Source organism: Schistocerca americana, chromosome 5, assembly GCF_021461395.2.
Source record: "Schistocerca americana isolate TAMUIC-IGC-003095 chromosome 5, iqSchAmer2.1, whole genome shotgun sequence".
NCBI classification, from domain to species: Eukaryota; Metazoa; Arthropoda; class Insecta; order Orthoptera; family Acrididae; genus Schistocerca; species Schistocerca americana.
The window spans coordinates 76,236,411-76,380,589 of record NC_060123.1 but is presented as its reverse complement, the minus strand read 5'-3'; the positions used below and the strand labels follow the sequence as shown (position 1 = coordinate 76,380,589).

At 43.1% G+C, this 144,179-nt stretch overlaps 1 protein-coding gene across 1 annotated transcript; it reads right to left on the bottom strand.

Moving 5' to 3' along the window:
- Window positions 1–93,894: 93,894 nt before the first annotated feature.
- On the bottom strand, window positions 93,895–139,192 carry LOC124616213. Its single transcript, XM_047144517.1, has 2 exons — window positions 138,731–139,192; window positions 93,895–94,044 (listed from the first exon to the last, which is right to left on the bottom strand). The coding sequence occupies exons 1-2, from the start codon at window positions 139,190–139,192 to the stop codon at window positions 93,895–93,897; spliced, it is 612 nt and encodes a 203-aa protein (XP_047000473.1).
- Between the last annotated feature and the right edge of the window lie 4,987 nt (window positions 139,193–144,179).

Here is a 144,179-nt window from a genome sequence, read left to right as displayed (position 1 = left end):
AGGGTGTAACTAGATGGCGCTATGGTTGGCCCGCTAGATAGCGCTGCCATAGGTCAAACGGATATCAACTACGTTTATTTACATGGGAACCCCCATTTTTTATTGCATATTCGTGTAGTACGGAAAGAATTATGAATGATTTAGTTGGGACACTTTTTTCGCTTTTTGATAGATGGCACTGTAATAGTCACAAACATATGGCTCACAATATTAGACGAACAGTTGGCAATAGGTAGGTTTGTTAAATTAAAATACAGAACGTAGTTACGTTTGAACATTTTATTCGGGTTGTTCCAATGTGATACACGTACCTTTCTGAACTTATCATTTCTGGGAACGCATGGTGTTACAGCGTGATTACCTGTAAATACCACATGAATGCGATAAATGCTCAAAATGATGTCCCTCAACGTCACTGCATTTGGCAATACGTGTAACGACATTCCTCTCAATAGTGAGTAGTTCGCCTTCCGTAATGTTCGCACATGCATTGACAATGCGCTGATGCTTGTTGTCAGGTGTTGCCGGTGGATCACGATAGCAAATATCCTTCAACTTTCCCCATAGAATAAAATCCGGAGACGTCAGATCCGGTGAAGGTGCCGGCCATGGTATGGTGCTTCGACGACCAATCCAACTGTCATGAAATATGCTATTCAATAGCGCTTAAACCGCACGCGAGCTATGTGCCAGACATCCATCATGTTGGAAGTACATCGCCATTCCGCCATGCAGTGAAACATCTTGTAGTAACATCGGTAGAACATTACGTAGGAAATCAGCATACATTGCAACATTTAGATTGCCATCGATAAAATGGGGGCTAATTATCCTTCGTCCCATAATTTCGCACCATACATTAACCCGCCAAGAATAGAACGCTTGCAAAACATCTGTCATCGTCCCGTAATTTATCTTGTGTCCAGTGGCAGAACTGTACACGACGTTCGAAGTCGTCGCCATGCAATTCCTGGTGCATAGAAATATGGAACGGGTGCGATCGATATTGATGTAGCATTCTCAACAGCGACATTTTTGTGGTTCCCGATTCTCGCGCAATTTGTCTGCTACTGACGTGGGGATTAGCCGCGACAGCAGCTGAAACACCTACTTGGGCATCATCATTTCTTGCAGGTCGTGGTTGACGCTTCACATGTGGCTGAACACATCCTGTTTCCTTAAATAACGTAACTATGCGCTGAACGGTCCGGACACTTGGATGATGTTGTCCAGGATACCGAGCAGCATACATAGCACACGCCAGTTGGGGATTTAGATCACAATAGCCATACATCAACACGATATCGACCTTTTCCGCAAATGGTAAACGGTCCATTTTAACACGCGTAATGCATCGCGAAGCAAATTACGTCGGCACTGGCGGAATGTTAAATGATACCACGTACTTATACGTTTGTGACTATTACAGCGCCATCTATCACAAAGAGAAAAAAGTGGTCCAACAAAAAAATTCGTATTTATTTACGTATTACACGAATATGTAATAAAAAATGGGGGTTCCTATTTAAAAGAAAGCAGTTGATATCCGTTTGACCTATGGCAGCTCCATCTAGCGGGCCAACCATAACTCAATAACTCAGTCATGATAAGCAGGTAAGCATGGTTCTGTTTATATTGTATATCTGAAACTTACAGATAGCAGAAGGCAATTTGCAATTGGTGTAAAACAGTAAAATAGCTAAACTTCTTCCTTGCTGTATCTAAAATAGCATGGAAGTGATACAGGTATGCAAGCTGTATTGAATATGCACTGATTACACCATTTTGGCACTTTCGAAGACTAGCGATTTGGTATGTTGATTCTTTGAAGTTTATTGGATAAAAAAAGCACTAAACTGAAATTATAACACATCAAGATTGTTCACGTAGCGCACAAATCACACTGGGTCGGAAAAGCACAAAGTAGGAAGAACTTTGGCCACAAAGTAGGATGTAGTTTGGCATAGCTTCAGCCGCAGGCAGTCAGGTTCTTACGCCGTACAAAATACCACAGAGCGACCGTAACATTGTGTGGTAAGCTGGCCTGGCAAGGTATGGGAATAGCTGACACAGCAGTACCTAGTGGAAAAGGGCAGAACCTTCCCAAACCAGCAGCCACCTAAATGTTAAGTGTGATGGCCAAATGCCATAACAAAACCCAAGCAAGCGCAGTTAGGAACCATATAAATACATAGACATTTAGCATTAAGCTTACTTCCGTTAGTAAAGCTAGTTAAGCTGCCCTATCACCACAGGGATGTAACACCCTAGCGCCATCAGGAATGTTGGTCGTGAACGACAGGTCAACTGTGTGCTAGGGCAGTCTGCTCTGAAGCCATGTGACCTGGAGATGCCACAACATGCGACCAGCACCCACCTGGGGAAGTAGATAGCCGACCGTCGGTGCAGGGCTGTGGACCACTGCCTTTACGTCACCGAAATGTCACCTGCCGGACGATGCAAGGTGCGTGAACAGTGCCACAAAGCGCACGGCCGCCACTAGGCTAGACGAACCACTCGCAGACTTGCCACTGACAGAAGCGGACGCACTGTCAGAGATTGACGAGCAAGACAGGCCATGGTGCCTGTGCCACAGTACATGATACTGCATGTCATGCGAATGGCAGCACCTGCCTCCGCCGGAGAGTGAGAATTCAGACGTTTTTAACACTGCTTAACTACGTGTTTATGTTGTGGTTGGCAGGAGAGCCAACACCGTGTTACTAGAGGAGGCCGAAATGCACGCGTTTTAGCTCACGCAGGCTGGCGTGAGGTCTGGAACAGGACAAGGAAATTAGAATTTAGAAAAACGGACGTAGCTGGTGGAATACATAACTTTAATCCATTAAAGATGAACGTCGGTCTTGACGGTACATGATTCACAATATCAATAGTAACAATGGCGCCTTGCTAGGTCGTAGCAAATGACGTAGCTGAAGGCTATGCTAAACTATCGTCTCGGCAAATGAGAATGTAAGTAGGCAGTGAAACATCGCTAGCAAAGTCGGCTGTACAACTGGGGCGAGTGCTAGGAAGTCGCTCTAGACCTGCCGTGTGGCGGCGCTCGGTCTGCAATCACTGATAGTGGCGACCGCGGCCGATTTAAAGGTTAGCCCCTAGCAAGTGTGGTGTCTGGCGGTGACACCACAGTTTAAATGCATGCAGGCTCTCCATACCACACGATAAAGTTAAAACCTTTACTCGGAACCTTTTCTTTGACATATTGCTTTGCTGTAGACCCTGCACGCAGCCGAGTGTTGTCGAAACATGGCGGTGAATGCGACAAGCATGCGTCAAAAGTTCATTGCAGGACCCATTTTCCTCAGGGGCTCATCACTGCTCCACTCCGTCACCACTGCGGTGTGAAAAAGTGCAGGAGACAGCTGGAGCCTCGACCTCGCAGCCGCATCCTCTATTCAGCAATGGCGGGGAGCCATAATAAAGCAGCCTCGAATTCCAGGCTGTTTCACTGGCGTCGCTGGTGTTCATCTGCACCCAAACTCCTCACTAGTTATTGCATTAACGTCAGTTTAAAGGAAGTTTCTTATGTATCTTACAAACTATAAGACGCACTTTTTTCTTAGAGAAATAGCCTCTAAAATACAGGTGCGGCTTATACTCGAAATTAATAAACAAACATCCAAAAAAGTTTTGCATCACCCCGGTTCCCAGAACTCCTGAAGACAGGCGTTGACTGTGTATATTTTACCACAGACACAGTCTCTTTGACTGTTCAGAGATGTCACTAAACCCGACCATAGATGTAAACAACCACGCATGAACAGCGTCTATTAGACGGACGGGTTAAGACAGCCAGTCAGTTCCAGTAATTCCACACGGCTCGTGTTGTCCATAGTTCTACCATGCCTAGACCGTGAGTACCGCTGTTCGATCGCGTCCGCATTCTTGCTTTGTGCCAGGCAGGGCTCTCAACAAGGGAAGCGCCCAAGCGTCTCGGAGTGAACCAAAGCGATCTTGTTCGGATATGGAGGAGATACAGAGAGACAGGAACTGTCAATGACATACGTCGCTCAGGCTGCCCAAGGGCTAATACTGAAGTGGATGACCGCTACCAACGGATTATGTCTCGGAGGAACCCTGACAGCAACGCCACCATGTTGAATAATGTTTTTCGTGCAGACACAGGATGTCGTGTTACGACTCAAACTGTGCGCAATAGGCTGCATGATGCGCTACTTCATTTCCGACATCCATGGCAAGGTCCATCTTTGCAGTCACGACACCATGCAGCGCGGTTCAGGTGGGCCCAACAACACGTCGAATGGACCGCTCTGGATTGGCATCGCGTTCTCTTCACCGATGAGTGTCGCATACGACTTCAACCAGACAGTGGTCGAAAACGTGTTTCGAGGCAACCCGATCAGGCTGATCGCCTTAGACACAGTGTGTAACTAGTGTAGGAAGGTGGAGGTTCCCTGCTGTTTTGGGGTGTCATTATGTGGGGCCGACGTACGCCGCTGGTGTCATGGAAGGCGCCGTAACGGCTTTAAGATACGTGAATGCCATCCTCCGGCCGATAGTGCAACCATATCGGCAGCGTATTGGCGTGGCATTCGTCTTCATGGACGACAATTCGTGCCCCCATCGTGCCCATTTGTGAATGACATCCTTAAGGATAACGACATCGTTCGATTAGAGTGGGCAGCATGTTCTCCAGACATGAACCCTATCAAACATGCCTGGGACAGATTGAAAGGGGCTGTTTATGGACGACATGACTCTAAGGGATCTACGCCGAATGGCCGTTGAGGAGTGGGACATAGAGGTACCGGTGTGTACAGCAATCTGGACCACCACCTCTGGAGGTCTCGCTGTATTGTGGTACAACACGCAGTATGTGGTTTTCATGAGCAATAAAAATGGAAGGAGATGATGTTTACTTTGATCTCTATTCCAATTTTCTGTACAGGTTCCGGAACTCTCTGGACCGAAGTGATGCTAAACTTTTTTGATGTGTGTAAAAAGTCCAGGTTTGATTTAAAATTGTCCCCAGTGTTAAAAGTGGCCAGATATAGAATTCCGCAGGAAATCTATCTCTATCTGGCGGCATTAGATTCAACAGACAGTAGCAGTGCACTGATGCGGCGAACGTGAGTTACACTTCTCTCTCCTTTGCTGGCATCACAAACCCAGAACACTGTCTAGCATATAATGCGTCATTGCAGTCTATGGTGCCAGTAAACTGGAATTAAAAATTGTTTGTGCTATCGATAACAGTACAATATTTTGTTAGTATCTTGCTTTGTAATGAAAAAAATGAAAGGTATTCTTATGATGCTAGCTACAAACTGAAAGTAATAACATACGCAGGAAATGAGGAAACAGAACAGCAGAGCGGCATTTCTGCCCTTCACCGACAGAAAAAGCCATTCGCAAATGGCCAGCTAGCAAGGAAGAACTGAAAAAATGAGGAAGACTAAATATGCAAGTAGAGGACTAAAAGCAAAATGGTCAAAACTAGAAGACCACGTATTGAAATGGATTCAAGGACACCGTCAAAATGGCACTCGAATCAATACAAAAATGATTCAAATACACGACTGCAAGCTCTCGTCACGTTGGCACTTAACCGGCTATAAGGATGGAGTTGGTTGGTGCTACAGATTTATAAAGAGTGATGGACTTGGCATACGAACCAAGACAAAAATACCTCAGAAAATGCCACTAGAGTATGAAGAGTAAATATTATCTTTCCATCAAATAGTTCAAATGGCTCTGAGCACTATGGGACTTATCTTCTGAGGTCATCAGTCCCCTAGAACTTAGAACTACTTAAACCTAACTAACCTAAGGACATCACACACATCCATGCCCGAGGCAGGATTCGAACCTGCGACCGTAGCGGTCGCGCGGTTCCAGACTGTAGCACCTAGAACCGCTCGGCCACTCCGGCCGGCATCTTTCCATCACTTTATTACTGAACATCTGATGCAAATCAGGGTGGACCTAATAGCGAATATGGACGTGACTTCTCTGACATTCGATGTGCCGAGTACCAGAACTGCTACCATGAAAGGAGCTAAAACTGTAACTATAAAAACAAGTGGATATGAAAAAGATGCGCTTGACCGTTGTCCTTCAATGTTGTGCTGACGGTACTAAACTTCATCCAATAATCATTTTCAAGTGCCAAACAATTACAGAACCTTCTGAGATACCTCCAGATGTTGTTCACGTACATACGAGGGTTGGATGGACCAGCTGGAAGGAAATTATCGATTACCAAAGTGGAGAGAGAAGGAAAAGTGCTTTATTGAATAATTCTTGCCCTAGATCAGTTGAGCAGTCATTTGAAAAATTCTGTGGAAGAGAAATAGAGATAGAAAAATAAAGAGCTTGCTGTTATTGCAGCCTCTTGATGTCTCGATAAATAAACCATTTCAAATGTATACGAGAGAGGAATGGAACAAATGGATGATGGATGCAGCCCAGCATGAAACTATCTATAATCAGACGAGTGTGTTAGTGGATAAAACAGTCGTGGTTTACAGTGAAAGAAGACATTATTGTTGAATCTATCAAGCAGTAAGTCATATGTAATAACGCTCTTGGTGGCAGTGAATACCATCTTGTATATGAAGAGAACAACGATAGCGACGAAGAAGCGGAAGATGAAGAAGAAGAAGGAGGAGGAGGAAGTTCAAATGATGATTTTCTGAGATTTTAAAGATCAGGACGGTTTTATAGAATTTCTTTTTGTTCTAGCTTTGTAATCTAATAGTAAAAATGCTAAAAATGTTATTTTTAAAAAATACTTAAAAATTAAGGTGCGTCTTATAGGTCGTAACGTCTTGTAGTCCGTAAAACACGACAATGTTTCTTTGAACACAGTAGTGAAATATACCACTTAATTTTCCACAGCTACAGTTCTACATTCACAATATCTCCTGTGCTACTAAGATCTTCCACAGCGAAAAGACTCACCATACTTAGCTCTGCATTCACTCTGCGTTTCTTTGGTTCACTCAAACACTTTCGAATACCTTTTTTATTTCCGTTTTTTTTATTTATTACCCTCTACACAAGGAGACGTTGCGATTAACGTAACAGAAAAATATTCATCCCAGTGACGCTCGTAGAAACATGTGAACAGTCAAGAAATACTGTTGTTTTGCTACATTGATAAAATGCAGCTTGACAGTGTATCTGTAGATTAGGATTTTATACCACTAATCTCAAAAACATACAAACTTAAGCAATGATAAATTTTTTTCAAGCTCCACTCACAACTGTCGAGGTTGTTTTTTACATTTCTGCTTAACAGTTAATGTTTCATGGTATTTTTCCTATTAACATCACTTGCTGATTTATGGTTCCAAGTAACAGCTGAAGTACAGTTTCTATCTATGGTAGGCATAACTGTAATTGTAACAATAACTCTGTGATCACCATCCAGTAAGTATAAGTCTTTAATAACAAAATGATGGCATGCTCTAGAGCACGTGTTTTACCATTGTTTTGGTGACTAATCAGTCAGCAACAATATACAGGATGAGTGTTTTAGGTTTATTTCTCTAAGTTGAGTCGAGTCGTGTTTCGTATGTTACAAACCAAAGCTACAAAAACATTTTAAATATCATTCACAGCAACATAAGTTAGAGGGTAAAAGTGACTGTGACAAGTAGGAGCAAATGTGTTGGGCTGTTTGTTTATGTCATAAAGATGTGCCCCTCAAAGTCATTATCATTTTCATCATGTTAGTGGTCATCATCATGACATTATTATTGTTATCATCACTATTACTTCCAATGGGAACTAATTGAACAACGTGATAAAGTAATAATATTATTTGTACATACATATAACTCTCACTCATCCCTCCTTTCCTTTATCTAATCACAGCCTGTATTGAACGATATACGAGTGTGCAGGATAGCCTGCAACAAACGGCACAGACATTGTCATACTAAAGAGTTAAGCTGTCAGCTGCATGAAACCACACAAGTTAGAAGAGGAGGGAACGAGTACAAACGGATTACAAGTTACCACACCGCGTACAGCTTCTTCAGCGCTTTTGCCGACCACAGCAGCTTCGCCCGGGGATTACAGCAGCTGATGCGGAAACCTGGGAGTGTTTCTGGCCGGGCGATGGGTGAGGAGCACATCGCCAGCAGGGAGGGAGTACTTTATTTCAAATTAGCTGTCTTTCCGCGGTTATCTCGGCCATAACTCGCGGGGCCGCGGCGCTGCCCCCGCGTTATCCCGGCCGTTTCTGCAGCGGCCACCACGTGTTGTTAACACGGCCGTTACTCTTCTGAATCACTCCCCGTGCTTCGTAACGCTAACTTAACCGTCAGAGTCGGAGAATACTACCCTCTGCTCGCGACAGGAGAAGTGTGCTGCAGTCTTCTTATCCTAGTCAACATCTGTAATTTAGTTAAAATTATATATCAGTCAGAAACATTTTTAATGTAAAATTTAATATCGTTATTCCTCAAGTTAGTGTCTTAGCACCAAGTCAGAGAGTTCAGTTACATTTCGCTTAACTGCAAAGATATTGGTGACAGCAAATAGTAGTCATTGACAAGAAATCAAGACACCGCAAAGGAACGCAAATGAGATCATGAAGCATGTTTTCAATCGGTCTTTGTGCAATAGACTATAACTGAACAATAATTTTAAAAATGTGGTACTAAGAATAAGTGATAATTCAATAGAATTTTTAATAAGCAGACAAAATATGTTATGTTTGAGTACGAATTGTAGTTTGAAGTGAAAATAAAGAGAACTGATTTTAGTTTAAAATGAACGTAATGACAGAGACAAAAGCAAATTGAATCTCACCAGGACGTTATGTGAAAGAACCATCTTTATATACGTACGTGCTACACCCATGTAGAGACGGTACATGAATCTCAATTGATTTTCTTGGGTTCTTAGATAAGAAACACATACACAATTATCACGTAAATATTGAGCAATCAAAAACTAATATACTGAAACAGGTATCTAAGTTCTGTCTCATATACTGTGAACTGAAGTGATATTAATGAGTGTACCTATCGTTTCACATCTGAGAAAAATATTCAACTGGTACACTAATAGCTCTATCCATTGCAGTGGAACAAAGCGAAAGGTGAAGTGTTTGGCTTATTAAGAAGCAAAAAACCGACAACTGAGGAAACAGTATTTCGTATACAGCAATTTTTAATAATAACGGGACATGGATAAACTGAAAACCTTCCTCTCTGGAGAGAAGTAGGAACTTCATAAAGTGGTAATGTATATGGTGAAGAAGTGGGAGGGGGATGGGTGAGGATAGTGTTAAATGGACGTAGAAGACGATGCTGAGCACTTAATCGTCAAGGATTTGTAGCGACTGGTAAAACGTAGAAAGGGTGATATCCTCAAATCATTTGCATAACTGAAAATTGGACTTACCTCGTATAAGGGTCTTGTAGATATGTACGATACTCGACGGGTTTAGTTCACAGTTTCAGCTAGTTATTAGCATTAGTACATTTCGACCTTTGTTTTGAATGGCTACTAGGTGGGTGTTTCGGGTTTTCTTTTGGTAGTGTATTTGTCCAAGGTATTTTAATGTTTTATCTCTTTATATTGAACGCTTGTGGACTTTGAAGTAAAGATTTCATGGGCGGAAAGCACCTAACGTTTTTAGCATAATTATAACACTACGAGGTCAAATTATTGAGGTGGATTTGGAGGGATCGTTCAGACAAATGAAGTGCGGAATGGATGGTTGGGAAAACGCTGTCGTGGCTATACTGTAGCTGCTAGATGGAAGGGTATGTTGTTTTCGGAAGGTCGTATGAGTACGAATAAAGGACTCTGATAACCTCGCCATCGAGCGCCCGTACATTCGTCGCCTCCCTAGCAGTCCCTCCCTCTCTCGCCATCGAGGAATAAAGGAGCGGTGACGAGAAAGATCCTAGCACCAAACCTGCAGTTTGGGAGAAATATTACGTAAATCACTGTTGTTAATTCGTACATAGGGCAACTGGTTAGTTTAAAAGAAGCCTTTAGCCGGAAGTAATTGATTGGAAACGCATACTAGTACAGTATGATGAAGAACGAAGAAAATCATATACAGTATAAGCCCTTTCCTGCTACTGTTCGATATGATGCGGAAGGGGCGACTTTTGTTGTGTTATTGCTGCAGGAGGCCTTCTGGTGATGATGATGATGATGATGATGTTTGGTTTGTGGGGCACTCAACTGCGCGGTTATCAGCGCCCGTACAAATTCCCAACTTTTGCTCAGTCCAAACTCCCCACTTTCATGAATGATGATGAAATTATGAGGACAACACAAACACCCAGTCATCTCGAGGCAGGTGAAAATTCTTGACCCCTCCAGGAATCGAACCCGGGACGCCGGGGCAGGTCTTCCGGGTTCCGTGTTCACCATACGCGAAGAAGTTCAGACAGAAACATATTACGTAGTAGGAAAGTGAAGGTCTTAATTTACTATTTCCGTTTTTGGTATAACTAAAGCGCAGGTTGATATTACTATGCTGTGTGGGGTGCAACAACAATGAAAATGACATCAGATGGGCTGCTACGTTGGTTCACAGGAGTCGTGTCGGATAATGTTGTGGAACCTGCAGAGTATTTAAACGTGACAGCTGCTTGTCATCTTCAGGTGCTGACTGATGTGTTGCTGCAGTGGCTCGCCCACATGTACATACGCTGGCTCGCTAGCAAAGTGCAGGCGCCAATGGATAACATGAGTAACTTAGAAGAAGATATCCTCAGCGTTGTGAAGCAGCTTAAATCATTTAGTAAAAGCAAGTCTTCTGGTCCTGACCGTATACCAGTTACGTTCCTTGCTAGCAAACTGATGCAATAGCTCCGCACTTAACAATTATACACAAACGCTCCCTCGACGAAAGATCCGTACCCAAAGTTGCGCCAGTCATAACAATGTTCAAAAAACTTAGTAGAAATAATCCACTAAATTACAGGCCCATATCATTAACGTCAATATGCAGCAGTATTCTCTAGCATATATTGTGCTCGATCGTTATGAATTACCTCGAAGAGAACGGTCTGTTGACTCACAGTGAACACGGATCTAGAAAACATCGTTCTTGTGAAACGCTACAAGCTGTTTACACACACGAAGTGTTGAGTGCTATTGACAAGGGATTTCAAATTGATTCCGTATTTCTCGAATTCCAGAAGACTTTTGACACTGTACGACAAAAGCGGCTTGTAGTCAAATTGTATGCTTATGGAATATCATCTCAGTTATGACTCCTGACCGAGAAGTCACAGTGCGTAGTAACTAACAGAAGGTTATCGAGTACGACAGAAGTGACTTATGGTGTTCCCTAAGGTACTTTCAGAGGCACTCGGAGGTTCCTTTTCTACACTCCTGGAAATTGAAATAAGAACACCGTGAATTCATTGTCCCAGGAAGGGGAAACTTTATTGACACATTCCTGGGGTCAGATACATCACATGATCACACTGACAGAACCACAGGCACATAGACACAGGCAACAGAGCATGCACAATGTCGGCACTACTACAGTGTACATCCACCTTTCGCAGCAATGCAGGCTGCTATTCTCCCATGGAGACGATCGTAGAGATGCTGGATGTAGTCCTGTGGAACGGCTTGCCATGCCATTTCCACCTGGCGCCTCAGTTGGACCAGCGTTCGTGCTGGACGTGCAGACCGCGTGAGACGACGCTTCATCCAGTCCCAAACATGCTCAATGGGGGACAGATCCGGAGATCTTGCTGGCCAGGATAGTTGACTTACACCTTCTAGAGCACGTTGGGTGGCACGGGATACATGCGGACGTGCATTGTCCTGTTGGAACAGCAAGTTCCCTTGCCGGTCTGGGAATGGTAGAACGATGGGTTCGATGACGGTTTGGATGTACCGTGCACTATTCAGTGTCCCCTCGACGATCACCAGTGGTGTACGGCCAGTGTAGGAGATCGCTCCCCACACCATGATGCCGGGTGTTGGCCCTGTGTGCCTCGGTCGTATGCAGTCCAGATTGTGGCGCTCACCTGCACGGCGCCAAACACGCATACGACCATCATTGGCACCAAGGCAGAAGCGACTCTCATCGCTGAAGACGACACGTCTCCATTCGTCCCTCCATTCACGCCTGTCGCGACACCACTGGAGGCGGGCTGCACGATGTTGGGGCGTGAGCGGAAGACGGCCTAACGGTGTACGGGACCGTAGCCCAGTTTCATGGAGACGGTTGCGAATGGTCCTCGCCGATACCCCAGGAGCAACAGTGTCCCTAATTTGCTGGGAAGTTGCGGTGCGGTCCCCTACGGAACTGCGTATGATCCTACGGTCTTGGCGTGCATCCGTGCGTCGCTGCGGTCCGGTCCCAGGTCGACGGGCACGTGCACCTTCCGCCGACCACTGTCGACAACATCGATGTACTGTGGAGACCTCACGCCCCACGTGTTGAGCAATTCGGCGGTACGTCCACCCGGCCTCCCGCATGCCCACTATACGCCCTCGCTCAAAGTCCGTCAACTGCACATGCGGTTCACGTCCACGCTGTCGCGGCATGCTACCAGTGTTAAAGACTGCGATGGAGCTCCGTATGCCACGGCAAACTGGCTGACACTGACGGCGGCGGAGCACAAATGCTGCGCAGCTAGCGCCATTCGACGGCCAACACCGCGGTTCCTGGTGTGTCCGCCGTGCCGTGCGTGTGATCATTGCTTGTACAGCCCTCTCACAGTGTCCAGAGCAAGTATGGTGGGTCTGACACACCGGTGTCAATGTGTTCTTTTTTCCATTTCCAGGAGTGTATATAAATGATTTAGGGGACTATCTGACTAGCCCTCGTAAGTTGTTAATTGACGATGCTGTCGTTTATCGTCTAGCAAAGTCACCACAAGATCAAAACAAATTGAAAAACGATTTAGAAAAGACATCTGTATGGTGCGAAAACTGGCAATTGACCTCAAACAATGAAAAGTGTGAGGTCATCTACATGAGTGCTAAAAGGAATTCGTTAAACGTCTGTTACACGATAAATCATTCAAATGTAAAGGCCGTAAGTTCAACTAAATACCAACGAACAACTTAAATTGGAAAGAACACACAGAAAATGTTGTGGGGAAGGCAAAGCAAATACTGCGTTTTATTGGCAGACCACTTACAAAAAACAACAGATCTACTAAAGCGACTGCCTACACTACGCTTTTCCGTCCTCGCCTGCGAGGTGTGGGATCCTTACCACATAGGATGAACGGAATACGCCGAGGAAGTTCAAAGAAGAGCAGCACGTTTTGTATTACAGCAAAGTATGGAAGAGAGCGTCAGTGACATGATGCAGCATTTGGCCTGGGCATCATTAAAACAAAGGCGTTTTCAGTGGCGGCGGAATATTCTCACTAAATTTTCATCATATAGTATCTCCTCCCGATAACTGGAATAGTAATCCCCATTTATAAAAAAAAAGGGACAGAAAAGCATGTGAAAAGTATACAGTTATAACACTCCTAAGCACAGCGTGTAAGATATTCACAAGTATTTTAAACGTAAGGATACGGAAGTGCACAGAAGACATACTAGGGAACATCAGAGCCGCGCGGAGTGGCCGAGGGGTTTGAGGCGCCATGTCACGGACTGCGCAGCCTCTCCCGCTGAAGGTTCGAGTCCTCCCTCGGGCATGCGCGCGCGTGTGTGTGTGTGTGTGTGTGTGTGTTTGTGTGTGTGTTTGTGTGTGTGTGTTGTTCTTATCATAAGTTAGTTTAAGTAGCGTGTAAATCTAGGGACCGACGACATTAGCAGTTTGGTCACTTTGGAATTCACACACATTTGAATATTTTGGGACTATCAGAGTGGCCTTAGACCAGACAGAGGATTCTGATAAGACAAATGACGAAAAGTTCTATGACTATGATATAGATCTGCAGTTCCTATTCATCGACTTCAAACAAGCTATAAAATCCCCCTTCCTAATCGGCCTACTGGACTGCGATATAACTGACAGTGGTCGTATATGTCTAATGAAATTATACGGTGAGTAAGGCTACCGTTACGGAAAGAAATTAACACCGGTTAGTTGGAGGAAGGTGTACAACAGACTCCTCTGTTGGAAGAATCTCTTCTAAATTTTTGTTAAATACCGATGATAATTCAGGAATGGGTAGGTTGCAGTGCAATCGCTCATGAACCGCACAGGGGGGCAAAAAGGGTACCACGTAATATTTATTACACAAATCGCTGATAACACAAAGAAAACACTGCTTAGCCAAAAAGATGGAATAATTAAATGGTCGCCAGCCAAGTGGGGACATGAATCTTCAGAATCTTGAGTAAAGGTAATGGCAAAGAAATTTAAGCAAATAATCACTGCCGTGGCAAAAGAATGTTGTTACACGTTACCACAGTACAACATTTCAAGAGAAAATGAATGAATGAGGAAGCACTGAGTTTGAAGTTACTTATTCTGAAATACTAAATTTTGAAACTAAAGTTAAATGAAATTACTGGTTAAATGAATGACTGGCTTAACTTAAATTTTGCTGTGTAAAATGGGTAACTCTCACTAGCCTCAGCGAAACGTAATGCAAAATTTAGAAAAAAGCAAGCGATTTAGTTTTGATTATTGAAAGACTGAATTTACTTTAGGCAAATGAGCAATTGGTTATAACTTTAAAATAACAACAATAAAAAACATACCAAGCCATCAGAAGTCACTCGCTAAGCTAAATACACAACTAATTAAATTGCGCTCTCTTAATTTGTGCTGTATCTTTATTTATTAGTTTTGCCAGTGAAACTTTGCTTTAAGTAGCCACTGTTATGCAATACAAGAATGAGCAGTTACTGTGTCAGAAAATTTAGACTGAAACTGGCTGTAAATATTTAATCAATTTTCATATTCTTACGACGCTCGGTGATTGCATGGGAAGGAAAAGGGATCCTGCTTGGAAACAAAAGTCTTAGGACAATGACAACACAGGTGCCCTACATATTGTAACTATTGCTACGTATTATTCAGGTTATTCAAACTTTGTGAAAGAAATCAACTGGGTAAGGCCTCTACATTACTATGTATGTCGGTTAGCAGTCTTACGATGTTGTAGCTGAGAGGATGACGAAGAATGTAGCCGATGACAATGCTGAGCTACCGTTGTTGCTGCTGCTGCTGTTCGATGAGAAGAGCCCCGAGGCGTCTCCAGAGCCACGGATAATTATGGGGCAGGCAACAGTTGCAATCGCAGCTTCCTCCGCCTGCCCACTCCTATCGTGCTCTCAATACTCACAGGTTAGTAAATCAGGCGCGTCTCCACTAGCATGAGCATAGGTACACATCGCGTCGGAGGGAGCGCCCAACAAACACTTCCGCCCTCTTTCATGGCTCAAGCTGCTCTGCTTCCTTTCTTCTCGCAACGCGACGCATACTCTCCAAACCCAAAGATAAACAACGCCACAGCTACTACTATTTCATAGTTGCTATCGATTTCAATGAAGTTCCATTGGCTATTACCCAGCAATTAACCTGTACAATATTTTCATTATAGCAGCAATCAATTATATACAGTCAAAAATAAATAAATTAGTACATCGATTACTTATTAAATATAGTTTCTGTAATACAGCTTCAGAATCAAAAATAATATCAATGGATATTAAACGGCGAATATTTTGGACGGTGCAAAAAGTATTTTATCCGCATCTTTGGTGTTACAAAGCATTTGACACCATAAATCACAAGAACTATACAGAGTACTGGAAGATAAGACTAATAAGGCTAATTATAATGACAATGTCAGAGACAAGAGCAAAAGTAAACGTCTTTAAAAGAACACGTGAAAACTTTGGCGTGAAGGAAGGTGATGGTCTCTCCACTGTGCTATTCAAAATATTCCTGCACTGTGGAGTAAATTAAATCAACAAAAGAGGCACCATATTTATAGAAATTAGCCAGATATCTGCATACGGTGATGAAAGAAATATCAATACACTCCAAGAAACATACCTGACAATGGAAATAGAATCCTTAAAAACTGGCCTCACAGTACGTGAGACCAAAACAAAATATGTGATAAAGTCACAATCTGAGGCCAGAAGAACCCCTAAAGACCTAACCATCAATGGGAAATGCTTCAAAGGAGTGTCCACTTTTTACTATTTGGAGCCCTAATGACAAATGACAACAGTAATGGAAAGGCTGTGAGGGAAAGAATGCTAGCAGGAAACAGAGCTTACTTCGCAACTATGCAACTTTTGAGAAATAGCCTTATTACAAGGAAAATATAACTGCTAATATATAACACCCCAGTCCGCCCAGTTATCACATACGGGTCAGAGGTGAGGACATTGACAGAGCGTGATAAAAATCCAACAAAAACCTCTGAGTGGAAAATATTACGCAAAATCTATGGTCCAATAAGAGAGGAAGAAGGCTGGAGAATACGCAACAATGCCGAATTGCAAGAGTTAATACAAAGTAGGGGAATAGCACAATTTTTGAAATCCCTGCGAATACGATAGTTGCGTCACATGGAGAGAATTGCGAAGGACAGAATTCCAAAGAAAATAATGAAAGATGTGATCCATTCAAGTAGGAGAAAGGGAGACATTGTAGAAGATGGATTCACGAGATAATAGTCGATCTCACGAGTGTGGAAGTCCGGAGATGTAAAAGTGCAACAAATAACCGAGAAGTGTGGAGGAAGATCGTCGAAGAAGCCAAGGCCCACAAGGGGTGTAGCGCTACTGATGAAGAAGAAGAAGAAGAACTTTCTCCTCCGAATGCGAAAATACACACATCAAAAAAAGTTTTGCATCAACCCGGTTCCGAGAACCTTGAAGATAGACGTTGACTGTGAATATTGTATCACAGACACAGTCCCCTTGACTGTTCACAGATGTCACTAAACCCGCCTAAAGATGTAAACAACGATGCATGAGTAGAGCCTATTAGACTGAGGGGTTTCGACAGCCGATCAGTTCCTGTCATTCCACCAATAAGTAGGTACACGGCTCGTGTTGTCTGTAGCTCAACCATTCCTAGACCGTCAATATCGCGGTTCGATCGCGTCCCCATTGATACTTCGTGCCAGGAAGGGCTTTCAACAAGGGAAGTGTCCAGTCGTCTCGGAGTGGACCCAAGCGATGTTGTTCAGACATGGAGAAGATACAGAGAGACAGGGACTATCGATGACATGCCTCGCTCAGGCCGCCCAAGAGCTACTACTGCAGTGGATGACCGCTACATACGGATAATGTCTCGGAGGAACCCTGACAGCAACGCCAACATGTTAAATAACGCTTTCGTGTAGTCACAGGACGTCGTGTTACGTGTGCTCAATAGGCTGCATGATGCGCAACTTCACTCTCGACTTCGGCGGCAGTGTCCATCTTTGTAACTACGACACCATGCAGCGCGGTACAGATGCGGCCACCAACATGCCGAATGGACTGCTCAGGACTGACATCACGTTCTCTTCACCGATGAGTTTCGCATATGGCTTCAACCACAGAATAATCGGAGACATGTTTGGAGGCAACTCGGTCAGGTTGAACGCCTTAGGCACGCTGTCCAGCGAGGACAGCAAGAGGAGGCTCCCTGCTGTTTTGGGGTGGCATTATGTAGGACCGACGTGCGTCGCTGGTGGTCATGGAAGGCGCCGTAACGGCTGTACGATTCACATTGTAACCATATCCGCAGCGTATTGTCGAGGCATTCGTCTTCACGGACGACAACTCCCTCCCCCATCATGCACATCTTATGAATCAATTTTTTCATGGTAACGACATAGCTCGATTAGAGTGGCCAGCATGTTCTCCATACATGAACCATATCGAACATGCCTGGAATCGATTGAAAAGGACTGTTTATGGACGACGTGACGCACTAACCGCCCTGACAGATCTACGCCGAATTGCCGTGGAGGAGTGGGACAATCTGGACCAACAGTGCCTTGATGAACTTGTGGATAGTAAGTCACGACGAATACAGGCATGCATCAATGCAAGAGGACGTGCGACTGGGTATTAGAGGTACCGGTGTGTACAGCCATCTGGACCACCACCTCTGAAGGTCTCGCTGTCTGATGATTCAACATGCAATGTGTAGTTTTCATGAGCAATAAAAAGGGCAGAAATGATGTTTATGTTGATCTCTAATTCAATTTTCTGTACAGTTTCCGGACTCTCGGAACCGAGTTGATGGAAAACTTTTTTTGATGTGTGTCTTTGGTGACGACGACCTACATGAGAAGAAACTATCATCACAATAAAATAAGGGAAATCAGAGCTCGCACGGGAAGACATAGGTGTCAGTTTTTTCCGCGCGCTTTTGCGACTGAAATAATAAAGAATTATTGTGAAGATGGTTCGATGAACCCTTTGCCAGGCACTTAGGTGTGATTTGGGTATTATCTATGTACATCACTTTTCTGACTGCTCATGGGCCCTACCCGACATATCTATGTCGGTTCGGGAAGAGGGCTACGCCCGCGTGTGAATGTGGCGCATCAGAGGGTACTCCCGACCATGTGGTTTACGAGTGCCACCTTTTCAATGATGTAGCATCTACATTACGAGATCAACTACCCGACTATGACACCTACCACTTACTTAGACGAGAAGACACTTTTCAAACTCTGAATAACTTGGCTAACGAGGTATCACGAAAAGTGTTGATAGAATACCTGTGACATATCTAATACCAACTGAATCCAGTGCCCTATTTCCATACCGCCTGTGTGTGGACAGGTCGACTTCCTTCACAGTCTAGAAGCCGTCACGTACAGGTTTAGGGGGAGTGGGGTACAGCTCCACCGATATAGGACAAACACCGGATATGACATAAAACAGAATTAGTTAGTACGACTTAGAATTAGGAAATTTAGTTACGAACCTGCACCGATTAATATCCTTGGTCTGCCCAGTGTCAGGGGCACGCTCATCAGGATTAGCTCGATTAGCAAGGGTCCATAAGTAGGTTTGTATACTGCTGACACACTTGTGACGTTGCAGGCAGTAGAGACTAGTTATAGGTAGGCTTTCTAAAGAGAATATTAAAATTAAATAAGCTGCCCATTGTTAATTCAGTTCTGGCTGTAGCGCACATAATAAAATTGTAAGTAGCTGCAATCAATGTTTTGTATAAAGTTTTAGGACCCACTAATCACGTAAGGAAGTGGGTTAAGAATGTATACTTGTAAAGGTTTTGTGAGTATCCATGTACATGTAGATGTAGATGTGGGGCTATGGCCTCATCGAAGGCGAATCATAGAGCACGGCGACATCCAGTGCTCCTGCCAGAGAAACGGGCGACCGTCTCTTCACACGTGACGTTGGCAAAAGCGCAGCTGCAAATCGTGACCCAGCGTTCACGCGGGCAGTGTGTTGGCGCTTGTAAAGACGTTGCTTTCCCTGAAAGTCGATAATATTTTTTTTTCTTTTGGCATTACCTTGTCATAGTACGTGTGTATCATTTATTTCAAGTATTCTTTATATGTTAATACGTCACATTGTTTCTTCTTTCATTTTGCTACTGTTTATTTTATTTTATATTGTGCGAATATGCTTGTTCTGGTTTTATATGCTTTGTAAATCTTTGGTTAGGCTAGGAAAAGTACTGTGTCAGAGAGGGAGCGAACGATTATCGATAGAGAGCGTGCGAGTTGTTGTGGTATCGTGGCCGGTTCGCGGGTGGTGAAACGTTGCAACGTTCGGCGTGGAAGACGGTGATACGTGGAAGAACAATTAATCACAGTGCGTCCGCTGTGTTAATAGGAGAGGGTGCATTATTAAGTGAACAGTAAAACCTGAAAAGTATATCGAGTGTTTGCGGTGATGATTTTACATACTTATTATAACAATGTCTGACGAGGGCCTCCCGTCGGGTAGACCGCTCGCCTGGTGCAAGTCTTTCGATCTGACACCACTTCGGCGACTTGCGCGTCGATGGGGATGAAATGATGATGATGATTAGGACAACACAACACCCAGTCCCTGAGCGAAGAAAATCTCCGACCCAGTCGGGAATCGAACCTGGGCCGTTAGGACTGACAGTCTGTCGCGCTGACCACTCAGCCACCGGGGGCGGAGTACATAGTGAATGAACTTGTGACAATTAGCCGTGAACTAGACACCATTGTCGTGTGGAGACACTAACTGTTAGAATTGCGTGAAAGTGGAACAAAGCAAAATGTTAAGTAAAAGAACAGTGCAGTGATTTGATCAAGAAACATTTGTTATATCATCAAAACTGTCTTAAAGACGGCGACGTATATTGAACTGATGTTTAATGGACTGTTATAGTGATAAACACATATGACTGTTTTCCTGTGGCAGCACGGTGAAAGAACTGTGTGAAGTATTGGCATTAACCGGCTAGATATATCGTAAATATTGAAGACATTGCATAATTCCGACCTACCCGTACCGCGTGATTAATAAACTTTAACAATAAAACGTCGCGCGCGTAACGACAACTCACACACTGGGACTATTATTATCGCGCCAGTGCTGTCAGCTGATTCGACTACAATGGAAGCGTGGTCCACCGCTGCAACTGGGATATTAATGAAACAGGAGGATCCATCATCATCTTCACGCCACGAACCAGGATTCACTTCACACATCGTCCGCGCGGACCACCGCTGACGTCATCGCACTGCCTGCAGCAACAGCTAAGACATTAAAAGAAAATTATTACGCTCTCCCTCATTTCAAAATTAAAGACAATTGCAGTTAAACTATCTATTTTAAAATACTGTCACAATATCAAGGTTCAACTGTTTTTTTTTAGTTCCAAAAATATATTAATTCCATTATTTCGTCTTGTTGACAGTGTTGAAAACCTGCCAAATTAAAGTTCAATTAATAATTTTCTTTCAGAATTCTTCCCAGACATTTTGCTGTTCATCATAACTTTATTTTAATGTATGTGTGTAACTTATTTTTGAGGCAGTACATACTTTATTTTTTATGCAGTAAAATTAGCTACCATAAAATTACGTATATTACCAGCTGATGCTGTCAGCCATTACTGCTTGAAAACTGACCAATAGTATTTTGCACCTATATTCTCATTGGCTGTCAGCTTAAAAACATATAGCAGATGCGCGATGTCTATGTAGGCCCCTACAATAATTTTTTTTTATACTTTTGCAGGTTCACTGGAATTATATTGACTTTAATTGTTCATTGGTCCCCCGTTAAAGTGATTTATCGTATCTATATAATAATTGTACTGAATTACCTAATTTACTTTTTTATTACGTAAACGTTGGCATACCATATTTAGATTAAAATTGACGTCTTATTGGCCCCACATAAGATTCTGCACGTTCTGACAAAGACTGTGTCAAATTTTTTTTCGTCCATGGCTAACAGGGGCAGTCAGATTACTTGTATAGGTCGTTTTATTATTTGAAAGGGGCTTTTTTTACAAGTAGAGAACCAGTTTCTTTACACGCTCAGTTTAAGTGTGCGCACTCCGATTGTCCGCCTGCGTTGACTCGGATTCGCCTGCGGACAACGATGCCTTTGTTACGCCAATTCTCGTTCCCAAGCCTTGAAGAGCTGAAATCCCGTTATAAGCTCCCGTCTCCTTGGAGATTATATGGGTTAATTAGTGATTATTATGTTACATTCCTCTTGATTTAGTTGACCGTGTATATCAAGACTTCGTAAATTGTTAAATGCAATGGTGTGGTACTAACTGATGGAGACGCATTAAGAACTGGTAAAATTTAATTTATTTCCTTTATCACCCTACACAAACATAAACACACTATTATTCAAACTGTGTGCCACTACTATTAAACAGAGAGATAAATTCTTCGCTACGCAACCGCCTTTGGCTCACCCAGCCTACACCTTCCTCAGCCTCTCAACAACTGCCTCTACTTGCGACTCTGTGCGCGACTGGGCATTGTCGCCCTCCAAAGAACAACCACTTACAGATACTACACACCAGTACCCTCACCCTATTAGTCAGGTGGGTACTCATAAGAATTTCGACTGCTTCGTTAATGATGGAGTCCCAGTACGTAGAGGCAGGCGAAAGGATCGCCGTTTATGTTATGTCCCGCGTCGAGACAGTGTTCAGCATCAGCAGACTTTTCTGGCTGACCCAATCTGATGTGACCTGTATGTTCAGCGCAGCCATCCTTAACAGTGCAACGCGTTTGGCCAATGTATGATTTCTCACACTGGCAATGGATTTTACATGTCCCTGATCTCCTTAGACCTAGGTTGTCTCAACAGAACCCAACATTTTTTGAACTCGCGCTGAAGGACAGAAGACACTTTTACTAAATGTTTCTTCAACAGCCAGCCAATCTCAAAGGGTTCGCCACTAACATATGGCAGAAAAACCATCCTCGTGGAGTTCTCTGTTTTATCTGGCTGTTCTTGAGCTTTAGTGTGTGCAGGTCGAAATGTGTTACGAATTTGCTTGTCAAAGTATCCGTGCTCATTGAGACATTTCCCAGGTAATAACTGCTTCATTGGTTCGTGGGTGTCGCATCGGATAATGTGAAAGTTGCAAAATATTTGAACGATGCAACTGCTCGTCATCTTCAGGTGCTTAGTGACGTGTTGCTGCAGTGGCTCGCAAAAATATACTCTTGCTCGCTAGAAAAGCGCAGGCCCCAAGGAATAGGGCTACAACGACATAAGAATTCGAGCATTTGCTTCACGATGAAAGTGATAAAAATTGGAGACTTCACGTTCTTAGGTATCTCGGTTCGCAGAAAGAAGACGGGTTCTTGGGTCACGTGTGTTTCGTAAATCAGCTCACAGTGACCTATATCTAAGAGCTACCATGACCCATCTCAGCGCAGTGGCGTATTAATGACTGCCGTTCATAGGGCTAGAGTTATCTCAGATGCAGGGAGCTTATCAGCAGAGCTTAGCCATCTTCGCTCTGTACAAAACGGGTAATCTGATAACCAGATTCGTAAAGCATTTCGACCTGCACCCAGTAAAGCTCAACAACAGCCAGAAGAAACGGGGGACTCCACGAGGATGATTTTTGTACCATAATGTGGTGACGTGTCCTTTAAGACTGACAGGTTGTTCAAAAAACATCAAATCTCCTGTCCACCAGCGCGAGTGCAAGCGATGCTGGATTTCGTTAAAGACAACGTAGATCTAAGGAGGCCAGGGAAATACACAGTGCCACGCCAGTGTGGGAAATCATATATTGGCCAGACGTGATGCACTAAGGATAGATGCGCTGAACATAGACGTCACACCAGACTGGTTCGGCCAGAAAAATCTGCTCTTGCTGAACAGTATCTTGACACGGGACATAACATGAACTACGGAGAGACAAAGATCCTTTCGTCCACTTCCACACAAAGTCAATACATCATAACAGGAGCAGTCAAAATTCCTGTAAGTAACGACCTGATTAATAGGGGCTCGGGATTTTGGTTCATCAAGACATGGGAACCAGCATTGGTGTTACTAGGGCATCGTCTGCCGCAGATGAACGAATCTGAGTCGACACAGACAGGTAATCGGAGTCTTGACACTTACATTGGGCGCCCAACACTGGGCCCACTCGCGCGTGCTGGGCCGCGATTTGCGGCGGCGCTTTTCGTGCGTCGCGCTTGGGAAGACCGTGGTCCGTTTATCCGGCAGAGGGCATTGGATTTCACCCTGCTGTATGATTCCTCTTCTATGACGTAACAGGCCCACCCCTTGGCGCCTGCGCTTGTCTAGCGTCCCAGCAACACGTCAGTAAGCACCTGAAGATGACGGGCAGCTGTCCCTTTGATACATTGTGTTGCTTCTGAGCGGCTCCCGTAAACCAGTGAAGCAGTTATTAGGCCGGAAAAGTATCAAACAGCACTTCAGATGTAGCTGGAAGCTTGAGGAAGAAGCGCGTGTCTTAATTTTCTGGATTTGTACTCTAATTTAAAATTGGCGATAGGTAGAAATGGACCGTGCAGGTGTCTCTCATACTTTGACCGTTGAAGGCCAGAGGGCGAATGTCAGGATCGAACCTTCACAGGGCAAGGGTTGACAAAAATCCACAGTGCGTTAGGTGAAGATTGTGGTTGATCGTAGGACAACTTCACGTTGGGTTAATCGCTTTCGGGGTGCTCGTATGAGCACAGACAATAATCCAAGACCCGGAAGGCCGAAAACGTCAACAGATGAATGAAACATGAAACTTGTGGCAGATGCTTTTGAGGAAGCTCGACCTGTGAATAACCCTCTGGAGGCACGGCAATTTCCCAACATCAGTATTTAGTATCTTGACAAATTATTTGAAGAACAGAAAGATTTGTCCTAGATAAGTCGCACACTGTTTAACTGCTGAAGAGAAGGAGTAACGTCTGTACATTTGCAACCTTGCTCAAATAACGCTACAGCTGTGGAGGTCAAGGGTTCTTGTGTCGAATTGTCACTATTGATGAAACATTGACTTGAGACTTTGAACTGGGGTTGAAATACAGTGAAACGTCCCCTTAGAAAAATTATACATGACTGTGCTTAAACTGACACACAATATTTTTTAGCGCAACGCAATCTGACTTTCAATAATCCCTACAAGAGAATGGCCCTGGCTGAATTAACCTATACGTTTCACAAATCACTTACCTGACAAAAATCTTCGTTACTCAAACTACTGCAATACAGCGAGCACCAATACTGCTAGCTAAATAAAAGATTCAAACTACTGAAGGCACTACCTACTGATAGTCATAGTTACCAAATGAAAGATTTTGATAGAGAACAAACATTGTATTTACCTTACTAGTGTTCTACAGACATAATATATATAGCAGTTCATGACATCCATTCTTACAAATGTACTGTTTCTGATGAACACGCGTCCAGATCATCCGCTCTCAAAAATCCGCCATCTCACTTCCCCACATCCACCTCTGCTGGCGGCTCACCTCCAACTGCGCAACGCTACGCGCTGGTAACAGCCAACTGTCCAACACTACAATAGCCAACAACAATGCAAACAAGCCACAGACTGCACGCAGCACAGCCAGTGATTTTCGTACAGAGCGCTACGTGGCGTTACCAATGTAAAAACCTAAACAGCCTACTTACAACAGTTAAATGAGTACAGAACTTCTCTACATGGAAAAAATTTCGACGCGCTCAATAAAATGATGAATTTCCTTGTGATCGCCAAGGAATCATAATGACAAATGGAGTTCCACTTGGGAAAGGGTCACAGCAGTATATAATCGTAACTTCATGCAAAACCTGCGCAGAGAAATGCACAAAACCCCACCTTAATTGCTCGACGCAGGGACACCCATTCTCTACGACAATGCCTGTCAGATATCGGCGATGTAGTAGCCCAAAACCCGCCCGAACACGGATGGGAAGTGGTGCTGTCTCCTCCCTACGACCCGGACGTGAGTGGATCATAGTTTGACTTGTTCTCAAAGTTGATGAAAAAAACGTGGGCGTGGGCGTCGTTATCTTTATCTCGAAAATTTTTCTACCCCTGTTACTGGAGCCAATCGATAGATGAACAGAACTGGTGCCCTAGATGAAATAATAGGGCTTCCCAAACGTTCTGATTGTCACAGAGAAGCACAGAGATTATACTGACAGACAATAATGAAATGTTGTGGCAAAATAATTTGAGTAAATTCGCGTGCATTATATATGTAACGTACATCGGTACATATATTTAAGTGACACTAAAAACGTTTTGAGTGCGAGAAGTATTACAGTCGCATATGGTCCGAGAATGACGAATACACGCACACAAAGCATTATAGAACATGCGCACACACTAAAATTATGCATTACACAGAAGCGCCTATAGTATTACACACGTACGCTAAAATGAATAAAGTAGCTCAACAAGATTTACACTCCCCCAGCAGATCATTTAATATAATTCGAGATTGCGCAATAGACGTCTCTGGCATAGGATGTCGTATTGACTTAAACAGAACAAAGTGAGGCCCATTTATTACGTTCATTCTTTACAATAACACGTTTAACAGGTAATCATATTTAATGCTATGGACGTAACAAGATACATATTCTGACTGTTACTTACTGGATGCACATTGTGGAGAGGTAGTCATTCATAACTGTAGTTAGGCAGATATGAATCACAGATCGTCTGCCATTTCAACCGTTTCATTATTAACACTAACGTACCTGGAACTAACCATTGACGGCAAACTAACTTGGGTACCTATGTTACTTACAACTCAACAGAAAGTCTCTTGACAAGGTACGTAGAATTTACGATAGCCCCAGATTTTATCAGTCCCAATTCGTCTTTGAAACTCCTATTTACCTCCTAGCATTCCGCAACCACATCTTCAGCCTACAAGTATCATTTACCAGATAATAAAATTCTTATTACTCTTCAAATGTATGATGAAATAAAAAATATTATTCAGATAGTGAAGGGAGACGAATATTTAATAGTCATGGGTGACTGGAATTCGGCAGTATGAAAATGGGAGAGAAGGTAACGTTGTAGGTGAATATGGATTGGGAATAAGAAATGAAAGAGGAAGCCGCCTGGTAGAATTTTGCACAGAGTACAACTTAATCATAGCTAACACTTGGTTTAAGAATCATGAAAGAAGGTTGTATACATGGAAGAAGCCTGGATATACTGACAGGTTTCAGATAGATTATACAATGGTAAGACAGAGATTTAGGAACCATGTTTTAAATTGTAAGACATTTCCAGGGGCAGATGTGGACTCTGACCACAATCCATTGGATATGAACTGTAGATTAAAACTGAAGAAACTACAAAAAGGTAAGAATTTAAGGAGATAGGACCTGGATAAACTGACTAAACCAAAGGTTGTACAGAGTTTCAGGGAGAGCATAAGGGAACTATTGAAAGGAATGGGAAACAGAAATATAGTAGATGAAGAATGGGTAGCTCTGAGGGATGAAGTAGTGAAGGTAGCAGAGGATCAAGTAAGTAAACAGACGAGGGCTAGTAGAAATCCTTTGGTAACAGAAGAAATATTGAATTTAACTAATGAAAGGAGAACATATAAAAATGCGGTAAATGAAGCAGACAAAAAGGAATACAAACGTCTCAAAAATGAGATCGACAGGAAGTGCAAAATGGCTAAGCAGGGATGGCTAGAGAACAAATGTAAGGCTGTAGAGGCTTATCTCACTAGGGGTAAGATACATACTGCCTACAGGAAAATTAAAGAGACCTTTGGAGAAAAGAGAACCACTTGTATGTATATTAAGAGCTCAGATGGAAACCCAGTTCTAAGCAATTAAGGGAAAGCAGAAAGGTGGAAGGAGTATATAGAGGGTATATACAAGGGCGATGTACTTGAGGACAATATTATGGAAATGGAAGCAGATGTAGATGAAGATGAAAAGGGAGGTATGATACTGCGTGAAGAGTTTGACAGAGCACTGAAAGACCTGAGTCGAAACAAGGCCCCCGGAGTAGACAGCATTCCATTTGAACTACTGACAGCCTTGGAAGAGTCAGTCCTGACAAAACTCTACCGTCTGGTGAGCAAGATGTAAGAGACAGGCGAAATACCCTCAGACTTCAAGAACAATATAATAATTCCAATACCAGAGAAAGTAGGTGTTGACAGATGTGAAAATCACCGAACTATCGGTTTAATAAGTCACAGCTGCAAAACACTAATGCAAATTCTTTACAGACGACCTCGGGGAAGATCAGTTTGGATTCCGTAGAAATGTCGGGACACGTGAGGCAATACTGACCCTACTACTTACCTTAGAAAATAGATTAAGGAAAGGCAAACCTACGTTTCTAGCATTTGTAGACTTAGACAAAGCTTTTGACAATGTTGACTGGAATACTGTCTTTCAAATTCTGAAGGTGGCAGGGGTAAAATACAGGGAGCGAAAGGTTATTCACAATTTGTACAGAAACCAGATGGCAGTTATAAGGGTCGAGGGACATGAAAGGGAAGCAGTGGTTGGGAAGGGAGTGAGACAGGGTTGTGGCCTCTCCCCAATGTTATTCAATCTGTATACTGAGCAAGCAGTGAAGGAAACAAAAGAAAAATTCGGAGTAGGTATTAAAATCCATGGAGAAGAAATAAAAACTCTGAGGTTCGCCGATGATATTGTAATTCTGTCAGAGACAGCAAAGGACTTCAAAGAGCAGTTGAACGGAATGGACAGTGTCTTCAAAGGTGGACATAAGATGAACATCAACAAAAGCAAAACGAGGATAATGGAATGTAGTCGAATGAAGTCGGGTGATGCTGAGGGAATTAGATTAGGAAATGAGACACTTAAAGTAGTATAGGAGTTTTGCTGTTTGGGTAGGAAAATAACTGACGATGGTCGAAGTAGAGAGGATATGAAATGTAGACTAGCAATGGCAAGGAAATCGTTTCCGAAAAAGAGAAATTTGTTAACATCGAGTATAGATTTAAGGGTCAGGAAGTTGTTTTTGAAAGTACTTGTATGGAGTGTAGCCATGTTTCAAAGTGAAACATGGACGATAAATAGTTTGGACAAGAAGAAAATAGAAGCTTTCCAAATGTGGCGCTACTGGAGAATGCTGAGGATTAGATGGGTAGATAACATAACTAACGAGGAGGTATTGAATAGGATTGGAGAGGAGAAAAGTTTGTGGTACAACTTGACTAGAAGAAGGGATCGGTTAGTAGGACATGTTCTGAGGCATCAAGGCATCACCAATTTAGTATTGGAGGGCAGCGTGGAGGGTAAAAATCGTAGAGGGAGACCAAGAGATGAATACACTAAGCAGATTCAGAAGGATGTAGGTTGCAGTAGGTACTGGGAGATGAAGAAGCTTGCACAGGATAGAGTAGCATGGAGAGCTGTATCAAAGCAGTCTCACGACTGAAGGCAACAACAACAACAATCTTCAAATTCCGAAAACACCTCCTAATATGCAATGACGTCAAATAATTATCAGCACTGTCGTACGCCCCAGCCAACCTGAACTGCTGCCGCAACTTTGTTAGTTACCAACTCGTACGTCCTGTACTCTTTCATTCTCGACGTCCTGTTCCAGAGGACCTTACATCTCCATCTTCATGGAAAATCTACAAATCACACTTAAGTTCCTATTATTCCAATCTTGAACAGCGCGCGGTAAAAACGAACACCTACATCTTTCCACGAGGGCTTGGACTTCCCTCATTTGATTATGACGATTGTTTCTCCGTCCGAATCCCGGCGTCAACAAAATAACTTTACAAACGGAAGAGAAAGCTCGTGACTGAAATTTCATGACAAGGTTTCGTCGCAACGAAAAGCGCCTTTGTTTTAATTATGTCCATCCGAAATCCTGTATCATGTCCTTGACACAGTCTCCCCTATTTCGGGATAACACAAAACGTGTTTCCCTTCTTTGAACTTACTCGATGTACTCCGTTAATCCTGTCTGGTAAGGATCCCAGACCGCCAACAGTACTCCAAAAGAGGACGGACCAGCTTAATGTAAGATCCTCTTCAGTAGATCTGCTGCGTCTTCCAAGTGCATTTTCTGTGTTCTTTCCAATTTCAGTTGTTTGTAAAAGTAATTCCTAGGTATTTAGTTGAATTTACGACCTAAGGATTTCACTGATTTATCGTGTAAACGACGTTTAACGGATTCCTTTCAGCACTCATGTGGATGACCTCACACTTTCATTATTTAGGGTCAATTGCCAACTTCCGCACTATGCACATATCTTTTCGAGATTTTTTTTTTGCATTCTCTTTTGATTTTCCTATACCAGACGATAATCGGCAGCATAGTCTGCAAAACAACCTAAGACGGCTGCTCAGATTGTCTCCCAAATTGTTTACCTAGATACGGAACAGCGGAAGGCATGTAAATCTACCTCGGGGAACGCCAGAAATCACTTCTGTTTTACTCGATGACTTTTCGTTTGTTTCTAAGAACTGTGACAGCTCTGACAGGAAATACCGAATCCTGTCACATAACTGACATAATATTCCACAAGCACGCAATTTCACTACAAGCCGCTTGTGTGGTACAGTGTCAAAAGCGTCCTGGAAATCTGGAAATACGGAATCAACTTGAAATCCCAAGTGAATAGTACTCAACACTTCGTGTGAGTAAAGAGCTACTTGTGTTTCACAAGAACGCTGTTTTCTAAATCCGTGTTGAGTGTGTGTCAATAGACGGTTCTCCTCGAGTTAATTCATAATATTCGAACAATATATGTTCCGAAATCCTGTTGTATATTTGCGTTAATTATATAGCTCTGTAATTTAACGGGTTACTCCTTTTTGAATATTGGTGTACCTGTACAGCTTATAGTGTTCGACAATGGTCATCTAGCCAATGGTTGTATGCGATTGTTAAGTTTGGAGCTATTGTATCAGCATACTCTGAAAGGAACCTAAATGGTATACAATCTGGACCAGAATATTTGCTTTCGTTAAGTAATTTAAGTTGCTTGACTACTTCGAGGATATCTGTTTCTAAGTTACTCATGGTGGAAGCTGTTCTTGATTCGAATTATAGATATTTACTTCGTCTTCTTTGATGAAGGAATTTCGGAAAGCTGTGTTTAGTAAATCTGCTTTAGCAGCGCTGTGGTCGTAGTATTTCCATTGCTATAGCGCAGAGAAGGCATCAGTTGTGTCTTGCCACTAGCATACTTTACATACGATCAGAAACTCTTTGGATTTTCTACCAGGTTTCGAGACTTAAGTTTCGTCATCCAACATATTATAAGCATCTCGCTTTGAAGTCCGCTCTAAATTTCAAGCGTCGGTAAGAAATCGCCAATCTTGGAGATTTTACATTGTTTAAATTTGGTATGCTTCTTTCGTTGTTCCTGCAACAGTGTTCTGCCACTTTTGTGTACCAACGGGGACCAGCTCCGTCGTTTGTTGATTTGTTTGGTGTAAGTCAGCTGCTGTCCATACTATTTCACCGAATTCAGGCAACATCTGTTCTACACTTATATTGTTAATTTGGAAGGAGTGGAGATCGTCTCTCAGGAAGGTTTCAAGTGATTTTTATCTGCTTTTTTGAATATGTATATTTTTAGTTAATTTTTGAAGGATTTTGGGGTTACTGCATTCAATATCGCTACAACAACCATGTGTTCACTAATCTCTGTATCTGTTTTGATGCTCGCTATTAGCTCACGACTATTTATTGACCAGAGGTCAAGTGTGTTTTCATAACCGTTTGCTATTCGCTTGGTCTCATGAACTAACTGCTCGAAATAATTTTCAGACAATGGGTTTAGCACAATTTCGGATCGTGTTTTATGTGTATCTCCGGATTTAAAAATGTATCTTAGCCAACATACAGAGGGTAAAGTAAAGACACCACCATCTGTAATTGTATGAGTCGGAAACGTGTTCGAAATTAAACACAAGTTTTCTTTGAACCTTCCAGCAATTGTATAATCTGTTGGGACGTCGGGGAAAGGATCCAACTATTAGTTTATTCCAGTTGCCAAGAATGACCCTTGCCCACACTAACTAACAGGAACTATCTGCTTCAATTTTGATACAAGATAAACTGCATCTAACAGCAACACACTCACGCCACCGCCAAATGTGTTTAACCTACCCTCTCTGAACACCGGCAGGTAATTCGCAAATATTTCGGCTGAACGTATCTCCAGTTTTAGCCAGTTTTCAGTGGATATAACGTTTTGAGCATCGGTGCTTTCTATCAGCGGGCCAGCGTTCTTGTAGCAGTGGTAACACCGGTTCCCGTCAGATCACCGAAATTAAGCGCTGTCGGGCTGGGCTAGCACTTGGATGGGTGACAATCCGGTCTGCCGAGCGCTGTTGGCAAGCGGGGTGCAGCCATTGTGAGGCAAACAGAGGTGCTACTTGATTGAGAAGTTGCGGCTCCGGTCTCGGAAATTGACAAACGGCTGGGAGAGCGGTGAGCTGACCACATACTCCTCCATATCCGCATCCACTGACGCCTGTGGGTTGTGGATGACACGACGCCCGGTCGGTACCGCTGGGTCCTCCAGGGCCTGTGGACGGAGTTTATGTGTACGTTTTACGCTTTCTGTTAGCGCTATGAGCTCTGGTACCTTACCAAAACAGCTACGACAATTTAAAACTGTTACATAGGTGGTTCCTGTACCTACTTTCCTCCTGTGTGCGACCAGCACCCTTTGAGACTGAAGCCCTTTTTGTATAGTGCCGAGACTCTCTAATCTTAAAAAGAAAACCCAGTCCACGCCACACAGCTCCTGCTACCCGTGTAGCCACCTCCTGCGCGTAATAGACTCCTTACCTATTCAGCGGGACTCGAAACCCAACCACCATGTGGCGCAAGTCGAGGAACCTGTAGCCTACACGGTCACAGAATCGTCTGAGCCTCTGATTCAGACCCTCCACTCGGCTCTGTACCACAGGTCTGCAGTCGGTCCTTCCGGCTATGCTGCCAATGGAGACCTCTGCTTTCACCTCACAAGCGTGACTGGAAGCCTTTACCACTTCTGGTAGCCGCTTAGAACCAGACAGACTCTCTTCAGATCCAAAGCGACACACGTCGTTGGTACCGACGTGAGCCACCACCAGCTGCTGTCTGCACCCTGTGCTGTTCATGGCATCCGGAAGGACCGGTTCCTCGTCTCGAATGACAGCATCCAGTATACACACAGAGTGCACACTGGCCTTCTTCCCCTCCTTGGCAGCCATGTCCCTGATGGGCCCCATAATGCCCCTAACATAGGAGCTCACAAATTACAAACTGCCCATTGGCTTCTGTCTCGGGTTCTTCGGCCGACGTTCATGTTTACTGGCGTTTCGCCAGCACGAGTGCCTGGCATTGTCAAAGCTTCACCCTCCGTTGCCGGTGGTGAACTATCAGTAATCCTTCCCTCTGTGATTGCCCGGATCTTGGAGACTGAGAGGCAATAAGCAAGCTGCTGCTTCCTGCTCCCAACCTCCTTACAGCAATCTAAACCTGCTACCAGCTATGATCCTACCATTGTTCCGTGCTTCAAAAAATGGTTCAAATGGCTCTGAGCACTATGGGACTCAACTGCTGTGGTCATAAGTCCCCTAGAACTTACAACTACTTAAACCTAACTAACCTAAGGACATCACACACATCCATGCCCGAGGCAGGATTTGAACCTGCGACCGTAGCGGTCATGCGGTTCCAGACTGTAGCGCCTTTAACCGCTCGACCACTTCGGCCGGCTGTTCCGTGCTTCACATATCACGGCAGTGTTACCTGCTATTTATTTCCTACCCCAAACATTACAAACCAAAAACAACCGCCTTACGAACGCTACTACTCCCCGTAATACACTGAGATGACAAAAGTCATGAGATGCACGTACACAGATGGTGGTCACATCACGTACACAAGGTGTAAAAGGGCAGTGCATTGGCGGAGCTATCATTTGCATTCTGATGATTCAAGTGAAATCGTTTCCGACGAGATGAAGGCTGCACGACGTGAACTAACAGACTGTGAATGCGGTGTAGTATTTGGAACTAGACGCAACGGACATTTCATTTCAACAATCTTTGAGGAATTCTTTATTCCAACAAACATTTTATCAGTCCGTGCACATAATACAGCACCGGTAACACTTTCGCAATTATGGATGGCTATAGAGGCATCATGGCTCAATATTTCGGCAGCGAACTTCCAACTACATGTTGAGTCCATGCCACATCAAGTTGCTGCTCTACGCCGGGTAAAAGAAGGTTCATGACTTGTCACTTCAATGTAGTACAGTTTTTACATTTCATTCATTCATAAATCACCTATAGAGTACAGTCATATAACCGTGAACATTACCGAATGTAAATACATTTTTCTTATTCGTTAATCCTGAAATTTGACCTCCGTTTAATATTCCAAATATTACTCTGAGTTTCTGTAATAATGGAGGGTGAACCGCGCCATAGTGACTACTGACAGCTAGCCCTCATAATTGGCGAATAAAAAGGTCTGCACTGCACACTTCAGGAAGGGCTTCTATGATTTCTGTGTTACTCACTAACTGAAACGGAGACGAAATATTGAACCGAGTGAGTCACCTTTAGGGGCGACCGTTTTATCATTTTCTATTCGAAAGCAAGGTCTGAAACTCGTCGCAGTGAATTACCCGAAGCAGTGCGTCGGTGCATTGAGCTGCAGCTCTTGCTGCAGTAACACAGACACATTATTCTGACCGATCGACAACAGGGAATTGGGAGTTCTGACCCGCGCGGCTGTACGGTCAAAGTGACAGGGTGGCTGGGTGCTGTGGAGGCTCGTTGTTAAGTGCTGCAGTTAACGGTGCGCGTACATCGTGTCCTTGCCCGTGTCGCGGGCGGCTTTGGCTCTCTCCCTGTGAACAGCCGTGCATTACGTTTGCGCGTAGCGCTAGGGTAACACGTGTTAACGGTGTCAGCGCCACCCGTGAGGTCGGACCGCCGCTGAACCTGAAGTCTTCTGTGGGCTGTTTGACGCCGTCCAATACATGTGTGATACATAACGTCCGAAATCCGCTCGGGTACACATTTATGAGTCTTACGCTAGTTCCAACGGGGAGCTTAGGAGATGAAATGTGGCCATGTTATCGACCAAAGCCCTCCCGTGCCCAGTACGGGACAGATCAGCACCACGTGTCCTGGCACATCATTGCAAGTTTGTGTGAAGTGTCACATGCTGCGTTGCTTAGTCTGGAGCGCTCCGACTTACAAGGGGAGGTCGCCAATTGTGAAATTCAGATTCGATTCATACTGTGCATAATAAAAGCTCATGGCCAGAGGTGTAATGTGGCAAAGCACCAAGATGCACTTCTCAGCCGTTGTCGAGAAAATCGACAGTTAAAAGAAACCGTTGCGGTGAAATACTCTCTACGATTAATAGTTTTCGACAGTGTCGTCACGCAGCGGTAAGCACTCGGGTTCGTAATCCGAAGGTCGCCGGATCGAATCTCGCGTCATGCAACATTCTTTTATTATTAGTTTTTTGTAATTCAAATATATATATATATATATATATATATATATATATATATATATATATATATATATATAACTATTAATGAATTGCTTATACATGTTGGTGAAGGAGGATCGCTCTCCAATTGCACCGCCTCCATTTTTGCGTTTGTTTAGCAGGGTGTACCAAAACTCTCACGTCCGCACTGATTTTCGACGATGTTATAACTTGCGCTAGGGACCGCATCTACCTTCTTTCAAAGTTAGCAGGCAACTACGCTGTTATGCGGCGGCTCGTTTCGGCCCATTAAACATCTGTCCTTCAAGTGTAACGAGCGAGTAACGGAGTTTATATTTCATACCTGCCACAGCAAATTTGTGTTCGTGGGGTTTCTATTCTAATTCGAACGTTTGACTTACGCTACACGTATTCGTTTCGGAATATCGTTTCTACGTCTGCCGTTAACTATACGTGGTTAACATTATGAAGACAATTAATAACATTTGTGAAATACAACTTTGCGGAGAACATAATGATGTTCGAAGTCGCCAGTTTTTCCACGACAAACGACTTTCAACAACTTATTATATGCATAATTGTTGCAACCGATTACCGGGGATTTTATATATATATATATATATATATATATATATATATATATATATATATATACGTTTGTGTGTGTGTATATATATATACACACATTTGAATTACAAAAACAAATACAAAAAAAAAGTTGCATGGCGCGAGATTCGATCCGGCGACCTTCGGATTACGAACCCGAGCGCTTACCGCTGCGCAACGACGCTGTAGAAACTTATTAGTCGTAGAGAGTATTTCACCGTAACGGTTTCTTTTAACTGTCGATTTTCTCGACAACGACTGAGAAATGCATCTTGGGGCTTTGCTATATTACACCTCTGGCCATGAGCTCTTATTATGGGCAGTATGAATTGAATCTGAATTTCACTATTGGCGGCCTCCCCTTGTTAGTGAGACAAATCACATAACGGCCTAATACCAGCAGCGAGTGAGTAGGTAGGTCTGTGGCAAGTGGCAAGTTGGTACGCTGCGGCGAGGGACTGAACGCAACTCTAATGAGGACGACCGAAATTTATGAGTGAGATTTCTATGTAAGCAATTATAGCTGTGCTGGATACAAAGTCAGCGAGTTTCAATGGCGGAAGGGAGTGCCTCTACCTTGCGTCTTGTCTTTGAGAAATTAATTAAGATTTCAGGTCTCAGTCTTCACCACGTAAGGATATCGAAATCGTCTCAGCTTCCCTGAGGTTGAATAATGACTAGGAAACCAAGGAAGTGGACTGTGGCTACAACAAACAATGAAAAAGGTTACCATCAAAATAGTCCACACTTAAATAAATTCCATGTTTCCGACAGCCGCCTTCACAGAAGTATAGTAGCAGCCAACAATTCACTGATGGCAACCATAAGAAAGCACTACCACTTAAAACGAAATAGTAATTTAAATTCTACACTGCACATAGTGTGGGGAGAAAGGTTTAGATATACACTGTAAGACAAACCTAAGACAAAAAAAAATGTACAGACAACAAAGGATTACAATATCAGACAAATTGGATGATTTATTCAAGAGAGGTCGGCCATTGTGGTCGAGCAGTTCTAGGCTCTTCAGTCCGGAACTACGCGGCTGCTACGGTCGCTGGTTCGAATCCTGCCTCGGGCATGGATGTGTGTGACATCCTAAGGTTAGTTACGTTTAAGTAGTTCGAGGGGACTGATGACCTCAGATGTTAAGTGCCATAGTGCTTAGAGCCATTTAAACCATTTTTTATTCAAGAGAAAGAGATTCACGAACTGAGGATGTCAATAACGCATCTGTCCAATTCTGGTCCTTATGCACGGAGTTATTGGGATTGGCACTGATTCACAGAGTTGATGAAAGTCCTCCGCAGGGTTATGGTGCCAAATTTGTCTACCTGGTGCGTTAGATAGTCAAAATTCCGAGATGGTTCGAGGGCCCTACCCTTAATGCTCCAAACGTTTTCAATCGAGGAGATATCCAGCGACGTTGCTGGTCGAGGTAGCGTTTGCAGGCACTAAGAGAGGTAGCAGAAACTCTTCAGGTGTGCAGGAGGAGATTATTTTTCTGAAAAGTAAGCCCAGGACGGCTCACCATGAAGGGCGACAAAATGGGGCGTAGAATATAGACGACGCACCGCTGCGCTGTAAGTGTTCCACAGCTGCCAACCATCAGTCCAGCTTTTCTGTCCGTGTGGCGTGTGACAGTAAGGTTGGTATCCAGCCGCTGTACGGAGCGTCTCCAGACACTTCTTTGTCCTGGAATCTCATTCACTGTAATAGAATTGTCTTAAGTGATGATCTTTGCCGGGATGCAACATGGCTGAAAATGTAGCTAGCACTCGTACTTCAAACATCACAGGCTTCTTTCACTTCCACACATCAGGTTCAGAGAGAGCAATGGTTTATGCAGATGGCAGAAACCGAAACGATCAAAAGCACCAAGGAGGCCTGGATGCTGTTAAAATGCCTGAATAGTTAACCGTATCAAGCAGGTACCTACTCCTATGTTAGATCAGGTCAAACTGCGTATTAACTTCTAAACGACAAATTAGTCTATTCCATCAAAGCCGGCAAGACAAAGCACAAACAAAACATAGTCAAGAAGACCTCATCCTTGCTAAACTTTCACTCTGGGGAAATGTAAGATAAGTGAGATACTTGGTCTGAATGATTTGAACAAATGAAATATTTTACTCCCATCACTAAACAGTGGCTACCACGACCGCTGAACAACTACCACAGATCTTATGTTACGAGATATAGACATAGGTTTACCTTATATCGTGATTCTAAAATACTGTATAATATGCTAACACACAAGGATGTAGCCATAATTTACCAACACATTAACTTAACATAATACCTTGTTGGACAGAAATAATCAATTCAAAATGTCATAATAGAAGAAGAGCGTTCTGTCTGTGGTATCTACGCAGCAGTCCGAAAATTAATGGCAATAAACAAACAGAAATACATAAAATAAACAAAGAAGTACATAAAAGGCAAATATATTTGTATTTACATGTATCTTAATAAATTCCTGCAGTTATTTAAATACCGATATACTGATTAGAAGCAAAGAATCTGATACTTCCAAGACGATTCACATTTGACAGGAAATAAGTTACTCAGATATGAACTCTGTGAAATAGGTTTACTAAATGTAAGGTGAAGATATGATAATGAAAACGGTCATTGTACCGCCTTTGAAGGGTCTCATGTTTATTTATCATCAGCATCATTAGTGGGTTAACTCACAGCAATGTTGTGACATCCTTTCTTCCTTCATTTCTGAAGTAAAAATATTCGTCGAGACGTCTCGATCAAGCGAAGTAGATCATTGGCCTACCTCTTCACATTATATTAAGAAGAATATGTTTATATGATGACAGAGGCAACCATCATGTTTCTATGAAAACTTTTCAGTTTCTTCTGGCTGCTTGTTTATTCATTTGTTGCTATTTACATTTGATCTACTGGTTATGCACTGTACTAGGTCGTTTGACAGCAGCAATTACATAGTAATTTTATACCGATAGTACGGACAACTAGAACAACTGAAGAATAAGTTGCCAGCCATTACACTTAACCTGTTAGCTAGGAAAACAAAGAGATACACTAAATGTTCGAGAGAAACGGAAAATTAAACGGGTCACAATGGAAACTCAGTCTAACATGGAAAATGGTAGATATATAAGCCTAATTCAAAATAACTGCGAGAATATTGAACATACAGGTGTTAAGGATCTTTTAGTAGGGGATTTAATCCTTGAGAAAAAGCACCCATTGCGGGAGGGTGGGCGGAAGGGGGGGTGGGGGGGGGTAGGGAAGGGCGTAGCATCAAAGCTGTACCGAAAAAATTCGTTACTGGGTGAGGACGATTATACAAGGAACAATCAAGATTTTAATTTTTCCTCCATACCCCTACACCAATGGTGCATTTAGAGATATTCAGATTTATAGGAAGGAGTAGTTACAGCCAGTCTCCTTCAACACCAGACGTGAATCAATAAAGAACGCTGTTAAATGGTTCCGATTCAGCAGTCTTCCGCAAAATTTATGGCCATTTCATGATTACAGCCTGTTGATATTACAATGGCCCTTCAGTATCTCGTAAAGTTAAAAATAGCACTTGACCCTTTGCGTACCATCTCCTGCTGAAAATCTATTGTCTGTTAGCAAGGACCTTGTATCTTATATCATGGGCGACCACATTCTGTCAGCACCTTACAATAAGCTTATTCTGCTGTTTTGCCATAGTGAAATTAGGGTATGTAGCAGCAATGAAAGATTGTGAACTACATAATTAGGTGATGCACGATCTTGGAGCAGGTTATAAATGTGGTTCCTTGTACTTCAGAACAGCAATGGGATGATATCTTAACTTCGAACGAAGACATCAGACAGACGCCATCAAACTGCGGGGAGAAGCCATATAATGATACACAAATAATAATGGTTCGACATAATACAAGAAGTAGGTGAAGTCATTCTGAAGAGATCTCATTAAGCGTCTCTCTGATCAGTGTAACTATTTCTGTCAGGGGTATTCCCTGGTATCAGCATAAGTAGCCAGACGTTCTGATGAAACTTTCGTCTTCGTGCGTTGTGTGTGTATGTGTTTTGTAGTGTCACCTCTCATTCAATCATGGAGATGATATACGATCATATGTTGCAGGAAATAAAATTCTCGCAGATATATGACAGCGCGCATAATGCTGATTTCAGTTACTAGCAGAGTAGTCCATTCGTCATGGAGCAATGATCAAATTCTCGACAGCGTTGATTGGTTACATGTTGGCCATTTATTACCCTGGTGATTAATGCACTCTGAAACAATCTGCGACATAGCTGCTGTTCGGTTTGCTGTCAGTAAACACAGCTGCGAGGACACAGCCCCAATACTCTAAATAATTAATTTTAACGATGCACACACGTCTGCTCTTGTACAGGCAGTAGGTCGAAAGATACCACTACTTTCATAATCGTCAATCGACGTGGAGAACTCTGGGACTGTTTGCATTCATCTTACAGGGGAAGTTAATTTCTGTTGTCTAGAATTTCCATGTGTCCGGCTTACGATTAAATACTCTCTGACAACGTCTCGATTCTGTCTCCAACGTTATGACCAACGATCTACTTCGTAATACCAGAACCGTTTCTTCATACGGTACTCATTCTCGCTGTTAGATTCACTTCTGTTGCTACATAACTAAGGGTTTCTTGGAAATACAAGTATTCTGAAGTTTGTGTTAGCCACCGTATACAGGGTACTGCGTATTAATTTTAGCTTCAGATGAAGACAAATCCATCTGAAAGTTTTCAATCTGATTGTCTTTCACATAAAAGTTATTCTGTGAGGTTATTTGATAGTTATATATCAATGGGCACGTCTGTTGTGCATAGTAAAAGTGGTGGTCATGTAAATAAACAGAGTTAGCAGCCCAGTCTATCGAGCTGATACTTTTACGAAGAGATTAATAATCATTATAAGATATTCTGTCACAAAGTTTTTTAAGAATAATTTTTATCATACGATGATTCACTCCCCATAGACAAATCTTATCACCTGTTTTAGTCTAATTTAAGAAGAGCTGAAAGCTGTGTGTGTGTGTGTGTTTGTGTGTGTGTGTGTGTGTGTGTGTGTGTACAGCTTCAAGCGCTCCCACGGGTAGTGAGCACCAAGATCTAATATTCTAGTGATATGCAAAATGATACTAGTAATGGACACTGGACGTTTGTACTGCTACCTGAGCCTGATAAAGATTTCTAAAAGATTTAATATAAGAACACATTGTACACTGTACGCTGTGTTATGTTTCATTAAAATCGTGTTGTTATCTAATTTCGCACATGAGTCATTATCAAGCACCTGAAATAAATTAACATCCAACAGCATCATATGTCTGCATCGATCGTGGCGTATACCTGACAATCTATACAGACATGTGACGCTCTACCCCAACGGTTTATTTCGTGTGCTTAATAATGGTTCACGGCCGAACTTAGCTAATAGCACGCCTATAATAAAGCACAATACAGCCTACAAAGATCAATGTCTTCTTTTGTTGAACACTTAGAGGCTGTGGGTTCCCACGGAAGCAAAATCTCCTATAGGAGCCGCAAGGTGCACAGTTTCATGTAAATTAGCACAACAGGATGAAGAGGACCTGCATATCTCAAAACAAAATGGAGTGTGTAAGTAAAAAGCTCCACGGAAGCAAGAACTTGTACCAACATGTGTTGACTTCTTGCTTATTGTGTGATCTTCTGTGGAATGAGTTAGCTTCCCCAGTCGTGTACTCATCAATTCAGAATAAATGCAATAGTTCACTATCTGAAAAACCATTTAATACTGCTCCTATACCGCTCATATGTGAAATTAAAATAATTCAGAGTCTATGTGTTACCACATGTAACATGCAAGCGAGCAGCGATACAGTAGCAACATCTAATTCATTTCCTGAAAATATAGATTGTACTTAATATTAGAGTTAACCTTGAGCTATAGTCCATTGTGTGCAAACTCAATCATCACAATTAGTTTCACCTCGGCCAGCAGTTTACCTAAGACCACGACAACAAGACGGTGGCAATCCAGTTGAAGAGCATTTGAGTAAAACATGAATAAAAGGAATTATTTCCTTTTTTGGTAAGTCACTATGCAGCGCTTGTTGTTGATCATAAACCCGTTATTTCTTAACAGCATGGACACAAATTACAATCACGTGATTAGAATCCTGCTCACATTACCGATTACAAAATATAGTTTCTGTCTTAGCAAAGGTAATGCAGTGTCATCCACACAATGCGTACCTTGCACTTTTTGTTTCTTTAACATGGAAGAATTAAAAATACGATAGGCAGAAATGAAGTTAAAATGGTGCTCTATCCAGCCTCCAGGTACTTAATAACTCGTAAAATCTTCGGGTTTACTCCACCGAGCCGGCCAGTGTGGCCAAGCGGTTCTAGGCGCTGCAGTCTGGAACCGCGTGACCGCTACGGTCGCAGGTTCGAATTCTGTCTCGGGAATGGATGTGTGTGATGTCCTTAGGTTTGTTAGGTTTAAGTAGTTCTAAGTGTATGGGACTGATGACCTCAGAAGTTAAGTCCCATAGTGCTCAGAGCCATTTGAACCATACTCCACCGAATGTGAATAGGCGGAAACTCAAACTGTAGAACATATTTCAGCCGTGAATGTAAGTAAGGTATGATCTTACCGAAAATTTTGCATATCTTGTTCAAGTACCGGTCGAAGTGGATACGGAAGGCAGATTGCGCTTTCAGTACACCACAGTCGCCAGCCGTTTGTTTACGCGCAACGAGAAAGTGCCGACACCTGTCGATGACGATGTCCTAACGGTAAGCATCAGCATGACCGCCGAGTCGGTTGCAGTGTGATGTGGCTCCGCATTCAGATGCCGTTTTTCTCGGTAAAAATTAGATTGTGGAAAGTGATATTTAATTCTGGGGTAGCGGGAGTGTTACCTTACGTAGTCCATTCTCGTGTATTCATTAGGTACTCCAAATAAAAAAAAAAATAGTGATTAAAGTATATCTAGGGCGTTCGTCGTGTGCAACGTGTCAACGGAGAGGCCGTCGCCTCCCGATGGCCGAGCGCGTGTCGGCCGATCACTGGGGTGTCGGTTTCGCCAGTCAGCCGCGTCGCTTCTCGTTTGCCAGCACTCCTCGCCGCGTGCTGCTCACCTCACTAGTCGCTGCTGAATCCGAGACGTCGGCAGCGGCCATCAGCTGTCCCGCGCCCCGCCGCATTAGCGGCCACCAGCTGTGCTGCCTGCTGTTGATAAACAACCGCCTGCCTACGCTCGGCGCCTTTCCGGATCTAACCCCCCACCCACTACTACCCTCTCCTTCCTGAAGACCACCCCTCCCCTGACAACCTCAGTAAGGCCAATCACTTTGCCTCCTACCTCTCCGATATCTTCACCCTCCCAGACGATCCCCAGCTCGACCACTCCCTCTTCCCTGGTGTCCGCGATCGAACTGACACCTCTTTCCCTCCACTAGCTCCCGGCTTTCAGTACTTGGACAACATCACACACGACGAACTCCATGCTCCCATCACAACTCAGGATATCATCGTTATCATCCGCACGAAACGCAAGACCGCTCCCGGTCACGATCTTGTTACCTATCGCCATCTCCGTGAAGCTCCCGCCTCCTTCCTCTCCACCCTGGCCAGGCTATATAATGTGGTCTTGTCCACCGGCTTCTACCCCCACCTGTGAAAAACCTGCCGGATCCTGATGTTCCTCAAACCCGATAAACTGCTGTTTGCTGTCTCCAGCCTACTGTCCCATCAGACTTACCTCAGTCTTCAGCAAGGTCCTGGAACCCATTCTTATCCGACGCATCCACCGGCATCTCTGCCAGCACCACCTTCCTCCCGTTACCCAGTGTGGCTTTCGGCCATCCTTCTCTATCGATGACCTTCACTTCACCTCACTCATCTCCTCTCCGAACAGTTCAACTCTCATCGCTCTGCAATCTTCCTCTCACTCGACCTTGAACGCGCTTACGACCTTGTATGGCATTCCAGTCTCCTCTTCAAGCTCCAAACCTTCGCCCTTCCTATCAACTACGTCCGTCTGATCAGGTCCTTTCTTTCCCAACGTCCTTCCTATGTCGCCATCCATAACACGGATTCCTACACCTTCTTCCCCTCCGCTGGTGAGCCCCAAGGTTCCGTCCTCTCCCCTCTTCTATACCATCTGTATATGGCGGACATGCCGCCGCCTTCACCCCCGGTCCACCTTCTCCTGTACGCCAATTACACGACCTTCCTTGCCCTTGCCCCCAACCTCCAACGCTCCCAACGCCTTCTCCAATCCCATCTTCACGGGTTTACCGCTTGGTGTAACTAGTGGTTGCTCAAGGTCAATCCTTCCAAGACCCAGGCGATAACTGTAGGCAAAACCACCCCTTCCTTCCGTCTCCTCGACTTCTATACCAACATTTATGGCCGTCCTGTTACCCTCACTCCCACCCTCATGTATCTTCGCGTCACCCTTGACCGTCACCTCTCCTGGAACCCCCACCTCTGGACTATCCAAGCCAAGTCGCACTCCCGACTCCATCTCCTCGAGCTCCTTTCTGGGCGCACATGGGGTCTGGACCCCTCCACCATCCTCCACACCTATAAATCCCTCATTCGCCCTATCCTCTGCTACGCTCATCCCACCTGGATCTCCACCCCTCCTACCTTCTACAAATCCCTTCAAATCATAGAGCGCCATGCGCTCCGCCTTGCCTATCACATCCGCCTCCCACCCCTCACTTGGATCCTATATGACCTCATCCCATTCCCGCACCTCCTCCTTTTCCTCGACAGATATGGCTCCTCTACACCTCCCGTAAACTTGATCCCCCTCACCCACTTGTCTCTCCCATCCTCTCCAACCCCCATCCACTGCCGCACCTGCATTCCCACATCCCACCTGGTCTCCATCTCTCCACTCTCCATACCCTCGTCCAAGGTGGCTTCCCCCAACTCCCCCTCCCTGATGACGCCCTAATCCCTTCCATCTACTCCTCCTACCAACTTTGATCCTCCTCTACCACACCCTGTGATTTTCCCTAGAGCATCCTCACTCCCTTCTCTCACTCCTCCCTTCCTCCCTCCCTCCTCCTCTGGGCTTCCCCTACCCTCTACCTTCATTCCTCCCCCTCCCATCTCCTTTTCCACTGGCATCTACACCCTCCCCTCTCCCTCCTCCCCCACCTTTTCCCCTTTTTGGAAGGTCCCGGGACTCATAGACGTATAGTGAACTTTCGCGCGCTGGAGATCATCGCCTGGTATTTATGTGTGCCGTCGTGTTCGTGTTCCAGTCTTTCATCGTTTGTGCTCCATCGTTCGCGTGTGTCGTCTCTGTCATTTCTGTGCGTGTACACGTTTCTGAACGTTTTTATTTTGGACACTGCGCCCACGAACCGCTCCGTGTTTTTTAATTGTCTATGTCTACGTTTGTATATCCACCATGTCTGTTTTACGATTGTCTCCTTTTGTATCATTAGTCATCTCTGTGGCCGAAGAGCGGCGTCGTATGCCGCTGCTGGCCTACCTGTATCAGCTGTGAAAATGACAATAAAGAAAAAAAAGAAAGCTCGGCCCTGGATATCAGCTGACGAAGCATCGACACCACCACACCAGAAGCCAACGGAAGAAGAAGGAAAGCATGGGATAAGACGCCAGCTCGAGCCATCAACGTCACACCTGGAAAGGAACACACGGAGGAACACTGAGCGAAACAGGAGTTAAGAGCTAAGCATGTTTCATCCGCTCTGTTAACCGTCATTAGAGACAAAGTGTTTCCCTCAGCTTTCCAAATAACTAGCCTTGAAGCTAAATTCCTTCTGCCTAAACAATGAAAATAGGTGACTAAAACTTGAACTACAGAGAGCATGGAATACAGTCAAAGACTTACAAATACAAACTTTACAAGAGAAGGTTGAGAAATTAGAGGACGCAAATAGGGAACTGAGTGCAAAGAACAAAGACTTGCAACAACAAATTAGAGAAATAACTAATAGAGTCACACAAGTGCAAACACAAGCACAGACACTGACATATGCTGCCGCCCTAACAATAGAGTCCAAAACCAAAGAGGCTCGAAGAATAGAACAGGCTAAAATAAAACAGGCTACAGCCCTACGTATCAAATCGACAGCAAACCAAGACGCCAAAGCTGTTCGACAGACAATCACCAAGAACATAGATCCCAGGAAAGAGAATATACATATCAAGTCAATCAGAATCACCCAGACTGCAGTTAAAGTAGAAACAGAAACACAGGAGGACTGTCGAAAAATAATAAAAAAGACTAAAGAACGGCACACCATTGTCTGTGGAGGACCGCGAAAACGTTAGCCACTCGTAGCAGTATATCACGTGCCAGATACACTTACCGACGATGGTTTTCTACAAAGCGTTTGCGAGCAGAATCTGAGCGGTGACACCACTAAAGAAGACTTCGACAGAGAAGCCAAAAGAAGGTTTAAAACAGGAACTAAGGAACCGCTTTCAGTCATCAGAGACTGGAGATCAGCGCACACCTATACAAAGTCGTAACACGAAGACAGTCTACATAGACTTCGAATCACTCTCTGTGAAAGACTATACGGTAGTAAAACAGTGTTTTAATGTTGTGACCAAGGACACACGACTAAAACCCGCACAAAGGCCAACGTTACGTGTGCCAAGTGCGGCAACCAAGTACCCAAGCGCAGTGAGTGCACGTCCGCGGTCTGCGTCTGCATACCCTGCAAATACAGAGGCCGCGTCTGCAATAAAACAAAAGTCGGCGAATGTCATACCTATAAACAGTTGCATGACCGGCTCCTGGACAGTATAGACTATGCCAGCTAAAATCGGCTTACACAAGAAACACGACCGCCCAAAGCCAATCGTCCGCAGCTCGTGGTCGTGCGGTAGCGTTCTCGCTTCCCACGCCCGGGTTCCCGGGTTAGATTCCCGGCGGGGTCTGGGATTTTCTCTGCCTCGTGATGACTGGGTGTTGTGTGATGTCCTTAGGTTAGTTAGGTTTAAGTAGTTGTAAGTTCTAGGGGACTGATGACCATAGATGTTAAGTCCCATAGTGCTCAGAGCCATTTGAACCATTTGAACCAACCCAAAGCCAATCACCCAAAACACAAAAATACAAATCACCGTCAACATTAGAGAGAAGCTACGAAACAGCAATATCCTGGAGAAGATAAATGAATCTTCTGCCGGAGAATTACACCGATAATGAATCCATCCCGCCCCTAACACACGCAACGACGTTACTGGATAGCTGCATTAATACGATACAATATATAGTTGACATGACAATTGGTGGCTCCATCCACTATCAGGTGGCAAATGTAGTGGGACGTGACATTGAAGCGTCACCCATCCACCAGTGTCAGCCCAGTTTGCAGGTGAATATAAGTTTAAGTTAGTTTTGTTTATGTATTTTTTGTAATGGTTGTGAATTGTCTAAAGTTTGTATTTATTTTTTATGTTTCATGTACGGAGAGGGCGGCGCAACGAACGGAGACAGCGTCTTCACTGCCGGGACCAGAGAGAAAATTGCTGGCCACTGTACGTCGCGGGTCGACAGCCAAAGAGCAACAGAAGATCCGTGAAACCGAGTTGTTGCATCGTGCCTCTAAAAATTGAAAATTAAGAATTTCTAATGTTTCTACAACAATGACGTCATAGAAAGTTTAGTCATGTTGTAAATGTTCAGTTCTATCTTGTCAAGGCTCAGGTTCACGTCTATATGTTGGAAGATAAAAACTAGTGGATGCTACTAAAGTTTAAATACGTGTTCCGAGAATTTATTTATGAAGAACTATGTTAAGTAGTTTATTTGACAAGATTATTAATTTTTGACAACGTTCATCGCGAGTTTGATTCTCGAAAGTTTATTCAATGTGGTTCTAATATTTATCAAAGCAGATCACTTGCATTAATATAATTTCCGAGAAGAAACAAACGACATCGAAATTGAAAAAGTTTACGCAAACCAATTGTACTGAGTGACGTAATTCTGCGCATACGACTCAAATGACGATGTTTTACAGTTTCGTTCAAGAACCATTCAGAGACAAATTTTAATAAGAATTTAAATAATTTTGAAATGTGTTGTAATTGACGTAGGTGACGAAGTCTGCACAAGGTCTTATGTCAAAAGAAAAATCATTTATACAAACTTGCGTCGTTACACTACACAAAGCAAATTAAAAGACAATTACACCACTGGATAAACTTCCAAATAACATTAACACAGAGGATAGATGAGTTGGAAGACGAGCTTACATATACTGTGGACAAGAAAATGTACAAACAAAACCGACATGCCCGTTCACAATATCTCCCAACTGAAGTACATCACATCACACATACACAAGATGAACACAAACCAGAATCATCATCACATGTTTATCCCTACGACACACGTAAATGTGAACAGTACATCAAACCAGTCAAATTAGTCTCGGGAGGCATTATTCACCCCGGGAAATGGAACAAGGAACAGACAGATACGTAGACCCTGAGCCAATGCACACCGAAACAATCAGGCAACAAGCCAATACAAAACTCAGAACTACCGGCCCCAGACTTACCAAAGTAGGCAAATTAGATGAGGACAGATCTGAGGGAGACACATGCGACATTTGCAGCTATGTCAAAGGGCGTCTAGAAACAACCTCGACTCCAAACATCAATAAAGACAACGCAACACATACAGTCAGTCCCACATAAATCACCACCATCGCCGACACCACACCAGCAAGCACCACCAACTTCAGTGAAAAACGTGTAAAGGCAAAAAGCGTTGAAGAAGCGTGTGACAAAATTGAATGTAGCCGTGTGACATCCCAAAGAGGTCTTAAGATGTGTCCCAATCAGCGGCCAACACCGAGCCACAATCAGCCTAGTACCACCTCAGAAACCGCAACAGAAACCAGGACTATCACCTCATTAGAATTTAACTTACTTTTAAGTAAGCTAGAGAAAAAAAGAGATACTGCGGAAAGCGCGGAGGCTGCTACTTAGATTGTGCGATCCAAAGGGAGATTCTTTCTGTTTTCCATTAACTGAGCAGACAGACAGAATCATCATAAAGACAGAAAATATTTCTACATCAGCTCCACCTGATGCTCCAGGTCTGCCTGCGCAGGTCAGAATCATTCGACTATATATATATATATATATATAAGAGCACACAGACGGAAATATTTCGATTACTCACAGACAGGCAGTAAATGTTCTGTACACGTAAAACAACCAGAACACGTAGACAAAAAATGAGTATCTTACAACATAATACAAAAAACAGTACGACAGTCAGCGCGGAAACCCCTAAAATATCACAAGACTTGCAGGCAGGCATCATGTGCTTACAAGCACCTTGTAATAGAAATGGGCTACTGGTATGTCTACCAAAATGTGCTACCACAATAAAAGGCAGCAATGACAGTAAGGCTGCAATAGTAATTTTATATAGAACTTAAAACATTATTAAGGTAACACAGTCACGCAATTAACACTTAGTTACCTTACAGATAACTAATGGAAATGTCATATGGGTTATTGCATCCATGTACGCCCAATACAGCCATCAAATACAGCCGTACGCAAACTGCATCAGAGACCTAGTAATGTATGCCAGATGCAAAAAATTAGTGATAACTGCTGACATTAATTCCTGGTCGACCCTCTGGTACTCAGACAGAACAGATGACAGAGGGCGCAAATCACCGACCTTAATACATGAAACACAATTACATGTAATGAACACGGAAGGACCTATACCAACATACGCAGGGTTCGATGGTACGAGCAGTAATATCGACTTTACGCTAGCAAATAATGCAGCAATGGCATACGTAACAAACTGGACTGTACACGATAACATAACTAGTAGTGGTCACAATATTATACCATACACACTCACACTCAGAACGTAACGACCAAATCACACACCAGAGACTTATTGTTGCACAAAGCAGACTGGAACAAATTAACGGAAATGATCCAACAACACGATCCAGAAAACATCAATGGAGGTATCGATTGTAGAGCTCGCAAGTTAAAACAGGTAATATAACATGCACAAAACACATCAGTACCGTCAGCAAAGAGCACAAAACGCTCACCAGTACCGTGGACCAACGAACTCACGAGACTCAAACAAGATGGCAGACTCAAAGGAAAATTATATCAAAGGGCAACAGCAGATAGGGACAGAAGCATAAGACTTGAAACATGTAGGCACGCACAAGACTTATACAGAGAGACTCTATAGAACACGCGAGACAACAATGGGAACTATTTGTAACAACACAAACAGAACAAAATATACGGAGGGATCCATAAAAAATACTGGCAGAGTTCCTGGAACGCTAAAGCACGATTACCGCACGATGACGAGGGGATGGAGGAATATAGCGGAGTTTCTGGTGTATAAACTACTCCCTGACGACGTTATCGATACAGACACACAATATCGTACGACACTAAGGGACAACCTACACACCCCATACAACACTGCATCTGTCACCTGTCCTTTTGCGCAAGAAGTGGTTGCGCTAGTAATCTCAGAGCTCAAAAACAAAGAGCACCTGGACCAGATGGTGTCCACTCGGAAACACTGAAAGAATCTAGCCCCGCAGAACACCCCGTTACTGAACGATATCATACGGCTGGGCAGGGTAACTGTAGTATGGAAAACCTCCAAAGCAGTCATTATTAAGAAATCAGCGGACAGAGATCCTTCAGATCCAAAGACTTACAGACCAATATGCTGAATAAACACTCTAGCAAAGATTCAGAAGCTACTGGATTCAGGAGAAGCTACTGCGTAAGCGCCAGCAAACACACAGAGCTCTCAGGGGCATGAGCCAACACCAATTCAGCTTCAGAACTGGCAGATCAATAGATGCTGCCATCAAACAGGCCCAACACATAGTTATTACTATAACACAGAAATACGCAGTGGCAATAATGACTGACATTGCCGGTGCATTCGATAATCTCTGATGGCCCGCACTGTTCCAGAGGTTAAGACATCTGGAGGTACCGCAGTCACTGTACAACAGTTTCCTAGACTAGTGCAAAGGCCGAGTAGTCGAATGGCAGATGGACAGCCGTAAAGTAATTGAAAGAATTACCAAAGGCGGCCTGAGGGCTCGATCTCCGGCCCCATCTTCTGGGACAGAACAAATGAATCCCTCCTACAACTTCTGGATGGAGATGACAGGTAAGACGGAATTTCGCCTACGCAGGTTACCTGTTAGTTGTAGTCACTGCAAACAAGAGAGTCCAGTTAGAAGAGAAAGCCAGTAGAATACTACAAACAATTACACAATGGTGTCACGACAATAAACTCAGGATAGCTGAAAACAAAACTATATACACTCCTGGAAATTGAAATAAGAACACCGTGAATTCATTGTCCCAGGAAGGGGAAACTTTATTGACACATTCCTGGGGTCAGATACATCACATGATCACACTGACAGAACCACAGGCACATAGACACAGGCAACAGAGCATGCACAATGTCGGCACTAGTACAGTGTATATCCACCTTTCGCAGCAATGCAGGCTGCTATTCTCCCATGGAGACGATCGTAGAGATGCTGGATGTAGTCCTGTGGAACGGCTTGCCATGCCATTTCCACCTGGCGCCTCAGTTGGACCAGCGTTCGTGCTGGACGTTCAGACCGCGTGAGACGACGCTTCATCCAGTCCCAAACATGCTCAATGGGGGACAGATCCGTAGATCTTGCTGGCCAGGGTAGTTGACTTACACCTTCTAGAGCACGTTGGGTGGCACGGGATACATGCGGACGTGCATTGTCCTGTTGGAACAGCAAGTTCCCTCTGCCGGTCTAGGAATGGTAGAACGATGGGTTCGATGACGGTTTGGATGTACCGTGCACTATTCAGTGTCCCCTGGACGATCACCAGTGGTGTACGGCCAGTGTAGGAGATCGCTCCCCACACCATGATGCCGGGTATTGGCCCTGTGTGCCTCGGTCGTATGCAGTCCTGATTGTGGCGCTCACCTGCACGGCGCCAAACACGCATACGACCATCATTGGCACCAAGGCAGAAGCGACTCTCATCGCTGAAGACGACACGTCATCATTCGTCCCTCCATTCACGCCTGTCGCGACACCACTGGAGGCGGGCTGCACGATGTTGGGGCGTGAGCGGAAGACGGCCTAACGGTGTGCGGGATCGTAGCCCAGCTTCATGGAGACGGTTGCGAATGGTCCTCGCCGATACCCCAGGAGCAACAGTGTCCCTAATTTGCTGGGAAGTGGCGGAGCGGTCCCCTACGGCACTGCGTAGGATCCTACGGTCTTGGCGTGCATCCGTGCGTCGCTGCGGTCCGGTCCCAGGTCGACGGGCACGTGCACCTTCCGCCGACCACTGGCGACAACATCGATGTACTGTGGAGACCTCACGCCCCACGTGTTGAGCAATTCGGCGGTACGTCCACCCGGCCTCCCGCATGCCCACTATACGCCCTCGCTCAAAGTCCGTCAACTGCACATACGGTTCACGTCCACGCTGTCGCGGCATGCTACCAGTGTTAAAGACTGCGATGGAGCTCCGTATGCCACGGCAAACTGGCTGACACTGACGGCGGCGGTGCACAAATGCTGCGCAGCTAGCGCCATTCGACGGCCAACACCGCGGTTCCTGGTGTGTCCGCTGTGCCGTGCGTGTGATCATTGCTTGTACAGCCCTCTCGCAGTGTCCGGAGCAAGTATGGTGGGTCTGACACACCGGTGTCAATGTGTTCTTTTTTCCATTTCCAGGAGTGTAGATGAAAAATTGACTTTACACGAACACATAAGGCAAACAACAGACAAAGCAGAAAAATTCTACACAAACTGATGAGGCTCAATTCAAAACAGTACAGATTACCTCTACCAGTCATACGAACATATCACTGTGCGCTCTTCGAATCAGTACTGAGCTTCGCAGCTAGCACGTGGGCACAGCAGACTGAACCCGGTCACCAACAAGGCATCGGTGAGACGACGACAGAGAAGTTTCCCACTTAGGCTAACTGGAGCCTTCGGCAACACCCCTGCGGATGCACTGTGTGTGATGCTGGAATATGCCCCATAGATACTAAATACCGAGCTGCTAGGTACTGATTAAAGATGGGGAGACTAGATAAGATACACACAATAACTCGCGTGCCGATAGAGACGATACGTCACCTTTAAAGCTGGCGTTTGGATAGATAGCAAGATGAGTGAGATGTAAGTGAGAAATGAAGTAGATTGCACGACATACTCCCTGACATAAGGGAGCGGTTGAGAATGAAACATATAGATCCCAGCCGCGGTATGGTACACTTCTTAACCGGACACGGATCTTATCCCACGCACTTAACTGTGTGAGTCTGAGGCAGACACCTACATGCACATGTGGGGAAGAAGGTTCCCCAGAACACACTGTCTTTTTCTGGGAGCAATACGCGAACAATAGACATACACTACACTTTGGCTACACAGATACAGACATAGATCTGCACACAGCAATAAGAGACTAAGAACAACAATTAAATGTATTGACAAACAGTATTTCAAAAACAACACATGAAGAGTACATGCGGGCACGACATAACAGACATGGCTATGTGCAGCGTAACCACAATCTCCAGAGGGTGGACAGCGATACCCACAGTGACACCGAAAATAGTGACTATTAGGACGAACGGGAGGAGGAAGCCGAGATGTGACAGCAAATAAGCATAAGGTGCTGGCGATGTAACCAAGAAATCACCAAATGCTGTACAAAGGAAAAGAAAACTGCAAAAAGACGAAAAACGAAAACTGTGAGACATACGGCCTGTTTTAAAACATCAGGTAACAAGTCTATTATTAGGCAATAAATAAATAAATATCATGCAAAATAACGAAATCATGGCACTCTGTCAAACAAAAATAACCTCGTCACAACTGAATGCCTCCTCAAAAACAGATCAATACATATTTTGACATTTCAGCGCACTGTTCAACAAATGTAATAGCTGACCTCCTTCGAACCAGGAAGGATTGGGCAGTTTCAACTGATGGTCCGCCAGCCCACTGAAGACAACATACCATTCAGTGGTAGAGCATAGAGTTAGCGATTTTATCTGAATCGATATTTATTGAAGCTCTTTAAATCAGTATCTGAGAGATAGCTAGAAAATAATATTATAGTTCCTGGAAAAGATACCTTAGGTGTTGGGGGAATGAAAGAACCAACAAACAGGCACCTGTCAATTAATTTCTTACAGCTCGCTAGCAGCACCACGGCACTGCTTAGCGTGTCCCACGACACACCTGTCAGCTTCAAAAATATGGACAAAATGATTCGTGTTAAAAACTCAGCGATAAAATTAAAACCACATAAAAAAAAAGAATGACGGAGTTTAGGTGTGCGAGTGGGCATGAAATGAGGCAAGCAGCTTAACGTAATGCTTCGGCCAGCCTTGTTTAGGTGCCTCTCATAAGGGCCGTTTCCCGTTTTCCGTGGCCCTGTAGTACCTCCCAATGGCGCCAGAACTTGATTACGCTGCCCCCGCACACCTAGCCTCGGTACACTTTTATCTCTGTGTCTTCTGTCTCGACTAAAACCCAAATTCAGGGCATTCCCCTGCTCCGGTTTCAGATGCATCCTCGATAGGGAAGTTTGTAATTTAAACTTTTAATTGCGCCAGCCGTATTACGGCTTCCTACTCTTTGGCCTTTTCTCAGTAGAGTTTCGTTGGTCTCTGGGCGGATCTAAATTGAATTTTTTTTCCTCCAGCTGCGTATTCTGGAGTGCTGCTATTGCTGTTAGTGAAAATTCTTTTCATCACGGTGAGAGGGAGGGAAGGGGGGTAGGGGTTATGGCCGCGTCAACATCCATTTCGAAATGCAGCAGAGTACAAGAAAAACCTACTTATCCCTTACGTTCAGTTCTCCCCCCACTTCGGCTGCCTTCCCTTCTTGCCTTTTTGTTATACAGATAACTGCCAAGTATCAGTCGCACGTAGATATTCGTCTCGTTTTGAACAATATATATTGATGCAGTGCGGAATGTAGAAATTTCAGTAAGTACACTAGGATATAATTTTTGTGAATTTCTTTCTCTTATCAGGTATAGATAACGAGCACGCATATCTGATCAACTGTCTGTGACTAAAACCTCTTTGGTTATCCAACCTAATTTTCACGCATTCGAAGTGGTGACATGTGACTTGACATACTTTCGACTACAACATAGTGTTGGTTCAAATTTCCTGCTGCTTTTCTTACCACTCACTTTCAAATTTCCTTACCCACAGTCACAAAATCATTCACCATTTTGTGTTTTGGATTCCTTCTTACAATTTATGAGTAACGGTGCTGATGTTTGTTATTAGACCCGTCTTTTATTTGCACTCACATATTTCGATATGTTGGAGTGTGACTCTCAAGCCCATCGGATGAAGCCTGGTGTCATTCATTACCACTGTGCCACTTAGTTGTAGACACTTTTAGAAAGAGCTATTTCAGTATAAGCATGAGGTCAACATTCTTCGAATCACGCATCTAGATAATACTGTAGTAATTTTATAACGCACTGAATACGGTTCATTCGAAATCTTACAAAAGTTAGTTGCATGGAGACAGAACCAGCCCTCAGTGAGAGACAACAATTTCCTCTGCTGTAATGCGTTTCTCTGTGCATTGAATAAGCTTCCAGCCTAAACCGAACGATATATCACACTTCAGTCCAATTAGAAACTCATGCTGTCATTGATAGACAACATACGGTTTGCCCACATGTCATTCAGAAAGCCAGGGATCAAGGCCGTCGGATGGTGACAATACTTCTTGACTTTATAAAACTATGCCAATATATATATTTATTTATTTACTTATTTTACGCCCACATTGGAGTACTAAAATCAAACATAATACGACAGAGTCTCCGATGATTAAGTTTAGGTCTTAGCAGTCAGCAAGTTCTTCGTTTCCCAAAATTTCTTCATTCGCTGTGATCTGGCTGCTCGTTCTCCTGCAGATATGACAGAGTTCTTCCTTTCTGATGGTTTGAATGTCAGCCGTATGTATTTGATCTTCAGAAGCAGTTTTTCTTCTCTGTGTTGAATTTGGTGTGTGGTGATGCTCAGTTCATCCAAATCACTTTGTACTTCCTCAAGCCACATGTTTTTGGTTTTACTGTTCCAGAAGTGGTCAAAAAGTTGCTTCAGGATTCTAGTATTTGGTGGGCGAGATATGAGGCCGAAAAATTCCATCCTTCTTTTCCTCATTGTATCAATAATGGATTCACTTTCTTTATACACTACTGAATTAGGCAAAAGTCTCCACTGCCCATTAACGTGATGTTTTTTTACTATAATTGTTCGGAGTATTCTTCTATCAGCTTTCTGCAATTTGTCAGTTGTTGCTTGAGTATTTAGTTTGAATAGTATTTCACTTGCATATGTTGTTTCCGGTTTAACGACGGAGGAGTAATGTCAAAATTTAGCATTTATTGAGAGACATCGCTTTTTGTAGGTTGGCCATGTGGTTCTCTGCGCTCGCTGTAGTTTTATGTTCTACTGCCTATTGAAGCTCTTTCATTAGCATTTCAGGTAATAATCTCACCAAGATATTTAAACTTTTTTACCAATTTAATTTTTTGATCATTATGGAGTATGTTATGGGATGTTTCAACTGGGAAGCTGGGCATAATATCTGTTTACTCAAACGAAATTTGCAACCTTTCCCGCTAATCGTTCCAGTTGTTCTATCTGAATCCTTGTTTCATCAGTATTGTTTGCTAACAGCGCCAAATCATCTGCAAATGCAATGCAGTGAAGTCGAATCTTTCTTCCAGTCTTAACAGGTGGTGGGCAAATCTTGTTCCATTCACGCATAATTTTCTCCAGCACGCAATTTAACAATAATGGAGACATTCCATCGCCTTGTCGAAGGCCAATATAAATCTCAAAATGTTCTGATAATTCATTTCTGAACCTTACTCTAGCTTTGGTATTTCGAAAGGTGACTGCAACGACGTTGACAAGTTCTGTTCAAATTATTGTCAACCCGTCCTTATTAATTAATGTACTATCATGTCGGGTGTAAAACAATATGTGTCACTTCTGATAAATTTTTGGTAGTAAGACTGGTTGATCCTATCTTGGGTGGAGGGTCATGGGTATAAGTAACTCAATGGCTGGCTCAGTGAGTTCGTTGTAGCCCTTACTCTGCTATTATGTATTAATGGTCTGGTAGTCAGTACCAATGGCAACCTCAGAATTTTTGCAGATGATACAATAAACTAAACATAAATTTTGTTTGCCTAAAAACCTGCACACGTAACTTGTCGGATCTCCACAAGATTCTAATGTACTGCAAAAATTGGCAACTTGCTTCACATGTTACTAAAATATTAGTTTTTGCACTGCGCGAAAAGAGAGAACGCTTTATCCTATAATTTCAGTGCCTGACCGAGCTTAAGATCTTGGAGGCGGTTGAATAAACCACGATTAGTTAAAGTTCCACAGTATATCAAACTACGAATTCCACAATGACTATGCACGAACCTTATAAATGCGACTTGCATCGCTCGCAACGCGAAAAGTAACAAGTTCATCAGATGCCGAAAAATATGTGTGTCCCATAGTAGGAACTAGCAGCAACCTCACCGCTCATCAGATAAAAATTTCTGCTAAAACACAGTAACACGTTCGGAAGCCGTTGGAGGCTGTCAGCCTAGACTCCCCTCCAAATTGCCGCTGTTCACCCAGGAAACCTCGGTCAAGCACGACTGAAGTCAGTTAAATAAAACGAAAACTGCTGATGTTCTTAATTTTAACCTTTTATACACATGTCATACATCAAATAAAACGGAAATTATCCGAGACATAATTTGCTATTATCAGTTTCCTTTCATCTACAATAGTTTATTTCTATTTATGAGTAAATTTTAATTTATGATTAAATATTAACGAAAAGTTCAAATTATGAACTAAATAATATCCTATATACCTAAAGTTTACACTAAAGCCACTACTTTAAATCTGTCTCTATTTATTTAGTAAGAAAAGCTGTTTTTAATTTGCGTAATCCACTTTTAGGCCTCTCATTTAAAACTGCGAATAATTTCAGTTCATCTACCATCACAGCTCGATACAGTTCTGCGAGATGTATCTGTAGACACATCGTTTGCTGCAATCAGGAATTACGTATAACATTTAACTTAAAATAACTTATAAACTAATGCGGATATCGAAGGTGCGTCTTTACACGCGTAATCTTCCATCTTTACCGCTTCAAATGAGCCTACTGGCTCTTCAGTGACAAATATGGTTCACTATTTATTGATATTGGACTAAGCTGTAATTTTGCGCTGGACGGGAAAGCGACCATGGGAAAAGAGCAGCCATTGTACTGTCCAAGGCAAGGGTTTTCTTGGTCATGCGGTCACCTTAGAGGCTGGCGGAAGTCCAGAGACAACCTTATCCATGGAGCATAGTGTGAAACTGGCCCTCTACGTGTTCCTTTTCAGTACAGTGCCTCACAGTTACAATAGGTCGTCGGCTTACAATCTCGATCAAAATAGGTTGTAAACATTATCCGCTGTTACCCGAGAGAACTGCTAATTAGCCGACATTATGCCTGAGTTTAATTTACTGTTATTTATTCACTACACATCTCTCTTCAAGCTCAATAACATTTGCAAAAATGGCTACAGAGTAAATTGTATTTCAAGTTCTATGCACGCAGGTTCAACTCGTGCCTTATATCAGAGTCAATTTATTTCCAGCTGCGAGTTATCTTACGGTTCTGAACACGGTGCTGGCACTTATCTGATAGAGTGCTTTTGTAACGTGTCTTACGCAGTGAATGATTATCTTCTCCAGCTGAAAACGACCAGCTTCGCTTAGTCTATCTCTTCCAGTTTGACTTCTTAAGTGGAAGAAATTTGCTACTAATCTCTTATTTTTATGGCACCTAAGGTATTTAAAGTATATTCCCACAAAACTATTTCAGTGTTTCGCTTTCAGGGAACAAAGACGAATGAATTTTGTGGGTATTCAACCGCTACGTATGGTTGTCTGTGCGAGAAACACGAATGGTTTAAATTTAATGTTTCATTGGAATTTTCCCCCTTGTTCTTTAATTGGTGGTGGTATTATACGCAACGATTAGCGGTAACTGAGGGTTTCGAACACCACTGGACAGTAAGAAGAAACGAGTGGAAGTCATGGTGTAACTACTGAATTCCATGTATTCTTTTCCGGTTAATATTTTCAATTCTATGATGTTGTTAAGAAGCTTTCTTGTGACCGAATACCGGAAAAACTGACCGTGCTTAAGAATTCCATTGCGAAGTGTACGCGTTCATTTTGATTCAAGGCTGTCAATTCAACTAAGTACCTGGGTGTTAAAATTAAGAACAACTTCAGTTGGAAAGACCACATAGATAACATTGTGGGGAAGGCGAGCCAAAGGTTGCGTTTCATTGGCAGGACGAAGGCATTTAAAGAGTCTCTTTGCCCTCGCTCTATTTGCGACTGAAAAGGAACGAAAATTACTAGGGGTGGTATCACATTCCGCCCGCCACTCTCCGTACGCCGGTTTGCGGAGTATGTCAGTAGTTAATAGATGTAGATTACAGCATTAAAGATGAACTTCTTGAGCATGCCATGCATCATAAGTATTCAGTGGTAATAGAAAGCAACAGACAGCTACGGAATTTACTTACGCATTTCTAGGGTTGCAGCATTCTCAATGAAGAGAAGTCTTCCGAATTAAGAGTGAATTCAGGTGTGCCGCAGGGGAGGGTCATAGGACCGTTGCTACTCACAGTATACATGAATGACCTTGTGGATAACATCGGAAGTTCACTGAGGCTTTTTGCGGATGATGCTGTGGTATATCGAGAGGTTGTAACACTGGAAAATTGTACTGAAATGCAGGAGGATCTGCAACGAATTGACGCATGGTGCAGGGAATGGCAATTGAATCTCAATGTAGACAAGTGTAATGTGCTGCGAATACATAGAAAGAAAGATCCTTTATCGTTTAGCTACAATATAGCAGGTCAGGAACTGGAAGCAGTTAATTCCATAAATTATCTGGGATTAGGCACTAGGAGTGATTTAAAAGGGAATGATCATATAAAGTTGATCGTCGGTATGGCAGATGCCAGACTGAGATTCATTAGAAGAATCCTAAGGAAATGCAATCCGAAAACAAAGGAAGTCGGTTGCAGTACATTTGTTCGCCCACTGCTTGAATAATGCTCACCTGTGTGCGATCCGTACCAGGTAGGGTTGATATAAGAGATAGAAAAGATCCAACGGAGAGCAGCGCGCTTCGTTACAGGATCATTTAGTAATCGCGAAAGCGCTGCGGAGATTATAGGTAAACTCCAGTGGTAGACCCTGCAGGAGAGACGCTCAGTAGCTCGGTACGGGCTTTTGTTGAAGTTTCGAGAACATACCTGCACCGAGGAGCCAAGCAGTTTATTGCTCCCTCCTACGTATATCTCGCGAAGAGACCATGAGGATAAAATTAGAGAGATTTGAGCCCACACAGAGGCATACCGACAATCTTTCTTTCCACGAGCAATACGAGACTGGAATAGAAGGGAGAAGCGATGGAGGTACTCAAAGTACCCTCCGCCACACACCGTCAGGTGGCTTGCGGAGTATGGATGTGGATGTACATGTAGAGCGGGCAATAATATGGCGTACTGGAATCCTGAATAAAACAAAACTGCTTTCAGAAAAAAAAACGTGTTGCATCAGTTACTGAAACGTTTCTCCCACTTTTGTTCAAATGTGACAGAAGGCGGCCAGTGCCTTCATGGAAAAATGTTTCCAATTGGCTACGGAATCATAGTTGTACACAGGTATCCACATATTTATCCGAAGCATATCAACAGCCGCGAATGTCTTTCTACAGGGCTGAAAAAAATTGGAAATCGCGTGGGAAGAGATCGGGACTGTATGGATGATATGGAAGCGCTTCCCATCTAAACGTCCACAGCGTTGTCCAAATACCGTTAGCAACGTGTGGGCAGGTTTTACACTGCAAAAGAATCATACCGTTCGCCTACATTCATGTGTGTTTGCCGCTCGAGATTAGCTGAGCGGACTGAGGCGCTGCAGTCATTGACAGTGAGGCTGGTCCCGGCGGAGGTTCGAGTCCTCCCTCGGGCATGGGTGTGTGTGTTTGTCCTTAGGATAATTAAGTTAAGTAGTGTGTAAGCTTAGGGACTGATGACCTTAGCAGTTAGGTCCCATAAGATTTCACATACATTTGAACATTTTGAACATGGGTGTTTCGACTTTATGACGTCGTTCAATGTTTGCAAAGTGTCCACGTACCACTGTGCGTTAAAGTCGGATTCGTGTTCCGGCAGTGAGCAGCGGCCTGACGTCGTCGTCATTCCGTTGCCCGTCCACATGTTTCGATTAGGCTGCAGACATTTCGCTGGGAAGCCCACACACATCCTCCATGCTCTCCCACTCTCTCGACAACGACTTCCACATTTTTGAATCTCAAAGAGAGACATTCCTGGACCTCGATGTGCTTCGGAGGAGGAGGAGCACGCCTGGGTTAAATCATGATTCCGTAGCAACCGCTAACAATTTGCCATGAATGCACTAACCATCTTGTCTCACACTGCGATAAATGTATTTACACTTATGGCGTACACTTTTGAAATAGCAAACAGTGTCTTTTTCTGGGAGCAATACGCGAACAATAGACATACACTACACTTTGGCTACACAGATACAGACATAGATCTGTACACAGCAATAAGAGACTAAGAACAACAATTAGATGTATTGGCAAACAGTATTTCAAAAACAACACATGAAGAGTACATGCGGGCACGACATAACAGACATGGCAATGTGCAGCGTAACCACAATCTCCAGAGGGTGGACAGCGATACCCACAGTGACACCGAAAATAGTGACTATTAGGACGAACGGGAGGAGGAAGCCGAGATGTGACAGCAAATAAGCATAAGGTGCTGGCGATGTAACCAAGAAATCACCAAATGCTGTACAAAGGAAAAGAAAACTGCAAAAAGACGAAAAACGAAAACTGTGAGACATACGGCCTGTTTTAAAACATCAGGTAACAAGTCTATAATTAGGCAATAAATAAATAAATATCATGCAAAATAACGAAATCATGGCACTCTGTCAAACAAAAATAACCTCGTCACAACTGAATGCCTCCTCAAAAACAGATCAATACATATTTTGACATTTCAGCGCACTGTTCAACAAATGTAATAGCTGACCTCCTTCGAACCAGGAAGGATTGGGCAGTTTCAACTGATGGTCCGCCAGCCCACTGAAGACAACATACCATTCAGTGGTAGAGCTTAGAAGGAAATGTTCTGATGATTGATTCAGGGACTTATCATGATACAGCCAAATCCGCTAAGGATAGAAAATTGAAATTAGGGCAGAGCGTTCATCTTATACTATAGACATCGTTCAGTAACGGATTGTTCGAATATTCATCCCTAAGCGGATGAAGTAGGAGAGTAAAAGTTGTTTTGAAAATATGTCGGTAATCAAAGCTACTATGACGACAATTTGTATTAGGTTTCACGGTCAGAAAAAAAAGCATTGTTCTAAATTTTAGCAAATTTAGAACCTGTGTGGATGAAATAGTGAGTGAAATTATTTTTGTAGTAAATCATTATTAAAGAACAACTACAACATTTTTAAAGCTACATCTGTAGAAATTTGTTATTGACTTCTTCGTTAGAAATTAAAAAGTAAATATTTCACTGTTCTTGGGAAGTCAGCCCCCTTAGGGAGTGATAGATACTGGATGAAAAGCTTTAAAAAATTATTTCATTATGAAAGCATTTTGAAAGCTAGCTCTATGAAAATTGTAATTTCACTTCTTGTTTAGACATAGAGATATACGTGTTATGGGATGAAAGTTTTTATGGAGAAGTCACAACAAGAACTCAAAAGGCAGCATTAATAGAGACTTCTGACTGCTGCTACCAGTACTGTCTTTGGTCAGATGTACATTCGGCAAACACCATGCTTCTACGGCTTCAAGTAGCATGAAACGTTTAGAGGATGTCGCAAATTTATGAACAACATATAAAAATTCGGTTAAATAAAAACAAAAGTAAGACCTGTGCAGACCATACAGTCTATCCGAGCGAAGCAGCGGTCGGTAAGCTAGATATAATATATAAAACATTATCTGCAATTTCTACTTTCGTATTCATCAAGCCACCCTACAGAACGTATCGGAGCGTGAATCGTACCTGTGTTACTGATACTCTGCTGTATTCAATTCGCATATTGGAGGATTGAGAAATGACTATCTATAAGGCGCAGTCAAATGCAAACGTGGCATCAGGGAAAAAAGTATATACACTGTTTGTTATTTCAAAAGTGTACGCCATAAGTGTAAATACATTTATCGCAGTGTGAGACAAGATGGTTAGTGCATTCATGGCAAATTGTTAGCGGTTGCTACGGAATCATGATTTAACCCAGGCGTGCTCCTCCTCCTCCGAAGCAAATCGAGGTCCAGGAATGTCTCTCTTTGAGATTCAAAAATGTGGAAGTCGTTGTCGAGAGAGTGGGAGAGCATGGAGGATGTGTGTGGGCTTCCCAGCGAAATGTCTGCAGCCTAATCGAAACATGTGGACGGGCAACGGAATGACGACGACGTCAGGCCGCTGCTCACTGCCGGAACACGAATCCGACTTTAACGCACAGTGGTACGTGGACACTTTGCAAACATTGAACGACGTCATAAAGTCGAAACACCCATGTTCAAAATGTTCAAATGTATGTGAAATCTTATGGGACCTAACTGCTAAGGTCATCAGTCCCTAAGCTTACACACTACTTAACTTAATTATCCTAAGGACAAACACACACACCCATGCCCGAGGGAGGACTCGAACCTCCGCCGGGACCAGCCTCACTGTCAATGACTGCAGCGCCTCAGACCGCTCAGCTAATCTCGAGCGGCAAACACACATGAATGTAGGCGAACGGTATGATTCTTTTGCAGTGTAAAACCTGCCCACACGTTGCTAACGGTATTTGGACAACGCCGTGGACGTTTAGATGGGAAGCGCTTCCATATCATCCATACAGTCCCGATCTCTTCCCACGCGATTTCCAATTTTTTTCAGCCCTGTAGAAAGACATTCGCGGCTGTTGATATGCTTCGGATAAATATGTGCATACCTGTGTACAACTATGATTCCGTAGTCAATTGGAAACATTTTTCCATGAAGGCACTGGCCGCCTTCTGTCACATTTGAACAAAAGTGGGAGAAACGTTTCAGTAACTGATGCAACACGTTTTTTTTTCTGAAAGCAGTTTTGTTTTATTCAGGATTCCAGTACGCCATATTATTGCCCGCTATACATGTACATCCACATCCATACTCCGCAAGCCACCTGACGGTGTGTGGCGGAGGGTACTTTGAGTACCTCCATCGCTTCTCCCTTCTATTCCAGTCTCGTATTGCTCGTGGAAAGAAAGATTGTCGGTATGCCTCTGTGTGGGCTCAAATCTCTCTAATTTTATCCTCATGGTCTCTTCGCGAGATATACGTAGGAGGGAGCAATAAACTGCTTGGCTCCTCGGTGCAGGTATGTTCTCGAAACTTCAACAAAAGCCCGTACCGAGCTACTGAGCGTCTCTCCTGCAGGGTCTACCACTGGAGTTTACCTATAATCTCCGCAGCGCTTTCGCGATTACTAAATGATCCTGTAACGAAGCGCGCTGCTCTCCGTTGGATCTTTTCTATCTCTTCTATCAACCCTACCTGGTACGGATCGCACACAGGTGAGCATTATTCAAGCAGTGGGCGAACAAATGTACTGCAACCTACTTCCTTTGTTTTCGGATTGCATTTCCTTAGGATTCTTCTAATGAATCTCAGTCTGGCATCTGCCATACCGACGATCAACTTTATATGATCATTCCCTTTTAAATCACTCCTAGTGCCTAATCCCAGATAATTTATGGAATTAACTGCTTCCAGTTGCTGACCTGCTATATTGTAGCTAAACGATAAAGGATCTTTCTTTCTATGTATTCGCAGCACATTACACTTGTCTACATTGAGATTCAATTGCCATTCCCTGCACCATGCGTCAATTCGTTGCAGATCCTCCTGCATTTCAGTACAATTTTCCAGTGTTACAACCTCTCGATATACTACAGCATCATCCGCAAAAAGCCTCAGTGAACTTCCGATGTTATCCACAAGGTCATTCATGTATACTGTGAGTAGCAACGGTCCTATGACCCTCCCCTGCGGCACACCTGAATTCACTCTTAATTCGGAAGACTTCTCTTCATTGAGAATGCTGCAACCCTAGAAATGCGTAAGTAAATTCCGTAGCTGTCTGTTGCTTTCTATTACCACTGAATACTTATGATGCATGGCATGCTCAAGAAGTTCATCTTTAATGCTGTAATCTACATCTATTAACTACTGACATACTCCGCAAACCGGCGTACGGAGAGTGGCGGGCGGAATGTGATACCACCCCTAGTAATTTTCGTTCCTTTTCAGTCGCAAATAGAGCGAGGGCAAAGAGACTCTTTAAATGCCTTCGTCCTGCCAATGAAACGCAACCTTTGGCTCGCCTTCCCCACAATGTTATCTATGTGGTCTTTCCAACTGAAGTTGTTCTTAATTTTAACACCCAGGTACTTAGTTGAATTGACAGCCTTGAGAATTGTGCTTTTTATCGAGTAATCGAATTCCAACGGATTTCTTTTGGAACTCATGTGGATCACCTCACACTTTTCGTTATTTAGCGTCAACTGCCACCTGCCACACCATACAGCAATCTTTTCTAAATCGCTTTGCAACTGATACTGGTCTTCGGATGATCTTACTAGACAATGGCAATGGCAATGGCAAGGAAAGCGTTTCTGAAGAAGAGAAATTTGTTAACATCGAGTACAGATTTAAGTGTCACGAAGTCGTTTCTGAGAGAATTTTTATGGAGTGTAGCCATGTGAGAAAGTGACACGTGGACGATAAATAGTTTGGACAAGAAGAGAATAGAAGCTTTCGAAATGCGGTGCTACAGAAGAATGCTTAAGATTAGATGGGTAGATCACATGACTAATGAAGAGGTACTGAATAGGATTGGGGAGAATAGGCGTTTGTGGCACAACTTGACTAGAAGAAGGGATCGGTTGGTAGGACATATTCTGAGGCATCAAGGGATCACCAATTTAGTATTGGAGGACAGGGTGGAGGGTAAAAATCGTAGAGGGAGACCAAGAGATGAATACACTAAGTAGATTCAGAAGGATGTAGGCTGCAGTACGTACTGGGAGGTGAAGCAGTTTGCACAGGATAGAGTAGCATGGAGAGCTGCATCAAACCAGTCTCTGGACTGAAGACCACAACAACAACAACAAGTTCAAAATGTTCAAATGTGTGTGAATTCTTATGGGACTTAACTGCTAAGGTCATCAGTCCCTAAAAGCACTCCGTCTTCAGGCCATACGGTGCCCATCGGGACCATCCGATGGCCGTATCATCCTCAGTTGAGAATGTGGATAGGAGGGGCGTGTGGTCAGCACACCGCTCTCCCGGTCGTTATGATGGTTTTCTTTGACCGAAGCCGCTACTATTCGGTCGAGTAGCTCCTGAATTGGCATCACGAGGCTGAGTGCACCCCGAAAAAAGGCAACAGGGCATGGCGGCTGGATGGTCACCAATCCAAATGCCGACCACGCCCGAGAGCGCTTAACTTCGGTGATCTCACGGGAACCGGTGTATCCACTGCCGCAAGGCCGTTGCCATCAGTCCGTAAGCTTACACACTAGTTAACCTAAATTATTCTAAGGACAAACACACACACCCATCCCCGACGGAGGACTCGAACCTCCGCCGGGACCGGCCGCACAGTCCATGACTGCAGCGCCTCAGATCGCTCGGCAAATCCCGCGACGCACCCATAAGTGATATGACTCGAGTCCCCAGTGGTGGATAATAATACGCCACAAATTTAATGAGTTAATGATCTAGCTGTAACAACACCATTGTTCACAGCTACAAATTACGGTAAGGTATCGTTACTCAAATCGACACAACGCTTAACTGTCCTGTAGGTCGATAGACATGGAATTCAAATGGCGTTTCCACTAAATGCTGTGGTACACTCAATAATTAACATAGTCCTAACCAAGCTCAAATAAGTCTACGACGGTGCCAGGAACTAAGTCGGAAATTGTACAAAATTCGTAAGACCTCACACAGAACGCGAAGTAGTTTCAAACAGCGTAGTAGGAGCACTGTGGTGTTCCTCCCACACACCCTGAGAGCAAAATTGTACGTCAGTCTGGTGATTCGACCATTCATGAACAGCATTCCGGGAGTGTTTTCCAACAGGATAGCGCTTGTACACATACCGCCCTTGTAACATAACATGTTCTACAGGGTGTCAACATGTTGCGTTGGGCTGCTCGCTAATCTGTCTCCAATCGAGCACGTGTGGGACAACTCCAGTCTCATCCACAACCAGAATTAACCGTCCCTGTATTCATCGACCAAGTGCAACAGACGTTGAACCCCATCCCACAAACTGATATTCGGCACCTGTACAACAGGACGCGTGAGCGTTTTCATGCTTGCATTCAACATTCTGGGCGGTTACAGGGGTTGTTAATGTACTAGCATTTCATATCTGCAATGGCTTATGTCACGCGTACATTAACTTCTGATCTTGCAGCGTTAATTGCTGAAATATGTTACCTAGACGAATTCATTCCCGAAGTTTCATTATCCTAAACTAATAATTTTTTGGTTTCTCAATTTTTTCCGTCAATATATGAGTACAGTTAGTGTCATTAATCAGTTAATCATCCACTCACACCGAGAACACAACAATACTTCTTCAGGAAATTAGAGTTTAAGAACTTTTGGGTCACTGAGGGTGACAGAAATCTGGATCAGTGAAATTCGACGCTGCGTGTTCCGAATAATGCCGACGTTTAGCCATCTGTACTTGGAGGTCAGAGGCCAACTTACCGTGCACTAAATGAAGCTGCCTGTTGGGGGCGTCATAACGTACTGATATATGTAAGTTGCGAATTAACAATAAGATCGGAACACATGTGGCGTGAGGTGTCGACCCACATTGTCGGTACTGGCTCTTGAGCAAAGAAGTTTGATGGCCGCTACTTTATAGCCTCGGCCATCCCTTCCAAAAACTAACCCCTTCTCCATCTCTCAGCGCCTCCCACCCTTAAAGATACATCCAATAACGTCACATAGGTGTCTCATATAATCAGCTGCAAAAGTATACAACTTTATATAAATTAAATGGAATTTGTGTGCACCATTAGCTGCGCGCTTAACTTCTGCTTAAAAAAAAACAAATTGTACTAATTTGTAAGTACCATAGTTTGGGTGTCAATTAGAGTTTAATTATTCACAGTCTGAGCTGTCGACACAAAAACTGTTTATGCTCTTACCTTCCACGTTATTTAGTTTACAATTACAAACGGTAAATGATTTCATCAGATTTTGTCTCCCTTTTTATTGCTGTAATTGTAATTAACGTGTATTTAATGGAATTCAAACTATGAGGAAAATTATGTAAAATTAAAATGGAACAATAAGTAGATTGATAAAGAATGATAATGTTACGATCTATATTGTGTGTGTAGTTACTAGTAACAGCTGCCAACACAAATTGCCATGCTGTCAGTTTATCTGTCTTCATATACAAGTTGTGCTGAATTTAATTAAATCCGAATTAAACTGATTCATTTTAATCGATGTGTAGGGTATCACATTGTCCATCTGGAATTGACCATGTCCGTTGGAATGCACAATAGACATGAATGGATGCAGGTGATCAGGGAAGATCCTTTCTTTCGTGTCAACTGTCAGGATTGTTTCTCGACGTATCAGGGGTCCCATATCACTCCAGCTGCACATGTGCCACACCATTACAGAGCCTCCATCAGCTTGAAAAGTCCCCTGCTGACATGCAGGGTCCATGGATTCATGAGGTTGTCTCTATAGTCGTACAAGTCCGCTCGATACAATGTGAAACGAGACTCGTTCGATCAGACATCATTTTCCAGTCATCAGCAGTCCAGTGTCGGTGCTGACGAAGCCGTGCAGTCATCAACGGTACACGTGTGTGCCTTCAACTCCTAAAGTCCATATCGATGGTGTTTCGTTGAACGGTTCGCCCACTGACACTTGTTGACGGCCCAGCACTGAAATCTGCAGCAGTTTGCGAAAGGGTTGCTCTTATGTTACATTGAATGATTCTCTTCAGCCCTCGTCGGTCCTGTTCTTGCAGGATCTTTTTCCGGCAACTGATGTTTCACCAGTTTCCTGATATTCACGGCATTCTCGTGAAATGGTCGTACAGGAAAATCCTCACTTCATTGCTACCTTGGAGATGCTGCGCCGACCATGACACCACGTTCAGACTCACTTAAATGTTGTACCCTGCCGTTGTTACAGCAGTAACCGATCTGACAACTGTACCAGATACTCGTCGCCTTAATAGTTATTGCCGACCGCAGTGCCGTATTTGCCTCTTTATGTATCAGTGAATTTGAATACGCATGAGAGAGATTGCAGGGCACTCTCTCTTTTGACACGGTGTCATGCTGCTTAATGTTAATAAGTAAGGTGATCTCTATTACTTGGTTGCTACATTTGATACGATCTGACTTCATTCATATGATGAAATGGTTGACAGCAGGTAACGCCCTTGCTTATGTGCTCTAGTGAAGGCATAGCCGTAGGCTTTACCTGTGTTCGAAGGAAGAGGGTGCCGAGTTAATTGACAGCAGTAAAAGCGCACGACGGCTGAGAGCTGAGAGGAGCTTTTTTCTGCAGAACCTGGGTGAAAACGTTTGCTGACAGCCAAGTCTCCCGGTCTCATTGTTCAAACACATTGGGTGGCGCCGGTCGGTCGGCGGCCTCTACCAGGTAGGCTGACTAGGGCCAAGGAGTAGTTGCAGCTTTGATCGATACATAGTATGACTTGATGGCCGGCAATAAAGCAGAGTATGTTAGGTAGAAAGTGGATGAGACTGATAGGTTTTGTTAATTCTGTAGGACAGGGTAGTGGCGCCCAGGCGTCCAGACTCTGCCAGAAAACATATTTGTGGAGACACGAAGCTTTTAGCGAGTTTATGGCCGTTGTTTAGAAAGTTCGAAATAAATGGAACATGGAAGATAACTATTTTTTTTATAGAGGGCTGTGGTTCCATCTAAGTAATGCTATTAGCAAAGACATGGGGCAAATGCGTGGAAAAGAGGGAGTGAAGCTGAACCTCTTTTATTTTTCTCCAAATTAATTTTTAAAGTCACTGGACGGTCAAATCTGTGTATGCAGAGCAGGGGGCGGAAGGTGTAGTCTAACCATGCAAATATGCTATGCTACAGAGCTACGGAGGAAAGCTGTAGAGAAAGAGAAGATCAGTCTTGTACCAGCGCTTCACTGCTAAAGAACGGCAGGTCTTCACCTAGCTGGAGTGCCACTTAGAGCCTGTGCCAGTCACCATCTGAACCGTCAGAGGTACTGCTTCTTGCATCACGCACACAACGAGTAATTCATGGGCGTACTTATTTGTTTTTAGTTGGCCGTCTAAAGGTTTGTCATATTCCGTCATGCATAGCCGTGTCACAGAGTCATATTGGTTTGTCACACCATGAAATGGGTCCACTTGGACACTGGAATCCACCGGCGTTTCAGAGGCTCGTAGGGCAATATCTGCATTCCATATCAGCCCTACGAGAGACCGCATACTTGCGTATTTCCGGGCGCGCGCTGTTAATAACAGATTGCCTCTGTCCGTGACTGCACTCGGCGAGCAAGTCGTGCTGTGCCGCCCTCAACTGCAGAAGGGTCAAGTATTCGCTGTTCTACGGCGTAGGGCTTCAATACGAGGTGCGGCTAGAAAAAAACCAGACTGATGCTGGAAAAAACATTTATTTACAATTATTTACAATTTCATGTTATCTCCTTCATTGTACTCTCCTCCTCGGTCTCTACACCGCTCCATACGAATTTTCCACTGTTCATAGCAATGCAGCAGATCATTTTCGGTAAGTCCATACATTACTTCCGTCGCTTTTTCTTTTACTGCTTCAACAGTCTCAAATCTAGTTCCTTTCAAAGCTGACTTGACTTTAGGGAAAAGAAAAAATTCACAGGGGGCCAAATCAGGTGAGTAGGGTGGATGATCTAAGATGGGAATGTTGTGTTTTGCCAAAAACGTCTTCACTGACAACACACTGTGAGCTGGGGCATTGTCTTGGTGAAGGAGCCATGACTTTTTTCTCCACAAATCGTTCCGTTTTCTCCGTACTCGCTCACGTAGGGTAGCCAGGACGCTAATGTAGTAATGCTGATTCACTGTTTGTCCCTCTGGTACCCAATCAATGTGCACAATCCCTTTGATGTCAAAAAAAAAAACAATCATCATTGCCTTGAATTTCAATTTTGACATTCGTGCTTTTTGTTGTCGTGGAGAACCAGGAGTTTTCCAATGCATCGATTTTGTAAGAAGGTGGGATCACTTTCAATGTTTTCCTGGATGTCAGAACAAATCATTCTTCGGCGTTCCTTCTGTTCAATTCTGAGACACTTTGGAACCATTTTTGAACACACTTTGTTCATGTTGAAACTTTCATGAAGAATCTGCCTAACACTTTCCTTGTCAACTCCTGTTAACTCAGACACTGCTCTGATTGTTACACGGCGATCTTGTCGAACAAGTTTACCGATTTTTTCAATGTTTGCATCAGTTTTTGCTGACAATGGTCTGCCAGTGCGAGTGTCATCACTGGTGTCTTCGCGGCCATCTTTAAATCGTTTAAACCACTCAAACACTTGTGTTCGCGATAAACAATCATCGCCGTACACTTGTTGTAACATTACAAACGTTTGACTTGCAGATTTTCCTAGTTTGAAACAAAATTTGATGTTAACACGCTGTTCTTTCTGTACACTCAACATTTTCCGACGCACAGACAAAACGTCAACTACTTAAAACAGACGCGACGGGCTGACTGAGTGCAGGAGGCAGATGAAACTCGAGCAGTAGGCGGAGCGAGAGTCACGTGACAGGCCACGCGACTTTCAGCTTATTGCATTCGATTTATTGTTTCACCAGTCCTAGTCCGGTTTTCTTCTAGCCGCACCTCGTATGTGCTTCTCAACACCCTGTTCTTTGGAACCATATGTTTCTTTGCGCAATAGTAGAGTATAGATGCTTCATACTATCGCAGTTTTTGGGCCATACCACAGATTAACATTTTTTAAGTCAGATAAAGTGGTTAGTTCTGGTTAGTGGGGTGCGCTGATTCCCGGCTGATCACTTTGTTAACTATAGACCGCATATTGTTGAAAGCGATTTGCAGATAAAATGTTTGTGTGGGGTTTGGCTGGTTCAAATGGCTCTGAGCACTATGGGACTTAACTTCTGTGGTCATCAGTCCCCTAGAACTTAGAGCCACTTAAACCTAACTAACCTAAGAACATCACACACGTCCATGCCCGAGGCAGGATCCGAACCTGCGACCGCTGCGGTCACGCTGCTCCAGACTGTAGCGCCTAGAACCGCTCGGCCACTCCGGCCTGTGTGGGGTTTCTTTAGTCATCATTTGTCATGTGATATTAAGAAAGAATAAATCGATTGTAATTTAGACCACAACTCCTCCCAGTGTTCTGATTAACATTACCTTTGCCATTTTATGAAAGTTATGGTTGCAGTTGATAGATCCCGGAAGCTTGCACGCCTCTATACCAGATTCTTTGACGCTTCAGTGCACATCGGACGCCTTCCTAGGAACAGGGAAACCAGTTGGCCAGTTACCTCCATTTACCGTAAGGCGTCACGTATAAATATGGAGATAGCTGTTTCAAACACGAGTGGTTTTCCCCGAAATGCGTGCAGACCCTTTGAGGGAAACTTAATTCCCTCCAGAGACCTCTTAATACTTGAGCTCCATATACGCTCCAGAATCGTGCCACGTACTGGTGTCAGCGATGATTATAATATTCTGTGCATCTCATCTTTTGCGTTTTGTGTTAAGAGGAGGGACCTGTGCTCTTTTTCAGTCAAGCCGAGATATTCGGTCTGTAACAGGTTGGCTTTAAACATGAGTTACGGAAGATGTTTATTCGGCGGCGAATTGAACTGAAAATCTAGTTGTAATGTCATAAGGTTATGGTGCTGTTATTCCTTCCAGTAGTCTTAATTAATTCCCAACACTGTGGTGCTAATATTGATACTTCGTGTACAAAAACTACAATGTAGGAGTTATTTTGTATGCTATGCATAGGTCCTGGCATCGATAGCAAAATGATCTTCATATTAACATTTGAAAAAAAAAAGTGCAGCATAGTGTGTGGTAGTTACGCTACATGCTTGGAGACAGAATCAACACATTGCTCATATTGGTACGAAATCGTCGTATGTAAAGGTGGTTTCTAGAATCGCACAGGAAAGCGATTAACAGCGTCACTTTTCACAGTTTATGATAATGCTCTAGTTCAGAGATGGCCAGAATTTGGCACACGAGCTGGGATGTAGCTCGCTTGTCATAGCTCCTTTCCGGGCTTCACAACCCCCCCCCCCTCCCCCCACAACTCACCCACATCCCCTCCACGCTACACTGCGTATGAGGAGGAGGGGGAACAGCGAACACACAGCATTCAAATAACAATGCAGCCGCACTGAATATGACTTCGTTTCATAAGTCATATTTACCTCCAAAATGGATCACAAACAAAAGAAATTTCATAATCATTGAATTATTTGTGAAGCTAAAGACATAATATGATTTTTATGTGGTGCAGTCCGCCACTGTTAGCTGAGTGGTCAGCGCGACGGAATGTCATACCTAACGGCCCAGGTTCTATTCCCGGCTGGGTCGGAGATTTTCTCTGCTCAGAGACTGGGTGATGTGTTGTCCTTATCATCATCATTTCATCCCCATCGACACACAAGTCGCCGAAGTGGCATCAACTCAAAACACTTGCACCAGGCGAACGGTTTACCCTACGGGAGGCCCTAGTCACACGGCATTATTATTACTATGTGGTGCAAACTGTCGGCATACGGACATAGGAAATTTCACAGACTGTCGCTCTCAGGTTCCCTCGTATCGTTACTTATTTAGTTTCATAATCAAATATTCTTTCACATACAAGTGTTTTAACACATTTACAGTCTCATTATGGAGATGTGGAAGGTCTTTCAGAGGTTCAAAAAATGGCTCTGAGCACGTTGGGACTTAACATCTGAAGTCATCAGTCCCCTAGACTTAGAACTACTTAATCCTAACTAACCTAAGGACAGCACACACAGCCATGCCCGAGGCAGGATTCGAACCTGCGACCGAAGCAGCAGCGCGGTTCCGGGCTGCAGCGCCTAGAACCGCTCGGCCACAGAGGAGGAGAGACATGAGAGTAGTCACTGGGACAGGGGCAGGGAACACGTTTCAAGCAGTGAACATCACGATTTATTCTACTGTCATAAGAAATTTAGTAAAATTATGAGCCCAAAATTCCTACCTTCAGTATTGTAGAATGCGTGGCATCTGCGAACAGGTAACTGCGCACTCTCTCAAAGATATCACGCATGGTGCGAACATCTCCACACGCTGCATGTGTCCTTGCAACTGCATCCTCCGCTGACAGCACTAGTTTCACGCACCACATTCTTCTGATGATCCAACAACAAAAAGTCCAGCGGGTTGTGGTCAGGCGACCAAGGTAGCCAAATTACAGGACCACCTTAACCAATCCAGCAATCCCCAAACATCTGTCCCATCTTCATCAAGACTGAGGTATGTTAATGCTCCATGTCTCAGGCACCTCATACGTTGACTGCAGATGGAACCTCCAACAGTAATTACGGCAGCACGTCTCGAGTGCACCTTGCAGTGAGTCAAGGACGAAACACGTATGGGCCAATCAAGTAATTGTATACCACATCAGCCCATAAATTTATGGTAATCTGTTCTTGATGAGCTTGTTCGTGTGTGGCGTGGGTGTTCTCGTCCGCCCAGTTATGCCAACTGTGAGCGTTGGTCCCACACATGTGGGTGAAAGACGCCTCATCCATGAACAAAACGTTTGTTTACTCCTCAGTCACGTGACTGGTTTGATGCGACTCGTCTCAAATTCCTTTCCTGTGCCAACCTTTCATTCTCACAGTAGCACATGCAACCTATGTCCTCAAGTATCTGCTGGATTTATTCCCATCTCTCTCTTCCTCTACAGGTTTTACCGTCTACAGCTGCCTCTTGTGTCACGGAGCTTATTCCATGATGTCTTAACAGATGTTCTATCGTCCTGTCCCTTCTTGTTGTCAGTGATTTCAATACAATCCTTTCCTCGTCGAATCCGCAAAGAATCTCCTCATTCCTTACCTTATCCTCCACCTAAATGTCAACATTCTTCTCTAGTACCACATCCCAAAAGCTTCGATTCTCTTCTGCTCTGGTTTTTCCAGAATCTATGTTTCGCTACCATACTATGCTATGACCCAAACGTACATTCTGAGAAATTTCTTCCTTAACTTGAGGCCGATTTCTGACACTAGTAGACATCTATTGACCAGGAATGCCATATTTGCTAGTGCTGGTCTGCTTTTATGTGGCCCTTTCTTTCCATCATGAGTTAATTTGCTGAGTAGGCAGCTGAGTTCCTTATCTTCACCTGCATCGTGACCACCACTTATGAAGCAACGTAGACTTACTGGGGACTTTCAACGCAACAGACTATTTCTTTTAAACGGTAATTACATAGCAGATCAGTCAGTTCTAACGACAAACGCAAAGTGTCCCTGTAACCTCACAACAATAATAATGTTTAATAATAATGGAAAATGGGGGCCAAGTGTAACCTCCCAACAAAAAATTGAAAAATGAAAACTGAGCATGAACCCACAATAATATTAATTAAATAATGAACCATGAACCAAGTGTAACCTCTCAACAGAAATAATAATAACAGGTAAATTTTATAAGGGCAGCAGCGCTGACCTTCGGCCCTGTATTCTGAATAAGAAAGCAAAAATTCTTACCTCAATAAAAACTGCATCTATATCTGCTCTTAATTATACATTCTTCGACACAGCTTCGTGCAATGCTGGCGTATATATATACTTTTTTTGATTCTTGGAGGGAATGCATAGGAAATATTCTTTAAATTGAAATGAATGTTTTTCTTTAAAAAGTTACTTTATAAAAAAAATTATTATTGGGGCAATTTTTTGAACAAATTAATTACAATTAACAAACATTATTAAATATGCGCAATGCTGCTTCTTTACCTTCTACAACAATACTCATCCTCCACAGTCCTGACCAGAGTCGAGACCAGAGCGCACAGCCGACGCATGCCGACTCCCGCAGACTACTACCGTCCACTCGCTACTAAAGCCGACCGACTACTACTGTATCCGACTGACTACTACTGTCGACTCGCGCAGACTACTACTGTCCACTCGCTACTGTATCCGACCGACTACTACTGTATCCGACTGGCTACTGCTATCGACTCCCTCCTACTGTGTCCGACTCGCGCAGTCTAGCGACAAGCAACAACTATCAGTAAACTACTCTCTGGTCAGAGATTCTGTCATGCTTCGCCCATCGCCGGCGAAGCATACTCCTTACATAACCCTCCACTGGGGGGAGGGGGGGGGGGGGCAAAAATTTGGCAGCGATGGTGAGTCAATTGGACTTGCCATGAGAAACAAATTTTTCATAATTATTTAACTTTACAATCACAGAATATATACATATATATGTATATAGGTGCAGAACATGAAATAAAATGTAGTGCACATGCACTGAGTACAGACCATATCAAGCAAAGAAAAAATGTATACACAATGAGTACAAATGAAATGACATAAAGTGCACACGCACTGTAGTTCAGAATATATCAGCAAATCACAAAATGCGATGAATACAAATCATGTTAACAAAATGACGAAAGTGCACACGCACTGTAGTACAGAACATATCCGGAAATCACAAAATGTATACGCAATGGATACAAATCATATTAACAAATGACATAAGTGCACACGCACTGTAGTTCAGAATATATCAGCAAATCACAAAATGTATATGCAATGAATACAAATCATGTTAACAAAATGACGAAAGTGCACACGCACTGTAATACAGAACATATCTGGGAATCACAAAAAAAAAATGTATACGTAATGAGTACAAATGCCATAAAGTGCATACGCACTGTAAAACTTCCTAATATTTTTACAAGAAATAAACATAATGAGTACAAATCATATTGACAAATGACAAAAGTGCACATGCACCGAAGTTCAGAACATATCAAGTAAAGACAAAATGTATACACAATGAGTACGAAACATATTAACAAATGGCGAAAGTGCACACGCACTGTAGTTCAGAACATATCAGCAAATCACAAAATGCAATGAATACAAATCATATTAACAAAACGACGAAGGTGCACACGCACTGTAATACAGAACATATCTGGGAATCACAAAATAAATGTATACGTAATGAGTACAAATGGCATAAAGTGCACACGCACTGTAAAACTCTCTAATATTTTTACAACAAATAAACATAATGAGTACAAATCATATTGACAAATGACATAGAGTGCACACGCACTGTATATGTCTTTATCATTTTACAGGAATTAGGAAAGAAATGGGAAGGATTGCGTCATGGTTGTAGCACTTTAGGTTCTTTCTACAGAAGCACAACACCAAGTAAGACAATCTGAAGCTCTTTTCCTTGAAGTATTAATCAGTGTAGCCAAGACACTGAAATGTCGTAATAATATTCCATGCTATCATTTTGGTAGTACACTAGGTACACCAAACCGTGGGACCATAATAAATCTCCATCGCTCAAGGTGGTGGACAGCATGTCGTGTCAACACCATGTTCTTGTAAAGTAGACCAACGTAGAATTATGGCAAAAACCAAATATAGTGCTCCATGATCATGAGCATAGACAGGACAAATGGATATTGCAGTAATTTCTGGTAATTAGGTCAGAAGGTGAAGTACATTAGGTCACATAGTAGTCTTCATTTAGAATTACACTAGTCTAACAACTGATTTGAGTAATTGGTGGCACTCAACGCCCAGTTACTGAACATTTCTGTACCATGTATGTAGTATTACAGAATAATGTTCATAAATTATCTGAATATAGCTATTATTGGCACTCATTGCCCAGTTACAAACCATCAGAAGTCATCATTCAAAACAGAAACTAATGAATGGCATAGTATTAACATAATTCACTTAATTATAGTAATCATTGGCATCATAGGTCATCTTATTGCAGTAATCAGTGGCATTCATTGGCCAGCTACAAAGCATTTTTTTGTATTCAAAATGAGTTAATTATTGGCATAGAATTTATACATAATTAATCTAATTATAGTAATCATCAGCATCATAGGTCACCTTAATACAATAATCAATGGCATTCATTGGCCAGTTACAAAGCATTTTTTTTATATATTTTTCAGAAATCATAATTCAAAATGAGTTAATTATTGGCATAGCATTTATACATAATTAATCTAATTATAGTAATCATTGGCATTATAGGTCATCTTTTTACAATAAACAGTGGCATTCATTGGCTAGTTACAAAGCATTTTTTTGGTATGTATTATTCAGAAGTCATTATTGAAGTGACATACTATTCAGAGCTGATCAGTATTACTCAGAACTCTCTTAAACTAACAGCATTATTTGGGACTGGTAATTACCTTGTTTGCTTTTGAGTTATTGCTGCAAATGAAGATGTGTAACGTCATGAGTCAGCTGTAGCAAGGTTATGAAACAAGTAGAGTATATGTGATCACATTCATAAACGACATAGGTTTAATAAACAACTATTTATACCACATTAATTTCATGAATAATTTCTCCTGCAAAATATACAAAAATTGATTATGAAACGGAAAGAAGAAACGCATATTATGCTGAAAAGTAGTGAACTTCGAATTAACAGGTAGTGAAATGTGTATAAAAATATATATGTTCTCTAGCTGTCCTTTCCAAAACCTTCAGTCATCATACCATGCAATATAAGACATACTGTCAAAACGAACTGCAATAAGTACTTAAATAACTACATAGCATCTCTTAACTAACAGTAAATATATAAACTTCATCATTATTTTCATCTGCAAAGAAAAACTTCATTATCCATATCACCATAACTCCATTACTATCATCACCTGTAAAGAAAAACTTCATTATCCATGGCAGCACATTCTTCATCATTATTCATCACCATTCATTATCATCTGCAAAAAAGTCACTTCATTATTCATTATACAACTATTCCTTCTTTCTAGCATATTTCGACCGAGCGAGGTGGCGCAGTGGTTAGACATTGGACTCGCATTCGGGAGGACGACGGTTCAATCCCGCGTACGGCCATCCTGATTTAGGTTTTCCGTGATTTCCCTAAATCGCTTCAGGCAAATGCCGGGATGGTTCCTTTCAAAGGGCACGGCCGACTTCCTTCCCCGCCCTTCCCTAATCCGATGAGACCGATGACCTCGCTGTCTGGTCTCCTTCCCTGAAAAAACCAACCAACCAATCTAGCATATTTCATCACTAAAACTAAGATGTGTAGTTCTGTCTGACTGCCTGCATCAATCGCCTCGTATTCTGAAAGAAAAATTAGTTAAGCCTGCTATCATACGATGTGTATAGTATATTCTTGTTAATGCTTGTTAATTCTGATCCATTTACTCTTCATCACGAGGTATTGCAGCCTCTTTCGTTCATTCCGAAGGTGAAATTCCCATTTCTGTTTAATTTATTTTGTTTATACGTTATTTCTTTCTGAAAATGATGGACAAGGATTAATGTCTTGCATTTAATTCATATACCCATTAGATAAAAACTGGTTTATAGTAACATAATTGAGCATACAGCATAGCATGACAGAAAACGTAATAGGTCAAAACCATCGACAGTGTTCAGAAGCAAAAATGTACACATTGTATTGCAATGTAGCATAAAAAAAAAAAAAAAAAAGTAGTCACGATGTTGAGATATCATAAGGCAAAATGTTAAAGTCAACTGGTATTTCATAGTGCATACAAACAAAACAGGAAAACAATCATACATACATTAAAAAAATGGAAAAATATGCATGGTCTGATGTGTAACGACAATAAATGTGATCTTCTTTGTGTACAGCTTGTATGTTGTGTAGTTAATGGAGGCGAGAATTGAAGACTTTAATGGAGAGAAAATTCGATAAAATTAATATATCACTTGATAGAATTGCATAATTATTCGTAAGATACGTAATTTTATCTGGAAAATGCGCACTGTCTGATGTAAAACGACAACAAAAGCGACCTGCCAACCTTACCTTGCCGGGCACTTGCCAAGAAAAAATACGATAATCATCAGTAGGTGTTCATGTGAATATAATTGCATAATCCGTCATAAAAAAAATTAGGAAATGGCATTACAATGTGATAAATCATAAAGTATCTTCATTCAATAAAAGGTTTGACGTTCGACACATGGTGGTTCCCTTTGGTTTTTCTGGTTCTCAGAGTTTCGAGGTGTACTACATTGGGGTGAGGAATGCTGCGGATTCGATATGGACCTGCGTATAGAAGTTCAAATTTACTGCATCTACTCTTTCCTTTGTTGGATAAATAGTGTGTACGTACTAATATCTTCTGTCCAATGTGAAAGTCACGGCGTGTACAAACCTGTATTTGCTGTCATCTCCGGCGCTCTGCGGCACGTTTGATGTTGTTCAGCGCAATGTCAATTATTTCATGGTGTCGTAGTCGACGAGATGTAGGAAATGTTACTAACTCTTTCATTTTGTCAGGTGGTTCACCATTTTTCAGTATAACAGACGGAGATAGCATTGTAGATTCATTCGGTATGGAATTAATTACATCTTGGAATGAGAGTATGTGTGTGTCCCAGTCAATATGTTTTTTATGGCACTAAATTCTACACAGTTTACCAATTTCTTTCATTAATCGTTCACAAGGGTTCGAAGAAGCATGGTACCTGGATATATAGATCGGAGAAATGTTTCTAGCTCGTAACATACGTGTCCATATAGCAGATCGAAACTGTGGTCCATTGTCGGAAATTACTTTCAACACATGCCCTACATGAAATAAAAAATGTTTTACTAACGCTTTCGAATCAGTTTTAGCAGTAGCTTTGCGTAACGGAGTGAAGGTAACAAATTTTGAAGTGAGTTCAACAGCGACAAAGATGTAGCAAAAACCTCTATTACTTCTGGCAATTGGACCAAAATTGTCTACAGCGGCCATGTGTCTTAATTTAACAGGTACAATGGGATGTAATGGAGGAATATGTGAAGTCGTATCTGATTTAGCTTTCTGGCAGTTATTACATGACCCTAAAACTCGTCGAATACGTTTCTCCATGTTGGTAAAATAACAGTTCTGTTTCAGTATAAGAAAACATTTTCTGGCTCCGTAATGTGCGTATCTTAAATGAGTATACCAGATTAATTTGTTAACAAGTTCGTCAGGAATGCATAATAACCAATTGTTGCTGTCAGGATGAGAGCGGCGAAACAATGCCATTGCGTACAGTGTAATGATTTCTAATGGTAACATTATTCCAATCTTGCCAAAGGTGTTTAATCTCTTTCCACACGTTGTCTATACTCTGCTCTTGTGCTATGTCTTGTAATGATGACGAAATGAAGTTTTCAAATGCAACTTGTTGAATGTACATGACGCTGAAATTTGCTTTCCGGAAGTTGGTTGCGATGTCTTGCTGATTGTTAAGAGAACGGGATAGTGCGTCTGCTACAATATTTTGTGTACCGGGAGTGTGAACAATTGTAAAATTAAATTCCTGTAAATAAAGTTTCCATCTACTTAATCTGTCGTGTGTAAACTTAGCCGAAAGTAAAAATTGTATCGCTCTATGGTCTGTATAAACTATAGTGTGTCTTCCATAAAGAAAATGCCTAAATCTGGTAAAAGCCCATACAACACATAATGTTTCAAGTTCTGTAACAGAATAATTTCGTTCAGCAGGTGACAGAATGCGACTTGCAAAAGCGGTGTTTTTAATTACCGTACAACCATCTTCTTTAATTTCCTGAAAAATATGTACGCCTAAAGCGGTGTTAGAACTGTCGGTGGCAATGGAAAAATTTCTGGTAAGATCTGGGTGCGATAAAAGTGGTGCATTCAACAAAGCATGTATCAAATAATATTCTCGTGAACAAGATTCTGCGTGTCAAAAGTATTGCTTGCGTTACTGGAATATGCAACCTGTACTATATCTAGTCAAATTCTATCAGACGTGTTATTATTTTCAGGAGGATGCCGTGGCATTTCCACTATTTATACTGTTTCATTATTTCTCCCTGACGTATTACGTTCTGGATGATATCTACTGTCTGGTTCATTCATGATAATATGTTGTTGCTGATGTTCTTGTTGCTGATAAGATCGACTGTTATTAAATGTACGCTGAAAATTGTGCTCATTATTTTTACGTCTGTCATCATAGTCATTTCTATACGGTGCATTGCGACAGGAACTGAAATAGTGTGTTTTCTGTACGTACTTATTTCCTTGTTTCTGTGCGTTACTATTTGTTGGAGCAGATGCTATACGTGTACGCGGCGCAACATTAAAGTTTGGTTGACCTTGTAGACTGCATTGTTGGTTAGGTATGCTAACCGGCTGGTTTTGTTGCTATTGCGGTGAAAAACGTCTATTGTTACCAAAATGCGTTTGCTGTTGCTGATAATTTTACAAATACTGATGATTACAATTTTATCTGTTATTAAAATTACGGCGATAGTTGTCATTTCGGGAGTGTCCAAAGAGAACTGTCACTTTCGGTAAAACTTGTCTTGTTGGGTTTTCTTTATACATTCTTAATCCTAGATATGGCGATAGTTGAAAAGCTGTTCTGATATATATAAAGGATAGTAGAAGAGAAGGCAGCAGTGCAGAAAACTAAAGATGAAACAGCACTACTACAGCTCGGGGCCCTGTGCACGCAACGGCACATATTCTTTAAAGCGTAATGAATCCCCTGAGGTCAATTACGCGCTGCAAATAAATTTTAGTTTTTGCGTTACAGGCAATGCCGTTGAAAATTCAGAAGTAAATTGCTGTATCCATGCTAATTCTAATTTCTGCATTACAGGCAATGCTGTTGAAAATACAAAGGCAAATTGTCGTATCCAGTTCAATGCGTGTACCTGTGCTTTGTCATTTTTAAATATCTTAGATTTTCTTACGTATAAAAAGTGCTCGTAATCAACGTTATCGCCACTGAATGTGTGAACAAGTTCAGAATTGCATAAGAATCTGTTTGTCTGTGTCTTTTCGGACTTTAAGTCACGTAGTTCCTGTAAATTGCATAAGAATCTGTTTGTCTGTGTCTTTTCGGATTTTAAGTCACGTAGTTCCTGTAAATTACTTAAGTTGTACTGGCTGTACGAGTGTGAGAAATGTTCGGAATGTGCCATATGCTGTGAAGTGTTATTACCTGAAATATTTTTTATCTCTGTCACTTCTTGCTGTAAAGTTGACAATTTTCTACGTAATGTATTATTAGATGAATCTATCTCACTGATTGTCTGCTGTTGATTTTGGAATTCAGGTGTTTGATTAAATGAAATCGGTGAAGTATCGTCTGATTTGCTGTCATTATTACTTTCAATAACGTCAATACGACTGGCCAATTCATCATATTTTTCCGTCAGTATTTTTACCAGATCATCGTTTTTAGTGTCAGAAGCATTAATTTGTTTTTGTATTTTAAGTGTGGTTTCGTTCAGTTTTTTTACGTCAGCTTTAATGACATCGGAATCCTGTGTTAGTTCAAATTATTCGAGTCTGTCGGTCACTGTCTGAAAGTCTACTGTGTGTGTATCTGTTTTTGATTTTATATCGGAAATCTCATCACGCAATTCGGTGTTCAACTGTTTGATAGTGTTAATTTCGTCTGATACTGTAGCAATATTGTTGTCTACGTATGTTTTTGCTTTCGCAAACAATTTACGTTTATCTTCCTGTCTATGTACGGTAATTGTTTCCATGACTTGTCGTTTTACTTTATTTTGATCCTGTGTAAATTTACGGAAACGCGTTTCACTGTTTTGCGGGTGGTGATTAAAGCGTTCGTCAATTTGACTGTTCTGTTGGTCGAATTTCGCGTCTACTTTTACATCCAGTGTGCGCGAAAGTTCTACTGTCATTAAATTAAACTTGTCGCCTAACTGTGTTGCTTTCTCAGAGCATTGTTTACCGACTGCACTAATTTCGTCTCTGAGTGATTCTGTTGCAGCTATTTGCATATCCCTTAATTCTTGAGCAACAGATCTAATTTATTCACTACTTTTCCTGGCACAGGCCTCAATTTCCTCACGTAATTGTTCTTTAGTATCATGACATTGTGCGGCAACGGCTGTAATCTGTTCACTAAGCTGTGTGGAATAGTTGTCTAATTTTTCATTAAGGTTGTCTTGTTTTTCATTAATTTCATTAATTTGTTGTTTGAGACTTTCACTAAGTTGTTTGTGGTTGTTGTCTTGTCTTTCATTAAGATGTTTGAAATTTTCATTAAGGTTGTCTTGTTTTTCACTCTGTTCCTTCTTAAACTGTAGCAATACTGCCATAATTTGATCCAAGCTAAAAATAGCTGCTGCATTCTCTGTGCTGTGTGATGGTGTATAAGCATTTGTCACGTTTTCTGTAACCATTTGGTCATTCTGTAAATTCTGAAAAGGTTTGACAATCGGATGTGCACTGTTGGTCACTACACCGGAATTAAGTAAATTTGTGGTACTCTGATTACACTGTTCATTTTCATCAGAAAAATTTGTCTGTTCATTACTTAAATTTTGTAAACCGGGTGTGTCAAGCTGGGCAGCGTTCATTGTAACAGAACGTCCCGCGTCGTCAATTGTCGTTAAATTAACAAAGGACACAACTGAATTCGTTTGTTCATCATTAGGATAAAAATCATTACAAGTGGTCGGTACGCACTGATTGTCTGTAAATCGAGGATTGTCATCATTACACTGCGTGTCGCAAGTACTATCGGTCAAATTATTTGAGTCGGCTATTTCACTCATTACACATCGCGATGTACTATTAACAGTTTTTCGCGGCATTTTTACACAAATCAAAATTATTCACAAATGAAACAAAGACAATGCAAAATGCAACAAACACAAATACAACAAAGAGCAACACATTGTCGATGACCTGTGAAAGAAAGAGCGACAAATTAGTAAATGCGTTGCGCCAGATGTAAACTACGTTTAAGTAATTAAGAGCAGATATATAAGTACTTATCAGAAGATTCACAAAGAAATACGATCCTGGCCGGATGTCGCCAAGTGTAACCTCCCAACAATAATAATGTTTAATAATAATGCAAAATGGGAGCCAAGTGTAACCTCCCAACAAAAAATTGAAAAATGAAAATTGACCATAAACCCACAATAATATTAATTAAATAATGAACCATGAACCAAATGTAACCTCTCAACAGAAATAATAATATCTGGTAAATTTTATTAGGGCAGCAGCACTGACCTCCAGCCCTGTATTCAGAATAAAAAAGCAAAAATTCTTACCTCAACAAAAACTGAATCTATATCTGCTCTTAATTATACATTCTTCGACACAGCTTCGTGCAATGCTGGCGTATATATATATAAATATATATATATATATATATATATATATATATATATATTGATTCTTGGAGGGAATGCATAGGAAATATTTTTTAAATTGAAATGAATGTTTTTCTTTAAAAAGTTACTTTATAAAAAAAATTATTATTGGGGCATTTTTTGAACAAATTAATTACAATTAACAAACATCATTAAATATGCGCAATGCTGCTTCTTTACCTTCTACAACAATACTCATCCTCCACAGTCCTGACCAGAGTCGAGACCAGAGCGCACGGCCGACGCATGCCGACTCCCGCAGACTGCTACCGTCCACTCGCTACTTAAGCCGACCGACTACTACTGTATCCGACTGACTACTACTGTCGACTCGCGCAGACTACTACTGTCCACTCGCTACTGTATCCGACCGACTACTACTGTATCCGACTGGCTACTGCTATCGACTCCCTTCTACTGTGTCCGACTCGCGCAGACTAGCGACAAGCAACAACTAACAGTAAACTACTCTCTGGTCAGAGATTCTGTCATGCTTCGCCCATCGCCGGCGAAGCATACTCCTTACATCCCTTTCACCAGAAACGGCAAATGAGGTCGAAAAAGGTTGGCAGTGTCGTCGCAACCATTAGAAAACGTTTCACGACCACAACCAATTCTTCAAACGTTAAGTTTGCCTTAATTCACTAAGCCTAGAGAACTGAATGGTGCTCTTTGTCAGAAATTGTCCCTTAGACAGTGTGACGTTCTTTTCAACTACATCCCCAGCAAGTCAGAGAGAAGGTTTTCCTCACCTTGCAGTTTCTCACTGTGGGTAGTCTGCAGTCACCTCCACTCACAATGCTCTAATTTTCTTTTTACTCTTCTATTACATTCATAAATTCAACAATAGCGGATTTTAAATCAGAAAATCATTCAAGGCATGTCCATTGACTTAAACAACGTACTTTGCAGTAACATAAAAGCAATCAGTACTCCTCGTTCATTTTCATCCAAATCTATTTGTACTATTTGTACTACCAATTTCATCAAGTGCTCCAAGCCTGTAAATTTAGCACAAAGTGGTTATTGGTGTACGGAACTATCGGCCCCATCCGTCTATCAGTGTAATTTTTTTCTCTGTGAACGTAACGAAGTCATTAAATAATTTGTGAATGGTGTAATGTCTTTCCATAGAAAATTTGTGCTAACCATCGATTCTGCGACTGCTTAAAACATATGGAGAATTTTCAACCTTGTACTACGTCATTCCCATATCTTTATAAAGAATTCTGATGATAGAGTGCTAGATCGCCACAGTTTTGTGTTAACAGCCAGTGGAACTGTTAACGTCCTTTATACCACCATCAAACAGCAAGCAGCACTGACGCCCCCATTCTGCCAAACTGAAGATAGTCGTGGCGACCGAGAAAGGCGGTACCGCAATAATAAATGATATGTAGCCGTATGCCAGGTAGGTACTTCCGAGAAGGACCGAGTAAAGCCGAGAGAGACCGAAACTCAGTACTCACACGTACTGCACATAGTGCCAGTGTGCACTCTGGCACGGTGTGCCCGACCCTGATCTGGCTGGATGCTCAGTGTGGCTATTCACTGACGATGACGTTGTCTTCAGGAATGTTGAAATGCTAGATGACTAACCAATTACAGGAACACCTGCATACGGTCGATGATTTGTAGAGGGGAGTAGTAGTTGAGCCACAACAACAGTCAGTGTGTCACACTGAGCTAAAATTCGCAAAGAGATGCACAAACTCTTCGAATGCACTTTTGCCGACAAATCACTCAAACTAGCAACTGCCGAAAATAACATGGCAGTAAAACATCCAGAGTGACGTAAAGTTGACTGACTATAAAACAAACCTGTAGAAAAAGTGGATACCGTGCCGAGAATGTTTAGAAGAATTTTAAGAAATCATAATTTATACACGAATTAAGTGGTGAAAGACGTTAAGGTTAAACTGTTAAGTTTTTGTCCTGAGTCCGGGCGCTTTACAAATTGGTATTAATAAAGGAGAAGATCCGACGAACGACAGCGCGTTTGGCGATGGGATCGCTTAGTCGGAGCGAGAGCGTTCAGGGATGCTCAGCAAATTAAAGGGGTAGAGACCAAAACGCAGTGCTGGAGGAACCTACAGCAGATATTCTGAGAGTCTATGTTCCAAGAATTGTCGGGCAACGTATGATTAACTCTTACGTAAGTCCCGTGAAACAACAATGGTCGGAATACCAGAGGAGTTACAACTCATCCGCAGGTTTATCTCCTGACATTCTGTGATGCTACTCTCTCCAGGGGCGGCAAACAATTATTGGCATATCATAATTAGGTTAATTATAGATTAACAAGCCAACGAGGTTAGCAATGTTAGTCTAAAATTATCAAAAATAATTAATTTGCACATTAATTTCATACATGATTTTATACGCAGTGGTTAAGCTGACCCTGCCACTGTCGTTTTATGCAACACGCAAAGTTATACCTGGCCTTCAAAAACCACGCACGAGATTTTCACATTCTCTTTCTCGTTACGCGAAAACTACAGGGCTATTACAAATGATTGAAGCGATTTCACAAATTCACTGTAGCTCCATTCATTGATATATGGTCACGACACACTACAGATACGTAGAAAACTCATAAAGTTTTGTTCGGCTCAAGCCGCACTTCAGGTTTCTGCCGCCAGAGCGCTCGAGAGCGCAGTGAGACAAAATGGCGACAGGAGCCCAGAAAGCGTATGTCGTGCTTGAACTGCGCTCACATCAGTCAGTCATAACAGTGCAACGACACTTCAGGACGAAGTTCAACAAAGATCCACCAACTGCTAACTCCATTCGGCGATGGTATGCGCAGTTTAAAGCTTCTGGATGCCTCTGTAAGGGGAAATCAACGGGTCGGCCTGCAGTGAGCGAAGAAACGGTTGAACGCGTGCGTGCGGGGAAGTCGACGAATAAAGCAAGCAGGGAGCTAAACGTACCACAGCCGACGGTTTGGAAAATCTTACGGAAAAGGCTAAAGCAGAAGCCTTACCGTTTACAATTGCTACAAGCCCTGACACTCGATGACAAAGTCAAACGCTTTGAATTTTCGGCGCGGTTGCAACAGCTCATGGAAGAGGATGCGTTCAGTGCGAAACTTGTTTTCAGTGATGAAGCAACATTTTTTCTTAATGGTAAAGTGAACAGACACAATGTGCGGATCTGGGCGGTAGAGAATCCTCACGCATTCGTGCAGCAAATTCACAATTCACCAAAAGTGAATGCTGAAAATTGGGTCATGCCACAACTGGAGACCGACAGCGCCGACTTCATCTTTCAACAGGATGGTGCTCCACCGCACTTCCATCATGATGTTCGGCATTTCTTAAACAGGAGATTGGAAACCCGACTTAACCCCATGCGATTTCTTTCTGTGGGGTTATGTGAAAGATTCAGTGTTTAAACCTCCTCTACCAAGAAACGTGCCAGAACTGCGAGCTCGCATCAACGATGCTTTCGAACTCATTGATGGGGACATGCTGCGCCGAGTGTGGGAGGAACTTGATTATCGGCTTGATGTCTGCCGAATCACTAAAGGGGCACATATCGAACATTTGTGAATGCCTAAAAAAACTTTTTGAGTTTTTGTATGTGTGTGCAAAGCATTCTGAAAATATATCAAATAATAAAGTTATTGTAGAGCTGTGAAATCGCTTCAGTCATTTGTAATAACCCTGTATTAGTCCAACAGAAAATATGAGCAGCACCTTATTTGTGGCAAATTTAATGTAGTTAAAGTTTTCACTGGGATGCCTGTTTAGTGGAAGATACTGTTACTCAGTTACTCTCTAATTACGTACAAAAGAGACCTGCAGAACGCACCTCCATCTCCACACTTGTAACTCACCAGTGAGGTTTTCTGGTATTTTGTTCGTGGCGCTCCCTCCAACAATTGCAGAAATATTTCAGGCTACACGAACTATTCCCGGTATTCCACCTGTTTTGGTTTTTATTGATTGGGCTATTACGACACCACCTTAGACGGCTATTTCGGTGATATTTTTCACATAAAGGTGGCCTGCAGCAAAATGAAGGACAAATGGCATTTGTAAACCCTACCTTAAAACGAATAACTTTGGCAATGCGATCCAACTTAACCACTAGTTCCATAGTCAGAAGGCCTGACGAATTCAACGATATAATTGTTTACGGTTTAAGTTAAAATTTGCAAGATAGTTTGGTAAAATTTATTCAAACGTCAATTTTGAAATTTGTATGTGCCTGACAAAGCCACTGACGTACAAGTACTAGGGCCAGTGAATCAAGTCTAAAAGAGGTCGCACGTGGGAAATAATTCGTGCAGTCCCAAAGTTTCGCACAGTGATAGGAGGGAGTGCCACGAATAACATACTAGAAATCCTGACCCGTGGTGGCTGAATGGGGGAATTAGGGTACGTTTGAAGGTCATTTCTGCACGTTATTCTTGATTAACTAAAACTACAGCCTGTATCGACGACGTATTACTGTACAAAATTTAACTACATAAAACATTTCCTACAAAAAGGCACCTGTTATTTTTTTAGGACTAATAGCTGGGGCGTACCAAGGGTGAAAATATGAAAATCTCACGCTTGGTTTTAGGAACTCATGTATACCATTGCAGGTTGCATTAAACGACAGCGGTAGGGACAGCTGAATCACACAGTATGTATTGCGAGTTCGGATGAGACGTACCAAATGCAAAATACTTATGACCCGGTGTAGAGATGCTGTCGACAATTACTGCTGTGCCAGTAATTTACGGATTAGCAGTTTTCTCCAAGATTGCTATTTCCATGGTGAGGGAGCCCTTCGCACTAAATTTAAAAGGCTCTTCACGCATGACTACGCTAGAGAGGCGCCAACGGAACGGTTCTAGCCGTAAGACGAAGTCAGTGTATGTAAATCAGATGTACCTAAGTAGTCTGCCCAAAACCGTGCGGATGAGTACAGTTTGGATAGCTATGAATAATAAACCCTCCGCGAAGTCTGCCGTTTACTTCGGGATGTGATATTTCAAATATCAACAGCAAGTACTCTGCCTCACTGAGACCCTATTTCTTCTGTTGTCAAGACATGTTCCCGTTGATGCTACAGTCAGCCTCCACCCCACGTGCTGCGACGGTTTAGGCGCCAGACTGAGACAGTTTAAGTGAGTGCTGCAGGTGCGGAAAGGTCAGTAAGGCCTGAACCAAACAGTAGTCCTTCCTTATACGAAAGGAGGTCTTCCACCGTTATCTCCGTGGCCGTGGCGGTCCTGCGGGCCTCGTTGGCAGCTTCGTTCATCCGCTGCTCTGCCGACTCGACACGCTTTTGTCCGATTTTGTGCATCTGAACAGGAGTGGTAACAGGCTGGTCCGATCACAGGTTCGAGCACGTTCGTAATTTCCATAATGCCTGTTAGGCCGTCACTGAAATTACATGCTGTAACATGTCAGATACGCCGCGAGGTTGGCACTACCCCCACCGTCGCCCACATCCCCCCCCCCCCCACCCCTCCATGGTCAATAGTTTTCGGAGAACATATTCACAAGTCGCCTTCAAATGGACAATGGAGTTTGTGACGTGCTTGGGTTGAACCCTACAATGACCTAAACATCCCAGGAAACATTTTTAGCCAAACTAAAACAAAATAGAAGACTACCCTCTTAAATTATCATCACATTTGGTGGTTGTGAGAACAGACTGGAATCATGCCTGTACGAGGAAGTGACTAGAACCTGAGCAGCAAATAAGGTAATCTGTGCTCGTTTCAAAACCACACAGCTGGGAATGCAGGCTCTCTTTTTTATACAGTAGTTCTTCTCACGTACCAAATGTGAGTGAAAAAGGGTAGAGATTACCCTTTCCACACACTGAAATGGGCTTCCTATGTATATGAGCAGATCCAGAAGTAGATGCAGGTGTGATTTACCTTCAATATTTTCAACATTTCGCGACCCTGTCAGCAACTGTAGAGATATTAATTTTAATTTTAGTAACAAACAGCCTCAGTTGCACCGTTTATCTAGAATATACCTAGCTTTCAGTCGGGATAACCCAGCCTTCTTCAGAATAAAAGTAACTACCGTTTGTCCATAGTGAACATCGTCAAGCTAAAACTACAAATCCATAAGTTATCGTCAGACTGTAAATACTTATCTGAAACTGCCTCGGCCCCACTTCGCGACCGCGATTCGTCAGCCACGAGTACTGTACTGGAACTGACTGTAGCGTCATGAGGCCCGCCTAGGCGGACACAATACCTTGCGCCTGGGCATAAACTGTGTGATAATTACTTGTTGAGACAAGACGCGAACTTTACTCCTGACCTTGAAATTACTAGTAAAGTGGAATAAAAGGTATAGCTGAGGAAAAGGGCATATATGTTATCCTCTGCAGAACGTACTTAGATCGACTGTCTTAACATTTATGAAGTAATCATTGGTCATGATATGAGGAAGACATCATGTGCCTACAAGGTGTGTCCTATCTAGGAAACTTTTGTGCTTATGTACATAATTTAACCATTTTCCCGTCATCCTCCCATAATTTAGACTACTTATTTAAGAATATATTGACATATGTCGATCAATTATTTTAAGTGTGTTGACCGGAGCGATGTTCGCCAAGTGACACTTTAGCTTTGAGCATAACTGACCTCTGTTGGTCAATAGTTTTAAACGTGTTGACTGGAGCGATGGTGACCAAGTCACACTTTAGCTTTAAACGTAATTCTGTTGTCATTCTCTAAGCTCAATGGCAGTGGTCACCAGATCCGAATTATGTTGGCAGTGTTCCATTCCTTAGTGTTTCTGCAACTCATAACCATAACTTCGTCAAGAAGCTCAATTAGGCTCGAGCATTAGTTTTTGACTTGATTCTAGACCATTTCAGGTCAAATTTACAAATCTTGAATAATGACCATCTATTTTATATTGTCCGTATTGCCGGATGTTACAGATTAGATATAGACTTGTTCATGAGTTCAGTCATGGCCATTTGTGTGCTAATTCAATAGGATGTTCATGTGTTGTAACCATAGCTAAGCAAGTGCTTAACAATTACGTCTTAAAAATTTGTAGACCTGGTCATAATAATGACGATGTGGGCTTTATATTACTCTTCCCGGTACAAGTAACGACCACAAAGTTTATGCGCAGGCGCAGGGTATTGTGTCGGCCTAGGCGGGCCTCATGACGCTACGCTCAGTTCCAGTACAGCACTCGTGGCTGACGCATCGCGGTCGCGAAGTGGGGCCGAGGCAGTTTCAGAGAGGTTTTTACAGTCTGACGATAATTTATGGATTTGTAGTTTTTGGAATACTCTCTTTCAAATTCTGAAGGTGGCAGGGGTAAAATACACAGAGAGCGAAAGGCTATTTACAAAATATACAGAAAGCAGATGGCAGTTATAAGCGTCGAGGGGTATGAAAGGGAAGCAGTGGTTGGGAAGGGAGTGAGACAGGGTTGTAGCCTATCCCCTATGTTATTCAATCTATATATTGAGCAAGCAATAAAGGAAACAAAAGAAAAGTTCGGAGTAGGTATTAAAATCAATGGAGAAAAAATAAAAACTTTGAGGTTCGTCGATGACATTGTAATTCTGTCAGAGACAGCAAAGGACTTGCAAGAGCAGTTGAACGGAATGGACAGCGTCTTGAAAGGAGCGTATAAGATGAACATCAGCAAAAGCAAAACGAGGAAAATGGAATGTAGTCGAATTAAGGCGGGCGATGCTGAGGGAATTAGATTAGGAAATGAGACACTTAAAGTAGTAAAGGAGTTTTGCTATTTGGGGAGCAAAATAATTGATGATGGTCGAAGTAGCGAGGATATAAAATGTAAACTGGCAATGGCAAGGAAAGCGTTTCTGAAAAAGAGAAATTTGTTAACGTCGAGTACAGATTTAAACGTTAGGAAGGCGTTTCTGAAAGTATTTGTATAGAGTGTAGCGATGTATGGAAGTGAAACGTGGACGATAAATAGCTTAGAGAAGAAGAGAATAGAAGCTTTCGAAATGTGGTGCTACAGAACAATGCTGAAGATTAGGTGGGTAGATCACATAACTAACGAGGAGGTATTAAATACAATTGTGGAGAAGAGGGGTTTGTGGCACAACTTGACCAGAAGAAGGGATCGGTTGGTAGGACATGTTCTGAGACATCGAGGGATCACCAATTTAGTTTTGGAGGGCAGCGTGGGGGGTAAAAATCGTAGAGGGAGACTAAGAGATGAATACATTAAGCTGATTCAGAAGGATGTAGGCTGCAGTAGGTACTGGGAGATGAAGAAGCTTGCACAGGATAGAGTAGCATGGAGAGCTGCATCAAACCAGTCCGAGGACTGAAGACAACAACAACAAACAACAAACAGTTTTAGCTTGACGATGTCCACTATGGACAAACGGTAGTTACTTTTATTCTGAAGAAGGTTGGGTTATCCGGACTGAAACCTAGGTAAATTCGAGGTAAACGGTGCAACTGAGGCTGTGGGTTATTAAAATTAAGATTATCATTTACCTTCCACAGCTCTCCTCACCTTTTGCGTACTGTGCAGCACGCCTCGGCCGCCAGTGTCCAGCCTAAATCGGAGCGCGCCTTGCTGGAGTGGACGGATGCACTCGCAACGCCATTACCCATTCTCGCCGCACCTGGTCGCGCGGCAGCGCCGCCCGTCCGCTGCCATTGCGGAACGACCGTCCCGTATGCAGATCAGCCGCTGCCACTCGCGGCCCGGAACCGCCTCGCCGACCGCACAGCGACCAGTCGCGACCGCACAGTGGTGGGGCCCGCACAGCGGTCGCCCTCGCCGCCCGCAAAACATGCCACGGCGGCTGCCTGCATGGGCTCTGCCTGCGTTTGCTAGAGATAGCGGCGGGCCACTGCTGTCCCACAAAATGGAGCCCAGTCTCCCGCAACTGCCACCCTGAAATACTCGCACGTTCGTGAAAGCGGAACCACTGCGGCTTTGCTAATGATACACACTGAATGCTCCTCAGCCTTTCTCGTTTTTTCTTTCCCTTCTTCTTCGTCTTCTTCTTAATCAATCTACGAACCATCTATATTCTAATAAGCTACTGCTCTTTCGCTTTTAACCCCCCTAAACTCTTTTAATATTATTAGCATTGTTATGGTTTCATCAATGATATATTATGTTTGTTGTTGTTGTGGGCTTCAGTCCTGAGAGTGGTTTGATGCAGCTCTCCATTCAAGCTTCTTCATCTCCCAGTACCTACTGCAACCTACATCCTTCTGAATCTACTTAGCGTATTCATCTCTTGGTCTCCCTCTACGATTTTTACCCTCCACGCTGCCCTCCAATACTAAATTGGTGATCCCTCGATGTCTCAGAACATGTCCTACTAACCGGCCCCTTCTTCTAGTCAAGTTGTGCCACAAGCTCCTCTTCTCCCCAACTCTATTCAATACCTCCTCATTACTTATGTGATCAACCCATCTAATCTTCAGCATTGTTCCGTAGCACTACATTTCGAGAGCTTCTATTCTCTTCTTGTCCAAACTACTTGTCGTCCACGTTTCACTTCCACACATTGCTACACTTCTTACAAATACTTTGAGAAATGACTTCCTGACACTTAAATCAATACTCGATGTTAACAAATTTCTCTTCTTAATAAACGCTTTACTTGCCATTGGCAGTCTACATTTTATATCCTCTCTACTTCGTCCATCATCAGTTATTTTGCTCCCCAAATAGCAAAACTCCTTTAGTACTTTGTGTCATTTCCTAATCTAATTCCCTCAGCATCACCCGACTTAATTCGACCTCATTCCACTATCCTCGTTTTGGTTTTGTTGATGTTCATCTTATACCCTCCTTTCAAGACACTGTCCACTCCGCTCAATTGCTCTTCCAAGTTCTTTGCTGTCTGTGACAGAATTACAATGTCATCGGCGGACCTCAAAATTTTTATTTCTTCTCCATGGATTTTAATACCTACTCCGAACTTATCTTTTGTTTCCTTTACTGCTTGCTCAATGTACAGATTGAATAACATCAGGGATAGGCTACAACCCTGTCTCACTCCCTTCCCAACCACTGCTTCCCTTTCATACCCCTCGACTCTTATAACTGCCATCTGGTTTCTGTACAAATTGTAAATAGCCTTTCGCTCTCTGTATTTTACCCCTGCCACCTTCAGAATTTGAAAGAGAGTATTCCGATCAACATTGTCAAAAGCTTTCTCTAACTCCACACATGCTAGAAACGTTGCCTTGTGACAGCCAGAGCGAGAGCACCAGCAGCAGCGAGTACTGTTTGTATAAAGCGTTTATTTTGCATTTTGTTTACGACCTTCCACTAAGGAAGGGATTCTATTTGTGTTTATCTGCTCTGCATAGTAACTAACAGTTCTTGATAAAACTTTACGTAGTTTTCGTGTTAGATTTCTTAGTGTTTTCTTGATCGTTTAGAACAGAAAGCGCCCTAAAACCGTCTTTTGTTTGTTTCGCGGCCGTTAGCCACTAGTCACTTGAATCAGCAGTTGTCTTGTGACAGCCAGAGCGAGAGCACCAGCAGCAGCGAGTACTGTTTGTATAAAGCGTTTTTGTACTTATTTGCTGCGCTTAGCTTTTAAATAGTTTTTCTGGGAAAACCTAGCGTAGTTTTCGCGTCTCGTATTTCAGTGAGTGTTTCTTGATTATCCGAGTAGCTCATCAGAAGATTATCTTGGGAATTTGTCACCGTATAGAGTAGGGTAAACATAGTCATGTGTAGGGACTGTGGTTGTTGTGAGCGGACGCAAGGAGAATTGGCCACTCTTCGGGGGCAGGTGGAGGCTTTGTCTGTTAGGCTCATCGAGCTCGAGGCGCAGACGTCGGCTCGTAGTGGCGTTGGGGCAACTGTGGTGAGACCTATGCCCACTTCGGTGGCCTTGGAATCACATGGAACCCCTGATGTCGCTGCGTCTTCCGGCAGTGAGCATCTTACCGGTCAGCCATCACTCCAGGGTGAATGGCGGACAGTGGTGGGCTCGCGCGTGCCTGGCCGAAAGGCGAAGTTGGGATCTGGCCGCGTGGCAGCTGCCTTACCCCTTTCCAACAGGTACGGGGTGCTTCCTAGTGGTGATGACATCGTTTCCGAGCCACCACAGGATGCCTCGCCTGTTGGGCCAGTGGCCGATTCTCCGGCAAGGTCCCGACAGTCACAGAGGGCGGGCCTATTAGTTATAGGGAGCTCCAACGTTAGGCGGGTTATGGAGCCCCTCAGGAAAATAGCGGGTAGGTCGGGGAAGAATGCCAGTGTGCACTCGGTGTGCTTGCCGGGGGGTCTCGTCCGTAATGTGGAGGAGGCCCTTCCGGCAGCTATTGAACGCACTGGGTGTGACCGGCTGCAGATAGTAGCACATGTCGGAACGAATGACGCCTGCCGCTTGGGTTCTGAGGCCATCCTTGGTTCCTTCCGGCGGCTGGCTGATTTGGTGAAGACAACCAGCATCGCACGCGGAGTGCAAGCTGAGCTTAATATCTGCAGCATAGTGCCCAGAGTCGATCGCGGTCCTCTGGTTTGGAGCCGTGTGGAGGGTCTAAACCAGAGGCTCAGACGACTCTGCGACTATAATGGTTGCAAATTCATCGACCTCCGTTATTGGGTGGAGAACTGTAGGGCCCCCCTAGACAGGTCAGGCGTGCACTACACACCGGAAGCAGCTACTAGGGTAGCAGAGTACGTGTGGCGTGCACACGGGGGTTTTTTAGGTTAGAGGGACCCCCCCTTGGGCGAAACGATAAAATACCTGACGGCTTACCAGAGAGGACATTATCATCGTTGATAAAGAACGTCCGTCCTCAGAGACCAAAAACAGGAAAAGTTAACGTAATATTGGTAAACTGCAGGAGTATCCAGGGCAAGGTTCCTGAATTAGTATCTCTTATTGAAGGAAATAGTGCGCATATAGTATTAGGAACGGAAAGTTGGTTAAAACCGGAAGTGAACAGTAACGAAATCCTAGACACAGAATGGAATATATACCGCAAGGATAGGATAAACGCCAATGGTGGAGGAGTATTTATAGCAGTAAAGAATTCAATAATATCCAGTGAAGTTATTAGCGAATGCGAATGTGAAATAATCTGGGTTAAGTTAATTATCAAAGGTGGGTCAGATATGATAGTCGGATGCTTCTATAGACCACCTGCATCAGCAACCGTAGTAGTTGAGCGCCTCAGAGAGAACCTGCAGAACGTCGTGAAGAAGTTTCGTGATCATACTATTGTAATAGGGGGAGACTTCAATCTACCAGGTATAGAATGGGATAGTCACACAATCAGAACTGGAGCCAGGGACAGAGACTCTTGTGACATTATCCTGACTGCCTTGTCCGAGAATTACTTCGAGCAGATAGTTAGAGAACCAACTCGTGAAGCTAACGTTTTAGACCTCATAGCAACAAATAGACCGGAACTTTTCGACTCCGTGAATGTAGAAGAGGGTATCAGTGATCATAAGTCAGTGGTTGCATCAATAACTACAAGTGTAATAAGAAATGCCAAGAAAGGAAGGAAAATATATTTGCTTAACAAGAGTGATAGGGCACAAATCGCAGAATATCTGAGTGACCACCATCAAACGTTCATTTCTGAGGAAGAGGATGTGGAACAAAGATGGAAAAAATTCAGAAACATCGTCCAGTACGCCTTAGATAAGTTCGTACCGACTAAGGTCCAAAGCGAGGGGAAAGATCCACCGTGGTATAACAATCATGTACGAAAGGTACTACGGAAACAAAGAAAGCTTCATCATAGGTTTAAGAGTAGTCGAATCATAGCTGATAAGGAAAAGCTGAACGAAGCGAAAAAGAGCGTAAAGAGAGCAATGAGAGAAGCATTCAACGAATTCGAACATAAAACATTGGCAAACAATCTAAACAAGAACCCTAAAAAGTTTTGGTCATATGTAAAATCGGTAAGCGGATCTAAATCCCCTATTCAGTCACTCGTTGACCACGATGGCACCGAAACAGAGGACGACCGAAGAAAGGCAGAAATACTGAATTCAGTGTTCCGAAACTGTTTCACTGCGGAAAATCGTAACACGGTCCCTGACTTCAGCCGTCGCACGGACGCCTAAATGGAAAATATTGAAATAAACGATATCGGAATTGAAAAACAACTGCTATCACTTAGTAGCGGAAAAGCATCCGGACCAGACGAGATACCCTTAAGATTCTACAGTGATTATGCTAAAGAACTTGCCCCCTTTCTATCAGCAATTTATCGTAGATCGCTGGAAGAACGTAAAGTACCTAGCGACTGGAAGAAAGCGCAGGTCGTTCCCATTTTCAAGAAGGGTCATAAATCAGATGCGAATAATTGTAGGCCTATTTCGCTTACGTCAATCTGTTGTAGAATAATGGAACATGTTTTGTGTTCTCGTATTATGACGTTCTTAGATAATACAAATCTCCTTCATCATAACCAACATGGATTCCGCAAACAGAGATCATGTGAAACTCAGCTCGCCCTATTTGCCCAAGAAATTCACAGTGCCGTAGACACTGGCGAGCAGATTGATGCCGTATTCCTGGACTTCAGGAAGGCATTTGATACGGTTCCGCACTTACGTTTAGTGAAAAAAATACGAGCTTACGGAATATCGGACCAGGTTTGTGATTGGATTCAGGATTTCCTAGAAGAAAGAACACAACATGTCATTCTTAACGGTTCAAAATCTGCAGATGTAGAGGTAATTTCGGGAGTACCGCAGGGAAGCATGATAGGACCTTTATTGTTTACAATATACATAAATGACTTAGTTGACAACATCGGTAGCTCCGTGAGGCTATTTGCAGATGACACGGTTGTCTACAAGAAAGTAGCAACATCAGAAGACTCGTACGTACTCCAGGAGGACCTGCAGAGGATTAATGCATGGTGCGACAGCTGGCAGCTTTCCCTAAACGTAGATAAATGTAATATAATGCGCATACATAGGGGCAGAAATCCATTCCAGTACGATTATGCCATAGGTGGTAAATCATTGGAAGCGGTAACGACCGTAAAATACTTAGGAGTTACTATCCGGAGCGATCTGAAGTGGAATGATCACATAAAACAAATAGTGGGAAAAGCAGGCGCCAGGTTGAGATTCATAGGAAGAATTCTAAGAAAATGTGACTCATCGACGAAAGAAGTAGCTTACAAAACGCTTGTTCGTCCGATTCTTGAGTATTGCTCATCAGTATGGGATCCTTACCAGGTTGGATTAATAGAAGAGATAGACATGATCCAGCGAAAAGCAGCGCGATTCGTCATGGGGACATTTAGTCAGCGCGAGAGCGTTACGGAGATGCTGAACAAGCTCCAGTGGCGGACACTTCAAGAAAGGCGTTACGCAATACGGAGAGGTTTATTATCGAAATTACGAGAGAGCACATTCCGGGAAGAGATGGGCAACATATTACTACCGCCCACATATATCTCGCGTAATGATCACAACGAAAAGATCCGAGAAATTAGAGCAAATACGGAGACTTACAAGCAGTCGTTCTTCCCACGCACAATTCGTGAATGGAACAGGGAAGGGGGGATCAGATAGTGGTACAATAAGTACCCTCCGCCACACACCGTAAGGTGGCTCGCGGAGTATAGATGTAGATGTAGGTTTGCCTTTCCTTAATCTCTCTTCTAAGATAAGTCGTAGGGTCAGTATTGCCTCACGTGTTCCTACATTTCTGCGGAATCCAAACTGATCTTCCCTGAGTTCGGCTTCTATCTGTTTTTCCATTCGTCTGTAAATAATCCGCATTAGTATTTTGCAGCTGTGACTTATTAAACTGATAGTTTGGTAATTTTCACATCTGTCAACACCTGCTTTCTTTGGGATTGGGATTATTATATTCTTCTTGAAGTCTGAGGGTATTTCTCCTGTCTCATACATCTTGCTCACCAGATGGTAGAGTTTTGTCAGGCCTGGCTCTCCCAAGGCTGTCAGTAGTTCTAATGGAATGTTGTCTACTCCCGGGGCCTTATTTCGACTTAGGTCTTTGAGTGCTCTGTCAAACTCTTCACGCAGTATTATATCTCCTATTTCATCTTCATCTACGTTCTCTTCCATTTCTATAATCTTGTCCTCAAGAACATCGCCCTTGTATAGACCCTCTATATACTCCTTCTACCTTTCTGCTTTCCCTTCTTTGCTTAGAACTGGGTTTCCATCTAAGCTCTTAATATTCATGCAAGTGGTTCTCCTTTCTCCAAAGGTCTCTTTAAATTTCCTGTAGGCAGTATGTATTTTACCCCTAGTGAGATAAGCTCTACATCCTTTGTATGATATATGATCGTACAGGAAAACTTACTTTATTACATTTGTATGATATATTATCGTACAGGCAAAATTATTTTATTGTCGCACCTCGTATTCCCAAGTAATTATAGGTGTTCACATTATTTTGCCTGATATATTATCGTACAGGCAAAATAATGTCAACACCTATATTTACTTGGGAATATGAGGTGCGACAATAAATTAATAAAGTCTCATTTTCTTTGCAAGATGTGGCAACCCTGCAGGCTTGCATAGGCACAGTATCTTTGACCTTGGTCTATAAGCTGCTTCTAGTTCAAGTGGCACATCGATTCAACTGCTCAGTCGTGAGTTGTGCTGTAATAGGTTAACACGTGTTTGTGTCTCTCATCACGGAAATGGAACCGCATAATATTGCGCAACGGTATGCAATTTCTTTTTGAATTAAAATGGGTGAGAACGCGACGACAACTTACTGTAAGCTTCAGAAGGCTTTTTGAGAGGAGGTTATGTCAAGAACTCGAGTTTTGCGTTGGCATAAAATGTTTATGAAGGCAGAACGAATACTGAAGATGAAGACCGCAGTGGACGACCATCAACCTCACCGACGGATGTCAACTTGGCCAGGGTGCGTGAACTCGTACGATCTGATCGAAGATTATCCATGAAAATGATTGCAGAAGAACTGAACATCAATAGAGAAACGGTTCGTCTAATAATAACTGAACATCTTGGTATGAGAAAGATCTGTGCAAAAATGGTCCCCAAAAATCTCACACTACAACAGCGAGAAACACGGAAAAATGTGGCAGCCGATCTGATAGAGCAAACGGAAATCATTCCAGAATTGTTGAGCCGTGTGATCACTGGAGATGAAAGTTGGTTTTTTCAGTACGACACAGAGACAAAACGCCAAAGTTCGCAATGGTGCTCAAAGGGATCACCCAGATCAAAAAAGCTCTCATGTCAAAGTCAAAAGTGAAATGCATGCTTGTGTGCTTCTTTGATTCCAAGGAAATTGTTCATAAAGGGTGGGTGCCTCCTGGACATACAGTTAACCGATATTACTACAAAGCAATTTTAGAAAGACTTCGTAAAGGAGTTCTTCGTGTCCGTGCCAACATTACTGATAACTGGATTCTGCATCATGATAATGCGCCATCCCATACTGCTCTGTCAGTACAGCAACTTTCAACCTCAAGAGAAATTTCAGTACTACCATAGCCACCTTATTCACCAGATATCGCTCCCTGCGACTTTTTTCTGTTTCCAAGAGTCAAGGAACACCATTTTCAAACACCACAAGATGTCCAAAAAGCTGTGACGAGGGTCTTGGAGGATATTACAGAAGATGAGTTCTAGAAATGTTACCATCAATGGCAGAAGCGCTGGAAAAAGTGTGTGCAATCAGAAGGGAACTACTTTGAAGGAGACAACACTAAACTTGACTAAAAGGCGGTAAGCTACATTTTTTTTCACATCAGTCTCATCACTTTATTGTCGCACCTCGTAGTTTATTAATAAGGGGTTTGACCCCAATTTGCCAGTAAAAGCAGCTCCGATTCTTCTTGGAATACTGGCGTGTAATGACAGTATAGTCTCCAGTGGAATATTTCCCACTCTTCGATCAGAACCTCTCCTAAGTCCTGCAGTGACGAGGGAGGCGGAAATCTGCTCCGGAGTCGGTGATCCGATACCGCCCACAAGGTTTCCATAACGTTCAAGTCCGGTAACTGTGCTGGCCAGAGAAGACGCTAAAGGTCAGTTGCACGCTCTTCATGCTACTATTGTATGTCCTCACCACGTGAATGAGTATATTATCGTCCTCAAATATGGCATCATTGTTGGGGAACAACATTTGAATCATGGGGTGCACCTGATCACCTAAAATGTTCACATTATCGTTGGCTTTAACGCGGCCTTTGAGCGTAAGGATGGGACCAGCAAATACCATGATATGACTTCCCACACAATCACACTTCCACCTTCACGGTTAACCGTTGGAATCATGCAATCAGGATTGTAGGCTTATTTTGCCGTTCTCCAGATGTAAATCCGGTCCGATGTTGGAAATAATGAAAACGTTGACTTGTCGGACCATTGAGGTGTATCCATTGATTAGCTGTCCAGCAAAAGCTCCTGACGCCATGTTTTATGCTTCTTTGCGTTTGTTGTCGTCACTAAAGGTTTCGGTGTAGCAGCTCGTCCATAATTATCTGCTTTATGGAGTTCTCGGGGAACAGTGTTGATAGATGCGGGGTGTCGAAGATGGCTAGTGAGCTCAGCAGTCACTTTAGCCGCCGTAGTTTTGTGTTGTTTTGGCACAATTCGTCTTAGCGTACGACGATCTCTGTCATTTAGTTTTGATTTGCGCCCACTATTACGCTTACACCATGGTATATTTCCATGTTTTTTGTAGGCTGTCATGACTGTTGAAACAGTTGCGCTTGAAGCATTTAATAAGTTGGCTGTCTTGGTTACTGATGCTCACGCTAATCGGGCCCCCACAAGCTATCCACTTTGGAACTCTGTTAGGTCTTTAACTGCACGTCGAACTCGGCCTCTGAATGTTAATACGAAGTGTGCACTACTCGTAAACGACCTGCACTGATACCTAGAGCGTACTGAACACGCACAGTCCAGCGCGACACGTGGCTTTCCTCCGTTGTTGACCGTCAAACACAACCATCCCATTATGAGTACTGTTCAATTTATTTTGCCCATCCCCTGTACACGTCGAATACATGTAAGGAAATATGTCTTCCATTGTCCGAAATGTGGACATCTTCTATTTATTAGTTATGAGTAAGTACAAGACGCGTTCAGTAAGTAATGAAAAAAATTTTTGTGAGAGCGGGTTGGTTTTATTCAGGATTCCAATACACTAAACTATCCTCGACTGTTTTGGCTACAAGAACACACTGAAGTCATTTACTCAGTTTCCTGAGGGTCGACTGGCACGTGGGAGATCAGACAAATTTACACGAACATGTTGTGATGATGACAGATGCCTCGCTCAATGATTTACCATAACTTTGTTCACCGCCAGGTCTCAGTAGACATTCAGCAAGCGTCTATGAACATCTGCAATGCTCTGCTTTTCCACCACATAAGCTCAATCACAACTTTCGGACAAAACGCAGCTCCTTTGCTGACGCCAATTTGAAGGCAACATGCAGCACTATCAGCTATCGCAACTTAAATAAGCTGCAGGCGCTGAAGGTGGAATGTTCCACGATGCACAACTAGAAATTATCCGTTGTTTCTATCGAAACAGGCGGAGAGAGAAAATGTGTTGCATTACTTACTGAAAGCCACTCATATGTTAATTATTTTTGAACTGTTGGTCTAATAGGGTTGCTTTTTTATGAAATTTAGGTTTAGGCAGCGGTTTAAGTAGAGATGCATACTTCATGGTGCCATACTTTTCTTCTCTTTTGTCAAGTAAAAATTCTGTTACATTTAGGCTAATCTTAATTAGGGGCTAGAACTGATTTTTGGATATTATATTAAAGATATTTTTATTGAAATCGTCCAAGGTTTTATTCTTGTAGTCTGTCCTGTACATGATTACCACCGTATCCTCTTTATCAGATTTCAGCATTATGATGTTATTTGTTTCTATTTTTTCACAAATTGTACAAGTATTTTCATTTTTTTGTATGTGAAATTTGTTACTTTTATTGTAATAACTGCGTTTCTTAGTAAAATTTTAGATTTTTCCAATAATATCCACTGTTCTACAGTAAGTTACTTTACTCTATCAATTGCTGTTTTTCTATGAAAAATGAGTTTGCCTAGTTAGTCAACGCTAGATATCAGTAAATTCAAGTTTCTTAAAAGCAGCTCTTTGTACTCACATTGAAGTTTTTGGGGCACTCATAATGATATCTATGTTTTGGTTCTGGGATATTGTTCAGAAGCAATATAAGAAAGCAACCCTATCAGACCAACAGCTCTTAAAGAATTTATACGCTTCCTTTCTAGAACAGTTTCAGTTGAAAAAAATTAGGAATTGGTTATGGAACATTTTGCACCTTCCCCCTACAAGCTCGATGTTTATTACCACCACAGCGGCAAAGTTTTATAAATAATCTGCTGGCAAACGATACCGTTCCTGTGGTACATCCTAGACCTTTCCGTAATAAATGTATTTCACTATTACTAACTTCTGCATATGTCAACTTTTATACTCTACCGAGGAATGGAATTCTTAGCCAGAACCTAAAACTGCCCTAGTCTCATTATAATTGTGGACTGAAACATTAAACATTGTCTTATGTCTCTCATGTCTAATATTTTATGTCTGATTATGTCACATTCATTAACTGATATCGTAATTATATCAACTATAGGATTTTTTACCAGTTGCTCTATATCCAGATCTGCTAAAAACAGTTTGGTCTCTAAGAAATTAATATTGAAAGAAATATAAGAAATTAATATACTTGTCTCAAGGTTCTTCTTTCACACACTTTCTTAGCTGTTTTCTTACCTTCGGCTGTATACGAATTTCATGCACACATCTGTTCCGCTGAAATTTACACCCCCCTCCCCAGACTGTAAACGTGACTCAACGATACCGCCAACTGACTCTTCGCCAAATAGTCGGAGATAGCAAACTCACACAAACCACAATGAAAAACGGGAAAATTATTCGGAAGTAACGTAACACGTACATGAGACTGCTAACTACGTAATACACAAGTTCCATGTGTGAAAAAGGCACTGGCCGTGCGGTTCTAGGCGCGTCAGTCTGGAACCGCGTGACCGCTACGGTCGCAGGTTCGAATCCTGCCTCGGGCATGGATGTGTGTGATGTCCTTAGGTTAGTTAGGTTTAAGTAGTTCTAAGTTCTAGGGGACTGATGACGACAGATGTTAAGTGCCATAGTGCTGAGAGCCATTTGAACCATTTGAAAATGGCACCTTAAAGATCTTATTCGTGCAAAGAGAAACGTTTTTGACGTCTGTTAGCAGAGTTGATTAATTATGTGAAGGTTTACCGCGTGTGATGAATGCACAATTAAGTGGTCTCGGCAGCAGGAAATCTAGAAATAACTGTATGTGTACCAGCTTAACTTGTTTCCTGAAACTCTCTTATAAAACAAGAAGTTCTAGAAGGGAACACATGTGAAATGCAACCCTGAATGAAATGCAACACAAATGCAACAAACACATCACCCTCAGAAAATATATAAACATTCTAGCAAGGAGGCAAATACGAGTGACAAAAACCAACAACTCCAGTAAAAACGTGCGTATTAACGAAGTCGAAATGTAGCAGAGAAACAGTATAATTTACCCGAAGGTGATTCATGCAACTACATCATGGTGGCAATGATCTCATAATCCTTCCGAACAGTCTTAGAATCACAAAAGAAATAACGTTATCAATCCTCTGAAAACTTAGTCTTGAGTGTAAAAAGCTGCTTATAAACCACGTGAATATATATACTATGTGATCAAAAGAATACGGACTCCTAGCCGATTAAGACTTACAAGTTCGTGGCACCCTCCATTGGTAATGCTGGAATTCAGAATGGTGTAAGGCGCACCCTTAGCCTTGATGACAGCTTTCACTCTCGTAGGCATAGGTTCAATCAGGTGCTGGAAGGTTTCTTGGGGAATGTCAGCCCATTCTTCACGGGAGTGCTGCACTGTAGAGACGTATCGATGTCGGCAGGTGAGGCCTGGCACGAATTCGTCGTTCCAAACCATCGCAAAGATGTTCTATAGAATTCAGGTCAGGACTCTGTGCAGGCCAGGAATGTTATTGTCATGTAATCACTCCGCCACAGGCCATGCATTGTGAAGTGGTGCTCAATCGTGTTGAACGATGCAATCGCCATACTCGAATCGCTCATCAAAAGTGGGAAGCAAGAGGGTGCTTAAAACATCAATGTAGGCCTGTGCTGTAATAATGTCATGCAAAACAACAAGGGGTGCAAGCATCCTCCATGAAAAATACGACGACACCATAACACCACAGCCTCCGAATTTTACTGTTGGCACTACAGAAGCTGGCAGATGACGTTCACCGGGCATCCGCCATACCCACGCCCTGCCATAGGAACGACACATTGTGTACAGTGATTCTACATTCCACACAACGTTTTTCCACTGTTCAGTCGTCCAGTGTTTACGCTCCGTACACCAAGCGTGGCGTCGTTTGGCATTTAGCGGCGTAATGTGTGGCTTAAGAGCCGTTCGACCATGTAATCCAAGTTTTCTCACCTCCCGCCTAACTGTCATAGTACCTGTAGTGGATACTGATGCAGTTTGGAATTCTGATGTGATGGTCTGGATAGATGTCTGCCTATTACATATTACGACCCTCTTCAACTGTCGACGGTCTCTGTCAGTGCTGTACGTTTCCCTTCACGTTTCCACTGCACTATCACATCGGTCATCGGAAACAGTGGACCTAGGGTTGTTTAGGAATGTGGAAATCTCGGATACATGCGTATGACACAAGTGACACCCAATCACCTGACCACGTTTGAAGTCCTTGAGTTCTGCGGAGCGCCCCATTCTGCTCTCTCACGATGTCTAATGACTACTGAGGTGGCTGATATGGAGTACCTGGCAGTAGGTGACTGCACAATGCACCTAATATGAAAAGCTTATATTTTGGGGGTGTGCGGATACTTTTGATCACATAGTGTAGTTGTCTTGCAAGGACATGCTTCACTATACGACTTATTCTGAATCAAGTTAAAATATGAACAAAAATACCGAATTCTGCATTTAAATTATCCACTTAAAAGACATGAAAAATACGATACGACTTTACTTAATCTGACCAATTTCACAGTTGCCCACCGGAAGGAAGATATAGCTGTGCTTGCGGTTTGATATCGTCTGTCGTTCCAATACGTTCATATTTACACGAGACGAAAGCTTGCAAAACTTTTGGCAACGGCGTCCTGTTCCACCGACGGACAAGGAAGAAGTATCTTCGTCCCGCAAAGTGTGATGGAACGCAAACGTATTCAGCTGGCTGGCCAGAGTGGGTTAGAGGTGGTAGCTGGTGGCAAGATAGGCTCGTACTTAGTAATTTTGGTAAAGTTGTAGCGCTCTCGCAGAAGGAGGTTACCCGTGACTGAAATCTCTGTGGTGAAACAAGTGACTTACGCCGAGTGCGGTTCAGAGATGTCGGAAAGTCGCTCGTTCTGAAATGGCCGGCTTTCAGCGTCACACCCCTTTTTTCTTTCGCAAGACTGGCAACCTCTGCGTTGCTTTAAGGCTGACATGTGTATTTTTCAACATAACCTGATTCGAGAGACTTTCTTTTTATACAACTATCTTCTCTACTTCTTGTTATCTTGTTTATGTCTTAAATTATTCTCACTCATCAGAGCTTCCGTCTGTCACCTACTCATTACGAAACCTAACACGTTGTCGGTAGTGGTATTCGAGAGAATGGTGGTTGGCATCCCTGTCTCGTCGTACAAATTTAGGAATTCCTTGGTTTTCCTAAGCCGCTTCGAATGGGGCGTGATCTGTTTCCTTTTCTGTCGTCCCTGAATCCGTGCTAGTCCTTCATCCCTAATGAGCTCTTCGCTGACGTGTGGGGGATCGTCCACGATCGTCCAGGATGTAGATCTACGCTGATGTTCAGTAAAAATTCAAGTTCCTACTGTCTGTCTCAGGTGAACAACCGCTGTAAGTGACCTAAAATAAAGATACAAAAAATGAAGTTTAAGTAATCAACATAAAAATCGTAGATGGGGCTCTAGAATAAGCATCTGACTGCTTTCAATAAATTTCCGCTGCTCTGAGTACCACTAACAAAATCAAGGAATACTTATGATAAGTCAAAGAACAAATAATTTAATCAGCTTCAAACAGCTGCTCGCTGGACTTAATTGCTGTAACCAAAATGTGAATATTTTCGTTTCAGATCACTTTGTAAAGGAAACGACGGACTACTGAGGGCCGGCCACTGTGACCGAGCGGTTCAGGGTGCTTCAGTCCGGAACCGCGCTGCTGCTACGTCGCAGGTTCGAATCCTGCCTCGGGCATGGATGTATCTGATGTCCTTAGGTTAGTTAGGTTTCATTAGTTCTAAGTGTAGGGGACTGATGATCTCAGATGTTAAGTCCCATAGTGCTTAAAGCCATTTGAATGATTTGACTACTGAGGACTAGACAGAAAAAATATTGTTCAAATTGAATTACAGGCGCAGCACCTCGTAATCTTTAGTCCTGTATCAGTCTTTAAAAAAGAGATCAGTTACAACAGGAAATATTTCCGTATCAATTCAGAATGAATACGAAGAAATGTCTGACTAATACACTGTCAAAACTCTCCTGCGTTTGCGAGAGAATAGCGGGTTGTTGATTCCGCGGCATTTTTCCCATTGCTCCGAGCCTTCTAGTCAATAATACGGTTAATCCATTCTGCAGAACTTGAATCTGGTTGGCAACTCGGACATTCTTAGAATGAATTAGATATTTGAACAAAATCTTTAATAAAACGATTGTTCCTCACTTGTCACCATTGTCTCATCACTCATAACAGTTTGTAATTAATTATTTTCCTAGCTATAAGCGTGAAATTAATATTTTAGTGGGGTACAAAAGAGCATGTAGACGGACCGTTACAGCCGCGATTTTCGGTCTGAAAGACATCCTGTAATTTCTTTTCCTTATTTTTTTTTTTTGTATTCCCATTTATTGAAAGTAGGTTATCGTTCCAGAATATTTTCTTCCTCTGGCACGCGAACTACTACAGTAGTTCTTGGTTCACTCCTATATGACCCGCTTCCTTTTATTCAAGGTGCTAATGTCTCGTGGCGTAAATCTCGTTAGACAAATTGTAGCCTACTAAGTAAGCCAGTTCTCATAAAATAGCAGCGTATTCTTCAGGTCTGATAACTATCTGCTGCTATCTTAATTTGGCAATGATCGAAAGGTATTTTTTCATATAGATTTCCAGAGTGAGATCTTCTGCTATATTCATTTTGTTGACCCTGCAGTACTATTTCTGAAAGTACTATTGTTCCAAATATTTTAATCTGTCAACCCTCTAAATTTTTTCTCCACCTACTGTCAATGGATATCTCCAACCCTGCTTTAACTCAGTTGTTCGTGTGGCTTCGTTGTTTCATAAGCCGCCCTGTATTAAAATGATCACAATGTCGTGAGCAAACAGCAAACAGTCTACTAGTACCCCTTCTTCTCTTGCAACCCACAGAATCTTTTGGTTCAAAGATATGGAGCCTGACCATCGTGAGTTCAGCACCTAAACAATATTTAATACGTATAGTCCGTATAAAATGATAAAAAATAGTAAAATATTCACACACACTCCCACACACCCACCCCCACACAATACATACGGAAAAACACCTACCTACATACAAACAGCTTCCTGATATTCTACCCGGTGGACTGTAGTGACACTCTCGACCAGTAACGTCTGCTTAGGTTTCATCTATTGTGATGCACCTATTCGACAGAGCCAGTCGATCAGTTTTCTGATTTTCTCGTGTATTACTCCTTATGGAATGATCCGTGCGAGTAATTACCACGGAAACCAGCTGTCTTCGCGATTTGTCCATATGACGCTCCTATCTCCCTTAAACCAAATAATTGACCTTTCTCACCGTACGAAATGTGACGACAAGATGTGCGTACACGTCATCTGGTTGGCCGGTTGGTCGATTTGCGGGAGGGGACAAAAAGGCGAGGTCAACGGTCCCATCGGTTTAGGGAGGGATTGGGAAGGAATTCGGCCGTTCCCTTTCAGAGGAACCATCCCAGCATTTGCCTGAAGCGATTTAGGGAAATCATGGAATACCTAAATCAGGGAGGCCGGACACAGGTTTGAACAGTCGTCCACCCGAATGCGCACGCCATCTGGACATGCCACATTACGATCTCCTTTGAAAAGTTCCAGTCACGTGGAACAAATCCAGTACGATCGTCTACGAACACCATTCTTCATGTGTAAGAGTGACATCATTTTACATAGATGAATTTTTAATCAATATAGGTCACAAACGTGGAAGTACTTGAGTATTTGTTAGTCTTCAGATAAAGTGCTCAATGCGTAAAACTTATCCTATCCATTAGCTGGTTAATGGGCTATTAGTAAACTGTAGGAGCGTCAATGGTCGGATCTGAAATGTTCCTTTCGTCCGAACTTCGAAGCATCTTTGGCGCCGTGCGAAATTTTAATTGCTGCCATGCAGGAAGCCCCATATCCCTTCTGGCTATTTACGACGTGCTAGATGGATTATGCGACTTACTGCTTCGCAGACCTACTCGTAAACGTTTGTTAACGGATCCGGATTTGTTCTGAGCAATGCTACATATACAGGGTGCGGCGCTTAAATCCGGATAAACGAAACATTTTAAAGCAAATTTATTAAAATAAAATACAAAAGAAAATGAAAATCTTTTTACATGTAAGTAGTGCTATCTTTCAAGAGTAACACTACACGGCGTAACCCCCTTCAGCCGCAATGACCTCCTCCAATCTTGTCCTGAAGTGATCGTACGCACTCTTTAAAGGAGCGTTGTCCACATTCGTGAATGCCGCTTCGATAGCGGTGCGTAAATAAGCGACATTAGGGTGTATCGCCATATCGGTAACTCTTTCGACTACGCTCCAAACGTACTAGTCGAGGGAGTTCAAATCCGTGCTATTCGGGGGCCAGAACGCCTTTGACCATATCGCGTAATATTTAAAATGAGTTTAACCATGTTTCATACAACGATAACTGTACCGTTATTTCTATTGAATGAAATGTTCGTGAAAAGCCACGGCTAATTTTTCTCAGGGCGCTATCGCCAGAAGTATCATACGTATCCCAACGTGAAGACATTCGTCTTACACACGATGGATTACAAAAATCGTTCAAATGGCTCTAAGCACTCTGGGACTTTAACATCTGAGGTCATCAGTCCCTTACACTTAGAACTACTTAAACCTAACCAACCTAAGGACATTACACACATCCATGCCCGAGGCAGAATTGAACCTGCGACCGTAGCATCAGCGCAATTCCGGACTTAAGCTCCTAGAACCGCTCGGCCACAGCGACTTGCCCACGATGGATTAAAAGTCTTTCTTTAACGTTACGCAATAATCCATTAAACACAATGCTGAAATATTTTTTCTGTGAGGCTTCGTGCTCCAGGATAGCTGCCTATGTGAAATGGCAGAGTATACATTTATAGATATTACTATCAATAAACTGTACCTCCGGCCTAATATGAATTGGAAAATGTTACAAGACACCGTTTTCAGTTTATTGAGATTATTCTTTTTAATACTTTTAGCATTAAGTGACCGTTAAACGAACTTATATGATTTTTGTCATCAATGGCATGGCTACAATAGTGAGCCTACACAAAATGGCCAGGGCAAGATTTAATTATCATGTAAGTGAATCATATACAGGATAGGTACTCGCTACTGACAAAAACACATATTACCATAATTACTTTCATATATATTGATCAAAATGTTATTATTACTACAGATGATTGCATCAGTTACAGACCGTGAACAATAAGCTTCCGTCAGCTAGAACATTAGAATCGATAAGACAATGAAACAAAAAAATACACTCATTCTTATTCTACAAAAGGACAAAGATCATAATACAAATCGCTATTCTGAGAGCGCAGATCACGATTCCATTGTTGAGTAACGGTAACTTATTTATACTCTTTTTACCGGAGGCTATGCTATAACCAGAACATATCAACGTTATCCGACAGCCAGTTTTAGATTGAATGGCTTGTATGACGTTCTGTTCTGGTATCCGACGCATTGTTCGCCCACTGGCATTCAATACTGACATCAGTTTCCTCAGCGATTGCCCCGTATCCTCCGACATCAGCGCCTGAGCCTTTTCGATGCCTCCGTTTCCTCGTGACACGCGTTTCCTCGAATGAGGTTTGCTCGCCGGGTTAGTGGAATCTTCCCCAGACTTCTCTGAAACATTATACTTTGCCACAATATCGTAACCTGTTGATATCGGTTACCCGAAGAATCGAACTACACTCCTGGAAATGGAAAAAAGAACACATTGACACTGGTGTGTCAGACCCACCATACTTGCTCCGGACACTGCGAGAGGGCTGTACAAGCAATGATCACACGCACGGCACAGCGGACACACCAGGAACCCCGGTGTTGGCCGTCGAATGGCGCTAGCTGCGCAGCATTTGTGCACCGCCACCGTCAGTGTCAGCCAGTTTGCCGTGGCATACGGAGCTCCATCGCAGTCTTTAACACTGGTAGCATGCCGCGACAGCGTGGACGTGAATCGTATGTGCAGTTGACGGACTTTGAGCGAGGGCGTATAGTGGGCATGCGGGAGGCCGGGTGGACGTACCGCCGCATTGCTCAACACGTGGGGCGTGAGGTCTCCACAGTACATCGATGATGTCGCCAGTGGTCGGCGGAAGGTGCACGTGCCCGTCGACCTGGGACCGGACCGCAGCGACGCACGGATGCACGCCAAGACCGTAGGATCCTACGCAGTGCCGTAGGGGACCGCACCGCCACTTCCCAGCAAATTAGGGACACTGTTGCTCCTGGGGTATCGGCGAGGACCATTCGCAACCGTCTCCATGAAGCTGGGCTACGGTCCCGCACACCGTTAGGCCGTCTTCCGCTCACGCCCCAACATCGTGCAGCCCGCCTCCAGTGGTGTCGCGACAGGCGTGAATGGAGGGACGAATGGAGACGTGTCGTCTTCAGCGATGAGAGTCGCTTCTGCCTTGGTGCCAATGATGGTCGTATGCGTGTTTGGCGCCGTGCAGGTGAGCGCCACAATCAGGACTGCATACGACCGAGGCACACAGGGCCAACACCCGGCATCATGGTGTGGGGAGCGATCTCCTACACTGGCCGTAAACCACTGGTGATCGTCGAGGCGACACTGAATAGTACACGGTACATCCAAACCGTCATCGAACCCATCGTTCTACCATTCCTAGACCGGCAAGGGAACTTGCTGTTCCAACAGGACAATGCACGTCCGCATGTATCCCGTGCCACCCAACGTGCTCTAGAAGGTGTAAGTCAACTACCCTGGCCAGCAAGATCTCCGGATCTGTCCCCCATTGAGCATGTTTGGGACTGGATGTAGCGTCGTCTCACGCGGTCTGCACGTCCAGCACGAACACTGGTCCAACTGAGGCACCAGGTGGAAATTGCATGGCAAGCCGTTCCACAGGACTACATCCAGCATCTCTACGATCGTCTCCATGGGAGAATAACAGCCTGCATTGCTGCGAAAGGTGGATATACACTGTACTAGTGGCGACATTGTGCATGCTCTGTTGCCTGTGTCTATGTGCCTGTGGTTCTGTCAGTGTGATCATGTGATGTATCTGACCCCAGGAATGTGTCAATAAAGTTTCCCCTTCCGGGGACAATGAATTCACGGTGTTCTTATTTCAATTTCCAGGAGTGTATTTCAATGGGCGAACGGCCAGCTCTAAGACTCGATAATCGCGGATCTTCGTGTGTACTTCACACTTGTCCGTAACATCTCGGCCATTTTGAGGTTCTTGCTGTTTACTAGGTGCCTATTACTTTCAAGACCGCCAATCGTCACTTCCCGTGGAACTACGATATTGCGGGAAATTCAAACTAAAATTTGTCTGTATTAAAGCGCCGCAGCCGGTGCAGGGTGGTCAAAAACAGTCTGAAAAATTGTAAGGCAGTCTCAGGGTAGGCAGTGAAGAGTAACTGTTAAGAAAAAAAAAATTGGATACGTTTCTCAGTTTCCGAGTTCATTGTCACTGAAGTTAGCCAATCGGGCCTTTGCAGGCGCAAATACAGAATGCCCGCAAAATAAAATTAGTGACAGTTGTTCTTATTGTGTAGGTGATAGCGCAAGAGATTCCTCAGCCTTTGGCTCGGGTTCGATACTTAATACCGTCCCATGTTCAGTGTTCGTATCGGTCTCTTGTTCGGTCTTAGGAAACCAAAAGAAGGAGATGTTTGGCGAAATGGTCTCTGGCGGGCTACTTGAATTTGCTCCCGCAAGGGCCTGATTGGCTAACTTCTATATTAATTAACACTGAAACAGCGCAACGTATCGATTTTTTTCTGAACAATTATTTCCCAGTACCACCTACCTTGACACAACCCTACAAGCTTTTCTGACTGTTTCTGACCACCGTGCATACTTTCATTCTAAATAGGGGTCGCCAATCACGCCTTCAACCTTGAGACAGGGTTAAAATTGTAACCACTCTTATACTAATCACTTCTCTGAAGCAATCCAGCTCCTTTTGGAAGGCTCTCAGGTCCGACCACTAGATTGCAAAAAGAGTATTGCGATAAATCACTACACCAATTTTGGTTGGAAGCATTGTAGCCACTCTTACACTAATCACTTCTCGGTAGCAATCCATCTCCTTTTGGAAGGCTCTCAGGTCCGACCACTAGATTGCAAAAAGAACATTGCGATAAATCACTACACCATTTTTGGTTGGAAGCATCGCCTATATAAACAAAATAGGATGAGAATTTAAACCTTAAAAGAAGAGAAACAGACACAAAAGCACCTCAAATTTCCGCTGCTCTATAATATCTTGTCAAGTACGACTCACTATGAAACACTACCTGCAGCCAGGTGATTTCTACATGTTTTACTGTGGGACCGCTGCCCCTCCTGCCAAGTCCACGATCATTAAGGCGTATCCATTTCTCTGAAAGCCGGCAAACAGCTGATCCCTTCACACACGATCTCGGTACACGCAGTTGCCTTCTCTGTCAGTTTGTCATGGCAGAGGGACAACTTACCTGGCGAGTCAAGGACTCTCGATTCCATACACGCAACATCTGTCAGAAATACAGCACCGTTCCGTACGGTCCACAACTTCTGACGCTCGCCTGGGCTGCAGGCTGACTGGACTTCGCGGTTTCCAAAACTGCGCTACCAAGTTTGTGTAATACGCAGACCTTTCAGTCAAGTTCTCGGTACCGACCGGTAGTATCCGATGGGTGCGGCCAGGAGGTGACGTGTTGCAGTTTACAACGCTCTTTCACACGGCTCTATAGAAGCCGTGACCTGTAAAATTACAGAAATTTTTAACGCGATTGTGTTACTAATATATACCTTAGGCAGTGGGACTCAAATTCACTAACTTTGAAATTTCAGAAATATTATATTGTGCACTTCCCAGAAAGCAGAGGAAACGTAGTATTCTATGGCTGCAACATCAGTGAGACGTTGGTGGAAACGGTGAACTGTGTGTAAATAACGTGTAGAGACGTGACATGGGACGACCACTTGGTGTCAGTCGTATGTAAAGCACGTGACAGACGGCGATTCACTGGTAGAAGATTAGGTTCGAATGGCTCTGAGTACTATGGGACTTAACATCTGAGGTCATCAGTCCCTTAGACTTAGAACTACTTGAAGCTAACTAACCTAAGGACATCACACACATCCATGCCCGAGGCCAGAATTCGAACGTGCGACCTTAGTGGTCTCGTGGTTCCAGACTGAAGCGCCTAGAACCGATCGGTCACTCCGGCCGGCAGAAGATTAAGGAAGTGCAAAGTCGATTACTTGCGAATCACTAGTTTGACCCATCCCAGAACACTGCTCAAGTGTGTGGGACCGCTGCCAGATAGGACTGGCAAGGGATATTGAGCGGATACGAAGAAGACCAGCACGAACGGTCACAGGTTTGTTCCGTTCATGGGATAGAGTCACAGAGATGCTGAACAAACTGGACTGCCAGACGTTTGTAGATAGCCACGCACTATTCCGTGGATACCTACTTAGAAAGGTTCTGGAATACTTATTAAGTGATGAATCTAGTATTACTCCACAACTGCTAGGTACAGCTCTCTTAGGAGATCACGAAGACGAATTCTGATAATTACAGCACGCACAGAGGTGTTTCAGCAATCATTCTTTCCCCCGCTGCATATGTGAATGGAACAAGAAAGTGTCCCAAAAACAGGTTCAATAGGGCGTATCACTCGCCTTACACTTCAGGCTATAGATTTAAAAAATGTAGATGTAGGCGTTAAATAATTTCCTCCGAAACATCACTCAATTAGTGTACAAAACAATACCGATTTTAAATTGTTTTTGTTAGGCAGTGGTGGTGATCCCATTTAAGTACCTAAGTGTAGAGAATAGTTTTATACGTAATACTGTTGTGCGGTCGAGCGCTTTAGCAGTAGGGCTACGATGGATGCATTGCATACCAAGCTCTTCTCAGCATTATATTCGTACAGCAGTAACAGCTTATAAAAAGCGCTTTACAGTACATGCAGTATTACGGTAATAGTCCCATAGTTTAGCGCGAGAACTTCATTGTTGTACTGTCCGTACCGCTGCATTAGTGCTCCGCAGCACATCGGCCGAGTTTGGCTCAATCTGGGTTATGGAACGAGTTTTCTATAGCATTCCGCCGTGTGCAGTCATCGGCAGCTGTGTGAATAACTTGTAATTCTCTCCATTTCCACTTACTAAAGAGCACTGCGTAATTTTCCGCAGGTACACTAGATCAGAAGTATCCGAATACTCCCAAAAAAGTGCGTTTTTGATATGAGGTGCATTGTGTTGCCACTTACTGCCAGGTACTCTGTATCAGCGACATCAATGGTCATTAGACATAGTGAGAGTGCAGAATGGGGCGCTCCGCGGAACTTCAGGACTTCGAACGTGGTCAGATGATTGGTTGTCAATTGTGTCAGACGTCTGTACCCCAGATTTCCACACTCCTAAACATCCCTAGCTCCACTGTTTCCTATGATCCATGTGATAGTGAAGTGGAAACTTGAAGGGACACGTACAGCACCAAAGCGTTCAGGCCGACCTCGTCTGTTGAATGACAGAGACGGCCGACACTTGGTCGTAATATGTAATAGGCAGACGTCTACGCCGACCATCACATCGAAATTCCGAACTGTATCATAATCCACTGCATGTACAATGACAGGTGAGAAAAATTGGATTCGATGGTCAAGCGGCTGCTCAAATGTCACACAACACGCCGGTAATTGCCAAACGACGTCTCGCTTGATGCAAGGAGAGAATGAATTTTACGATTGAACAGTGGAAAAACGTTGTGTGGAGTGACGAATTACGGTAGACAATGTGTCGATCCTACGGCAGGGTGTGGGATTGGTGAATTCCTGGTGAACGTCATCTGCCAGCGTGTGTAGGGCCTACAGTAAAATTCGGAGGCGGTGGTGTTGTGGCTCTGAGCACTATGGGACTTAACATCTATGGTCATCAGTCCCCTAGAACATAGAACGACTTAAACCTAACTTACCTAAGGACATCACACAACACCCAGTCATCACGAGCCAGAGAAAATACCTGACCCCGCCGGGAATCGAACCTGGGAAAGGTGGTGTTGTAGTGTGGTCGTGTTTTTCATGGAGGATGCTTGCACCCCTTTTTGTTTTGCGTGGCACAATCACAGGACAGGCCTATATTGATGTTTTAAGCACCTTCGTGCTTCCTAATGTTGAAGAGCGATTCGGGGATGGCGATTGCATCTTTCAACACGATCTAGCACCTGTTCACAATGCACGGCCTGTGACGGAGTGGTTACACGATAATAGCATCTCTGTAATGGTCTGGCCTGCACAGAGTCCTGACCTGAATCCTATAGAGCATCTTTGGGATGTTTTGGAACGCCGAATTCGTGCCAGGCCTCACCTGCCGACAATGATACCTCTCCTCAGTGCAGCACTTCGTGAAGAATGGACTGCCATTCCCCATGAAACCTTCCAGCACCTAATTGAACGTATACCTACGAGAGTGGTAGCTGTCATCAAGGCTAAGTGTGGGCAAACACCGTACTGAATTCCAGCATTGCAGATAGAGGGCGCCAAGAACTTGTAAGTTTTTGCAGCCGGTTTCCGGATACTTTTGGTCACATAGTGTATATAATGCATAAGTCTATCCGTTATTCTAAACCATCCTTTCTGTTAACGTACTGCCGGCCGGGGTGGCCGAGCGGTTCTAGGCGCTACTGTCTGGAACCGCGCGACCGCTACGGTCGCAGGTTCGAATCTTGCTTCGGGCATGGGTGTGTGTGATATCCCTAGGTTAGTTAGGTTTAAGCAGTTCTAAGGTATAGGGGACTGATGACCTCATCAGTTAAGTCCCATAGTGCTCAGAGCCATTTGAACCATTTTGTTAACGTACTCTGAGGTGACAAGTGATGGGCTAGTGATATGCGCATACACTAATGGCGGTAGTATCGCGTACATAAGGTATAAAATGGCAGGGCACTGCCGGATCTATCATATGCACTCAGTGGAATAATGACAAATGAAACGTCGCCTGGCTAGGGCCTCACGTCCGGTAGACTGGTCGCCTGGTGCTAGTCTTTTTAGCTGTTGCCACTTCGGCGACTTGGGTATTGATGGGGATGAGATGATGATGAAGATAACACAACAACCAGTCCCTAAACGGAGAAAATCTCCGATCCCGCCGGTAATCGAACTCGGGCCTCGTTGCGTGCCATTCGGTCACGCTGACCACTCAGCTATCCAGGCGGACAGTCGATTGATGAGGAAAGGCTTTCAACGTGATTATGGCTGCACGAGGAGAATTTCACAGACTTTTAACGCGGGATAGCAGCTGGAGCTAGACGCATGGTACATTCAGTTTGGGAACTCGTTAGGGAATGCAATATTGGCAGATTCAAAGTATTGGACTGTGGACTTCTGGAATTACCTCTTATCATAGACAACGCAACGGCCGTCGAGACAAGTAATACTGCGTGACATAACAGCAGGAATCAATGTCGGACACATAGCGAACGTATGCGTTAGGAAAGTGCGGCGAAATTTGGCGTTAATTCGCTATGGCCGCATACGACGCCTTTGTTAACAGCACGGCAACGCCTGCTGAGCCTCTCCTGGGCTCCTGACCGTATCGGTTGGACATTAGACTGCTGGAAAACCATAGCATGGTCAGACGAGTCTCGATTTCAGTTGGTAAGAGCTGATCGTAGGGTTCGAGTAGGATTTAAGTTGCCAGTAAGGCACTGTGGTAGCCGATGGTGGGTCCATAATGGTGTGCGCTGTGCATACGTGGAATGGACTAGAAATGTTTATGTTCGGCTATTTGGAGACTATCTGCAGCCATTGATTGACTTTCTGTTCTCAAACAACGATCGAATTTCCATGGATGGACAATGCGTCCTGCCACCGAGCCGCAGTTGTCCTTGATTGGTTTGAGGAACATTTTGGACAATTCGAGCAGAGCACCCGATATGAATCCCATCGAACATCCATGGGAGATAATCGAGAGGTCAGTTCGTGTGCAGAACCCTGCAGCCGGCCGGTGTGGCCGTGCGGTTAAAGGCGCTTCAGTCTGGAACCGCGTGACCGCTACGGTCGCAGGTTCGAATCCTGCCTCGGGCATGGATGTGTGTGATGTCCTTAGTTAGGTTTAATTAGTTCTAAGTTCTAGGCGACTGATGACCTCAGAAGTTAAGTCGCATAGTGCTCAGAGCCATTTGAACCATTTTTAGAACCCTGCACTTGAAAGCGTCGGAAGTATGGACGGCAATAGAGGCAACTTGACTCACTTTTTCTGCAGGGACACCCAACGACTTGATGAGTCCCTGCTACATCGATTTGCTGCAGTACACCAGACAAATGGAGGTCCGACACGATATTAGGAGGTGTCCCATGACTTTCGTCACCTCAGTGTCAACCAGAAATCACCTCTCATTTGTAACTTCTTTCATTTCTTCCCGTCTGAGGTGCTCTGATGTTAGGAGGGAATGACCTGGCCAGACTAATTCTGCAATTGATGGTGATTGTTGCCACCGTGAAAATGGATAGCGATGGCTGCCAGTGATGAGAGAGGCGAGGAGTGGTTTTGGATGTTGGAGAGACTTCGTACGCAGGCCTTTGAACGCGTTCATTCGAAGAGAAGACTGGCGCGTGAGAAATTGACTCCCAACATTCCCTTGTATAGAAACAATGACAGAAAGACGAGTGCGACATTTCAGTAACGAATACTACATTGAGACCGAGTGTTAATATGGATGTAATAAGACATCGCAATTATGTTGTTCGCCATGTGTACTTTTTTGCAAATGCATGGCCTTCCTCAGGATTCGATGACATGAATGACCTTCCAAAAGCAGCAAATCGTCACCAGCAATCACTGTCGAACATATGCTGAATTTTTTTTCATCACTGTAGTTTGGTTCATCAACAGTTTATTCCAAATGGATTACGTACGAGTATTAGACATCCTTAAACACAATGAGATTGGAAAGCAAAACAGAACAGTAACCCAATGTTTGAGTGATGTAAAACTGCCTTGTTAGTCAACAACTTCCATTTCGTGATCACAGAAAACGACAATACTGTAGATCGTGGAAACTATGCTGAATTAGATTTGCTCCTAAGCAGATACGATGAAAAGTTGGCCCAATATGTAAGATGGCACCAATGTTCTCTGAGCTATCTAATCAAGTTCAAAATTACCTAGTGGAATTTGTCGCTTCTGTTCTATGGAAATAAATTAAGATAGCGATAAGTAATGCACGCTTCATTGCAATAATTGTGGACTAAACCAGCCATGTATCGAAGCACTCTCAATTATCTACTATACTGAGGTACGTGTCTGTTAATTGTCAAGTTCAAGAAAGATATCTTGGTTTCGTTGATGTAAGTGCAGACCGTAGTGCAACTGCTCTGTAAAATCATGTGTCCCTTCTATCTTGGGGTGTTGGGTATTCGCCCGGGTGTCACCGTTGTTCTTGCACGATATTTCGACAACGTGAGCCGTTATCTTGATCAGGTGCTACCTGAAACAATCTCAGGTAGTAGCTGATGAAGGTAACGAGTCATACTATCGAAATACCGTGCAACAACGACGTTGATATCCGGCAAATACCGGTCACCTTAAGATGTCAATTGATCGCCGAGCAACTCTGAAGAATTACATATGCGTTCCTTACATTTGATATGCACGAGTCTGGTTTAAAACCCATGTATTCGGTGAAAGAACTGGAGTTACTGATATTCTCTTAGAAATTCGACAACTAGAAATCCTGTATGTCAATTTTTGTGTGGCTCATATAGCAGAAACTATGTCGTACATTCGTCAGAATAGAGTTCAGTTTGAAGTAAATTGGTCCAGTTGTGAAGAAACTGGTGAAGGGGCCAATATAAGATGTCATCAAGGAACTGACCGCAGCACCTACTGTCGAAGTCTATACTTCAAAACTTACGACGTCATAAATCAGGAGCTGGAGTTTCGTTTTGAAAAAGTTAGGTTTCATTAATTATTATTTCCCAGTTCTCCGATGACCACAGCAACGTCATGGAACTACGTTCAACAGCTGGAGTATTGTACATCATCAACATGTACTTGCAGTACGGCAGGGGAATAGATGAGTTCTTAGATAAACTAACACAAGTGACCACGGCGGTGCGGGGGCGTCGATGCATCATCACAGCAGATATAAATGCGAAGTTCAGTGGCACTCGTGATGATCGGGGAGAAAAACCCAAGGAGACCATCATGGCGTTCTAGCTAATGGTCGCCAACAAACAAGGACCCCCCCCCCCCCCACCTATGCAGGAGGTGGGGGTGAAGGCACGAACATCGATGTTACCCTGGTCACGCCCAATTTCGCTACCAGAGTGACAAATTGGATGGTCTGGAACCAAGTAACAACCAGTGATCACAACCTTATCACATTCTCATTGGGAGACGAGGAGTGCCGCTGGGACATGCGGTGGAAGACACAGTTAAACTAAAATAGGGCTGACTGTGACCGCCTGTTGAGGGATTGTAAAATACCGACATTACCAGAAGGTGATGAGAATGTAGAAGGATACGCAGAGGAACTGGTGAAAACAGTTGTTAGGGTGGTGAAAGCCTCCGTACCAATCAGGAAGAGAGCGGTTGCGGCCTCTCCGTCACCATGGGCAACCGAACTAGGACAGATGCGCCAGTCTGTAAGGAGGGCGTGGAGGTACTATCACCGGAGTGTCGTCTGGAAGCAAAAACAATTTTGGTTGCAAAGATACAGGGAAGTGAAGGAGCACCTTCAACAGGAGCGTAGGGCAGTCAGGCTACAGAGCTGGGAGATGTACGTTCAAATTCAATTGCCTACAGACCCATGGGGCATCCCGTACAAACTTGTACAGGACAAGATCAGGTCACTCATGGTGTTGTCTTCCGTCAGGGACCAGGACAGGACGACGGAAACCTGGCAGGAAACTGCTGAGGTCTTCCTAGGGGTCCCGCTGCCTAACGATAGCGAGAATACAGGAATAACAACATGGTATATCCGTTCTCCGAAGAGGAAGGAGCTGCTCAGATAAATGCCCTTAAAAAGGTCAAGGCTCCTCCCCAGACGGTTTCACTGCTGAGGTCGTACAATTCCTGGCCCCCAGCTGGTGGCACCTCTCACAAAGCTATACAACGAGTGCTTGAGGCTCGGGAAATTCCCCCAAATTTGGAGAAAGGCTACTGTAGTTATAATTAAGAAGGTCCCAGACAAAGCCCCCAAAGAAGCCAAATCTTACAGGCCCATCTGTTTACTGGACCTACTGGGGAAACTTTTTGAGAGGTTGCTAGCAGACAGACTGGCAGCAGACCGAGTACTGTGTGGGATGAGTGAGAGGCAGTTCGGTTTCCGGTCGGGAAAATCGGCGTCTGACGCCATCGCCCTGGCCGCGGAGGTCTGTGCCTCAACCCACACAAATACGTGGTCGCCATCATGGTGGATATCAGTGGCGCCGATGGTGGCCCTCGCTCTTCTCCCGCTTGCGAGAGAAGGAGTGCCCAGGGTCGCTATATGGCTGTCTTAGGAGCTATTGCGAGAAAAGGTGGGGTCTGGCTATTGTCCCTTAGCGGGAGAATCAGTAAAAAGATTACCAAGGCGGGTCCACAGGTATCTGTCCTGGGGCCACTCTTTTGGGATATGACCATGGAACCCCTTTTGGACAACCTGCAGAACAGCGATGATGTGCTAGAGGGCATAGCCCACGCAGACGACCTCCTCCTGCTGGTTGGCGGACGTAGACTCGAAGACGTAGAACCAAAAATTGAGAGGGCCATATCAATCTTGAGTACATGGTGCCACACGGCCAGAATGAAGATCTCACCAAGTAAGTCCACATACTTACTACTGAAGGCACAACTAGCTAGAAATCCGACCGTGAGAATGGACGGCTCACCAGTTCTTCGGCGCCACGAGGCACGATACTTGTGTGTAGTTGTCGATGAGAGGTGGAGTTATACATCACACATTGATTTCCACCTCCGCCAGAACTAATAAAACTATATCACAATAGTATTTTGACATCAATTGTAGGATACGGTTCAGGAGTCTCGGCTCACAGGATCACGAGGGTCATGCCTGTCATGGGTGTAAGAAGAGTGCAGCGAAATATGCTCCTGAGATCAGTAGGGGCATATAGAACAACTCCGGGGGGCGTGCTAACAGTACTAATGGGGCTTTGTCCACTCGACATAAGGATTAGAGAACAAGCAGCAGGGTCAAAAAGGGAAACAGGGACAAAATAATTTAACTAATGGGGATTCACGTGGGGAACAAACTAGAAATCAGACGTAAGGGTGGGGGGAGGAGGTTTGGCAAGAACAGTGGGACAATGAAGACACCGGTCGCAGAGCACACGAACTACTGCCAAACATCAGGGAGCGACTACAATTAAAACATTTCAAGCTTTCAAGAGGACTGCTGCACTTTCTTACGGGACATGGACCCTACCCGTGATACCTATGCCACTTCGGTAAACGGGCTACGCCACCGTGTGACTGTGGGGCCGCATCAGGCACCCCAGAACATGTGTTGTATGAGTGCCACCTCTTCGACGACGTAGTGGCACAATTACGACAACAGTTTACCAAACTATGACACGGATCACCTGCTCAGGCATGAGGACAACTTTCCAATCTACAATAGATTGCCAAATGAAATATCACACGAAGTCATATAGGAATTCCTACGGAACAATAACATCTCACATTTGATTCCGACCTGACTTGTCCTGTTCCGCCGAGGCGTGGACTTGGCCAGCCGCTTCACGGCTGGAATCCGCCACGTCTGGGATTAGGGGCAGCGTGCACCTTTTTCACCGATTCTGGCACTCACCGGATTTGACATGAGATTAAATATTAGGTCAGATGTAGGATAAGTTAGGATAGTAACACTAGTGTAGTACTGCAGCGATCAACCACTCTGGGCCAGCCCAGTGCCAGGGGCATGTTCACCCAGATTAGCTCGGTGAACACGGCCAACAGTGTAGGTTTATATAAACGCTGCTACACCTGTAACACTGCAGATAAAGCAGACTATCATAGGTAGCAAAAATAGTCAAACATTGCTAACCTAAGAGATAGCAGTAGTGCCCATAGTGCATGAGTAAAAGAACTAATATTCTTGGAAATAAGCTGCAGCAATAATAATTGTATCGTATCAATTAGGACACACCAATGTTTTAGGTGGTGGGTTGTTCATGTAACATATATATTGAAGAACAAAGAATTTTTTAAAAAAGTTATTATGTGCTACAGAGCGTAATAAAAGCAGTTTTCCTGAGAAAATTTTTGGATTGCTGAATAGTAGCTAGGGCCTATATTTTGATTTTGGGCATCTCAGAAATGAACTCAATCATATTCGACGGAGGAGGATATTTCTATGGAACTGCGCCTACTTCTTCCCCATCTGGGAGTACTGATCTGTCATACTCTGCATTAACTGAACTTTAAAAGCTCTGTACCTTTGTTTCAAGAATAGACTACATGTAACCGTTGCAAGTACTGAATGTCCTGTTCGCAGCTCCTGCAGAAACTTCAAAACAACAAAGACTCTCAAAACTATCACCAGTGACTATAGAAAAGAAGCACCTGAAGATAAAATTAGCCGAAAGTGAAGAAGAGTTCTATCAGTGTACTGTCGAAGGACTCAACGGGAACGAAAGGAGAAATGAATTACCATTCAAGAAAAATAAAGACATTGAGGCAAATAACTAATTTTCGTTCATTATGTTTTACAAACTTCATGTGGAACTCCCTGTATTTTTCACTGGCGCTATTTCAGCTCTGCCTCTCAGCTATTCGATAGCTTGTGTACTTTAATCCCGTATTTAACATTAAAGCAGTTTAGCATGTAATTTGTTTCAAAAAATCTCGTTGAAAATACTGCCCTTTGCAGTGGCCTCCCTTGTTCAAATGTCACCGCACGCCACTGTTGACAGGTCATACAAGTCTGTAATTACGTGCTGTAGCAAGCTAAAATTACGGTCGTCAGTCTCATTCACATATACTTTTTAATGAGCAAAATTGCTGTAATGCAACCCATGATTCCAATATCCTATTAACTATCTGCATCAACTTCTTCATGACGAAGATACTGAACAAAGCCTTACGTATAATACTGATTATGTGCTTCGCTGTAAGACACTAATTAACCATCAGAACACTGCCTGAAGTTAAAGATTACGACAATATTGTGTGTGGTTCTGAACAACGTAGCATCTAAAGCAACGAAGGAGATTAATCTGCAGCTGAATAGGTAGATATCTCATAAAGACAAGTACACATTGTAATTAGTTCGATTTATTATTTTATGTTAAACTGAACTGGTTTCATCTTCTTAAACATCGTGTGTGTCTCTATTCTGATCCTGAACAATGCAAGTTGTGTGCTTACTGAATGCTATCTGCTGAAATTAGTCGCCAAAATCTGTATAATTCTGTATAACTGTATTTGAATTAACTTTTACCAAACAAATAAGAAAATCTAGAACTGTATGCTAAAGAAACTGTCCTGTGCATTTCTGTGTTAACGCAATGCAGCAAAGAGTGCTACAATGACCGACGTCACAGTACGTGACTTGCAGTTTCAACACACGAAACTAACGGAATAAAAAATTCTAAGTAAAAATTACTAAATGAATTTGAAAGAATAAATGTCTTTAGTGGTTTCGTAAAATACGACGTACAATTTTACGTAAGCAAAATGACGAAATAAAATTCCGAACACTAAATGAGACACACGCGAATTTGATCCACTTCTGTTAGAATGAGCTCTCTGCATAAAAAGTGAAATCTGGACTGAACTTCACCTAAATTGAAACTGATGGTAATTTTGAAAGGCAAAGCGTTAACTGTGAATGATGTTATCGTTTCCTAACTGATGTTAAACTGTTCCAAACAAACTCTGATGACTTAGCTGTGGCAGCAGCAATTCGGTAGTGCTGGAAACTGATTAAAATAAAAACGTGCAGCAGCAAACTAGCTAAAGAAAAGAAAGTCTTGTGCAACTACAGTGCAATGCAGTGATGTCACTGATCCCCCGTGGTACACAAAACAGGTCAGATCGCTGTTGCAAAAGCAACGAAAAATCATGCCAAATTTAAACTAGCTAGCTAGACACCTCACCAGGGAGAAACATTACATTCCCGGTCTACAAGAACCAGACGACCCAGGCAGAGCTTATGGCCACAACATTGCAGCGTCTTTCATGTCGAATCTGGCTCCTTCAGACCCAGTAGTCACACTTGAAACGGAGGTTACACGACCTTTAGCCCAGGCCTCCCGCAACGAAATCAGACGCACTAGTTCAGACGAAATTACTTCGGCTGTCAAGCATATCAATGCTAGGAAGCCCCTGGGCCTGATGGCATTCACCGAGCGAGATGGCGCAGTGGCTAGCACACTGGACTCGCATTCGGGAGGACGACGGTTCAATCCCGCGTCCGGCCATCCTGATTTAGGTTTTCCGTGATTTCCCTAAATCGCTCCAGGCAAATGCCGGGATGGTTCCCTTGAAAGGGCACGGCAGACTTCCTTCCCAGTCCTTCACTAATCCAATGAGACCGATGACCTCGCTGTCTGGTCTCCTTCCCCAAACAAACCAACCAACCTGATGCATTCAAAACCGCGTCCTCCTGGAGTCCACGGATGGAGCTGTAGAATACATTGTGCACAGTACGAATGCCATCTTAAAACGCCAACACTTCCCTGAATTTTGGAAGGTGGCCGAGGTCCTGATGTTCAGGAAGCTAGGGAAAGACCACTCCCTCCCACAAAATTATCGATGCTCAGTCTGCTGTGCTCGCTCAGCAAGATTGTTGAGAAGGTAATAATAAACGCATCACTAGGCACTGCATCGCCAACGACACCCTAAGACCGGAGCAATTCGACTTTAGGAATCACCAATCAACAACGCAACAACTCCTCCGTGTAGTCGAACATATAACACATGGTTACAACACGAACAAAGCCACGGGGGTCGTGTTCCTGAACATCGAAAAAGCGTTCGGCTGTCTGTGGCACAACGGACTTACATGCAAACATACCGATGCTGGTTTCCCCGACTGACTCGTACTTCCCATACACTCATATCTCACGAACAGAGCTTTTGCCACTGACGTGCATGGCAAACAATCGACACAACACCGTATCCATGCTGGAGTACCCCACGAAAAACATACTGGGCCCATCTTGTTCAACCTGTCCGTTAACGACTTTCCAGCAACACAGCCATCCTTGCGCAAGATGGAATTCAAGAATACAGACGGCATTCAGAACTGCCGAGCGTTGGTTGGAACGGTGGCGTATTAAACTAAACGTCGACAAGTTCGAAGCAGTTCTGTTCACACGCAGACCGAAACTACTGCGCAAACATCAACACTGTAGGCAGGTAACATTACATACACGCCCAATCCGTTTCCGGGAGAAAGTCAGATATCTCGATGTCTGGCTGGACCGGAAATATACATGGGGGGGGGGGGGGGAGACCACATAGAATACGTTGCCAACAGAGCGCATGTGAGGCTCAAACAACTTTGTCGAGGTCCGTATACAAGACACCGATTAGATCACTGATGACGTAAGCAGCTCCAGTCTGGGGATACGCAGCTCCTACACGCCTGAGCCGCCTGCAGATCATACAGAACAAAGTGCTATGCATCGTTAGCAACGCTCCTCGCTACACACGCACCGTGAATCTTCACAATGGATAACGCCTTGAAATCCTCATGGAAGTATTCAAAAAACAAGCCTCACGAATATACAGGAACTCGAGACACTCGAACAGTCCTTTCATCCATACACTGGGAAATCATGATCACAACCATAGGTAGAAGCATAAACGGCCAAAGACACTACTAGCCAGGCCATAACCACTTACTGCAAGCTAATATTCATCCACAAGCGGCAAATGTCGGGAAACCCCTGCATACAAGCAACGCTGACTGGATATGCCAGCTGCTATTAAAGGCGACGAACAGGCTACAGCAGGGAGACCGACAAGCTCGCACACCGACACACAAACAATTCGTCAGATTTACCCTATACTGTGAATCTAGTATATGACATATCGTACACAAAACGATGATGAACCTAACTGTTCCAGAAATGTTGACGCTGACCAAGAAATCAACACAAGCACCCAGCGGCAGCCGCCGAATAACAGCACCGCACCCGTCAAAGGTATCGACCAGCATGATAATCACCTTTGCACGACCTGTCGCAGGCAGCAAGAAAACCGCTACTGAACCCGACCAAACTATCACAGAGGTTTTTTCCCCTTGGCTCTTGCCCTCGCACTTTTTTCGCTCTCTGCCCTTCAAACCGTTACACTTCGTTCATCTTTCGACCCAATCTATCTCCAGATGACAGCGTATTAACGGTTAACCCTAACCAGACGTACATAAACATCGCAGTACCCACATCCTGCGAGACATAACTCTAGTGAAAACTAACCCTTACGCAGAGATGGCAGTAGACAATTTGTGCCAGCCGGTGTGGCCGTGCGGTTCTACGCGCTTCATTCTGGAACCGCGTGACCGCTACGGTCGCAGGTTCGAATCCTGCCTCGGGCATGGATGTGTGTGATGTCCTTAGGTTAGTTCGGTTTAAGTAGTCCTAAGTTCTAGGGGACTGATGACCACAGATGTTAAGTCCCATAGTGCTCAGAGCCATTTGAACCATTTTAGACCATTTGTGTTGGCCATCATGAAATAGGACTCAAGCAATATCTTCACTGCGCGATAACATCAGTGAAGTCATTGATGACACTGCCACTAAGTCAGAGTTATTGAACACGGTGTTCCGAAACTCCTTTACCAAAGAAGACGAAATAAATTTTCCTGAATACCAATCAAGAACAACTGCCAAGATGAGAAACGTAGAAGTAGATGTCCTCGGTGTAACGAAGCAGCTTAAAACGCTTAATAAAGGCAAGACCTCCGGCCCAGACTGTATACCAGTCAGGTTCCTTTCAGAGTAGGCTGATGCAATAGCTCCATGTTTAGCAATTATATACAACCGCCCGCTCACAGATAGTTACGTATCTAAAGACAGGAAAACGGCTCAAGTCACACCTATACCCAGAGAGGGAAATAGGAGCAATCCGCTTAATTATAGTTCCACATCATTAACGTTGATTTTCGGTAGGGATTTGGAACGTATACTGTGTTCGAACATTATGAATTACCTCGAAGAGAACGATGTATTGACACATAGTCAGCACGGATTCAGAAAACATCGTTCTTGTGAAACACATCTAGCTCTTTATACTCATGAAGTAATGAGAGCTACGGACAGGGGATTCCAGAAGGCTTTCGACACCGTTCCTCACAAGCCTCCTCTAACCAAAGTGCGTGCCTATGCAATACCGCCTCCGTTGTGGAACTGGATTCGTGATTTCCTGTCAGAAAGGTCACAGTTCGTAGTAATAGACGGAAAGACATTGGGATAGAACTCAAACAGAAATAATATCCGGCGTTCCCCAAGGAAGTGTAATAGGCCCTCTATTGTTCATGATCTATATTAACGACATAGGCGACAATCTGAGTAGCCCTATTAGATTGTTTGCAGATGATGCTGTTATTTACCGTCTTGTAAAGTCATCAGATGACCAAAACGTTTTGCAAAATGATTTAGATAATATTTATGTATGGTGCGAAAAGTGGCAAATTGACCATGAATATAGAAAAGTGTGAAGTTATTCACATGAGTACTAAAAGAAAGGCTGTAAATTCAACTAAATACTTAGGGATTACAATTACAAATAACCTAAATTTAAACGATGAAATAAATAATATTTTGGGTAGAGCCAACCAAAGATAGCGCTTCATTGGAGAACACTTAGAAGGTGCTACAGGTCTACTATACATACTACTTACACCGCACTTGTTCGCTCTGTTCTGGAGTATTACTGTGCGATGTGGGATCCGCATCAGGTGGGTCTGGAAAGCCCTAGCTGGCCGAAGTGGCTGTGCGGTTAAAGGCGCTGCAGTCCGGAACCGCAAGACCGCTACGGTCGCAGGTTGGAATCCTGCCTCGGGCATGGATGTTTGTGATGTCCTTAGGTTAGTTAGGTTTAACTAGTTCTAAGTTATAGGGGACTAATGACCTTAGCAGTTGAGTCCCATAGTGCTCAGAGCCATTTGAAAAGCCCTGATAAACACGCAGGACAGGACAGGTAGTTGGAATTGTGGAAAGGGGTCAAAGTGAGCGGTTGTCAGTTACACTCGAACACATATAGCTTTATTTATTTGACCAAACATTACAGTACGAATTCTTGAACTTAGTTATTGGCTGAATACGCCTCACTGTCTTATGCCTTAAGGGCACAATCACTTTAATTAAAAAAAAAAAAAACGGCTAAAAGCCATTAACTCAAAATTCAGACGCCAAAACAATATTTAGAAGGCAGAAGGCCTCACATTAAATAAGTTCTGAAGGCCCTACAATCTAACACTTGAAAAGCAACAACCTTAATTTAAAGACGACTGAAGGCCGATGATTTACGACTCAAGGTAAAATAAATTTAAACAACAAAGCCTTATCTTAAATTAGGCTGAAGGCCCCAAACAATCTAACACTTGACAAGCAAGGAATTTTAATTTTAAAGCGGCTGAAGGCCCATGGATTAAAAACAATTCAACTTTAATTCAAAACCACCGGCTATGATCCACACAAATACACACAACAAAAAATAAGAAAAGGCAGTGCAGCTAACGGCGCTCAGAAGTTTCGGGGGTCGGCCAGCACTTGAAATACTAACGTTCACATAGGGGAGACAGGCAGCCAGGCCGGCCATTCTCGATCCGACGACAACCCAACCAACAGACAGTCAACGGACTCACCGACAAGGTAACTTGCGCTACGCTCGACCAGCACATAACCGGGAGTTCAATGCAAACGTAAAAGGAATGGACGCCTACAACCAAGCATACATTAAGCTGTCGAACTACACACCATGCTTTACAGCGACAACACAGTGAGGAAAGGACACTGCCTAAATTTGCGTCAACGGCCAGGGCAGGTAACTGGAGCGTTGACGGCCATAAGGCAGAAAATTCCGCTGGTGCACTTCAATTGCAAATAACCAAATACAGTTAGACTCCACTGGAGAGTGGCTAAACCTTCGCGGGAATGTCCCAACAACCAACAACGAGAACAAGACAGCACAATGTAAACAGTCTTGACTTGTTGATAAATTAAATCCAAACTCAACTTTCGTGTCCAGGGTCGGTGAGCCACGGTCCTCATAGCAATGGGAACAGCCCCACACGCTCCGGCACTGGGTAGAGACCGCCAGCGGGTCCGGCCAAACAACGCCCCGTGTACATTTCCTCACTGCTCCACGCCAACCGACCCACTGCCACACATCAGCACGAAGACAGCACTAAAATTACTGAACAGTCGACATCACAGACTACACAGTTTCACGAACACTAGCACCAAGGACTGGACAATACTAACGCCAGCGGCTGTGCAATAACAAGGACGAATCACGAGCCGGCACACGCAGGCAATCCATAAGCGATTGCCGGCCCACATACACGTCGCTCGACAAGGCGACCAAACGAAGACCAACCAAGGTGGTCCGCACTCAAGTGATATGTATCGGCAACCGTCGGGCAGTCATGGCTGTCCGGACCTCACTGCAGCCGCGCTCCGACTTAACTTCTGCCGCGTCCTAAGCCAAACACTGCCAGATCCGAACTGCACTCCTTGCGCCTCCCAACTTATTGGCAGGTCCGAATTAACTCCGAACACACAAAAACCGGGAAGTAATAGCACTCAGCAAAGATAATACGCCACAGCTTATATCGATAAGCGCCTCTGCTGCCGCTCACGGGCAGGCAAGGCGGCAACTCGGTACACCAGTAATTGAAATTAACATATGAGGTGGTAGCAAAGTAAAACCAGGATGTGATATGAGATACAGCACGAACACGAGCCATGCACAGCTCATGGACTGACGGATGACACCGAAAAAGTTCAAAGAAGGGTGTTTCGTTTTGTACTATCACGAAATAGGGAAGATAGTGCGCCAGAGATGATACGTGAACTGGAATGGCAATCATTAAAACAAAGGCGCTTTTCGTTGCGACGGGAACTTCTCATGAAATTTCAATCACCAGTTTTCTCCTCCAATTGCAAAAACATTCTGCTAGCACCCACCTACTGTAAGTAGGCTGTTTAGGTTTTCTTATTGGTAACGCCACGTAGTGCTCTGTATGAAAATCACTGGCTGTGTTGTGTGTGCAGTCTGTGGCTAGTTTGCATTGTTGTCTGCCATTGTAGTGTTGGGCAGTTGGATGTTAACAGCACGTAGCATTGCGCAGTTGGAGGTGAGCCGCCAGCAGTGGTGGATGTGGGGAGAAAGATGGCGGAGTTTTGAAATTTGTAAGACTGGATGTCATGAACTGCTATATACATTATGACTTTTGAACACAATTGAGGTAAATACATTGTTTGTTCTCTATCAAAATCTTTCATTTGCTAAATATGCCTATTAGTAGTTAGTGCCTTCAGTAGTTTGAATCTTTTATTTAGCTGGCAGGAGTGGCACTCGCTGTATTGCAGTAGTTCAAGTAACGAAAATTTTTAGTAAGGTAAGTGATTTGTGAAAGGTATAGGTTAATGTTAGTCGGGGCCATTCTTTTGTGGGGATTTTTAAAAGTCAGATTGCGTTGCGCTAAAAATATTGTGTGTTAGTTTAAGCACAGTCATGTATAATTACTCTAAGGGGACGTTTCATATGGCGACCCTGCCAGGATACCTCACTAGAATCTTCTGATTTTTTCTTGTAGTTTATGTAATTAGTGTAGATTTTGTTTATTGCTAGTGCATAATTGTAGAGAGAATCTCCTTTGTAGTTGCAGTCTTTCATTGTTGTACAGTAAAACAGGTGTGGCATGCATGTAAATTTGCACCAAGTATTTCGCAGCTGCGCTTGCAATTAAGTAGATGTTATTTTCAGTGCTATGTTAATGTGTTCTCTTATTTATGCTCTTCAAATTGTGTTTTTCTGTGTTGTCGTGTGAAATATTGTGACAATAATGGCGTGTGAAAAACGTAATTGTAGGCTCCAAAGTAAACTGAGAAATGACAGTGAAGACGAAAGCAGTGTGTTAGCGCCACCATGTAATGAATTTACTAATGTTCAAAGTAGTAATTTGGTAATTGTGCATAGGGAAATGGAGCGGGCTGCAAATAATGGTGTAGGCAGTGAAACAATTAGTGAACAGGGAAGCATTATCGATTGATCAGTCGGCAACAGCTCGCCTCAGGATTCTGAAATGACAGGACACAATCTTGCAAATACTGTAGATTCAGGTTTTGGGTCCTCAACATTTTCTCAAATAAATCACGTCACATTTTCTGCTTATAAAAAATCGAATATTGCCGGTTCAAATGCACTGCCGAATAGCACTGATGAACATGTTTCAGACACCAGTGCACTGTTATTATAGTTAATGCAACAAATGGGACAAAGGCTACAAAAGTTAGACACAATGCTTGAACAAAATCAGAAACAAATGGGACAAAATCTGTAAAAGTTAGACACAATGGAACAACACCAGAGACAAACACAGCAACAGTTAGACACAATGGAACAAAATCTTTAAAAGTTAGACACAATAGAAAAACACCAGAGACAAACACAGCAACAGTTAGACACAATGGAACAAAATCTTCGGAAGTTAGACACCACACTTGAACAAACACGTGAAGATTTAACTACTGAGTTACACAACATTGAATCGAAATGTCAAAAAGTCTGTAATGACGTAAAACACAAATTTGTGAGCATTTCCAACCTATTTTTTCGCGTCATGAAAATGCATTACAGAATCACGAAGCAGCCATAAAAGAACTGCAAACTATTGTTCATGAAAATCACGACACCTTGAAAGCTAAAATTGACTCAGTTGCATCTACCGATTCGGTTACCCAACTCACAAAAACTCAGGAAAACTTAAAGTCCACAGTAGATACGATTTCAACACAAATGGACACTCTGAAACTTGGTTCAGAAAAACACACAGAGGAAATAATTTCACTATTGGATAAAGTAGCCAAACATTCAGATCAGTTCACTAACTTATCTACAAAGGTAGATGATGATCTGAATGACACAAGACCTGTAGCCTTCACGGACACTGAAGAGTATGAACAAACTAGAAAATTCAAACAAAATCAAAATCAAATCAATACACAGTTCAAAAGAGAAATCCGGGAAGTACAAAATCAGTTGGCACAAGTAATACAAGAATTACGTATTTCAGAGGCACTCGCGCCCCAATATGGGAAGAGAGACATAGAAATACGGAACAGCCACAAAATAATAACATAGCGTATTTCGGAAATTATGAAAGAAATTTGGAGGGTGCACCGAATTTTGAAATGGAACCGCCGAAACGACGTAACAATGACCGATGTGCGACTCGCCAACATGATGATTTTGACTATAAGCTGTTCATTACTACACATAAATTTAAAACATTTAAGAATTCTGGCAACGACATTCATTCACAAGCATGGCTCCATCAATTCTCTCATTGTTTTCCTCCCAACTGGTCGTTAGAGCACAGATTAGAATTTATGTGTGGCTATTTAGAGAATGAACCAACTGTAAGAATGCGATCGGTCATTCACGATTGCCATAGTGAAGGAGAGTTTTACCATGCCTTCCTCTTAGCATATTGGTCTCAAGGTACACAAGACCGAGTAAAACATAGCATCATAATGATGAAACATTTCGAACAATCTGAATTTTTCAGTCTTGTGAAATATTTTGAAGACATGTTGCACAAGAATCAGTACCTGTCAAACCCATACAGCCCCTCAGAACTCATCCGCATTTGCTTAGTCAAATTACCTGAACATTTACGACATATTATTTTCGCAGTGCGTTGCAAAGACGACATTGAAGCATTTCAGGGACTCTTACTAGAATTAGAAATTGACACTGATAATCGCGGAACGCGAAAACAGGAACACAACAATTACAGGTTACATCTGTCACAATTCCGCGATCACAGAAATAATACACGACAAGGCTATTCTTACAACGCAAATCGTGAACAAAACAGACACCACCCATATGACAACCACTGGCAGAGTATTAGTTACAGAGAAAGATGGCATTTCCATAGTAATGAATATGACAGAGGTAACCATAGAAACAGACAATATGGGAACGAAAATAATTATTATCAAGGGAGACAGAATAACTTCAGACGCAACAGTCCACCACGCAGTTACGATTCAGGGAGAAATTCTCCACCACATGACCGACAAACAAGAAAGAAACTAAGGAATCTACCGACATGACGACAGACGATATGATCGTAACGACAGACCTGAATTGCATCAGAACTGGCGGGATTCAAACAGAGCAGGGTCCTCTCGACAAGGTAAATTTCTAGAAGTTAGGTCTCCTAGTCCCAATAACGACGCACGCCAGCAAAGAGACAGAAAATGACTCGCACCGCAGGCAGCCACGTGCGCCGGCTGGCTCAGGGAAAAATTACATTGACGCTAACCTTGAGAAAAATTCTAGTATTCTTTACCGACGTATACCGCATGATAATTGCGTTGAAGTTGAGACTCTGCATACTAGGAAAAGTAAAGGTTTACACCACATTTCACATGTAAAACCGTTTATTGAAAGATAATCTGCTTTTTAACTTTGTCCTTGCCATGTAACTTATCACTTCACATTTCTAGTATGCATTGTCAGACTTAGAAACTGTTACCATGCAACAATGTTTGAAGTTAAATATCCAGTCAAGAACCAAGAGAACTTATTTAAACAGAAATTACGAATGCATTGTTATTGTGAACAGACGACACATTGTTATTGTGTGTGTACATCCTTGCTTGTTAGTTGCACGATTTCGTAACGACTATAAGGCTCACATACTTAGAACATTTACCAGTACTGCTAATGAGATTTTAATGCTACATTTTGGTTTACTTGAAAATACATTCTGGATTTAAAGTGCTTTCTGTGAGATACCAGATGACACCGTGGTTAGTTTATGTGACAGCTACACGATTTTATCACGACGCTGCTAATGAGTGACAACTTACAATGTTCTTCAATAAAATTCTTCAGGGTATCAGACCGCATCGTCATAATTTTAAAATGCGCCAACGTTTCGGCCAGCGTTGCAGCTAGCCTTCATCAGGGCCTTACGTTAACTGCTAAATGAACACACTTGGTTCCTTAAATAGCTGCACGAGGAAACCGTGTCGTTACTTGATTGGCTGTAAAAGGAGGAGGAGGAGGGGTGAAAGGTATGCTTTATTGGTGTTTCCTTTATTATCTGTTATTGGCTGAAATAGCTGTTTTCTATTGGTCTTTATATTAATCCACCCCATTGGAGGAGACGGACGAATAGCGAACAGGTGATGGCTGTGACGTCACACTGTTTCCATGCTGTCCAGAAGCCGGCTGCGGCGCGCCATTGCCCCGTGTGCCCGCGACCACCATTGCGGCTCTCCGCGCGTCTGCACGGGCCGCCACGGCTCTGCCGCCGCTCCGTAGCCCTGCTATTGCACGCAGCCAAGACCTCGGAAGCTTGTACCCGTCCTCTCTATTCATGTTGGCGGGTCTTTTGGCTATTTCTATCGCCTCTGTAATCTTTCATTTGAAAGTGAGAGGCTGTTTCGCCAGGACGCGGGCTTCTTGAAAAAGTATTGGTTTCCCGCACTCGTCTCGGTGTTCCGCCACTGCTGACTTAGTGTGTTGTTTCAGGCGAATATATCTTTCATGTTCCGAGAGCCTTGTGCTAATCGGACGTCCCGTCTCACCTATGTAGACTAATCCACACGCACAACCAATTTCATACACGCCAGCTGTGTGTAGTTTGTCAACTGCATCCTTGGTAGAACCGAGCATGTCTGATATTTTGTTTCTGCTTCGGAAAATTGGTTTGATGTCGGCTTTTCGTAGAATTTTGCCAATACGTTCGGTGACCCCTTGTACATATGGTAACACAGCAATGCTCTGTGCCTCCTTCTCCTCTTTCCTATTAGTCTTCTCCCTTGTCGACATGGTGCTGTCTATCATCTGCTTCCCATAGCCATTAGTTCCGAAGATGGACCTGAGGCGTTCAAGTTCTGTCTTCAGATGTTCTTCGTCGCTTATCCTGTACGCTCTCTTCGTTAGCGTGTGCAGGGCGGACTTCTTCTGCGTGGGGTGATGGTGGGAGGAGGCATGAAGGTACCTGTCCGTATTGGTTGGTTTCCTGTACACTTTGTGGCCAAGTTTACCATCTGGTTTTCGATAAACTTCCACTTCGAGAAAAGGCAGCACCCCATTCTTCTCTGTTTCCATTGTAAACTGAATTTTCCTATGCTGTTGGTTAAGGTGCTTGTGGAAGTTCTGTAACTCCTCTTCTCCGTGGGGCCAGATGACGAAAGTATCATCGACATAGCGAAGCCAACAATTTGGACGTAATGGTGCGGACTGGAGGGCTGTTTCCTCAAATGCCTCCATGAAAATTTCTGCTGCGATAGGCGATAGGGATGAGCCCATAGCTACACCGTCAGTTTGTTCACAAAATTGACCTCTCCACTTGAAATAGGTGGTCGTCAGACAGTGGCGCACAAGCTCACATATATCAGGAGCCACGCGTTCTTCTAGGATGTTCACAGTATCTGACACTGGGACGTTCGTGAATAGGGATTTGACGTCGAAACTAACCATCAGATCTTGGTCCGTAACACGCATTTCCTTTAGGAGAGACACGAAGTGAGTGGAATCCTTAACGTAGGACTCGGTTTGATGCATTAGGTGTCGGAGCCTAGGTGCCAGTTCTTTCGCTAGGTAGTAGGTCGGCGAATTTATACTGTTTACTATGGGCCTTAAGGGGAAGTCGGTTTTGTGTACCTTCAGTACACCATATATCCTTGGTGCCTGTGTCACTTGCGGGATGAATCTTCTGGCCTTGTCGAAGTTGATTCTAGAGTGCTTGAGCAGTGCCTGCGTCGTTTTGATTACCTTGGCCGTCGGATCTCCCTGCAGTTTCTTGTAGATAGGTTCTGCGAGAATATCTTCCATTCGTTTGTTGTAATCAGTTGTGTCCAAGACTACAGTGGCGTTGCCCTTATCTGCCTGTACCACTACTAAGAGGGGGTTGTCCCTGAGTTCCTTGATGGCATGGTATTCCTCAGCGTTGATGTTTTGCTTCGGTGGCTTTGCTTTATTCAGAACTCTGACCGTTTCCTGCCGGATCTTCTCCGCCTCGGCCTGTGGCAGATGACGTACCGAAGCCTCTACGGATTCTATGATATCTTCTTTTGGAACTCGCTTAGGTGCGACTGCGAAATTCATCCCCTTGGCCAGAATTGCTGTGGTTGCTTCGCTCAAGGTGTGGCTGGAGAGGTTGACCACTGTCCGTCGCCTGTCCAGCGTCAATGTTTCGTCCGTGCCTTTCTGTTGTAGTTTGTCGTACTTTCTCATCTGGCGGTTAGTAATACTATTGCTGGTCCTTGATGCTTGCTGAAAGGTTAACCTGTCGACTTTATCCCAGTCTTCCATCTGAAGTTTTCCGGCCAGAAATAGGTGCAGATCACACAAATTCCTGTTGTGAGCTTCGAGACTTATGCGGATGTGGCGGATCCTTTCCCGTAGCAATGCTTTACTGGCTTTAACACAGATATTCCTCGCCTTGTTCGTTTTTATGTGAGACGTCAACCGCAATAGAAAACAGCTATTTCAGCCAATAACAGATAATAAAGGAAACACCAATAAAGCATAGCTTTCACCCCTCCTCCTCCTTTTACAGCCAATTTAGGGAACCAAGAGTGTTCATTTAGCAGTTAACGTAAGGCCCTGATGAAGGCTAGCTGCAACGCTGGCCGAAACGTTGGCGCATTTTAAAATTATGACGATGCGGTCTGATACCCTGAAGAATTTTATTGAAGAAGACAACGGCCGCGGAAGCCTACGCTTACAACTTACAATGTTGCTTTTGCGGTGTATCTGTTTTATATCTGCACAGTTTTTCTGAATTCTTCTGGAAAGTAAAACATGTTTTAGTAGTAACTTTTGTGGTATAGCTACAAGGAGACAGCCTTTTCCGTAGGACAACAATACATTACAGCACAGTACTTTCTTCATCACGACAATAATCGTAATAACTAAGATATCTATACGCAAAGAATTTCACTTTTGTGTATCATGAGGTAAGTACATTGACTTCTGCAGAACTTAGCTTTCGCAGGACAATAACTACGACACTTCCACAGAGATTATTTTACAACAAGACGATCAGTTTAGCGCTACAATACACGTATTTGAGTGATTAATTTTGTACTTAAAACTTTTATTTTTAAAGTTATTTGAAGTACAATGATACATAGGTTTTCCGTGATACATTTCATTCCATTACTGTAATCTCTAACACCTAAGGGTATAATGACATTAATCCTCAAGGGGGTACACATCACCTTTGTGTACCATGTGTTTGGCAAGCACAAGGAGCCCTAGCTAATATGGTATTTGCTTATACAACTTTACACATCGGTACCATATTTCTCTAACACATAAATTACACAGCTATCCGATCATTTAACTGGAAGAGACAAACATTTATTTTACTACATCTGTGACAGATGTTTTCGTAATTACACAGATGGATAACTTCACACTTATGAAATTGTATTTCGTCTGTACTTTGTAAACTGTTCGTATTTTTTCGGAACCATTGTGATACTATGAGAGCTCTGAATAATGTATTTGGTATGGGATCATGATTTTTAAAGGACGTTGGAGGTAGATGACAGTGTTGAAATGAGCAGAGGTTTTTTGTTTAGGTTTTCACATTATTGCAGAAAGCTACGACGTTTTTGAGATTTGACTGAGGTGTTATGATGTTATTATTATGATGACAATGTGTATTATGCTGTTAAGGTATGTTTATGATCAATAAGCTGATGCTAAATGAAGAATTTGATTATGCTACGTATTTATTATGATGAAACATTGAACAAGTGTCAACGAATATGTAAACGTGTAATAAGGTAAGGAATAATGAGTAGTGGCTAGGGACTCTGACTTGTGAAAAAGGATGTTGGAAACCAATAATCGTACTTTAAGAATTATGAAATGTGTGTAAATGCATGAATGTACCACAATGCCGACAAAAATTTTTTGGATACTGTTATATTTGCAGGATTTTGTTTCTACAGATTTGTAATGCAAATTCTAGACCTGTGAAATTTTTATATGAGACTGTCACTGTAGTGCAAACTGGAGTCGCAAATATTTAGGTAAGAAAGCCAAGTGACCTTGACGTAATGCGTCTTGAGCGGCCAGCTGTGTCAGACGCCTGGAGAAAAAGCCATTAATGTGTGCCTTTTCAGAGGCACAGGTAGAAAAAAAAAAGAGGCCATAATCCTCGCTATTGACATTTCTTTGTCGAAAGCATCCCAAATATGACACGCTCAAACTTGAAAACATATGATTACACTGTGGAGCTCTTTATTTATGATATTTACTAAAATGCCTAATGAAATGATGAGAGATATTTTTACATCTATTGTCTTTCTAGTTGAGAGATTGCTCAATTTGTTTAATATCTAGTTTCTAGCTCTCCTGCAGCATTGGTTAAAATAAAATTTTATAGATGTACTAATATAGATATTTTATGCCTACAGACCCAGTAAAGAATAACTTTATGATGTACTTTAAGAAAAACGAAGGAGCACAAAAAGACATTTCCCTTCACAGGAACTGCATACAGAATTTTCTTTTCTAATACTTGGTAATTTCTTTTTTAGAATCAATTGTGATGCATCACTCTAGTGTTAAGATCTGACATAGGTATTAGACATGCCCATCTTCGCTATAATATTTTTTCTGCTTGAGCTGTGTCATGTTTTATAAATTATTGCATTTGCTGCTGTTGTTTGCCAGGCATAGTGCTACTAAATTTCACTTTTTATTGCTCTGTTAAGCTAGTTTTACTACTGATTTATTTTTCTTGTTGTTGCATATTGGCTCATATTAGTTGTAATGTTGCATTGCTTGGTAATTTAGATTTACTGTAGCCTGCTTTGGCAATTTCCATTTTTTTTCATTGCTGTTTGTTTTAATTGTTTTATGCTGCTGCATTGCCTCGTCCCTTAGTTTAGCATCTGAGCTCAGTAGATTTAAGTTAGCTTAAGAGGGGGTAGACTATATAAGAAACTAACTATGATGAATTGGAGAAATGCATTGAGAATCTGTAAGAAAATGGTTTGGCCAAAAAAGTAGTATATAGTGGAGAAAAACTATTTTTGAAAGAGGATGTGAACAGAATACAGAAAGCAGGCTTAGATAGGACTTTCTGAGAATAATGATGAACGAAGGGAGATCTCCATGCAAAATACTGCAGTAAAACAAACCCTGTCCTTTCCTTTTGCCTTATCCCTCTATGTGTTTGTGTACTCTTGTGTATTTGTGTTTTCACTGTCTTTATGTGTTTAGCTGATGTTGTTATGTTGTAGAATATTTCTAATACTAGGTTATTATCTTCGTAAAGATGTTTAGACATTATTTATTCTGTTTTGTTTTAATGATCATGTGTGAAATTAATGTTTCAAGAACTATTCTCATTATTTTATTTATTTACTTATGTCATAATTCCTGTAACACTGATGTATATGTCTATTTCTATTCTTTTGTAAAGCCTGTATTGCTACAAATGTTATCTGTACTATTATGTTCTTTAATGATGTTTTTTGTACCTTTGTAATTGTATTCTTATGTTGTAAATTTATAATAATATAGACACCAGTTCTTCAAATTAAGTTACATTTCACTGCACACATTTCTGTTGGTGATAGTAATGCACAATATGTGAGAAGTTGGGACTGTTAGTGTTTGCACGTGTGTAAATAATTCTGCAAGGGACTGGACAACAGCATTGCTGGTTCTAAGGACATTTCAAAAAAAAATTTGTGAGTGCACAAGTGGTGGTTCATGGACTTGCTATATTGTCCACAAGACTCCTCGATGGTGATTGTGGCACCTGTACAGTCGCAACAGATGGCTGCTTGCCATCTCTACAAAGACTACAGTGGGTCTGCATCTTCGATGGCCTACCAGTACCATTATTTCTACAAGGACTGCAGTGGCTCTGCACCTCTGGTGGCCCACCAATACCGTAATCTCTAACAGGACTACAGTGGTCTGCTCTGTGATGATCTACCTACCAATATTCTTCAAAACTTCGAATGACTCTGTTGTGGGTTTGCTTTGTTGTGGCCCATTACCTTTCTGCATGTCAAGAGTCAGCACTGTCTTTCCGTTGGAAGGACAACACTACTTCTTCAAGACTGCATGGAAATCCACTACTTCCGTGTGCATTTTCTTTTACTGCTCAGACATTGAGAAAAACGCTGCCATTTTACTGTGATTAATGATCAGGGCTGTCTTTATGGACTGTGAGAAAATTTTAGCTTTTCACCAACATTGTATCAATAAGTGTGTGCATTTGATATCTTTGTTATTGTAATTATGAAAACTTTTATCAAATCATTATTGGCCAGTGCCCAAAACCATTTGTAAAATTTTTTTGTGGGGAGCATGGGGGCTATGTAAGTAGGCTGTTTAGGTTTTCTTTTTGTAACGCCACGTAGCGCTCTGTATGAAAATCACTGGCTGTGCTGTGTGCAGTCTGTGGCTAGTTTGCATTGTTGTCTGCCATTGTAGTGTTGGGCAGTTGGATGTTAACAGCGCGTAGCGTTGCGCAGTTGGAGGTGAGCCGCCAGCACTGGTGGATGTGGGGAGAGAGATGGCGGAGTTTTGAAATTTGTAAGACTGGATATCATGAACTGCTATATACATTATGACTTTTGAACACAATTGAGGTAAATACATTGTTTGTTCTCTATCAACATCTTTCATTTGCTAACTATGCCTATTAGTAGTTAGTGCCTTCAGCAGTTTGAAACTTTTATTTAGCTGGCAGTAGTGGTGCTCGCTGTATTGCAGTAGTTCGAGTAACGAAGATTTTTGGTGAGGGAAGTGATTTGTGAAAGGTATACGTTTATGTTAGTCGGGGCCATTCTTTTGTAGGTATTTTTGAAAGTCAGATTGCGTTGCGCTAAAAATATTGTGTGTCAGTTTAAGCACAGTCATGTATAATTGTTCTAAGGGGACGTTTCACTACGATAAAATAACAGAAATCAGGGCTTCACAGAAAAATGTTAGTTCTAGTTTTGTCCCGCGTGCTGTTCGATAGTCTAACGGTAGAGAGACAGCTTGAAAGTGGATCATTGAACCCTCTTCGAGGCACTTCATTATGAACAGCAGAGTAATCAGATAAATTTTGATGTGAAGATTATGCTTCACTTAGAATGGCTGTCTTCCTCTCAGTGCAGTGCCGTGACACACAAATAGAAAATAAAAATTCCGAGAAGGGACAGTGGAAGATACTGCATTTACTGAATGATCTAGAACA

Bases quoted from the DNA above. Each gene is read 5' to 3' on its own strand.
- LOC124616213 (XM_047144517.1), bottom strand. From the start codon at position 139,192: ATGAGAAAGTACGACAAACTACAACAGAAAGGCACGGACGAAACATTG. The intron at 94,045-138,730 runs GTAATCAAAACG...CGCTATCTCTAG, and splicing joins AGGGAGATCCGACGGCCAAG to CAAACGCAGGCAGAGCCCAT.